Here is a 134,222-nt window from a genome sequence, read left to right as displayed (position 1 = left end):
TACTGTTCAGTTCATTAAACCCTTGAATCTAAAATCATCCCAACTTTCCTCTGTCGTTTTCTTTTTGTCCACTAGAGGGTGTTATATAACCATTAATAGAAGCCAGATCTGGTCATTTCTATTTCTACTTTAGGCATTAAGATGTTAAGATGTTATTATGCTTATTAATTGACACTGCAGAATCAGCTGAAATACCATCGTTTACATTACAAGCAACAGTGAGGACCGAGGGTTGCAGTCACTGCATACACAGGCTACACTACATGCATTTGTGGAAGTTGTACTCAAATCCTTTACTTAAGTAAAAGTAGAAATACCACAGTCTAAAAATACTCCATTACAAGTAAAAGTCCTGAATGTTACTTAATTAGAAGTACAGAAGTAGTTTCAGATAGTTATTCTTAAAATATCAGAAGTAGAAGTACTCATTATGCAGAATGGCTTCTTTCACAGTGTTATATTATTATAGAATATTGTATTATACTTTTCATATTTCAAACAAATGCATGTAAGAGCATTTTATGCTACTGGTAGATCAGTAGTATAGTCATGTTTTTATATGTAAAAAGTAATTATAAGTGTCAAAGAAATGTAGTGGAGTAAAAAGTACAATATTAGTAGAATAAAGTATAAAGTATAAAGTAGAATAAGATTGAAATACTCAAGTCAAAGTGTGTCAAAATAGTACTTCAGTACATTCCTTGAGTAAATGTACTTTGTAACATTCCACCACTGAGTAGATGTGACAATAACTCTTGTACCCATGTGGACGTGGATGGCAGCAGCAGTGCTACGTGGGGAACAAAAGGAGACAGAAGATAAGGCATATGGAGGACATGACTTATGGGTGAGAGGATGTTGGGGATAAAATGAGGACATGTATACAGAGACTGCAAATAGTCCACCAGATGTAGAACGAGCAGTTTAAATCAACATGACTATATGGCCTCTGGGGAGAGGAGGAGCACAGGGGATCTGAGCTAGAGGAGGTCACAGACACTTCACCTGCACACACACACACACACATACTTAAAGGCAGCAATATGTGTATGCAAGCACCCTCAATGAGGTCAAAGTAAAATGAATGCACACACACACACACACACACACACACACACACACACACACACACACACACAGAAGGTCGGCGTCACCCCCGTGCTGTGCAACATCGCTGACCCTGGCCTCTGGAATGTGTGTTTATTTTCTCAGTCGGTCCTGATGAGTCGTCTGACTGAAGTGTCCTCCATGTTTCTGTGGCTGTTATGTCTCAAGCTCATTGCCTCCAGCTGCAAACATGTAGCAGAGATGTTTTAGCAAATCAATAAGGGAGAGAATCACAGGGTTAATCTGTTACAAATGTAGTTGTGTGAATGAACGGCAGGTGATTATACAGCAGGTGCCAGAGCCACACCTACATTCCATCCTGCACGTGAGAAACAAAACAAACATGATGGATCATGGATCATATCACACAGCAGGTTTCCAGCAAGATCCTCTGCAGAGTTTCATCATTTTGATTGGTTCACATCTCTGTAGGGGCAATGCATGTGAATGTGAGATGCTGAGGGTGGTAATGTTTGTTGTCTACAAAGCACCAGACCTGAGACCACCACAGGTGGATCCACCAGGAGCTTCCTTGGACAGCTGAAGGAAAAACAAAGCTGAGATAATATCCTTATTATGTTTCAACAGAACTGGAGCTCAGATCAACAGATGGACCTGCAGGGAGGAGGAGGAGGAGGTCTGCAGAGTTTCAGTGATCTGGGTCAGAAAAATGCAGAAAGAGATAAGAACATAAATAGTGTCTTGTATCTATTGTAGATCTAAATTCTTTTTCATCCAGCCTGCCCTGTTTCTGCCAACAAATGTGTTTTGAGAATATCTTCGTCAATTTGATGCCCACAAAAAAAGTCGTCCTGATATGATTTGAAAAAATACAACAAATTATGGAAAAATATAAAACAATCAGTCTATTTTTAGGCTTTATAAAACTATGTTCAGATATGCAGTATTACTCCCAAAGACCTGTAAACTGACTTTGATGTGAGAAACTTCTATCAAAACTTTCATGAATTTTTGAGTATGTTTTTGTAACCTTTAAAAGATATTTCTGTTCATGATTTCAAGGAATTCAGGCAAAACAACAGACAGATATTTGATAACAAGCAACAGCAGGACAGCATAAGCACGTTAGGGGAAATCCTTCATCTGGTGGAGATCTGATGCCAGAACGATGAACCTGAGCTTCTCACAATCATTCGTGCAGAGCAGCCGGTCTTCATGCCAGGCTGCTGGGCAGCAGCACGAGAGGAATGATGCAAACTCTACTTCCTGCCAACCAAAGACATCGAGCTCAGACAGCAGCCAGACAGATGAGAAGAGAACGAAGGCCAAACCTGCAAGATTTGCAGAGTCAGACATGCTTCTGTCATCTGGGGTTGTAAGAGGGATGCTAAACACTGTGATAAAAGTCTGTCAGCAAATGTTCTGTTGTTTCTGATCTAAAATAATCTTTGATGGTCCTTCTCATCCTTTTTGGTTCTCATCCAGTTTGGATTATTTCTTTAAGGTCTGGTTGCACAAGTTTACAAAGTGCTTTGACAGACAAAGCAAAAGCAGCATACAAGGCAATGTAACAACAGAAAGCCAAACAGTGAGGCCAAAACAAAAGCAAGACAAAACTAAGGTAAAATTTTAACACAGATAATACAATACAATACATAAAAAACATATCAATTAAATAAATACAAATCAAAAGAAAAAAAATCAATAAAGAAGAGATTAAAAGAGATTACTGATTTATTCATTGACCAATCCCGTGTAACATCACATTTACACTACCCAGTATTTCATGTAGAATAATACATTTATGTGTTTATTTTGAAGTTTATTCTCAGATAAGATTAGGTTGAAAAATGATTCAAATGATTTAAACAGCAGACAACAGGAATTTAAATGAACATTTCAACGTCTTCTCACTGCCGTCAGGCGAGACGCTGGCATCTTCTGGAGCAGCTGAAATCAAATAGTTATGAAATGTCTTCTTTTCTCCTGCGTTGGGACATCAGTGAGTTGAGAAAGTCACGTCTGGCTAGACTAGTGTGACCCGAGTCGTCTCCCTTTACACCAGCAAGGTCAGCTGCCTTCACGGATGAAACATAGGACTCATTCAGGCATTCCTCTCATAACATACAGATAAAACCACCAACACACACGTGCAGAAGCCCTTATGTAACGTACAGGCATGAAACCGTGACACTGGAGAAACTGGACTGAGCAGGCAGAGCTACTGGATGTGTATCCCCTGCACACACATAATATGCATGCTTGCTTTATGTGTGCATGCCACTGTCGGGGCTCTGTGTGCCAATACAAAAGTGTGTAGGATTTTATGTACTGGACATATACTGAATAATGTGTAAAGAACAGTGGAAACTCTGTATGAGCTGACGTACAGAGGATATGCATTAACAGATGTGCAGCCTCCCTCTGTGTGTGTGTGTGTGTGTGTGTGTGCATGTGTTGCTCTTTATGCTTATCCCTCTGCACATACTGTACTGTAGGTGTATTTACATGTGCATGCCATATCTAACTGGCAGTTCATGCTATGTAACAGTGCCATCTTGGTGTTTGGCATCTGCACATGGACTCAGGTTTCATATATATATATATATATAAATATATGTTTTATATACTGTATATGTCAAACATTATATAAATAGAAGGCGTTCTCCTGATGAGGTCACCCTACAATACATCCGGCTCTCATATAGTGTTGGCAGATAATCTCCTCACTGAGATCACCTCACTGGGTTTGATAGAGGAGGAAAGGCTCTGCAACAGAAAAATGGCTCATGTTTTTAGGCCTAAGCTCGACTTTCTTAAAGGGGACAAATCACGCTCATTTTCAGGTTCATACTTGTATTCTGGGCTTCTACTAGAATGTGTTTACATTCTTTAATGTTCAAAAAACACATTATTTTTCTCATACTGTCTGTCTGAATATACCTGTATTCACCCTCTGTCTGAAACACTCCGTTTTAGCGCCTGTCTCTTTAAGACCCCCTCCTGAAAAAGGCTAGTCTGCTCTGATTGGCTTGCGAGAAAAATATGCCGCACCTTTGCAAAGGTAGTTCTCAAGCTGTGGGCGATATATTGTAATGAGCCTGCATGTGACATAGGAAGGGGAGCCACATCTGAATGGCTTGTTGAATCACATGTTTTCTGATCTAGACGGCCCACAAAAAACGGACTCGGTTGTCTTATTTCACAGTTTGTGGGATGGTAGGCACTCCAGATACCCAAATGTATGAGTACAAGCACTGAAAAAGTGAGTTCTTCACAGTGGGCAAAAAGGGAAGCCAATGCTGAAGTGCCTTAAACTTGCATTCTTTCTAATAGCCAGCAGGGGGCGACTCCTCTGGTTGCAAAAAGAAGTCTGATTGTATAGAAGTCTATGAGAAAATGAGCCTACTTCTCACTTGATTTATTACCTCAGTAAACATTGTGAACATGAGTTTATGGTCTTAATCGCTAGTTTCAAGTCTTCTTCAATACAGCATGATGTTCATTTAGTAAAGTATGGTCCCATTTAGAGTCAAAAAGACTGTAAAGCAGATTATGCTTTAGGGAGTGGCTACCTTGTGATTGACAGGTCGCTACCACGGCGTTGTCCGGTCGGGGAGTTGTCCGTGTTTTCGTCTTACAACTTTAACCCTTTCACAGTGTGTTTTCAGTTCATGAAAGTTAACTGTAACATTTTGGACGCCTAAAAATATCTTATTCAGCGTTTGATTGTACTTAGCTCCACCCTCTCGTGTCACTACTGGTTGCAAAAAAACAAGATGGCGACAACCAAAATGCCGAACTCGAGGCTTCAAAACGGCAGTGCACAAACCAATGGGTGACGTCACGGTGACTACGTCCACTTCTTATATACAGTCTATAGTTTTTCATGATATGTCCCCTTTAAGAGTACTCCATTAATATAGCATTGCACTCCTATAACATTACCTACATGCCTTATCTAACTGGCAGACAAACATGTGCCTGTTTAGGGGTTTGGTATCTACATGGACTTAGGTTTCATATATATCTAAAAATATTTTTATATATATGTCAAACGTGATTTAAGAGAAGGCTGATGTTTCTGGCTTCCTACTGATATATGAGCATCATCTGTCTCACAGCGAGGCCACACAAGTGATTTCAGCTGCTTTTTCACCTGCAAAGCTATTTCTCATGCACGTCCAATAAAACTCAAATGATGTTGAGTTTGGACGTTTCTCTACATGTTGGATTCCGATAATCTGCAATAATAATAATCTATGATCTCTTAAATTCTGCAGAAGCACATGTTGACGCGAACCTCTTCCCCACTTACTGGAAAGTGAGGACTGAGAGGTTCATATAAGGGGCACACACAGTTTACAGTGTACAGTAGATACAAATAAGAGACACTCTCCGTGTATGTTAGATATAAACACCCAAATGTTTTGTGCATACACACACACGCACAAACTCACACGCAATTTATGCATCAATTAGTTTCCTTGTTAAACTGCCGGCACAAGTGTATAACACAACCTCTTCAAGTCACCCTTGAATAGAGGGAAAAAATACTGCCTTCGTCACACACTCCAGTCTTTCTGCGGCTCTTTTATGACCTCACTGTGTCTTTAGTAGGAGGCTCGTAAAACACTGAACTCCCACTGAGGAGCCTTTCTTTCTCTGTGTCCAACCCAGCAGATCTCTAATGGATTCTGAAGCGGGTAATAAAGCTAAAATCCACTCTGGTGTCAGCTAATTAGAGCGTTCTCTTTAGCTTTCATGCCACAAATGTGAACTGATTGGTGAAACCATGATTCACAAGTTTTTTTTCTCACTCCAGCTGCCTTCAAGGTCTCAGCAGCAGAAATCCCTGAAGGTCTTTTCTTCCTCTCCTATTGTGTCTGGACGGTGACGGCCATGAAAGAGAGTGGAAACAATCAGATAAATGGGAACACAATGTGATCAATGAAGTCATGATAAACAATGATGGGACGGCCTTGTACCATTGCACAGGCAGCAAGGGATACAGCTTAAGGAACAGAGAAGAAGATGGCAGTGTAGTCCAGATCAAAATTAAGCCACGTTAGTATTAAAAGTCTCCAGAAAACACTCAAACATGGAAGTCAGCAGCCACATCTCCTGCCTGCTGGCTGTGGATGAAACACTCTCATTAGTGTGTGATTAAGCCACATACTGTACACACATGCTGTAACCTCTCTGAAACACAATAATATGTATCCCTGTTTTCCTTTTTCCTAAAATCAGCCTTCTGAGTGAGTCATCAAAATGGACGTTTACATTCAAGATTTCAGTGTGTGTGTGTGTGTGTGTGTGTGTGTTTGCACGACTGCTTAAACACATGTTTATGAGGTTTATGTCTCACTGCCTGAGATGTCGTGTGAGCATGATTGACTGTGTGGTGCTGTGTCTGTTTGGTTGCTGTTACACCTGTGTTTGCTATAGGGGTTCCGCTCTTTTGAATAAACATGTAAATAACTTGGGGCAAGAGAGAAAGAAAAAGAGACAAACAAGGAAACAGATGGAGTGTAAACACCACCACTTAAAACATTCAGCACACAAACAAAGTATTAGTAGTCTTTGTGGCTTTGGCAAGCCATTTTTAAAGAGGACCTATTATGCTTATTTTCAGGTGCATTCTAGTATTTTGGGTTTCTTCAAGAACATGTTTAAATGCTTTAATGTTCAAAAGAACGCTTTATCTTTCTTGTACCGGGTGTTCTGCAGCACCTCTGAATACGCTCTGTTTGAGCTCCTAAACTCCGCCCTCCTGAAAAGCCCAGTCTGATCTGATTGGTCAGCCGGCCCACTCTGTTGTGATTGGTCAACCAGACTAAACAGCTCCGGTCTAACTAGCTTTGTTTGAGGGTGTGCCAAACTAGCCTCTAGGCAGGTTTTATGCAAATGTGTTACTTGGTGACATCACCACTAATGGGAGAAAAGGCGGGACTTCAAGCATGGCGTTTCAGGCAGTTCAGTAGCAGTGTTTCTGTGGGGGAGAGTAACTCCCTTTGATGTGGATTTTGGGCGTTGTATCTTTGAAGACATTTTACATGCACAAAAAATATATATAGCACATTAAAGGAAAGGGGAAAAAAGCACAAAAGCATAATAGGTCCTCTTTAAGATTTAATAGCTAAACTGGATATGTATCACAGAACCGTAAATTCACTTTTTCAGATAACCACAATTGACATTCTGGATATCTGCAAGGAAAACCTCCAATTACAAATATCTACAATCCAATTGTTACTGCCCATAATTTTAATTTCAGATATCCAAAATGAAAAAACATTCTGGATATACATAATGTATATCTGGAAAAAAAAGATAATAAAATGCAAAAATAGCTCACTTCAGTTAACAATTGGACTAGATCTGAAATGGGAATCCTAGTAAGAATTGTACTGCAGATATCCACAATGTTCATTATAGATATAAAAAATGCAATTGTGGATGTCTGAAATTGAAAGCCCAAAATTACATCCTTTTTCCTAGGAAGAATGACCTTCTGGATATCTGAAATGTTCTTTTTGACTAGGAAGAAGAAAGAATATATGTAGTGACTAAAGTCCTATACTGGCTGCTAATTGGTAAGTGTTGTTTAGACATGTGCTCCGAACAAACTACAATGTTCACAACGTTATAACATTTTATTTACCAATCATGTCCAGCCGTGTCTGTCACTTTTAATAAATTGTAACCTCAAAATTTTGACATAAACAGCCCACGATGTCTTTTGGTACATACAAAATACAGCCCACAATGCCCTAAGCACAACAGAGCACACAATGTCCTCAGAGCACGGTGAAAAACCCACGAGTCTCCCCTTTACAGACATGCCCACTTTATGATAATCACATGCAGTTTGAGGCAAGTCATAGTCAAGTCAGCACACTGACACACTGACAGCTGTTGTTGCCTGTTATGATTTGAGCATATGTTTTTATGCTAAATACAGTACCTGTGAGGCTTTTTGGACAATATTTGTCATTGTTTTGTATTGTTCATTGATTTCCAATAATAAATATATACATACATTTGCATAAAGTAAGCATATTTGCCCACTCCCATGTTGATAAGAGTATTAAATACTTAACAAATCTCCCTTTAAGGTACATTTTGAACAGATAAAAAATGTGCTATTAATTTGCGAATAATCACTAGTACAACCAAAGTTGTAGATATCTCAAGATACAATTTTTACTTGTGAGAACGTTATTGTGGATTTCTTTAATTACCATTCTGACGACTGAGAATACAATGTTTTGACATCAAGAAATGTTGTTATGGATATCTAAAATATAATGACCGATAAGAGTATGGTTCGAATAAATGTTAAAACGGCTTGTGGCTCAACACCGCTCTCATAATCTGTCAGAAGTGCAAACAGAGGAATGTGAAACCTTTTAGTTTTGTGAGGCTCTGGAAGAAAAAACATAAAAAGTGAAGGAATTCCTCCCCAGCAGGAGATATGTGTTCTCTCTGCAGTGATCTTTTAATTTCCTCAAGGTTTACGCCAAACTAATTGGAGCTCAAAGGGGCTGGATGACATTGGACTGGGACATATCAGATGTGTATACAAGCCAGAACACCCCAGGCAGTCTGTCTGCTGCACCACCGTTGACCCGTCGTTACTGTCATGACTTGCATTTAGTCTGCCTGTCTTTAATCAGCTGCTCTCTCTTCTCCCTCTTCTTGCTGATAACTACACCAAGTGTTAAAACTTTCAAGCCGTGAAGAAAAGTCAGATTTATTCTGCAACATGTCAGGGTGTGCCTAGGACATTTTATGCCCTGTTATTCATCACCGTGGCGTTAAGTACAGTAACTGCCCTGACTGATAGAGATCACAGGCCGGGAGGATAGGCGTTGCTCTTCTCTCTAATCACTGGGTTGGGCCTGCTGGTCTGGCCATAAGCATCACCTTCCTGACAATCACTGGCAGACTCATACATACAAACACACTATAGGCATGCATATATCTGGACATAAAAGATAAAAGAAACAGGGGGCTATATTTAGGGATGGAGTTGATTACTGAGGACAGCATGGTTCAATCGGGCAGAAAGGGTTCATGAAGGAAAGTGAATCAGCTTTTTCCTACTTTTTTTTTTATTCACCCAAACTTAGCATTACATCTAATGTCCTTAGCGTAAGAAAAAAGTCATAGTATATTATGTCAAAAAGGTAATAGTATAGCATGTCGAAAAAAGACCCCATGGCCCTCGTAAACAGCTCAAAAAACATACTTGCCATTATTTAAAGGTGCTAAATTTGATATTCAGAGCATTAATATAGCAGCGAACAACTATTTGCTATGTAAAGATATAGAGGAGTAATGTCTACCTGAGCAGAGGATGAAGTCACTCTCCCACTGTCTGTGTTGTAATCAGAGCATCTCCTATGCTTGTTGACATAGCCGGTGTTATAATGAAGCCTGCTCCTCCATCGAATAGTGTTTCCCTCCTTTTAAAATGATAGCGCCCTCCTCTGTAGTTAGGGTTAGGCATAAGGGTTGGTTCAGGTTTAGGTAGGTGGAGACATATCCATGGCAAACAATACTCTACTCGACACAACACCGGGCCGCCCATGCGTGCTTTTAGTGCATGTTCGTGCATATGAGCGTGACCCACTGGCTCACGGCCGCCGCACTACACTGCTTTCATACAGCAGTTGATAACACCGTATCGACCGACAGCGCCATCACGGAAGCGTAGCACCCAGGTTAACGCCGTTATCTCTGTCAGCACTTATTCTGTTATTTTCACTGTTAGCACCGCTCAGCCGTCGCCATGTTGAGAGCCGTATGGAGGCAATCGAAATGCTCCCAATCCTGTATTTAGCACCTTTAATCACCTTGAGATTTAATGACTTTCCCTAATTTTATGAGAATTGCTTCAAAACATGATGATGTTTCAGAAAACCTGTCCCCTTCATCAAATGTAAAAGCTCAGTTTGTGGCAAAGGGAAGGGTTAACACTTCAATGCTTCTCTACATATTGGGTTTTAATGAGGTAAGAGGGGAAAAAGAAGATATTTGGTTGCTTTTGCTATTATTTTTATTATTTACACATACAGCACTTGGGTCTGTGGGACCCCAAACAATGAGGAAGTAAAGCTAATGTCAGCAGAACACAAGGGTTAAATGATAATCTTTATATTATGCAGGTAAAGTTAAACAAGAACAAAATTAATACTAATAAATGTAACGCTTCTTCTTCCTCGTCTGTGGCTCATTTTTTTCAAGCCAATACATTAAACAACACGGCCCGCACTCTGAGTCACGCTCCACACGTGATATCTTAATCCAAATCTCATTCGGTTTCTCTCTACGGGTTTTAGAAGAATAATATTTCTGGAGATTAAACAACACAGCGGGGGGGGCATCTCACACAGAACTGATTCTCATGAAAAATGAATGTATGCTATATCATGTTTAAAAACATGGAAACTTTATCCTGATGGAGAAACATCTAGGCTATAGGTCAACCTGTTTTTGTTGCCCTTCGTTTTGAGAGAAAACAGAGGTGTACAATAGTCTCACGCAGGTGTTTTGGCTCGAAAATCATCATAAAACTCAGACACATTTCCCTCTTGCCTGCTCTCATCTTACATGTGTCTTTGATTTCTCTAGAGTTTCTGAGTTTCTTCTGTGCCCCCGAGTGCCGCAAAGAGGGTTTAACTGCCACCATAAGGAATGCACTTAACATGTTGTTTTCATTACACATGACATGATATGAGACGGGAATGTACTTTCTCTTGATGTATTCATTCCTTTATTTATTCCTTTAAGCATGCAATCAGTCAGCAGGGGGCGAGACACTGTGGTATCATTATTTTGTGCTTTGTCATTGTCTTTGGACTCACCAGTGATCCACCAATGAGAGAGGGGGCTTTCTAAGACACCCACACCGCTCAGGAGATCTGTCTGAGATGATCACATCTGACTTCAGTGGACTCTGATCAGCCACACTATTAATTAACTAATAAATCATAAGATTTGAATCTGATATATTAAACAGTAGTGAAAAATATAATTCAATTCCGACTCTCTGACCGGAAAGATATCCGGGGCTGGAGATGTTTGATATATTTGGGTATAATAAGTTTATCATTCATTAGCTTCTAACATACTGTTACTGTGCTTTAATTGTATTATTGTTTGTGTTTGATATATACCCAGGACTCCTGGAGGGCAGTAGCCTTACTGACTGATACTGAGATTATCTCGGTGAAAGAAAACTGATGATTGCAAGTGACAGAATCATAATATCACTGGATAAATATATTATATATCATCTTATTCAAGTACTGTACTTGAGCACACATTTGAGGTACTTGTACTTTTCTTGAGTGTTTCCATTTAGTGCAACTTTATACATCTACTTCACAGCTCTTTGACTTTTTATTACATTACTTTGACTGCTATTGTTAGCTACGTGTTACTTTACAAATTAAGATTTTACACAGAAAACATATAAGTTTATAAAATACAATATGTTGCTTTGTTATAGTTTAAATTACAGAACAAAATTAGCACCTCAGCAAACTACAACAATAAAAGGCTGCTCACACATCAATACAGCAGTAGTACAATTGAATGACATAACATGTAATAATAATAATAATAATAATAATAATAATAATACAATGTATTTCTACTTTTCAAAACCAGAGTTACAAGGTCCTTCACAAAATATGATTAAAAGAAAATCATACATATAAAATTCAATAAAAACAGGGATTTTAGTAAGTGTTTAAACATAGAGAGATAAAAAAAAATTAAAAAAACAACATTAAAAACATTTTTAAAAGATATTATATAAATACAAGCCTGTACAGTTTTTTTTTTTTATAAATTTTTTAAACTTTAAACTAGTAGGCTAACAGGAGCCATTTGTCTGCATTGAGCACTTACTTTTTGATACTTTAAGCACTACATTTTGCTGATAATACTTGCGTACTTTTACTAGAGTATAATTTTCAATGCAGGACTTTTACCTGTGTATTATTGGCTTGAATGTGTAAAAAAAAAGAGATTAGTCAAATATTTTTTCCCACATAAATTATAAATAAATAAATAAATTAAAAGCTTCTTTTTTTTCTTCCTTTTTTCATACTTTTACTAGAGTATCATTTGCAATGCAGGACTTTTACTTGTGTATTATTGGCTTGAATTGAAATATTTTTTCCACATAAATAATAAATAAATAAATAGATAAAAATCTTCTTTTTTTTCTTTTCAACAGTTTATTATAAATTATTTGGGATTATTATTATTTTCCCAATGAGCAGTTGTCCTAAAGTCTGAGGCAACTCCCCTGTAATTTCTTAAAAATCTAACAAGCTAATTAATGGATGATAATTGGCACGAATGACACAGTTTAAAGCTAATAATAGGAGTCCTGTGTGCTGGTGTTACTCAGTTGAAGCAGGTTGAGAATGATTTCCCTCTGGTGATTCAGAGCTGGGACAAAGTTTAAACCCCGCCCCCCTAAACCCCATCAGCCAATCACGTGTGAGTATGCAAATGAGCCACCCATAAAGATAACTTGGAGCTGCAACTGTGACAGACCATAAGAAACTTTACTCCTAAACCACAACTCCACACCACTTTAACATAATACACGCTTGGATATACAACTGGTCGACATCCAGAGAACTTTTTACCAACTTTTTTTATTATTCAGGATATTTTAGAAAAAAACTTCTCAGTAATATGGGAAAAGAAAATATCTGTTTTTTGTCTGTTTGGATAATTTTGGGAAAAATCTTTGCAACTTTTTCTTCTGACCCTGAACTCAACACAGCCACCACTGAGTTTGGTAAGAGAGACTTTATTACTTTATCAGTGTGTTTGCATTGTGACAACTTCATAGCAGGCAGGATATTATTTATTATCATGATTCATCCGGGTTAATTAATTACTGATGTTCCTTGTTTGACCGCGAGTAACCCCCTGAAACGCTTTGCAGGTCTGCATCCTATTTCATACCATTCAGGTCCATGTGTGCATGAAGGAAAGCGGCTGCTATTCAGGCCTTTTGTCTGCAGGAAAAAGAAAAAAAAAGCAGTGAAAAATATTTAAAAATCGAATAAAATTGTACTATTTCGAGGTTCAAATACAAAAAAATACTAGTTTGTATTGATAAATAAGACTTTTACTAAATTTCTCCACTTAAAACCATTTAGCCTTAGGTTATCTGTTTTTTTAAAGGCATTTTAAGTAATTTTAAGTATTATAAAGTTACAAAACTGGACTCACTGGACGTATATAATTAGTTGAGATGTTTTTTATCCACTTTTAATCAACGTAACTTAACTGAATGTCTTAAGAAAATCAATACTATTAACAATATTTTGAGGTTTAATTCATTTAAATGTTGGTAAAAAATGCAGTGGAGACAAAAGGGGGCGACACTGTCATGCTCTATGCCTCTACTGGTTCACTGACTCACTTAATGATTGAGAGGAGCAGCAAGGTTATGTAATTTGCATGAAAAAGTTTGTCAGTTTCAGTGTCTTCTGCAAGTCATCTTGTGATAAAACTGTTTCAAATTGCTGCCTGATTGTTATATGGATGCATATACCTGGAAAGTGTAATAATAATAATGTTATAAATGTACCTCTTTCCTGCTCAGAATCCCTGATTGGTGCATGCAGTCCTCCACATTTCTGTCACACCATAATAATCTAATGCAAACTGTTTGTATGTTGTGTGTGTGTTGTAACAGTAAACTCCACGTTCACCGCTACTCCCCTGCCGACCACCACTGAATGGATCACAGACTACACTGACATCGTGTCCAAGTTCTCCCTGCGAACTGTGGACATCCCAGATGATGACATGTGCTATATTGTGCCCGGCCAGCCAGAAACCATCAAGGAGTGTGAATTCAACTCAGAGACGCAGTCCTTCATAATAATACATGGCTGGACGGTACGTTAAAGTACATGCATTTCATGTAAAATCATGTTAAAATCACAGTTATCTTATGGTTGCCCTGCTTGTTAGTTATGTATGTAGGTAATGTGCACTATTTTGTTTTGGTCCTATTTGATGAAAAACCTCTAGTGCCCCTCTGACTCTGAGATACAGATGAAAAAATGCCATAAAATTGTATGTTGCATGAACATAAAGTAGAGTTTGAGTCTTGCCAATGCAATATTGAAATAGCTAACAAACTGATCATAAATGTTGAGCCAACTCCAAACTAACCGGTCCGGTCGAGGCAGATGGCCGTCCACCCAGAGCCGGGTTCTGCCAAAGGTTTCTACCTGCTAAAGGGGAGTTTTTCCTTGTAATTGCTGGGTAATAATGCATGCTCATGGGGGGATCTCTTGTTGGGTCTCTCAATTATAGACTACGGTCTAGATCTACTCTAGATGAAAAGTGCCTCTACATAACTTCTGTTATGATTTGACGCTGTATAAAAATTAATTGAATTGAATATAACAATAAATAAATGCACATTTCCGAGCAGACAGGCTGAGAGCAGTGAGTTAGCTTTGTATCTCCTCCTGTAATGTGATTTAGAGCCGGTCATGCACCCAGATTTGGCTCTTCTCCAACCACAAGACACAGAATGAGGGCTAAGGCCAGCATAAATCACGCCACCCTGCAGCTGACCTCAGACCATGTGCGTGACCATGTGTGTGTGTGTGTGTGTGTGTGTGTGTTCCTATAGGTGACGGGGATGTTCGAGAGCTGGGTGCCCAAACTGGTGTCTGCTCTCTACGAGCGTGAGCCCAGCGCCAACGTGATCGTGGTGGACTGGCTGACCCGCGCCAACCAACACTACCCGACCTCTGCGGCCTACACCAAACTAGTGGGCCGCGACGTGGCCAAGTTTGTTGCATGGATACAAGTGAGTGTTTTTATTGTTCGGTGTCACAGCTGGGTCACATTCTCCACATCCTCTTTGTCGAAAAGTGGATTTGGGCCACTGTCAAGTCAAGCCCAATACCACAAATCACAAATTTGCTTCAGGGGCCTTTACAATCTGTACAGGGTACGACACGCTCTGTCCTTTACAGTACAACCCTCTCATCAGATAAGGAAAAACATAACCAAAAAAACTGGAAGTAAAAAACTGGAAGGAACCTCAGGAGTAATTACATAACGAAAATACAACATAGACAATCCAGGACTTCTTTTGGATCACCAAATGTTTCACCACATTCTACGTTAATCTGCCAGCAAAGAGCAGCCGGAGAATCTGTGACAAACTTGTATCTTATTATGTAATGTTTTTGATCCCAGCGGCGCTGCTTGTGGATATGTTTCCCTTCTGGTTATGATCTTTAATGCCCTGTAAAGGCGTTTTATGGCCGTGTCTGTGGCTCACAGCAGCCTCTCATTACAAGGCTCACTATTTAGTGAAGCTCAGACATTGTTTGAGGGCAAAAAGGTGGTACCGGCACGAATAACGCCGCCAATTGTTTGTCCTTTGTGTACGTGACTACCAAGTTTAAGCTTGCAGAGTTTTGGCAAAAGCATAAAATTACACAAATTAATCCTCATCTTGGATTATTTCCCAAAATCTATTAAGACTTGAACAGAGTGCTGCTGTGCTTTGCCAGGGAAACAGCCTCCAGCAAGTCTGGGATTCACTTTAAACTGTTTTTAAAGCATGGCAACGTGTTCCTCTGGAACATCTCATCCATCTCCTCCCTTTCAGAAAGAGCTGCAGTTGCCCTGGGAGAGGATCCATCTGCTGGGCTACAGTCTGGGAGCACATGTGGCTGGAATCGCCGGAGATCTGACAGACCATAAAATCAGCAGGATTACAGGTGAGAACGGTTCATTTAAAGGGGACATATCTTGCTCATTTTCAGGTTCATACTTGTATTTTGGGTTTCTACAAGAACATGTTAACATGATTTAATGTTAAAAAAAACACTTTATTTTTCTCATACTGTGTGTCTGAATATACCTGTATTCGCCCTCTGTCTGAAACGCTCCGTTTTAGTGTAAACACCGGAGCTTTGTCTCTTTGCCTCTATACTCTTTGCTTTCTCTTTGTGGGCGGTATATTCTAATGAGCCTGCAAGTGACATAGGAAGGGGAGCCAAATCTGAATGGCTTGTTGAATCACGTTTTCTGATCTAGGCAGCCGAAAAAAACCTGACTGGGTTGTCTTATTTCACAGTTTGTGGGTTGATAGACACTCCATATACCCAAATGTATGTGTACAAGCACTGAAAAAGTGAGTTCTTCATGATATGTCCCCTTAAACCAATGGATCATCATCTGCTTACTTTACATACAGATAAACAGTATGAGCATAGATATATATAACTGGAAAGTGCGTCATTGTCATTAGTGCAGTGTGCAACCTCCCTTTTAAAAAATGCATGACTACATTTACGACCATGTGTATTGTGTTTTAGCTATAAGCATTTTGGCTTATGTGATACACACATTTTATTGTCTAAATTTAGTCTCTGAGCCAATGAATTCAAGCGTGCAAACATACCATACCGTAGTGTAATGTAATATACTCGTAAAAACAAAACAACACACCAGTGAAATATAATCCATTACATTCCATGTCGGTATTGTACATGTGCATGTAGCCAGTTAGCGGGTCCAATCCCTCTATTTGTCACTATGGAGTTTATTGAGCTTGGAAATCTCTCTGACCTGCTTAGTATGATGGTATGTTTACTGCGTAAGAACCCACAATCAGTGCTTCACATTGTTCTGAGCCTCAGTGTTTCTGCAGAGCTGCACACGCAGAAAAGAAACCAAATGATACTCAATTGTTTGAAAGTACAGTTTTATAGGTAGATAAGATTCAAGAGACATTTCTTTCTGCTTATATGTGTCTTTGCCTTGGCTCTCCTGTTTTTTCTAGGTCTGGATCCTGCTGGTCCCACCTTCGAGCACGCGGACAACCAGAACACCCTGTCCGAAGACGACGCCCAGTTTGTGGACGTTTTGCACACCAACACCAGGGGCTCCCCGGGCCGCAGCATCGGCATCCAGAGATCCGTGGGCCACATCGACATTTACCCGAACGGAGGCACTTTTCAGCCGGGCTGCGACATCCAGAACACACTGATGGGGATCGCATTGGAAGGCATCAAGGGCCTCCAAAGTATGTACTCCAAATACTTCTCGTTGTTTGGTTCCTCACTACACTTCTGCTTGTGATGATGCCTTGGGTTTCAATTTCTATACTGTAAACTAAACTTCTAAAGTAGATGACCACGTGGCATCCAGTAGCCAGTAGTGTGGTGTTTTTAATAGACAATTTATGTCATGTGTTCGCTGAACATGCAAAAGTTATGTGTAAGAGATGAAAGCTCAAATTTAGGGAGAACCTTTTACTCCGGTTGCTCAGATCTAGTGTGTTACTGACCTTCTTTTTGCAACAACAGTGTTGTAAACCCACAAGATGGGCTTTTGTAAGTTTACATGGTGTCAACAGACACTTTGAGTCTATAAAAGCTTTCAGTGCTACAGTTGAAATATGTTTGCCTCCAGTCATAGCAGCCACAGATTCACAGTACGTCCCCCAGCTGTTGTGTTTTAAGTGAGACAAGCGAGACTAAGTGAGAAATGCCCTCTGGGTCAACGCTGACATGTCAAAAGTCGTAAAAAAGCCACACATGAGGAAGACATTTTCTCCATTGCATGATGTTGTGTGAAAGAAGACGCAGAGGTCTCACAGCTCCCTGTACTTCTGTGTGCTGCAGATATGGACCAGCTCATCAAGTGTTCCCACGAGCGCTCCATCCACCTGTTCATCGACTCCCTGGTGAACACCCAGCAGCAGAGCATGGCCTACCGCTGCAACTCTAGAGAGACCTTCAACAAGGGGATGTGCCTCAGCTGCAGGAAGAACCGCTGCAACAAGCTGGGCTACAACATAAACAAGGTCCGCTCGGCCCGCAGCACCAAGATGTACCTCAAGACTCGCGAAATGAGTCCTTACAAAGGTAAATACCGGGGGGAAAAGAACATGTAGAGAGGCATTTGTAGGTTTTGTGTTCTGTGCAGGGCAAGAAAATAGAAGAAAACTACTGTAGAAAAGTATGTCTGGGTTTAAGTACTTTACCGAAGATTAGTAAGAGTTGAGTTAATGGATCCGCATACCTTAACTGGAGTAATCCTCAGTGTGTGAGCTACTGTTGCTGAATGTACTGAGAGCGGACGTGGTTGCTTGGAGCTGGAATTAATATTAGTACAGTTGGCGTTGGTACAAATAGATTACACACACATAATGTTCACACACAAGACATGTACAACAAGTAGCATGTATTCAGGAGGTCACATGATGAAGAGGTCATGGGTATTTTAGTGGCTCGGGGGTATGCTGAGGTAATGCAACACCACTGCACCACTTTTCAATGGAAAAGTTTATTTAAAGACGATGAATTTGATATACAGAGCATTAATATAGCAGCAAACAGCTATTTTCTATGTAAAGATAAAGAGGAGTTATGTCTAATGAAGTCGCTCTCCCTCTGTGTTGTAATCCGATCTTCTCCGTGCTTAATTGATATAATTGGCCCAGCCGTGCATGCCTTTTAGTGCATGTGAGCGTGCCCCACTGGCTAGCTCACGGCCGCCTCTCTGCACTGCTCTCATGCAGCAATTACAGCTGATAACGGCGTACCGACTGATGGCGTCGTCGCACAAGTGTAGCACCCACCCTCCGGTCCCCCCTCGGGTTAGCTCTGTCAGCACTTTTGCCGTTGTTTTGACTACGTTTGTACAGTGAAAATGAAACTGAACGCTGTGAACACGGGACACGACCTAACAGCTGATTGTAACGTGAAAGTGAAACTTAACACACGGGATACAAACAACGGTGTCCTGAATGAAAGCCTTGTGTTTGTTGGACCCATCCACCTCCCCTCCCACTTGCCCTGTGTCTGTCTTTTCGCTCTTTAAACTACGTCACCACACTTTCTCTGAGCGTTTACCGTTGCCGCGGCTTGGTTTATATTATAGTTAATGGACCGCCCGGTGTGTTTCATATGGTGTGTTTCATAAGGTAATGAACGCCGACAGCCGCGACAAAGCCTCAGTATTTGACGCCCTGGGAATGAGAACGGGCTGCGCATTTAGCACCTTTAAGTCTACTCAGCAGTATTTTTGTGCAAAGATTAGCATGTTTAGAACGGAAATAGTTCTAAAGTTATGATTATACTGTATACGAGGGTGTGTGAATGTAACCGACCAGGATTTAGCACAAATCTGTGTTTAAATGCAGCACTGTGACAGTCACATGAAGACAGAGGAAGGTTACATAAGGGCTTTTAAAGCATTAAACTGACTTTAAGTAGTGGTATGAGAGACGTGGGCCAGTTGCTGAGAATGCGTCAAGCTATAAAAGTGTGTCTAAAGTGTAAACTGTCTGTTTCTTCTCTCGTAGTTTTCCACTATCAAGTGAAGGGACATTTCTTCAGTGAGGACCGACTGAGCTTCACCGAGCAGCCGATGAAGATTTCTCTGTATGGAACCGTCGGAGAGAAGGAGGACATTCCCTTCGTCCTGTACGTACATTAAACAGTACAAAATAACACAAACATGAACGTGGAAATCACAAGTAGACACATGGTCAACAACAGTGTTTCCTGACTCTAAATAAAGACATGAATGCACTCGTGCTGCATATGTCACACACAAGCATGCGCACATACATACTATGGATGCCTTCGTTGCTGCTGACCTTTGACCGCTGCTCTTCCTTTCACCCTGCTCAGGCCGGTCCTGGACGGTAATACCACCTTGTCCTTCCTCATCACCACCGATGTGAACATCGGAGACCTGATGATCGTGAAGCTGCGCTGGGAGAAGGACACCATCATTAGCTGGTCCTGGTGGGGCAGCAGCAAGTTCCACCTCCGAAAACTGCGCATCAAGTCCGGGGAGACCCAGTCCAAGTGAGTCCTTGGTTATATCACAAAGATATGAGAATAAACTAGAATAGATCCAGTGACACTTCACACTGGTGGTTTTTTGATTTCTTCTATTTTTTGTTTTAAGTTTTTTGTTCTCTGTGTGATTTCAGGGTGATCTTCAGCGCGAAGGAAGGAGAGTTTACCTACCTCGTCAGGGGAGGAGAAGAGGGAGTCTTTGTCAAGTCAAAAGAAGACAACATGAGCCGTCAAGAGAAATTGTAAGTTTCCTTTACATGGAGCTTGGTTATTTATTGTCAATTATTAATTGGTGCATTTAAAAATCCTGTTTTATGAGAAGCAGAGGCTCTCCTGCTCATTGTTGTCTTTTCTTCTCTGCAGGAGGCACAAGCTGAAGACGCAGGGCACTCTTTATGGGCAGAACGACGCTTGAAGTTGCACTTGAACACATCATCGTGCACAGCATCCATCTCCTACACACATAGCCAAAGATGGATAACACAGCAACACTGGGAACGCCTTAACTGGACATATACTGAACGCTGTGTTTCTTTTCTGCCTCATGACTTCTACTCCCAGTGCAAACCAGCACCAAACTCATATTCACCGTGCTGGAAATCAGTCCGCTCACAAGCTCCTCTCTGCATATTCTGCTGCCGAAAAATGTTACAGGTTTCTTCGTGATGATGTGCTCACTTTCAGTAGCTTTTTTGCTGCATATCTTTGTAATCATTTGTTTCTGCTTTTGTAGCCCATATGTACTGTTTATACTGATTTTGATGTGTTTTGAAGTGGTGTTTCCTTTGCCTATGTGAACTTGGATTATTGTTGATGTATAAATGATTCAGAGTGAAAGGCATAATTTAGGCACATCTTTTTTTTATTCTTAAATGCGCAAAATAATCATTTTTGTCCCTAATATTTGTCTTTATCGAGCCACTAATTGCCAACAATCGACAGGGACCAAAGAAGTATTTACAATCTACTGAACGGAGAATCACAGCGGTCTTTGTAAATACCTTTTTTCAATCAGTATTTTATATATATTTTTAAATATGAGTGATGTGTTGATATCTGATCTCTTGAAGCCTTGCTTGTTCTTTGATTGCGTTTTGGTTATTGTGTCACTGGTCACTTTAAAAGGCTCTCTGTCCCCTGCAGCCATTTAGATGTTACGGTCATTGAGATTGCGGTCCAACAGGGACATTTTTTTTTAGTTTGGGTAATTTTTTTTTCGTGAAATTGAACTGAGGTCACTTTTAAATCCAGTAATGGCTAGGTGCTCCATAGTTACTTCATGAACGGGCCAACAGTGTCTCACCTGCAACAGTTTACCTCATTGACTACAACATGCCCTTATTTTGAAAAGGTCAAACATTACAAAACATGCAAGCCTTGGTAATTTGTGATGGACTGGCCTACATGTTAGCCATAATACATCTCAAGAATACTTCATATTGTATTTATTGAATGTACATTTATATATTTGTATATTAAGCTGTAATATATTTTCTTTGCGGGCTTCCATTGTGTATTTTCTTTTTTTATATATAAATGAAGCGTTTTGTGATTTTGTGCACGGCAAGGCTTTGGAAAGATCGATCAAATTGGTCTCCATGCCGGCTGTTCAGTGAATTTATGAACTGAAATGCAGTGCACTGTATAAATGAAGAGCCCAGGATGGTTTAATAAAGACATAAACCACATATTACAAATATTCCTGACTGCTCCAGTTGCTTTTAGATAATAATTAAATCATCAAAAGATTGTGGAGAATATTGGAGATAAAGTTGTCACTCGCCATTTCATGGATGAAAAATACTGCCTGGAACATGTATAAACATGACCAAGAACTTCCACATGCAGTATATCTCATCGATTTTAAAAAGCAGGTGAAAATATATATTTAAATATCAGTGATGACAGCTGATCCCTCTAGGGGAAACATCTGGAGGCTGACAGCTCCTTCATTCAGGCTGACAAAGTGATAAATCTTCTATCAAAGGGAAAAAATGAAAAACATTAACAGAAAATGATTTTAAATGTGCTGAATATTAAACTATACTCCATATGATACCAATTTTGGCAATTAAAAATGTTAATGTATGTTGCAAAAATCCACTTAGTGTCAATGCAAACTCTGCGTGGTTGCCTCTTATGTCACAGTTAACATACATACAGCATATGTTTTATTATGATTCTGATTTATATGTACGAGTTTGAGTTTATATATACCAGGCGTGATTCCAGCCCCTGTAAAGAGACTTTTTAGAAAGTTTTAAACAAGTGAAGAGTCTTGTATAGGCAGTATTTCAAACCCACTCACATAAAATCATAACGAAAACCACACTGAGCAGCTTGAGGTAAAGATACCCCGTAGAGTTTTTTATTGTGCACAGACACATTTTCATTTCCACCCGATGTTTCTCACCAGAACACAATGTACAACTTACATTTCCAAAATCCAGTTTTTTAATGCATTGGTCACATTTCATGCTCATATTGATTTGCTTTCTTTTCTGCAATCTAATTTAAAACATGGACGTTATTTATAGCCACACCGGCGTCATGGCTTTAGGGCTGACAATGTCAGTTGGAAAATATTCACAAATCCCTATTCCTCAAGTGATGAATCTCAATGACTTTGGTAATGACTTGGAGTTGGTGGCAGTTTATGAGGTTAGTTTACCCCTCAAATCTAATCTCAACCTCAGCTATACTTTGAGATTATGCTACCAGAGTTTGCTAACATGCTAACAATAACAGGAGCCTGATGTTGAACTGAGCCTGACAAACTGAGTCTGAAGTCCAAACTATGCGACAACTAATGTCTGTTTGTCTTATTATGTTTAATATTAATATATTATGGCCCTCTTTATACTACATTTTCTGGGGACATTGTAGCTATACAATCCAATATAAGAAGAATACAAATTCAAAATTTGTTTTAATGGCTGTAATGGCAATTTTCATATCTGCAGTTTAACACTGTACCTTTAGATAATCTCAGGGCCTCACATGTTCAACTTCGTCACCATAGGATAGTGACCTGACATTTTAGGTCTCTGTAACTGCAAACAACAGATTGCTGAAATACTTGTTATGTCTTGTGATGCTCTGTTGTCTGCTGTGTGCTGACGCATTGATACACTTTCTATCCTTCTCTTCTTTTCTTCTTTGCACTTATCTTCATGTTATGCTTTAAATGTATAAATACTGACTACTCTTTGTATTCGGGGCTCACTTGCCACAGTCCACAACAGGTGGCTGTGCTCGTGAGTCCATCTGCAGTCCATCTGCAGATGTTTTAGTTATTAATGTATGCCTTTTTATTAAATTCACTGAAAGACAAGTTGTTACGTTGGTTTGTGTCTTGTTTTAACAGAAACTGCCACCACAATTTGGCGTTGTCGGCAGGATCACTCGTGTGAGCGGGACCGCTGGAACTCTGTGCGAGGGTAAAGACCGTGCACGGCTGGAGTCCGGGACTCTAACCTCAACCTCCCTATAAAAAGGGTGTAGAAGTGGGGGCCTGACGCCGGACGACCAAGTCTCGCTCACCGCTGTGATCCAAAGAACCAGGTGGCAAAGAAAAAAAATAAACAACTCTGTCTTTCTGGTAAGTAAGAATTCATTGATAAAAAGGCATACATTAAAAGATTTCATTCATATGGCGTCTGTACAGGGGGATACAGTATCTGTACAGGGGGATAAAGCGCTGTTGTGGGAATGAAGAAAGTGATTCTCCCACTTTGAGGGTGGTTGTGACAGACATGTCAACAGGGCAAGTGTTAGACGACCGCTGTAGAATCCAGGGCTAGCACAATACGGTACCAAGGAGTTCTGGGAACTCAGAGGGATAACATCAATACACTGTAATCACACATAGTGTAATAATAATAATAATATTGCTATCTTTTTTCTTTTGATCCAGTGGACTGATCACCCACTAGAAGAAAAAGAAAAAAGAGGGGGGGAAAGAGTAACTAAAAGTAAGACCTTACTGGAGTTAAAGCATAACCCCCTGTAGGAGTTGAAGTATATAAAGGTACAACCACCTGTAGAAATCTCTAAGCAAAAATCTTGATAAAAAATTCTTTCCCTTCCTTAGTCCATGGCCCTTAACTAAAAAGTACATTGATATTGAAGAGATCTTGAAAACTATTTTTTAAAATAGGTGCAAATCATAGTAAACTCAAAGGATTGTGATAATCCACCTCAATTAATGTCGACTAACATCAAAGATATGACCACCAAATACAGCAAACAGTAAAAGGTATTTGACCAACTTGACGTGTGGGTTAACGAGTGTGGATTTCTAAGCACTGGCAGTTTTAGCATAAGACAGCTCCAAGCTTTAAAAAACAAAGTAGAAGAAGCAACCATCAGGGACAGAAAACAAAAAAATCAGGGACAGCACTACTAAAATCCATGTCTCAGTGTCTCAAACTAGATCCTGATCTGGACTCGACCCCGCAACGACAACAGCCGGCCCAGGCAGTGCTGCCCAGCGCTCCATCTCCACCTCCATCGCCACCTCTGCCTCCACCAGTGGAAGGAGCCATGACGGAGGAAGAGGGCAAAACAAGCTCAGCAACCAAGCCGTTACCATACACTGCCCCTCGCACACCATAACTGGACTTTGCAACGGTGTAAAGACTGCTTTCCCAGTGAGAATGGACATTGGCAAAATCTCACTGTGCAAGCAGAGAGACTATGAGACTGTGTCTGCGTACCTTATCAGACTCACAGAGGTTCACAACACACAGTGGCCTCCTACGACCAGCTGCATTGAGGGGAAACAATGAGGTCAGTCCCTGGGAAGCTCATCTTCGGGACCGCTTCATCAATGAGACCAGAGATCAGTGAGATGATAAAACGCATTTACATCACTTTGGGAATGCGGAAACCTTGAGACTGTCGAGAATCGCGCCATGGCAGAAGGGATGGAGGCAGGGGGAGATCCAACGCCTGCTTCAGATGTGGAAAGATGGGATACTGGGCAAGGAATTGCCCTGAGAACCAGGACACACAGGCTGATTGACTAGCGGAGGGGTCGAGGACAGTGAAGGATTCATCTAGCTTTGACACGGAGATGGGAAACAGTGACCTATCTGCACATCAGACACGTAAGAACACAAACACTCTTTTCTGTTATCAAAACACTGTCCGATTAACCTGATGGGGAGAGATTTTATTGTTTTACTGGGGATAGTTTTGATATCTACACCACAGGGCATAGTTGTAACCAGAATTAGCAAACAACATCTTTTTTCAAATATAGTAAAGAGGACCTGTTATATGCCTACCAGTGGAAAATCCCAAACACTGCTCTTAACTCTGTTAATGACACTCTCATAAACCAAGCTACAGCTCTCTCCACAGCCACACACAGATATTATGAGAAAACATGACTTGCAATGCACCTCGCTTATCTCTTTTTGGAGTAGACAGTGAGTTTGAAAACAAATGGTACAGAGAGGGCCTTGATAAGGACAAACTCAAGCTTGACTGGCTGTTTCAGTGACTCTGCCTGACACACTTTTTCAGTCTCTATTTCAGATACCACACTCTGATCCCAACGTCTCATTGGTCAAATCGAAGGATGAAAGGTGGCAAGAATTGGGACCTTAGACTAAAAGGTGTAATGATGCTACAGGTTGGGAGTGAACAGTGGACCCCAAAGTTGATTTTCACGGGGTCTCTGATTCTCTGCTGTGGTAAACGCGACAAATTTTGCCCTTACACAATATAAGATTATCTGGACACCTGAAGCAGAAAAAAGCTTTTGTTGATTTGAAGCTAGCTCTAAATCTCCTCCAACATTGGACCTAACAGACTGCACCAGACCATTGACACAGACTTTTGACGACCGGGGTGGGTACATGACATAATACTAATGCAGGAGCATGGGGGACGACAGAGACCTGTTGCACAACTTCTCCGACAAACTGACTAAACCTGGAGAAAACACATGGCCATCTTTTTATCTTTTTTATTTTTCATTTTTATTTTCATTCCTATGCCTATATTATATTAGTTTTTTTTTTTCATTATCTTATATGTGTTACAGAGTACATCAGACTTGTTAAATTGATTATGCATTTTCCTTGTGCTAAAGCTATGATTGCCTCTTTGATCAAATCTACTGTTGGACAATATGTACATACACCACAGCTGGAGAAAGGCATTCCTGACCTTTTTCCACCTCCAGGGTGGACGCCACCATTTTATGATGATATTGTCTGAGTTTAATTCCTTCTTTCTCATATACTTAAATCAAAATCACATAGTATCTTCACACTTTGATTTTGTGTATTACAACGGTGCTAGTAGTAATCAGATATGTTAATTAATTAAGTGAGCATAGAATGCTCAAAGGGAGGAATGTAATGGCAATTTTCATATCTGCAGTTTAACACTGTACCTTTAGATAATCTCAGGGCCTCACATGTTCAACTTCGTCACCATAGGATAGTGACCTGACATTTTAGATCTCTGTAACTGCAAACAACAGATTGCTGAAATACTTGTTATGTCTTGTGATGCTCTGTTGTCTGCTGTGTGCTGACGCATTGATACACTTTCTATCCTTCTCTTCTTTTCTTCTTTGCACTTATCTTCATGTTATGCTTTAAATGTATAAATACTGACTACTCTTTGTATTCGGGGCTCACTTGCCACAGTCCACAACAGGTGGCTGTGCTCGTGAGTCCATCTGCAGTCCATCTGCAGATGTTTTAGTTATTAATGTATGCCTTTTTATTAAATTCACTGAAAGACAAGTTGTTACGTTGGTTTGTGTCTTGTTTTAACAGAAACTGCCACCACATGGCTTTATGCCTTATTAAATTACAAGTATATATCCAATGAATATTGTACAAGAAGAACAGTCTACATCTAAAGAAGCTGTCATAGCTAACTGTGGTCAACGTATCCTCAAACAACGGTTCATATGATATCTCATGAAAAGTTATTCCTAATTTTTTGTGCATTTTCCTATGAATTTCCAGCATCAATTTCCGCTCCAGTCTTTTCCAAAATAAACTTCTTCGTCTTCACGGGAAACAACTTTGTTATGTTTAGGCAAGGAAATGTTATAATTAGGTTTAGGAAAGACGGTAGTTAAGTTACATCACAACAGAAGTGGTTACGCGACAGCAGAAGTGGCGTAAAGAAGTTACATGACAAATAAATCAACATTGACTTCCAGTTTCTAGTTTTGATTGAAAGTCCAGTGTTTTTTGACCCACCCATCCACCCCAGCCTCCTCCCTACGTTGCGTTTGTCGCTCTTTATACTTCCTTTACGTGGGTTACATATTGATTTTGTGTTATATACACAAATTACGGTGCATTGACTTTTCGTAGGTATAGCTACAAACAGTGTAAGAGAACTGCCTGCTGTGGAACATGCACTACATGTGTGTCTACGTACACAGGGGACCCCGTTTTTCAGTCTTCTGTGTCAAACATTTTTATTTTAATCAATCCAGCTGTTTACCTAAAGTGTACAACTACGACAGCTGTGTATTGAGCTCTGAGCACGAACAAGAGTGACCTACATTTTGTACTGCCTGAACGCATCCTGTTCAGACATTGCATTGAAGGACGACTGCCTATAACAAGCCATGCATCAAAACATCGCTCTGCAGTGGCACAAGTGGTGAAAAGCCCCACAGTGTTCCTTTAAATAAGTTGTTATTGATACAATAGAACTGAACTACCTCTCCTGCATGGCTTACAATTGTCTTAGCAGTTGTACTCGCCAAACACAAAGGTCACTGTCGATCAGCCAACATCTGAAGTCATTTAAAGCTCACATCCAACATGTTTTAATAGTTCAGGAATACAGTTGGTTGTTATCACTAAGCCAGCTTTGCTAGAAATTCAAAACATATTACATAACGCTGAATCAACCCACAGTATGAGTAAGAAAAAACAAATTTGTATCTCTGATTCCTCGAGTTAGTGGATTAGTTTCTCTGAAAGAGATTCCCACACGACTGCTGAAAAGCGGGAAAAGCATTGAGCAACAGTTGGGATCTTGACAAAATGCCAATCTGCTACTCAGCTGACGGCTGTTTTAAAGTTTAGAATTGATCAGATCTGCGAGTGATTAAATCGGTTAGCACTGCAGGTTCACAGCTGTGTGGAGTTTGCATGTTCTCCCTGTGTTCTCTCCGGCTTCCTCCCACAATCCAAAGACATGCAGGTTGGGTTAAATGTTGACTCTAAATGCCCGTATAGGTGTGAATGTGAGTGTGAATGGTTGTCTGCCCTGTGATAGTCTGGAGACCTGACCCCCGCTTTCACCCAATGTCAACTGTGATCGGCTCCCTGAATAGGAAAAGCGATTACAGATAATGGACGGATGGACTTTCAAACACTTTTTCAAAATGGGGATACAGAAGTAAAGATTCAGCTTTCTTCTGATCATCAAATGATCCACATTTAACTCTGAAAGATCTCTCGATGACATTCCTGATATCTATATTCTGTACAAATCAGCATTTTATGATTTTTAAACTCTTGCAAGGAAAAAACATTTGTTGTTTTCATTTCTTGAAGACCTCCAAGGTTGACCTGGCTTTTCCAGTATTCAGTGGAAATTCACAGCTACTTTTGAGCCTTGGCTGAGAACGAGTTGTTTCTAAAGAAAAGAGTAAAGTCTAAAAGCTCAGTACAATATCTGAACATATTTATGAAGTATATCTGACATTATACTAAAAAAGGTTTTCTTAAATTTTACCCCGCAGCAGCTGACAACTGGTGCAACACTAGAATATAGTTACATTTCTATAAGTGATAATGAATGCAAGCATCAGCATCATATTGCCCTGAAAACAACTGCATTAAATACCAGCTTATACGTAGCTTCCACAACATTACAAAACAGACAAATGGTGGAAACATTCCCTCATGACTTTGTGTTGTTAGTGGACGGGTGTTGTTGACTTTTAAAACCTGTTCAGTGGCCAGCAGAGGCCTGCAGCCATGTCTCTGTACTGACTCATTCAAGTTCTTTTTGTTTGTTTTGACCAACAATAGACACCGTAGGGAATAATCAGACTTGTATTTGTACAACATGTGATCGTTCCTAGAAATCAGGTTAGGAAATACGTCTTGGAAGTGCAAATTAAAGACATTTTGTTGTCTCCAAACTTTGTGGAGTTAGTGCTCGTCCACTCTCCCTCTCTGATGCTGGCACCAACAGATATCTGCTGTGGAGGTCTGGCGTCCTGGTTCTGCTCTTCATCAATTCCTCCTCCTCGTTGCCACGACTGAGTGTTTCCCCTCGCAGAGACAAGACAACGGGATCAGTGGGAATACAAATGCGGTCAGTGCTTTTCGAGGAAAATGTCATCATGTTTATAGAAGAGAAGCAGCTCATGAAGCCAGCTGGTCCTCTGTGGGAGCAAAGTCTTGTCTGTTTTTGTATGTGTGTGTTAGACTGTGTGGACTGAACCTCTTGTAGCAGAGCAACACTGAACTAAACAGACAATATTTTGCAGTTCTCATGACTTTTCAGATGAACAAAGGCAGGTGACTCAGAGTTTTTGCAAATAGCTACAGTTGAGTTAAAAGAATGCTTATTGTGTGAAGACTTGTCCTCACACGCAGACCACTGGAGCCTGATGGGCCGAATCAGCAGATTGTTTTAGTCCAATCAGAGAAGAGGAGGCTTCAGATGCTGCAAACCTGCTGAACTGGATGAAAGTAAAAGGATGTTTAATGGTAAATGGACTTGCTTTTATATAGTGCTTTTCTAGTCTTCCAACCACTCAAAGCACTTTACACTACATGTCAGCATTCACCCATTCACAAACTGATGGCAGGGGCTGCTAAGGTGCCAACTTTGCCCATTAGAATCTAATCTAAATACTCATTCACACACCGATGGCTATGCCTTCGGGAGCACTTTGGGGTTAAGTGTCTTGCTCAAGGACACATCGACATGTGACTCGGAGCAGCCGGGGATCGAACCACCGACCTTCCGATTGGTGGACGACCTGCTCTACCCTCTGAGCCACATCCGCCCTTAATAAAGAAAGTCACCTGTGGTTTGTTCGACAGCAAAGGCAACAGTATGTAATCATCTTTAACTATAGACCTGTACACAAGTAGATGAACACCATTATTTCTACAATTGGGCTGTTACTTTCAGTGCGACACATGAATATTCTTCATGTAACAAGTCTGAAGTTTATACAAATGGCGTGCGAGCTAAGAGCACGTACAAAGGTGTTTATGCTTAACGAGTTGTCGTTGCAGTATTCTCTGAAACGCCAGAGGGCGTACGGACAAAATATTCTGTGAAGAAGCAAGATGTCAACGAGTATTAACGGCAAAACTCTTCAATGCCAAGGAGGACTTGTAATTAACTATAAACTCATATCTAATATTCATGGACATTATCACCTACATTTTTACAATCCCTGTAAAGAAAAGAGTCAAGTATTAAATGTATTATATTGATGCTTTTATCTTATTGTGACACAAAAATTTGGGGGGTGCACAACCAAGCGCTGCGACAGCTTGTGGAGCCTTTTTATGCACAATAAGTGATGATGTCATTTTTGTGTGCACCCTCACGCTGGGGACTATATGGCGAGCATGAACTCGACTTCAGCCACTCTAGCGGTAGTGACGAGGAGATAACCAGCAAGTTGGGAAAACTCTTGCGAGATGGTTAAGGTTAGGCATTGATCTTGAATAGTTAAGGTCAGGATAGGTCGTCGGGCAGCGAGTCTTGCGAGAGTTTTTGCAGATCTCAGATCAGATTACACAATTTAAGGGTTACCTTCTGGTAGTAAAACACTCCCTATGATAATGCTAACATGCCGATGCTAAGCAGGTATAATGTTTACCATCATCCCAGTTCTAACATGCTAACATTTGCTAATTAGCACTAAAACCAAAGTACAGCTGAGGCTGACGGGAATGTCATTAGTTATATAGGTTCATAAACCAAAGTATTGGGCAAAGTCAAATGTTGACCTGCTGTTGGCGCTAAAACTCAGTGGGATTCATCCTCTGGGGACAATGAATGTCTGTAGCCTACAAAATATCATGGCAATACATGAGATATTTTAGTCTGGACCAAAGTGGTGAACCGACCGACACCACTAGTACGGCTAAAAACAGATTTAATAGATTTATTTAAGAATTGTTTTCATGTAATCACTCTTAACTGTCATCTGCTCTGCTCTAAGGTTATGTTTTCTTTGTTTCTTGTCATGTATTCATAGTTTCTTCATAGATTTCACTTCATTTCCTGCCCTGGTGTGTTTCCCGCCACCTTGATTAGTTTCACCTGTCTCTCGTTAGCCCTGCACTCCCCAGACCTCTGCTCACCTGTTTCCACTTCCCCATCAGTCAGAGGCCCAATCGTAACGTCCCCCCTAAAGCCTTCAGCCCTGAACCCTCGGGGACTTCACTGACATTTGAACGTCTTCCAGACTCCTGCCTTAGGAGTCTAAAGGTAACTGTCATTTTACTTGTCTTTGTCAAACTTTAAACATGAAGCAAAATGAAAAGAAATGGTTGATGAATAAACCAGGTGTGTAATATGGTCTAATGCTTTCATTCCTCGGATTTCATGTGTTTTTTATCTACCATCTTAAATCCTTAATGTTTCTGTGTAAATTTAAATATGCCTGGCTGAACACCCGTGTGCCATCCTCCTTGTTTATCGTTTTTTTTTTTATGTCTACGGGCTTCCCCTGGTAACCGTGGTAACCCTGTGTTTAACGTCACCAAGCTACGAATTGTTGGTATTTCCCTCGGGCAAAGTCTGCAGAAATACATACTTACAGAAAGTGTTCATAAAGGGCTCAAAATGTCAGCAAGAGAGCCCTCAAGAACTTGACGATTTGACAGTGGGACAGCCCTAAACCCTCACAGACCTTGCGAGAACGCGCCACAAAGTCTGTGAGTCTGTGAGTGTGGACATTGGGATTGGGCCTTAGGTCACTACATATACCGGTCCACTTTATTCCGTTGTCATATCATCATCATTGCTATGCAGTTCCTTGTACCTGCTCGCTACCTGTCTGTTATTTGTCTGCTGGACCCACTGTTTCCTCATCTGTCTGTATTTGGGTCCAATCCGTTTCTCTGCATTGCCAGTAGTGACACTTAATATATTGCGAATAATCTTTTAAATACATAGGAGACCGTTGTTTTGTACAATGCTCTCAGTTATGATAGCACATGTTCAAAAGTGTTACTGATGTAAACAAACCTTCAACAGCATGAGCAGGAGCTAATGACTTGGATCTAGTCGTCCATCAATGAACTGCATGTATATCAAAAGGGCTTTCATCCAAAACAAAAACCAGTTCATTTGGGAGAAATAGTGGTTTCTGATTATGTGTTTTCTGAATCAAGTTGTCCCTTTTATTACGCTGGTATCACACTGCTGTTAATTGGTTACAAAGTCAGTGGTTTGTTTTAACAAGTGTTACCGTGCATGTGAACTTTATTGTTCATTGACCTTCGCAGCGACAAGCTCGTAACTTTTCAACCATCTCCTCATCGGCCTCCTGCCCAGTTTGTCTTGGCATCTCCAGCCGCAGGTTTGGGCAACAAATCAGCCGCTGTGAAGCCAACTACTCTTGCTCCAACATGAGCACATAATCCCCTAGCTGGCATGTAACAACGTTTGTACCCTGTTAGTGAGTGAAAAGCTTTAGGTCAAAGGTGAGAGTTTAATGGAATGCCAGTTTCATTGCAAACCGGACAAAAGCTTTAAAGGAACAGTGTGTAGGATCTGGCGGTGTCTAACTGTGAGGTTGCAGATTAAAAAAACATCTCCCGTGTGCCGAGTGCGTAGGATCGCTATGGTGGCCAATGTGAAGAGCACTTAGAGTGTGTGTGTGTACGTGGGAAGTGAGTAGTGAAGCAAAAGATAGAGAGCGGCTTCAACGGTGAGCGAGCAACGTTATCGACTCCGACCCAAGCAGGAAAAGTTAACAGTGTTTGGTTTGTCCGTTCTTGGCTACTGTAGAAACATGGCGGACTCCGTGGAGAGGACCCGCTCCCTTTGTAGATATAAACGGCTCATTCTAAGGTAACAAAAACAAAACAACTCTTCTTTTCAAGTGATTATACACTAAATAAAACATGCTTATTAATATTATATTACATTTCTGTCAATAGATCCACCTAAATGTTACAGCCTTAAGGACCCTAAGTATTCTCTTTTAATAACCTATAATGCATAATTAATGACCACATTTTTTAAAACAATAGAGAGAGTTAGATCCTGATTTCAGCACACTAAAAATAATACTGCTTGCAGTTTGTGTCTCCTCTGTATTATCTCGCTCTCTCTGATGCCATGACGACAGCAGGTCAGTGAAAAGGGCCCCAAAATGCCCTTAAGAGGCCCCTCATGTCCAGCCGTCAAGCTGCCTGCGTCCAGGAATGTCGGGCAGAGATGGCCATGTAGGTAACGGGTGAAATATACTGCATATTCTTAGACTAGTTTGTCTGCTGCAGCACAACAGTAGCTCCTGTTTACCTGCTCCTCCAGCTGGCAGCACACAAACTGGCTGTAAATACAGGATTATTGGATTTAATTATCACTGTTTTATTGTATTCTTAATTTCCTTGTTGTGAAGTACTTTTTAAAGTTGTCACGAAAAATGCTATATATATATATATATATATATATATATATTGCAATATGTGACCCCCCTCAATCATTGTTATAAATGTAATGAAAATATCTTTATATTATTTTAATGTAATTAGATATTTTTTTTATTGCTTACTTACTGTTTTCTTTTGCAGTTTTTACCATGTGATGTGCCATTGAGTACTTTTTAAAGCGTTATATAAAATAAATGTATTATCATTATTATTATTATATAATTAAAGATTAATTTGCTATATTAATGACATTTTTTATTATTTTTATAACCCTTTTTCTCCAGCTAATGGAGTAATTATTCAATCAATAAATTAACTAATTAAGTAATCAGGAAAGCAATGAGTGTAGTAATACTGCATGCCATTCATTCCTCATGTTGGGCCAGTTCTGTTGTGGAAACACACACATTTAATAAAGTTAGAAGCATTAATAAAACATTCTACTGGTTTTAATGGGGCTCTTTACAACCGACCGGTGTTGTTAACTCTTCTCATAATGATTTACCTTCAACATATCTTTCCATCGACCCGCCCGGAGCTCAGCAGCCAATCGCCTGTCAGAGGAGCTATTTAAGACGCGGACGGTTCAAGGTGGTTCAGATATCAGCGCTACTGCGCGCAACGAGACGCACTGAAAGATCACTCTGAGGAGGAATACACACACTCACTGACTATCTACTCTCTCTCTCTCTACTGCTGCTGCAAGATCCGACTGACTCACTTCAGGACATTTTCATCTGAAAGGAACCAGCTGTAAAAGGAAATGAAAGCGTGGAGAGTTGGGTTTCTGTACTTTGTGGTGTTGAACGCAGCTGTGCAGTATGTGACGTCTCTGGAGGAAGAGCTCGAGGACTCTATTTTTGGTGAGTTTATCCACATTTATTATTATCTCACATATCGAGAGGAGGAAGAGTGAGTGTACTGGTGCAGATAGGAGCAGTGAAAAAGTTGGATATGTGTGTGTGATTTACTTGCAGTATGAGCAGGGTGTGTTTGGACTACTGGATAATAACATTAACTTTTATAGGCTACTACAGAGTGCATCACGTGTCTATGACTAAACTTGTCTTTGTGCTTTTTGGCAAATACCCAACTTCTACTGACTATTTTGTATGAAAGACAATAAATGTTTGTAACTTTCAGAGGAACAAAGTGGTGAAAACATTCAATAATCTCACTATAGAGTGCATTTATGTTTACAATCTGGGTCAATGAATGTGTGTGTGGTTCCTGCATCCACCTCCCCACCCCCATACCCTGGAAACCAGCACAACCCCCAGTTGGGTTGAGTCAGCTGACTGTGTCAGGACCACTGAAACTTTAGGCAGATTATAGTCGGTGAGGTGGCAGGAACAAAGCCGGGAAAGACTCTGGGTGGTTTCTATGGAGCTCAGTCTGACCAAGTGAACCCCTGCAACCCCCGAGGAATGATCTAGTCTAAGGTGGAAACTCATTTACTGAGGGGGCCCCATCGAAGAGGCCCGGGTTTATTGGAGCCATTCACTCAGTTAGCTAGTCAGGCGTCTCCAACCTCCGAGACAGAACATTAGATCAGATTTACACATCGGACAAAAGCACCAGGCGTTTCTCTTCTAACAGCTAATGTGTCGACCTTCCACTCTCTCAGGTAACCTCCTCGACCCTCTGAAAGACCTGTTTGACCACAAGGATGACAGCAATCAAACTGTCGCCAGATTCTCCCTCCGCAAACCGTCCCATCCCGATGACGACCTGTGCTACATCGTCCCCGGCCAACCGGACTCCCTGGCCGCCTGCACCTTCAACAGCACCTCCAAAACCTTCCTGGTGATCCACGGATGGACGGTGAGCCGAGACGCTTCAGCCTGTTGTGGCCTGCCCCGTCTTTAGAAACACCCGAGGGCTTTGTTCATTTCACTCCACTTTGGTTTAAACACCTGTGACTCGTAGTGTGTCATTATTTCTCCAAATTCCAGTGCCGTTAAGTCTCCACAAATTCACAGAATTAACTTTCTTGACAAGAAATAACATGTTGTAGTTAATCACCAAAGAACATGCTGTAAAGATGAAGTGGACTGGAGGTGGTTCTGTTTTTACAATACAGCCATTAAAGCTATCATTTTTCCCTGAACTTCCTTTAATTAATGCCAGTTTGATTGCTTTGCATTGTAAGTTTAATGTTGTGACTGTCATTTCAACAGCTGAGTGGGATGTTTGAGAGCTGGGTGGCGAAGTTGGTGACAGCGCTGTACGACAGAGAGCAGACGGCCAACGTCATCGTGGTGGACTGGCTCACCTCGGCACAGAACCACTATGTGGTCGCGGCTCAGAACACCAAAGCGGTGGGACAAGAGATCGCTCGCTTCATCGACTGGATCGAGGTCAGTGGGGTTACAAATTTGCAGGTTTCACCCCAAAATGTTACACCCGTCACACTATCCATTTAGAGGGGTAGACAGACTTTCACTATCTCTTCATTAAAAGGCAACCTTGGTGAACGTTTGTAGTTGCTTTTTGAATGATCTCTGACACAAGAACATTGAGCCCAAAAAGACAACATAAAAAAGAAAACTTAATTTACAAGTGGTCATGAATTTTTCCACTCAGCAATAAGTAAACAAACCTGTTTTTTAAAACATTGCAGAGTTGCTAATAAAGCTGTTACTCTCTAAAACAAACCAAAACACTTTTACAGATAATTTATTAACCATTATTAACTTCTTTAGTGACTTATAGGCCCTGTCTTATACCTTATTGTCGCTAAGATCTGCAATGAAAAGAGTGTTTGTCTCACTGATTTTCTACAGTAAATCATATTTTCACCACTGTACTTTAAAGGAAACCACCAACATGCCTCTGGAGAACATCCACCTGATTGGCTACAGCCTCGGGGCTCATGTGGCTGGATTTGCTGGAAGTCACGCAACCAATAAAGTTGGAAGAATAACTGGTAAAAAAAATATCTGATAGTAACAGTTTACAGTTTAATTCAGTTAATTGTGAGTTGATTGGTTAATCCAGCTGTCTCTGTCTGCAGGTCTCGACCCAGCCGGTCCTGACTTTGAGGGAGAGCACGCCCACAGGCGTCTGTCCCCCGACGACGCTCACTTCGTGGACGTCCTCCACACCTTCACGCGGGGCTCTCTGGGTCTCAGCATCGGGATCCAGCAGCCCGTCGGCCACGTGGACATCTACCCCAACGGAGGCAGCTTCCAGCCGGGCTGCAACCTCAGAGGGGCTCTGGAGAAGATCGCTAATTTAGGGTTATTTGGTGAGAACAATTTATAATGTAAAAGCGTTAACTTGAACTTAGCAAAAAAAAGGAAATGGCTGTAATTCTATTTGTGTTTTTTTTTTTTCATATTGATAATAATGAACATTTTGATGTTTAAATTGCCACTTAAAAGCACTTTCTGATGCACACTTTATGATTTCCCAAAACTAAACAGTTATTGAGATATCAGCAGGGTTTTTTTTTTAATATTATATACATTTTCTAATCAACCAGCCTCAACCGGGATGACCATAAGTGCTGCTTTTAAACAAGCAAACAGCCTCAGAGTTATATATTAGCTTCACATAATGGTGCATAATTCAACATTTCTGCTAAGAAAAGGCCAAGTCATTGTTTTGCAAGTCACAAGTAAGTCTCAAGTCTTTGCACTAAAGTCCAGAATCAAGTCCTAAACTTTGAGTTTTGAGCCCTACACAACTCATAATGCGCTCCTCACCAATATGTAATGCCATTTTAACAACGGAGTAATGATATACAGTATTACATTTACAAAAATCATGAATGCTCAAACATGAACAGATCAAACATGGCTGAGGAAAGGTCAGATAGAATATCAGTGATAGGTAGAGTAAATCTATTTAAAGGAATGGAAGAGTTAACACATTGACACAATTATTAAATCTGGTTCCCTCTTTCCTCCTCAGCTATCACCGATGCAGTGAAGTGCGAACACGAGCGCTCGATCCACCTGTTCATCGACTCCCTGCTGAACAAGCAGGAAGCAGCCAAGGCCTACAGGTGCGGCAGCAACGACATGTTTGACCGCGGCATGTGTCTCAGCTGCCGCAAAAGCCGCTGCAACGCGGTGGGCTACGACATCAGTAAGGTCCGCAAGGCGCGCAACGTTCAGATGTACACCAAGACGCGAGCCTCCATGCCTTTCAGAGGTCAGTGGACTTCAACAATAGCGGTGTTGGAGGAAAAGTGGATAGTTCGGTTTGGGGGAGGTTGCACAATTTTCCTACTTAACCAGATTCTGCTCTAATTAATGTTTTAAGTTATTTATAGGGAATTAAAGACTATCTGAGCTCAATAGTATTTACATTTTTTGGTTGCTTTGTTGGCCAAAGTCTGATCACCTGCAGTTTAGTTTTGCAAAACCGACTCATTTAACTTTGAGCAGCTTCACTACAGCAGCCTGCATGCATGTTTAAAATGTTTCTCTTGCTCTACAGTTTACCACTATCAGCTGAAGATCCACTTCTCCAGTAAGGTGAATCGTTCAGAGATGGAGCCGTCGCTCACCGTCTCGCTGTACGGAACAAAAGGAGAGGCTGAAAACCTGGAGCTCAAACTGTGAGTGGGTGCTTTAAAAACCTTCATAAAAGAGAATTACAGCACTGTGACTTGCATCTCGCAAGTTATGAGTTGTTTTGTAAGAGTCGCACAGTAGTCAAAGAGCAACAGCGTGAAGTAGAAACCATAAACAGTGATACAACCGCAGACTTGGCAGCATGTGCTCCTGCTATGTGGGGTTACATCACGGTTTATGGTGCAGAGTTTATGAGGCTCAGCTAAATAAAATACTCCTACTGGCTATGAATAAAACACCAACATTTATTTCTATTTCTGTCTGGCAGAAAGGAGAAAATAGCGACGAATAAGACCCATTCGTTCCTACTAGTAACAGAGAAGGATATCGGAGATCTGCTGATGTTGAAGTTTAAATGGGAGGAGACGAATGGCTGGTCAGCCTCCAACATGTTGAAGATGGTTTCCTCTTGGTGGGCCGGTGACTCAGACAGCGCCAACATGGAAGTTCACAAGATCCGCATTCGAGCTGGGGAGACACAACAAAAGTAAGTTGTGCTATATTGGAAAAAAGATTTATACAGAGACCTAAATGTGATAAAAAAACACTATTTTAGCATTATTTCTAGTAGTAGAAGTAGTACATTGATGAAGTGCTAATACAGATGGATTGTTTTTTATTAATTTCTTTTTCAGGTTGGTGTTCTGTATAAAAGACCCTGAAGCTCAGAAATTAACGCAAGAGGTCACATTTGTTAAATGTAAGGACGCGTGGCGGTCGAACCCGAAGCGAACCCCAAAAAGGTAAGTTACCATCTGCAGTTTCCCCCAATCAATATTAAAGGGTGACTTCGGTATTTTTAAACCTGGACCCTATATTCCTGTGTTTTTGTGTCCAATCGACTAATGGGAGCAACAATTTTTTTAAATTGGTCCAGTATTGAGAGAGTAGTCAACGTTGATGTATTTGCCACGTTACTTCCGTCCTTAAGTTACGCCACTTTTGTAGTTATTTTAACCCAAACCACTATCTTTTCCTAAACCTGACTAAGTAGTTTTGTTGCCTACCTTCGTAGGTAAACACACGAAAAATGAATGAACTTTTCATGAGACATCATATGAACAGTTGTATGAGGATGCGTTGCACTAAGCTACGCTTTCTGTACTCCAACACAACAAACCGCCATTCCTCTCTCCAATTCTCACTCACGTTTCCACCGTTGTCTTCCGGTAAAAGGTTTTATTTCTCTGTAGGTTCCTTTCCATAATGTTGTCAGACACTTATAATAACAATCTGAGCCTGTACATTGTCGGTGAGGAGTTGCCCCGAGCGATTACATTACAGCCTGTTTAGCGGCTGCCGTCTGCAGCATTCTCGCTCAGTACTGGACCAATATCAAAAAATATTGTCCCCATTAGTCACTTCGACACAAAAATATGGGAAAATTAAAAAAAAAAATCCAGGTTGAAAAATAATGAAGTTACCCTTTAACATTACTGTTGAGGCTTTTAAATAAAAACACACTTTTCTTTGTCCGTAGAATAACTCTGGAGAATCACTGACCCCGAAGAAAAGACTCCACTGTTGAACGCCCTTCAGTCCATTTCAGCACTTATAATTTATAAACCTGTAACTTATTTTAGTTCTCAAATGATACAAAACTCTCACCGCCTTGTGTATATCCACAAAAGTAAGTCTGTTATTTAAAACAATATGTGTGTGAATATTGTACAATATTTTTGTAAAGAGCTGTTTTTATGACACGTAACTGTAACTTCATTGTTGCACAAAAAAAAAGTAAATGCCGTCATCTTTGGTGCATGTTTTGTATCCAAAGAATAGTCACCTCAGAGCCTCGCATACTGAGAGGTGTGACTGACTGGATTTACCGTTATAGTTCTGGAGGTACTGATGTCCCATTGTGTAAAATACCTCAAGTTAAATTTCATGATTATAGCGACCACTGTGAAGAATAACGTCCTCTTGGTCTGGAAAAGAGGGGAAAATAACCGTTGAAATTATGAATTTCTTCAGGTGTTTTATGCAATAGGGTGCAGTTGATTTATGTATTATGAAACTAACATAGCATTCACCACTGTGGCTCACAGCGCTGTATGTGACTGTGAGACCTCTAACAGTGTGCCTTACTGTAAACTGTCTCCAGAAGTAAGCTGTGCAAATTGTCTTAACTTAGTTGCTGTTTTTCACCCCAGTTTGCTTTATTATTGATATTCTATGAACTTTTACTGAAACATCTGAACATTCAAAAATTGTTTTAAACACTTTTTTTTTACTGCTAAACCTCACCAAGATGTTACTTTGAAGCTGTTACCTCAAAGAAGCACCTGACATTTTGTCTGCTATAGTACTTAAAGTTCTATTAGAGCTATATGAGGTGAGATGCTCAGTGTGAGTTAGAGAGCACAGTTAAAGGAGCTCTATTCAATATCCAGAGCATTAATTAACTGTTGTCTATGTAAAGATATAAGAGGAGTAATGTCTACCTGAGCAGAGAATGAAATCATCCTCGCTCTGCATGTGCTGTAATCCAAGCATCTCCGTGCTTTGTTGACATAGCTGGGCCGGCCGTGCGTGCTTTTAGTGCCTTTCAGTGCATGTGAGCGTGCACCCTCATACGGCGGTTACAGCTGATAACACGTACCGACCGACGGCGGCATTGTGGAAGCATAGCAGCCACCCTCCAGTTCCCCCCCAGGTTAACACTGACCACGTTTACATGCACATTATTAGTCCACTATTATTCAGAATTTGATACGGGTCATGTAAACACCATATTCCGTTTTGATATCCTGAATTAGGCCTTATTCCGAATGGAGCATTTTGGGATATGCCGATTAGCGCTGTTAGCATCGTAAGCTGTGAGCCGCCGGCTCAGCTGTCGCCATGTTGAGAGTCGTGCGGAGGCAATAGAAATGCTTCCAATCTCGCATTTAGCACCTTTAATATCAATGTTGTCCTGTTGTCTTTCTGCAAGTTTTCTTCTGTACGTGTGACTTTTTAAATCTTGACTAATGTTCTTTTATTCATACTTACATTTCCAGTTGTGCGAGCAATAATAACTAAACCTTATTGGCTTTTTAGAGATCGGTACTGTAATCATTGTGACTTCATCTCCACCTTCTTTAAAAAAATTTGAAATGTTTGACTTTGCACTGAAAATGGGAAGCGATTGTTAAACCTAGTTACTTGTACAGTCATGTAAATACAATAATACAGATGGATTTTGTAGTATGGAGCTTTGTTAGTTATATATTTTTACCTCTGGATGACTTTAATGTGTTCAATGTGCATTTCTATAATCTTTTGTACATATTTGTAAATATTCACTGTATGTGTAAATTCTTTAATAAACCAAAACTGCCATCTGGGAAGTCACCCTGAGCCGGACTTTTCTTTCAAGGTTGTGACCGTGAAAAAAGATAATAAACTTTATTATCATGAAAATGTTCCATTGTTATCACTCATACTTACCAGCTCAAGGTTGTTTTTATTCCCTTTTTTTTATTTATTATCAGTACAAAACCTGTCTGTGATCCAAACATTTATTTTAACAATTTAAACTCTCACATCTGTTTCTGATACAAAAGTGCTGGAATTGTTAAATTACACAAGATAAGCTCTGTGATTTTCGCATGTCCTTGTGGTTGTGGCGCCATTGTGTTCGGCTGGCATGTGTCAAGGTGACCCGAGAGAGATAGACTCCACCAGGATACTTGTGTAAAAAAACTGCTTTAAATCCAGCACCAAATAGGCCTTTTAGTTATGACATGTAAATCCTTAGAGGTAGAAGAAGTGTTCAGATCCTTTACTTGAGTAAAATGACAAATACAGCAATCTAAAAATATTCTGCAATTATACTATCACCTTAGTAAAAGTACATAAATATTATCAATTAAATGCACTTAGGGTATCGAAAGTAGTTTACTACTTTATATACAGTTAGGTAGTTTATTGCAGTGGTTCCTAAATTAGAAATTATATACAAAACAAGTTCTGCTACACAAATTTGTAGGGCTGTCCTCTACCAAAGAAATTCTTAGTCGACAAACACTCATGCAATTTTGTCGACTAATCGATTAGTTGATATAATCCTCATAAATTTCTTGAAATTGAATGATTTAGCAAGAAAAAAGCATGAAAAGGACTAATCGACTAAATAAATCGTAGTCGACCGAGACAAAACGACTGATTAGTTGACTGATCAACTAAGAGGAGGCAACCCTACAAATTTGCATTCATTTTTTTTTTTACTCTCTCTAGCCTTTATATTTGTAAAATATTTGATAATTTTACCTCTTTGGACATCAACAATGAAACCATCTGAGAAGTTTGGAGATAAAATTGATGGAACTGGGCCCTGTTCTTCAGATGTAGCTTGTTCTTACTGGCGTCATATGTGGTTCACAGTAAACTGTCGAGGTCACGATCCAGCTGACTGTCAATAAACCTGCCCTTTTACAGTTTTCGGCTTAAGGACTTTTCGCTCTGACAGCACTTCCAGATATAAATTAAGACAGCTTTGTAGATCAACAACAAACCAACATGTTTTTTTTTTTCATGTAAAATTTTAACCTTTATTTACAAAAAAGTAATTGTATCTATAGCTGTCAAATAAAAACTATGGGATAATAAAATGTCCCTCTGAAGCAAAGAGCAGAAGTAGAACGTTTCTTAAAATGGAAATACTCATGTAAAGTACAAGTACCTTGAAATTGGTTCTGGGTTATATATCAATATTATATCGATATCGTGATATGAGATTAGATATTGTCTTAGATTTTGGATATCGTAATATGTGTTTTCTTTTCCTGGTTTTAAAGGCTGCATTATAGTAAAGTGATGTAATTTTCTTAACTTACCAGACTGTTATCTTTTACCCACTTATTACGTCATTATATCCACATTACTGATGATTATTTATCAAAAATGTAAATATTTTGTAAAAGCACCAATAGTCAACTCTACAATATCGTTGCAGTATTGATATTGAGGTATTTGGTCAAAAATATTATGATATTTGATTTTCTCCATATCGCCCAGCCCTACTTGAAGATGAAGTGTCTTTACACCCCTGTAAATCATAAATGGTAAACGACTACTCTTCAACATGACGAACATGTTGACGGTCACTTAATTAACTTTATTAGGTTTGTAAAAAAGCAATGACAGCATTCAAGCCAAAGATCCTGTCAAGAGGTCCACAAAGTTACCTCACTCCCTCTCTCGCTGGGAGGATATTAAAGCTGAAACAGTCTCACTGTGATGGAAAGCTGAAACTAGCGCTCAAGTTCAAACACAACAGCAAGGACACACCGCAGGGCGAAACAAGGGAGAGTCCCGTCAGTCTTTAAATGGCTGGAGGTGTGTGATGCTATGTGGCCTCATAGGGGGAGATGACCGACCCAGTTGGCAGTGGCGTTTTCCACAACATATACATCACAGGAGACCCTCATCGCTTGTTGAGATGTAAATAGACAAGTGACACAAGGAACAGACAATGGCAGATGCATAATGACGTACAAAGGTATCCGTTACCAAAACAGCGTGAGAGGCGCTGAGCAGGTCACCTGCAGATCAAACACTGTCTGTGGAACAAAGTTGAATCTTTTCAAATATGTCCTTGACACTTCAAAATCCCAGGTGAATGAATCCTAATGAATTTGAGCGTATTCCCAGAGGTGACGGGAATCACAAGTCTTAGGTCACTCCAAGTTGCTGTCCTCCAGCTTGTGGCCGCAGAGGCAGACGGTGCAGCCCATCACTCCAGACAGAGTCAGGATAGCCAGCAGGATGGCCCACCAATGAGCCTGCACAGGATAAATAAAATGATTGCATGTGAGTTTGGATTACTGTTGACTGTATTATTTTGACCAGGCTTTTGTCATGCTAATCGGGGAAATGTTTTGCAGTGAACTAAAAAACAAAAGCTTCCTTCATGGTCTTGTAACAGATTTTTTGGGTGACAGGAAATACAACAAACCATTCGTTGTATCCCAAAACAGAATACTTAATGTCTTCACATCTTGAGAAGCTGGAACCTGAGAGATTTTTCAACCCGATCTCACGGGAGGGCTCATAAAGAGCACGACATTCCCGCGTGTCATGACTACGCATTTTAGGCTTTTCGTGTATCATTTATACGCCAAATTGTTAACGTGAAATTTTCACGGTTATGTTTAGACAACAGAACTATACGGTAACATCCGCTGTTAGGTTTAGGCAACAAAACCACTTAAAGCTGGCCCACACTAAAAAAAAATGGTGAGAGAGCCCACACATTCATATGCCATTTGGTGAGACTGGGATGGAACGTTTTATAATTTTTTCTTGAAACAATGACTTAAAAGATGAGAAAACCGTTGCATATCTGTCAATCGACCTATTGATTCATTGACTAATCTTCAAATCCCTAATTGACAATATCAATTTACATGCACAATCATTTCTATGACCTCACAAGGTTGAATCACATACAGTATGAGCTTTTATCTGTGAATAACAAAACAGCAGAAAATTGCAACAAGAGCAGTTTGAATTTTTACTCTCTTAGTGGCGGTATGGATAGATTCATGTTGGGTATCTGGTGTCATATTCTTGGTTGAACTTATGAACCTGCACTGTTTTGTTGTGATCTCTAGTTGGGCGTAGAAAAACTCTTCAGGCCCCAACCAGAACAGATCCAGTACACTGAAGTACAATGAGTCAGCAACATACTTTGCTGTAGGTGTGCTAAAACAACATAATGGTTCCTGAAATGAGGGGTGATTTCTGTCTTCAGTGAAACGGATGGCTGAGCCTTGAGGTGCTCTTTTGACCCAAATGGGCATTCCTGATTCTCCGCGCTGTCATGATGAGCTAAACCTCAAAGGCAGCGACGACTGAAACATCGAAGATAGCTGAACATCGGGGCAGGAAGTTTAACAAACACTGAGCTGAGGACGTCACCTACAGCAAACATCTGCTGCATCTGAACAATGACGACGTCCGTGGCCATAGAATACAGTAATACGGTATTTCAACCACATGCTGAAACGTTGCATCTGACCTGATGGCCAGAAAACAATTGATCAAATCTATAAAGTTAATACATGAAGACCTGTGTGATTAAGATCTCTGTGTACAATAAGACACTAATATTTCCTTTGAAAAGGTAGTAAAAGGAAGTGAAACAGTTCATTAAAGGTTTTTAAAAGGGTCTGACACTGATTAGATGAACCCTGCGGAGCTTTCATCGTAAACAAACACAGTTTTGTTTACGTTCATGTTGCCTTTAGGCTTAACAAACATGTTGAATGCACAATGCATGTTTAGGTGCATTATCACCAGCAGCTGTTAGAGCCTGCAGCAGCCAGCTTAAATGTACAGCATAATTTAAACTATAGAAGGACCTGCTCATCAAAACATGACTCCACAGCGCCTCCAGTGGCCAAAAACTCAGCAGGGTGCCTTTAAGGTGACACAACAGCAGCCACTGTGGCCACATGTGATAATTACTAGATAATGGTAAATGCTAAAATGTAGTTTGGTACGGTAGCTCAAGTAGAGAAGAGTCACAGAGTCTCAAGTTTCACAACAATTTCCAGGTATCAAAGTCTGCAAACATTAGCTAACATTACCCACCATGAGCTACTGGTCATATCAGACCAAGTAAAGGTCTTTACAGACTGGCAGCGTTTTTTTTTTCGTGCGATTAATTTGCACCTTAATATATTTTTTTCGAACTGTTGTTTTTGCCATGATTACTTCCATAGCATACGCTGATAGTATACGATTTTCAGGAGGGCATCAAGGCCAGACCAAGTCCCCACGACGACGTAGCAACATACTATTTCTTCTGAAAAGTGAAGCCAAAGCAGGTGTGCCTTAAACTTGCATTCTTTCTAATAGCCAGCAGGGGGCGACTCCTCTGGTTGCAAAAAGAAGTCTGATTGTATAGAAGTCTATGAGAAAATGACCCTACTTCTCACTTGATTTATTACCTCAGTAAACATTGTAAACATGAGTTTATGGTCTCAATCGCTAGTTTCAAGTCTTCTTCAATACAGCATGATGTTCATTTAGTAAATTATGGTCCCGTTTAGAGTCAAATAGACCATAAAGCAGGGTATGCTTTAGGGCGTGGCTACCTTGTGATTGACAGGTTGCTACCACAGCGTTGTCCGGTCTGGGTGTTGTGTTTTCGTCTTACAACTTTAACCCTTTTACAGTGTTTTCAGTTTATGAAAGTTAATTGTAACATTTTGATCACCCTAAAAATGTCTTATTCAGCGTTCGGTTGTACTAAGCACCACCCTCTCACTTCTGGTTGCAAAAAAACAAGATGGCGATGCTGAATTCCAAGCTTCAAAATGACAGTACACAAACCAATGATAGACGTCACGGTGACTACGTCTTACATACAGTCTATGAGTATCAATAATGGGATGACATCCTTATTAACTGTTCTTCACCTTTACTGTGACACTCTCTATCATTTCACATTATGCTGTTATCAAACTAATCGTAGGAAACCTTCACCTTCATCCACTCCGCTATGTCATCGAAGTCATCCAAATTGAGGAAGGAGTTTTTCAGTCTTGCGATGGGGCCATCTGCATCCAGCAGACGACACACGTGGAATTTGTCGCAGTATCCCCGGTTCCCTGAGCACGGAGCGCCGCCGACCAACGCCAACGCCTTCTTCTGGAAGTGACGGGACAGCACGGAGGAGGTGGTGCTGGCACACGTCTCGGGTTTACCTGCCATTGAATCACATCAGATATATCATAATACATATCTACTTAAAGCCACTATGTATATAATTTAAACCTTTCTGACTTTGGTAGTATATTTTTTTCTACAAATAATAACAAACCAAAATTGGAAAATTGTTTTCAAAACATAGATAACAAACTTCTAGCATCCGGGAGAACAACTGAAAAATGTGAATCAAAACAAAACACCTGTTATAGTTTGTACAGGGACCATCGTGTCAGATGGTGTCTGGTGTGATAGTATTTAGGTCATCCGACGGAAAACAATAAAGTAACCTCAGTACAAATTGACACAGGATGACGTGTTGGGACACAAAGCGTAAACACATTCCTCGGTGGTGTAGGACACATCGCAGGCCTGTAGTTACCGGGCTGCTGGCAGCACATGTGGCATTTCTCCTTCATTGAGTCTCCTGGACAGTCACACTGCTGCAGACTGTGCTTCACACACACCGACTCGACACAGACCTGCACAGAGAAACAGAGATGCTCATTAAGGTTAAGTTTAAACATCCCTGGTTCTGGATAAAGTTAAGCTTAGGCCCATAAAAAACTTCAGAAAAATCTTGAAGATAGAGCAAATATAGGTAAAAGTACTAAGTATACAGTTCCATGCATCCGCTCCCAGTTCTGATGTAGAAGCGTACCTCAGGGTGTGTCGGTACAGCGTGACATCACTGTTTGATGTGGTTAAAGGTGCCACAAAGCTCTTTCTGACCACACACAGGTGAATGAAGCCCCTTTTCCCACTGGACAAAAAAACCCACTAACATCTGGCTTTTGTCTTCAGTGGGAAGGTTAAAATCGGCATTCATTCCCGGGACAAATTACTCTGTAGTAGTCTCCGGTATGGTAACGGCTCCGATCGGATAACATGACATGGACATGCTAATTGTCGCCCCTTTTCCGGTGCGATGCTGTAGAAAAAAACCCCCTCATTTTTCTACTGTTCCAACTCTGGTTTGAGAGTTTGAAAGAGAGACTGAATAATTAACAGATAGAAAAAAAGAAATAACCACCGTAACATTTTCACTGTTTACAAACCATGTCCGTGACGATGAACCTGACGCACCGGGAAAAAAACCCAGAAAGGCCAGTGCAACGGCACGGCATATTCACAACGGGTAAGGAGTCTATCGCCTATTTTTAGCAGGTTTTTCTGTATTTAAAAAAATAACAACGCATAATCAAGCTAATTTTGGTGGGAAAAAGGTATCTGGTTACTCGTTAACAGTAAGTTGCTTGTTAAAACGTTAATCAGAAAAAAATTTCTCTCAAATCTTGCTGTATTTTTCCTTCTGTTTCCTAATATTACATCTGGGTCTGTTTATTTTGCCTTTTACTGAACAATTACATAAATTATTGTTCATTGTTATTATTGTTTGTTATTTACTCAGTCTTTGGGAACACATTCTGGACAGTTTAATCTTTTGTAATGTGAGTAATTTGCTTCACACATGAGGCTTCGTAGCAGCCAATTATTCTCCGGTACTTGCTGTCATTTCCCTTTTCCGAATTCGGTTCGAATGTCACCTGTTTCCCTTTCAGTTGATTGGAGGTTATTCAGATCAACTGTTGCACAGGGTGTGGGAATTGTGGCTCCTAATCAATAACTGAGAGCAGCTTGGTGCATTATTCTTCCTGGCCAATCAGAGCGAGACGACGCTCTTTCTTCAGGGCTTAAGAGAGGTGAAGAATGACACACCCAGGACACTCTGATCCTTCTCTGATATAACGCAGACCTCATTTTAGCACATATTGTCAGCCAGAAACTCTGGTCCCTAGGCCTCTTTGAGACTTCTTTGCCGTTTTAACTTTTCTGATTGAGGGTGATTTTCTGAAACCTAGCTGGAGTGAATATTAAAGAACACCTTTCCACTATAGGTTACCTGCATCAGGGCAGAGCTTAGTGCTATTTGTGCAAGAGATAATAGCCGAACAAGCCTAACAATAAAATAACGCCTGCAGGCTTTATTTTGTTTCCTTATTTTATTGTTTTATCTTCATACACATTTCTTTATAATCAAAGAGGCATTTTTCATTATTATTAAAGAGGCCTTTTTTTCAGAGTGAAGGCACTTGTGAGATTTGTTTCCCAAAATAAATATGTCTTTATTTGTTGGGAACTGGTTCTCAGGCTTCTTCCCAATCAGCTGAAATCTGGGGAATCGGTACCGCCCCCCAGCTTTACACACTTTATTTTCTTCAAAAGGCTGACATAAATATAAAGTTTCTTTGAAGAACTGAACCAAAATGAGGCTTTAACTCTGTTTATTTGTACAGAGTGAGTCAGCTTTCCTGTTTTCTGTTCATTTGATTCTTAGAAGGATTTGAGCATTTAGTCGAAAGTGAGTCAGCTGAAATAATTTGATTAATTTGAGCACTATAACTAAAACCTTCATTTTTTATCTTGCATCATCAGATTCCTTTACTTTTCCAGTTGTTATGATCGATGTTGCTGGATGAGATCTTCAGAAGTTAGCACACTTAGCACCTCTGGAGAGTAATATATCAAGAATAACATTCACAGCTGGAATAAATTCCTCGCCTCTCAGGAGGACATCGTTAGACGCCCTTTTAACGGTGGAGGAAATCTGGTCAATGTGGTAACCTGGGTTAGATCAGATCTTTTCTTAGTAACCAGGATTACATCAGATCTTTTCTTAGTAATGTTGTGTTGCAATGGTGCATTTGTTTACAAATAAAGTGGATTGTAAACACACTTATTGGACAGTGGAACATCTGATTGAATCAAGATTTTCAACGTTGTGTTAGCTGATATATAAACAGGAAGCACTGAATCAGTTTTGCAATATCATATAAACAATAATCTATGAATAGATAGAACTTATTTCTAATTAATGATATCTGTCTGGTTGTGAAGTGTGTTTAACTACAAATCATGTATTCTTAACATTTTTGCGAAACATATTTGAAAGCAGGTGATACAGGTTGGAATACACTGTGTTGCACAGTGTAGCCACACGCGAGCGCGCATATGCACTGGCGTGTTATATCTAGTGAAGCCCGTCTTGCAAAACAGTGTTGGCCGCGGTCGGAGGACGCGGAGGAGACCGTAGTTTTGGTCTCCAGGGCCGGAGTCTCTGCTGTACTCTGCTCCTCTGCCTGCTTGCCTTCACTCAGCTCGCTCCACCTCACCTGCATGCGCGCACACTACACACTGCAGAAGACTTCGTAGCTCTGAGAATATCTAGTGAATGTGCAGTGGACGTTTGTGCAGAAATAACTGCTGCAGCTCCTCCAGACCAACAGAGGTTTTCCGTGTCTTGTGAAGTGACGGGGCTCCGCAGTGAGAAACGTTATCGTCTCCGACCGGGTGCCGGTGTCTCCCTCCGACCGCGGTCGGGAGGCTGAAGCAGGAAAAGCCAACGCTAGGATCAGCAGTGATTCATGGAGAGACCTTCGTCTGGTCAGCTAACATTACTGCCAAGCAGGTGAAATATAGAGTGATATTGTGCTTTTAGCTGACGTGTGTCGCCTCACTGTTTTGAGCGATGCTCGTTCATGTCTATTTAGAGCGAGCAAGCGCGAGCCCGATGCTGACTTTCGTTGACTTAACGGCCACAAGTGTCGCTGTTAACAAGCATTTCTGATTCTTACGAACAGTCCCTTTAAAGTTAGGGTAGGTGATTTTGAGAAACTAGCAAGAGTACGCTAGATTTGAAAAATTATCTAACCAAAAAACCCAGCTTAGTGTTGCAACTCTTTTCCAATGAAAGTAGCTAGCAGCACTAGCTCCAAAGGTCACTAAATCTAGAGAGAAAGTCACTAAGTCGGCAACACTGCCAGTCCGTCCCTTCAGGCCTCCCTCCATAGCCACTCCCCGAAAAATATCAAAATGAACTTAAACAACGAACATGACTATTGGTACATTGAAAGCTCCAGAATAGTTACTAAATGGGCCTTAAGGTGAGATTGTTTTCAGAGTCAAGAATAAACTCCAAAACATAGATAATCACTTTTTTTTTCTTTTCTGGACCAGCTTTGCAACATCGCTGTACACTTTCACACTTTGTTGGGCAATGTAGTCGAAGCATATTGAATCACAGGGGTGATGTGCGGTGGATGTTGTGGCCTCACCCCGTTCATGCAGACACGCGTGCCCTGACTGCACACTGTGAGGTTTTCCTTTGCGCTCGGCTCGGAGCAGAGCGGGGAGAGGCCTGAACACATGCCTTCTCTCTGACAGTCTGTCTCTTCATCGCAGGTCTCACCCGCCGGCTTGAACTCACAATCCTGACCGCAGCACAGGCCCTGACTTGGACTGAGAGAAAGCACCACACACAAAGAGCCATTTATAAATAAAACAACGACTCACCTAGGAGATAGAACATCAACAAGGATGAATATGGTGTGCTGCTTCAAATTCTCCTGAAAACTAGAAATGTGTAAAGCTTTTATGCACACTCTACTGGTCTGTGTACCTGCAGGTTTTACCAGACTTGAGAAGACACTGGATTCCTACAGGCTGTTTAGCGCTGAAGCAGCAGAGGTCTGTCTCGTTGTGACCGACATCACACTCCTCGCCTTTCTCGACAATCTGGTTTCCACAGATGGGCTGATCACTGACTGGCCAGAAAGAACAGATAAGCAGATAAACACACACAAGTAAACACAGTTCACAGTTATTTACAGTGACTGATACACAGTGTAAATGTTTGATCCCTGACACGCTGGTGAACACTGTCTGATTTTTTCTTCCTCACCCACAAAACAGTCGTCCTTCTTCAGCTTCAGGGTCTTGCTGATGTGTTCGATGCTGCAGGGCGAAAACTTCTCGTTGTTTTCGCGAACCTTGTCTGTGGCGTGAGGGAACATCAGGTACCTGCCTTTGCCGCTGCTGGAGCCGAGGTTTCCACAGTTTGAGCCCTCGTCGTGCTGGAACAAAGACAAAACACCAGAAATTAACATGTTTTTTTCTGGATATATTATATTTTTACACACTGAGCAAATGGAATAAGCAGTTATTTGGACATTTCCATTAAAAGTACTCAGCCGTGGACAGAAACACCGGGGGGAAACAAATGATGTAACCAAGCTGAAAACATTTGTCTCCATCCTCGTTATAGGCCATCATCACAGACAGTAAAACATTTTTCAGTGCAGCCTCACAGGCCTTTTCCGAATGGGCAAAAGAACATTATGACAGAAGTTTGTGATGACCAACCCCATGCTCTATTAGGTCTCATAAATTGTTGCAGCAATGTTTGGGTTGATATCATTCGTTACAAGGATTTGTTGCAAAATTTAACCATTTTATACCACTCGAGAATTGATGAAAATCATCAAAAATCCCTCAAAAATCCCAGATTAAGACACCAAGACCTTGAGGAACTCCATGGAAAAAGCCATGCTGTGTTTTAGTATCAAAAACTTTTGACATTTCTGCAAGCATTGCATTTTTCAGCGATTGGATGGCGAACACTTCTGTCCTGTTAACTGCTCAGAAATCCCCTTATTGTCAATCTTTATTCTCTAATTTATCTCTTTATGCGATTCCAAGACTGTTTAGGGACCCCAGTATGCAGAAATATTCAAACACACCATTTTAGAATAGGCGAAAATAACACATTTAAAATGCATTAAAAAAACTGCATGTTTTTTGCCCCAAAATTGCATGTGATTATCTTAAAGTGGGCATGTCTGTAAAGGGGAGACTCGTGGGTACCCAGAGAACCCATTTTCATTCGCATATCTTGAGGTCAGAGGTCAAGGGACCCCTTTGAATGCCAGTTTTTCTTGCCAAATTCAGTGTAAATTTGTAGCGTTATTTAGCATTCTTCCCGACAAGCTAGCATGACATGATTGGTACTACTGGATTCTTTAGTTTTCTAATTTCATATGATCCCAATACCTTCACTCTAGCTTGAAAACTGAGCCTGCAGTTATCTTTGTTATATTTTCAAATAAAAAACATATCCTTTATGCAGTCAAAAGATTTCCCGTGAATCTGATGGCCATGAAGCAACAGACAGAGGAATGTCGGGACACCGAGAAACACAACAGAAAGCTCGTCCTGCTTTGATCAGAGATGTTTGTGGAACAGTTTCTGCAACTCATGTTCTCTGGATGTCAAACTCACAGGTGAATTATAGACCAGGGGGCGGGAAAGACTTGAATTTAACATGGATCGTGTTTTGATGCGGGTATTTCTGCATCTGTTCTTGATCAGTTTAGTGGATGTAGTTTTATAGTTTGCACTATAGCTGTCAGTATCTGCTGCTCTGGGGTTAACACTAACAGAACTGCATGTCCCAGCACATGTTGGTGTGGTTTCAAAAGAATAGTACACTTATCTTTGTTTTGTTATTTTTTTTGGGTTCATTTGGTATCATATAGGGATTTAAATTTAACGCTGCAGTCACAACAAAAAACGTTGAAAGCAGTACAAAAAAAGAACAGCAGCCAAGTACTGTACAAGTGTATATCAGTAGTGTACTCTGTCAAGTTTGCACATTTCCTGTCCTTCCTGTTTACTTCTTAAACACCTGCTAGTGGTTTTACAGATACTGTCACCGCAGACATAACCTAGATTCAACTTTAACATAAACAACCCATCAAGAAAAACGATAAATGTTGTGACTGTAAAGCTTTTTGGTCTCGGAGGGAAACAAGTTCAGTCAAGAGGCGCTGGATTATTTACACAATATTATAATATGTGTATTATTAACATGATATCAATATTTTATGTTTAAATATCACGGTTATCGTCAATACCGGTATATTGTTGCATTATTAAATTAAAACATAATTGTTAGTTTCTTATCTAATTAAGGGTTAAGAGCATGAAATGTAGCAACCAATTGTAAAAAAAATCAAAATGGTAGGAAGGAGCAGGACAACACAGAAGAATTATATATTTCTATTTACTATATTTTGATTGTATCTTTCGCCTGAGCAGAAAATTGATCCGCAGCACACAGCTCTGAAAGCCACTGTATGCAATACAGTATCTGGTTTAAAGGGAAGTAGGCCAAAGGCCAAAGCAGCTCTTTACCCAGAATTCACTCTGCCCACCCCTCTCTCTCCTCCACCGTGATCGCTACAAACCGTGCGAGAGATCTCCTCATGTGCTTCCTCCAGCCTGTCCGGCCTGGAAATAATGAGACATGCCTGTCACAGGAGCCGGGGACACCAGAATTTACAGTAGTTTATCTTCTAAAAGCCCGCAGTGTCCGACATAGTAGAACTAATCTGCTCAGGAACGCCCCCAGAAGACTCTTTGGTCTGTGGAGGTGTGAATAACAGAGGGCCGGGTGAAAAACGCGGCTGGCATTTTGGGCAGTGGGAGAAAGGTTGCAGGTGTTAGCAGCCGTCACACATGGAGAGAGGTGTGTGCATTTCTGTGTGTGTGTATACACACGTAAGCTGTGTGTGCTGTTAAGCTGGGAGCAGAGGTTGTAAATGAAAATAAACAGAAAAGAGGGAAATCAGAGATCCTCCCTCTCCTCTTATTTCAGATTATCCAGTGAGGCTGAGCCAAGAGTTGCTATGAAATAAACCAGTCAATACAGGCCAAGGTCTCTAATGCCCACATAAGTGAATCATTCACAGGCAATTTGTTGCGGTTCGGCGCAAACAGCCATGTATGCCCAGTGAGAACATGTAAGGGAAGTCTAAGTCTAAGGTTAGTCTCTTTGAATCAGGGGGGATTTGCCATGTTGAATTATCATTCAAGACGCAACCCATGCAGTCTCATGTTAGACTAGAAAGTGTTTGGATCCTCGGTTCACTGGGGCACCAAAAGGGGTTCAGGGTAACAGCTCATTGTAGTAGTCTAAGCTTAGACCTTTAACACAGACATGTTATGGTAGAAAATCACAGCAAGCCAGTCGATAAAACAAACTCTCACACTAACAGGATCCTGCAACTGGAACACTTTGCAATGTGACCATAGTTAAAGAGGACCTATAATGCTCATTTTCAGGCTCATACTTGTATTTTGGGTTTTCTACCAGAATGTTTACATGTTAAAAAAAATGCTCTATTAATTCTCATACTGGCTGTGCTGCAGCACCTCTTTTCACCCTCTGTCTGAAACGCTCTGTTTGACCTCCTGCCCGCCCCCCAAAGTCTGCTCCGATTGGTCAGCTGGACCACTCTTCTGTGATTGGTCAACCGAACCAAACTCTTCAGACTTCGCTCCAGCTCCACTCTAAGTAGCTTCATTTGAAGGCATGCCAAACTAGCAGCTAGGCAGGTATTATGCAAATGTATAACTTGGTTATCATCATTACGCATTCCGTTACGGAAGAAAAGACGGGACTTCAAACGAGGCGTTTCAGGCAGTTCAGGAGCAGTGTTACTGTGGGGGAGTGTAACTCCCTTTGGGGCGGACTTTGTAACTTTGCAGACCTTTAACATGCACGAAAAAACTATATAACACACTAAAGGAAAGGCGGAAAGCAGAAAAGCATAATAGGTCCTCTTTAATGTTATTAATCAATATCCTGCTATGGAACGTTTAAATGTCTGCTAAAATATCCACAAAGGGACACAAGTTTGGCTTTTTTTACATATGCTATTACCTTATTAGTAATATCTCTGCAAACCACTATTAATGACCAATAATTTAAAGGGAAATTCCACCCTAAAACAGACTCTACATTGTGCAACTTCAGTGATTTCAGACAGCTATCTGCAACTGTTTATACTAAACTTCCTATCTATGTAGGGCACAAAAAGTATCCTTAAAGTTCACATTATCAGGGGAATGTCATGGGATAAATTGCGTGTTAATATTCAGTGTAACCATGAGTGGTTGGTTTGATTGAGCCACTTTTTGAAGACCCCCCTCTTCATTCACTATCAGACAGATGTTGTTAATGTTTTGTAAAGTCGGTGACGGCGACTGACCGGTGATCCCAGGCTGTGGCCGAGCTCGTGAGCGAGGGTCAGCTGGACGTGTGGACGAGGCAGGAATCGTCCGTAGTTCTGAATGGTGACCAGACCGGTGTTCAGGGTGGAGGTCCGGCCATTACGCAGGGTAGTCTCCTTGGAACATATTCCTCCCCAGTTACCTGAAGGGCACACATAAAAAGTTTGTGAAGAGTTTGTCAGACCCAATGTAAACATTTGCATTTCACTTTGCAATACACTTTGGTTGCATAACTGACCTTGTGCTACTGGAAATACCTTAAACCAACAATTTTTAGCTGAAGCGTTATCGACCTCTGAGGCCCCTTGTCGGGGAGACAGACAGACCAACAGACCTGCTGAACTTCTCTCGTTTCACATCAAAGCCTGCTCAGCCATTAGGCCTCCAATGGTCTCAATCTGCTGTTGGGTTTTACGTAACGTCCCTGAAAGCTATTCCCACAATTACAAACAGCTGGCCACGTTCACATGGATGCGTGGTTGGGATGTGACATCCTGTTTCAGCTGTCCAGCCAGAGGACAGCTTTTACAGGAACTATTCCCATTGGTCAAACTGGGCACCTATGATAAGGTTCCTCAGAGAGACTGGTACCAACCATGTTATAGCTAGCTAGCTCGTCGCAAAGGAGGCTAAATAACGCTATCAAGTTATGCTAAATTTTAGCAAGGAAAAACTGTCATGGCTATTTTCAAAGGGGTCCCTTGACCTCTGACCTCAAGATATGTGAATGAAAATGGGTTCTATGGGTACCCACAAGTCTCCTCTTTACAGACATGCCCACTTTATGATAATCACATGCAGTTTGGGGCAAGTCATAGTCAAGTCAGCACACTGACACACTGACAGCTGTTGTTGCCTGTTGGGCTGCAGTTTGCCATGTTATGATTTGAACATATTTTTTATGCTAAATGCAGTACCTGTGAGGGTTTCTGGACAATATTTGTCATTGTTTTGTGTTGTTAATTGATTTCCAATAATAAATATATACATACATTTGCATAAAGCAAGCATATTTGCCTACTCCCATGTTGATAAGAGTATAACATACTTGACAAATCTCCCTTTAAGGAGATTTGAAAAGGTATCTTTTCAATATTGATATTCGATATTCCTCGTCCATCATTGTTTCCTCAGCACTTATTGCCACCAAGTCTTTCAACCAGCTGCCTTGGGAGTAATCTCCATGTGTCCAACCTCTCTCTCCATTGGTTCCCTCCATGTGTGGTTCAGGTTAGAGGTCTCAGCAGTTCTCATGCACTCACGTGAATTTTATGTAACATCTCTTACACAATGTTGTCAGCAGCACCATTTAGATGGGAGAGGCTCGTGAGGTGCACGTCTGTTAAAGATATTTAGCGCCTGTTTCAGAGAAATCCGAGTTCACTAGGTGTTACTGAGTACTGTGGGAACCAGTCACGGGCATCTGGATCTCATGTTTTTGTACGCAGTGGGCGTAAGTGTGACGTCCAGGAACGGCGAGGGACAGTTAGAGGTTGAAAAACAAAAACAAAAGTGCCCCTTTATCTGTGCTGTTGTAGAAACAATGAAGGTACTGTAGGGGTGAGGAGCAAAGACAAGCCGGTTACTCTACCGTCATATGTCAGGTGAAGGAGGCTGCCAGTGACAATAGAGTAAGCTGATCCCTTGATGTTTGATGTCACATGATGGCTTTTACCAGAAATGAGAAAGCACATTGATTATTTTTTTAGCTTTAGAGGAAAACTCTAAAGGAATTGTCATTATTAATTGTACTCATCACTGCCAAAAGTATAAAGTCAACAGTTTCATATCAACAAACTGTCAGGAAAGACCCCCTCAGCCATGTTAATCAAGAATTCTGGATGCATTTTTCCGCGCATTCGCAGCTTTTGACCTAAAATGGCCTCCCTGGTGGGCTATTCAAGGAGCCGGGTTTCCTAGAAAGAGCTTACTTTGGAGGGCTGCGCTGTGATTTTTGGCAGCGCGAGCAGAAAGGGGCTGCGGATTTGTGTCCCCTCCTCCCTCTCGTCTTCGCCACAGAAAGGAGCCGCAATGAAAGACTCCTATTATTAGCTCGTTGGAAAAACACAAGCGACCCTCCGGCTCACTTAATGCCACACACTCACCATCAGGGGGAAACAAGCAAACACACACACTAAGACACACATAGCACCCGCCTCAAGAAATAGTTGGTATCAATTAACATCATAGACACACACTCTTTCACACGGTTTAATATGAGCACACAAACAAGAGTAAAGGGGCAGCCTTTCCTTGGATAAACAAGCGGGGGGGAATCCGGGTGTCCGAATAACACTTTAACAACAAAAACAGACACAGCGAGCGATTTGACCTCTAATAACACTGACCAAAGTTCCCAGAGAAGTACAATGGATGTTTTCTGGACGTCTATCAAAAGTACTGTAAATAATGTAACATCATCCGATGACTTCCCATCACTGCTCTCTTTGTCTCCAGAGTTCATTGACCTTCACGTTGCAAATCTCAATAGGATTTTCTTGCTGTATTGTGAGACCAAATTTGACCATTTTGTTGCGTGAATACAAATAACAGACTTGCTGGAATGCATCACAGGTCTTCTTATTCAACCTTATTTTTTGTGTTTTTGCTGTCGTTGATATCAGGTGTGATAACATTTGACTCACGCTTAACGAGAATATTGATCAGACAGATTAAATCAAGCAATTAATTCTCCAACTTAAATCTAAACCATAAAAGTGTATCATAATCATTATTGGACCTGAAGTACCACTACAAAATCGAATGGATGTTTACAATGGACCGCTTGGCAAATAACTTTATAGTTTAAAATGAAGGAAAAGGCTTCACAGTAACACGCTTCAACAGGCCTGTCCAGTGCTCTCAGAGTATGGTAATCATGTATCGGCAGAGACTTCAGAGATTTTTGGTCAAAAGTATACTGGAGCACACGGATATTTAAGGCAACCAACTTTATTAGAGGACTAATGTTTCGACGCCAGCCAGGCGCGTCTTCATCAGAGCCAAACAATACAGAGATTCACATTCTCTTAAATAACCTCCCTTAATGAGGAGCTAATAGGCAGGGGACAATAAGCTGCATGTGGACAGGGTTCACAATTATACAAAAGAGAAAAGGAAATATATAACTATTTTAGAATTTAACATAAGTTATTTATAGATGTACTTTAGCTTTAGTGTTTTTATGGAGTAGTATTGTTGGTATACATACAGTATAGGGTATCCCGAAGATGGGTGGTGTGTGATCGATTGTGGTTGGCCACTCTGGGCCAAAATGCCGGGGACGATACTTTGTCCCAGTCCAGCCCCGCGTAGTAGTCGCGTCCCATGAGAACAGTGGAAGGTTAAAGGGGACATATCATGCTCATTTCCAAGTTCATCCTTGTATTTTGGGTTTCTACTAGAACATGTTTACATGCTTAAAAGGTCCAGTGTGTAAGATCTGGCGGTATCTAGCGGTGAAGTGAGTAGATTGCAACCAACTGAAGCCTCTCCCGTGTGCCAAGCGTGTTGGAGAGCTACGGTGGCTGACGCGAAAACGAGCGTATGTTCCTCGCTAGAGCCATTTGGAGCAGAGCCAGTGAGTAGAGTGTGTGTGTGTGTGTACGTGGGAAGTGAGTGGTGAAGCAAGAGAGAGAGAGTGGCGGCGACGGGAGCGACCCCGACCCAAGCAGGAAAAGTTAACAGTGTTTGGTTTGTCCGTTCTGTCCTACTGTAGAAACATGGCGGTACAACATGGTGGACACCGTGGAGAGAGGACCCGCTCCCTATGTAGATATAAACTTCTCATTCTAATCTAACGAAAACACGACTGTTCTTATTATCAGGTGATTATACACTAAAGAAAACATACTTATTAATTTTATATTCCATTTCTGCCAATAGAGCCCCCGAAATGTTACACACTGCTCCTTTAATTGTTGGACTTATATACTGTGGTATATGGGGAGGGACTGGGAGACGCCATATTTTTAAGGTTATACTCTGCCTGGATTATTTTTTTTACGACAGAAATGACCACAATCGACAGAAAGTAGAGAGTCTGATCTATTCAAACATCTATTATATGTTCATATTCATGTAACTTTCCATCCTGCTAGCAGGCAGTGAAAGATATAGTAGTGGAGGCGTCCCAAGGGCAACAATGGAAGGTTAAAAATCAACATTTCAAGGATATACATTTATGGTGTTATTTTAGTCTTTATGAGTTTGTACTCCCAAAAGGATCATTAAGCTAAAAAATAAACCAAACATCCACAACAACGCCGAAATTATTGTGTGGAAATTTACTATTTGTTCCTCAATTAGTCCCAGGAGAGGAAGGGATGTTACTGGTGCGAAAGCTTGAGTGGCACGAGACGTTTAGACCCTGAACCCCTCGACCTCCGCTGACGTATGAACAAACGACTCTCAGAGGTCAGAGGAGGAGGTCCAAGTGATTGATGGCGGCTGTGTGTGAGCATGTGTCTATGTCTGTGTGTGTGCGTGCTGTAAGCTGTAGTGGCATTGTGGTCTTTGAGTTTACGGTCTCTTTATGGTTAATGGGCCTCCTATGTCCCAACACCAGTAATAAACTGGTGAATGTGGGTTATGGAAACACTGAGGTTGAGCGTATCTGTTTCTGGATGAAACATTATCCACGTTTATACCCTTCAGGGCGATCACATGAGACTGGAATAGTCACAACAATGTCACCGCCACTATGAATGTGTGTGTGTGTGTGTGTGTGGCTCACGTGAGACGTCACCATGGCGATCAAGCTGAGGAATGCAGTCAGAAATCCTCACTAAGACGTCTGGGAGTGGCGTGCATGTGTGTGTGTGTGTCAAAGGTTCATGTCATTGTGGTGGTCTGCTTTCACGCCCCTCAGTTTAGCCAATCGAAAGCTGCGTCTGAGTGAATGTCATAGAGACGAGCAGGAAGAACCTCCTACCACAACAATCCTAACATTCACCAAAGCTCAGAGTTGTGGCTGATTAGTTATGTTCTAGTGAATTAGTGTATTTAAGTCATTGACCTGTAATGTAATAAAAGTTAAACAGTGACTGGAAGTTTGCGATTTTTTCTCTTAAAGCAGATTCTGTTCGTTGTTTTGTAAGAAAATGTCAGATATCGTTAAGAGTTAATATCAAATTCAGTACAAGGTTATGATAGTTTTGACTTTTCGATTTTAGTTTTAGATAGTTTCCAGAGTGTGTTTGTTAGTTTTAGTTTAGTTTCAGTTTTTCCAGAAAGGTTTAGTTTTTATATCTTTAGTATTTGTTTGTTTTTGTTGGGCCAGGTATAGAAGTATGTAGCTAGATATACATACAAAATACATGGTTGGAGAACTGTGTAGGAATGTCCATAATGTTTAATGTTCAATCTTCGTTCTACTTTAATGTCCGATCTCCTGGAAGGTCGAGTCCGTTCCGTTTCTGTGGTTCAACGTCCCGAGAGTTGACGGAAATTCATGCCGTCTCCTTTTTTCGGTAGTGATTTATTATAGCTAAAAAACTAAAACTTAAATAAATTTAGGTCAATTTTTATTTTATTTTTATTAGTTTTTAACCAGGCAATATCATTTCAGTTTATTTTTTCTTAAAGTATATAGTTTTTAGTTAGTTTCAATTTACTAACAATATATTTCACTGCTTATTTTCATTTTAGTTTAGGTATTAGTTTACTATAATAACCCTGGTTCAGTAACACTGCATTGTGAGTTTAACTGGCATTTTGTAACAATATGCTAAAGGGAAAGAACTTATGACTTCATTGAATTATAATCCTGTTACATTATAGAAGAACTGAAAAGTGAGTTCATAAGAGCCTGATGCAAATTATTACTTTTAAAGGAGATCTTTTTTTATTATTATTGCTTCATTCTCAGCGAAAGGGTGTGGTATGTTTGTTTTTTTTTTTATTTGTTTGCTCATTTATCTATTTTTTTTGTAAATGTGATATGTCATATAGGTTTTGTCAGTAAATAATATAATTAGAATGAAAAGAAATAATGAAACATATCCATAATGTCGTCTCTTCTTGGCATTTACGAATAATTTCAGCCTGACAGCAGCAGCTTAACATGCAAATCACTGGGATTGTTAATTGACGAGTTCACTCACGTTTTGCTTTTGTGCTCTCAAACCAAAACACTGCTCGTATGAAAGGCCTGAAATACGGGCTGTTTAATTCCTGCAACTCTGAGTGCCACAACATCATTTGATGCAGGAAAACCAACAGAGGCTGACATACAATGTGCACATCTGTTGTAACTCCTTAATTGACCCGACTAATGAACTAGACACGTAGTGTGCAGTTGCACCGGTTTTTACACCTGCTTTACGCAAAAAAACCTGTCAATCCAAACCAATCACCCCGGATCACCTCCGTCACGGGTCAGATCATTCACACTGATCTGTAAACTGTGAGTGTGTGTAGGAACGTGGCCTCTGGCGAGCTTGTGTTACATGAAGGCCAGGGAGGCCAGAGAAGGAAATGCGATTTGATAGATCAACAGAGATTCATGCAGAGATTCACACGGAGTGGCAGAGCAGCAAAACATGATTTCACTTTTCATGACAGACCATGTTTTTTGTCTCCGCTGTTAAAAGTATGTAAATGTTTTATTTGTATCATTAACTGTTAAATCATCCTACAAACCATAATAACCCTATTCTTTTTATCTACTTATTTTCAATAGATAACAATGGAATTCCGACATGCCTTTCTAGTCAGTATTTTGGGTTATGATTTAAAAAAATTCTCTAAAGGTACAGTAAGTTATTTAGACAAAAGTTAGGTTCAAGTTAAATTTAGGTGAAGGTTTTAGGTAAAGGCAATTTAACCCACTAACACACATTTTCCCCATGTCATTTCCAGGGTTAGGTGTTTCAACAACTTTAGTAGCTTGTTGAAATGATCTTATTCCGCAAAGTCTGACCATACCATGTTTACTCTGTATCACAAGCTATATAGTGTTTTTACAAAGCTTTACAAAGTAATAAAATAAAAAGAGAGCCGTTCAAGTGTGTGACTACTTTTCTTAATCAACCTGCTGTTTTATGGCTTCTTCCTCCAAGCGAAATAAAGTAATGGTAAAGTAAAGTATTCCTTATCCTTGGTTGTGTCTACAAGGTAACCTGCAAATTGCACAAACTTGCAAAAATACTTGCGAGACTCGCTGCCTTCTTCTAACCTTAAACAGTGGAGGTTAATGCCTAACCTTAACCATTTCGCGAGAGTTTCGCAATTTGCTTGTTACCTTCTAGACAGGACCCTAATACCAGCTACATGTCTTTACTGATTTTAGGACCTCTGTGCTCTGAGGCAAATATACAAATCACTGCAGCCTATATGTACAGTAAGTGTGTTACTTACGTACATAGTGAGACCAACTCACCAGCTTTGCCCTCCCAGGCGAGCCCCAGCACTCCGCTGTAGTCTCTGTTAGTGAGCAGGTAGGACAGACAGAAGTTGCCCCAGTTCTTCTCAGAGTACAGACTCAATAGTTTCTCAGGCCCGATGTACAGGGGGTTCAGAGGATCGTCTTTGTTCTCCTCCTTATCCATCTGGATGGAGACGGGACAAGGAGCTCATTTGACTTATAAGAATACAAACAATTATAGGCTACTTCCTCCACAGCTAAGAGAAAGTTAGCATAATATTTCAGTCATTTGAAATCATTTTGAGGCTGAGAGTCCCTGTTTGACTCTCACTGGTAGAAAAAGACATATAGACACCATCTGAGACTGATGCATTAAGGATTACTAGTTACTAAAGTTATCATTGTGTCACTCTAAGATGTGGCACAATTGTGTTGTTGTTGTTTGAAGGATCTTACTATGAGGGATTTCAGTTTAAAGTTGATCAGCTTGACTCCATCAAAATCCACCTTGTCGTAGATGTCGTTCACAGCTCGCATGTAGGAGGCGACCTGAGAAACACACATTTATGTGAGAAAACACTCAATAGCAATAGTTTTCAGGGCCACCGTAGCTTCAGAAGGCAATAAATTGAAGGTTTTGACAATCACAAAACAGTATTTCCAGCCTGTTCGCACGAAAAGGCGTATGATGAATGCCACGATAATGCGCAAAGCACTTAGCGTGCAATAAGAAGGCCGTTCTTGCTTTTGCCGTGTCATTTGTACGCCATGTAGTCTGTAATGACTGCGATGTAAACGCATCTGCATGACTATGTTACACTCAGAGCTAGTGACGTACAATACAAACTGAGAAAGTCCGCTTATGATGGACGGGAGGGGAGGTGGATGGGTCCAACAAACACAGGACTTTTAACCAGAAGACTGGTGTTCGAGACCGGTGTCTTGTTTTACAAGTTACGTTAGTGATGTTATTTTGTGACGTTCGTGACATGTTTTCTGTACTTATGTTTCGTTGTTTCCGTATGTATTTTTTATAAGCGCAACCATGACATTTTTCCTAAACCTAACTAAGTGGTTTTGTTGCATAAACCTAACCGTGGGCGTTACCGTAGTTTTGTTGTGTGGCGTACAAAAACATGCAAAAAGCCTAAAATGCGTCCTCATGACACGTGGAATGTCTGTGTAATGTTGTGCTATTTATATGTCTTCCTGTTAGACCGGGTTGATATTTCACAGTAGATTTAACAACTTATCCTTTTGACAATGTACTTGACTCTCCCTGAACTGCCCCACCTCTCTGATACATTATGCAGATTCAAACACCCGTGACCGAGTTTTGATCATGATTCATAAATGGACCACGTGAGGTAATCTGTAAAGTGAGGCGAGTGTTTTTCAGCGTGGGTGGCACAGCCGGTCTAGAGAGGCATGTGCAAACCGGTCACATGTGAAGGTCTGAGTCTATAGAGCAGGACACGAACATACAGCAAGGCCTACTGGGATTTTCCATCAATGTTAATATTTGTCACCTTAGACGCCTCATATGACTCTGAAACCAGGTCAGCGGAGATGGACAACAGCATTTTGTCTAGTTACACTCTCAGATTACATCACGGCATCACTTACGGTATAGTTTCTGTCCTGATGCAACAAAGATCTGGCTCCGAACCAGAGACAACAACAAGTTTGTTTTAGGTGAGGAGGTGATGAGAGGACGGACAGCAGGAGGAAGGCCAGAGAGAATAACAGCGTGGCCACAGAAACCAGCTCAGGACAGGCGTTCTTACTCAATAACTGACTTTGCTGTGGTCACAAAGATTTAATTTTAAAAAGCACTGATGTTAAACCTGGATCAGATGCTGAGAACATGAATCTAAAATAATGAGATAAAATGAAACAATCTATGATGTTATAATTTTGTATCAAATAAGGAATGTAATGACAAATACTGTTCATTGGTTTTAATTTAGGGGAAGCTACAGAGGTATTTATGTTCAAGTTATGTCACTGGATTCCCACATCAGTATGTGGCTAAACTCAATATCAGGAGAGCATCTCATATGACCTCTGACCCCAATGACAAGCGCATTGTTCAGACAGAGAATCTTCAACACAGACACTTAAATCACTGTTATCTTTCCTATTGCACTGAGGCAATGCAGCTTTTAACCCAGTATGTCGCTCAAATCTGAGTTCAAAGCCAGTCAGCCAACACAACAAGGAAATAAATAATCGAGATAAGAAGTGTCACCCATTGGTTTGTGGACTACCGTTTTGAAGCTTCGAGTTCGACATTTTGGATGTGGACTGGCTGCTCTGTGCCAGGCCTTTACACCTGGCACAGAGCTTTATTAGGCCAAATGTCTTCGACCCATGTGCCACCAGAGAGAAGGCTCTGAACCTCCTCCCTACTGCTGCTGTGTGACAGCTGTGTGCGCCTGTGCAGGCCCTGGCATGTGGTGCTTTATTCAGCCTCGCTGCAGCAACAGCTTGGCCCTTTTATTTAGTATTATTACATGTCTTTGTTGAATACTCGATTCTGATTCTACGGTCTGTTATTTCTGTATAGCAGACGGTTGCCATCAGCGCAGTTCTGATGTCAGACTCTCGTTTTTGTTTCAAATTATTGATTTCTTAAGTAAGTAGCCGTGTAATAAGCGGGATAATGTACAGCTAGTGCAGGTCATTGTTGTGAAATAAACCCCTTCAGTGCGATGCAGCAGTTGTCTGTGGCATGTGGACCCCGACCTGAAGTGGAGGCGTCTTGCATCACCCTGAATTACCCCTTACTTGTTGAATGCCTCAGTGGTAAATAATTCACTACCTCAAAATATTTTTTTGTTCTCTATCCTTTTAGTCATTAGAGAAAAACCTGCCAAAAAAAAGAAAGGTTTTAATCATGATCAAAATGCCTGCCTTAGTCCAGCAAACGGCTAATCGAAGATCAGTTGTGAAATATTTCACAAGGACAGACCCTAAGTGAGATCACAGACTGCTCATATTAGGTCAGTTCAGTTAAAATAAGGGGAAATTCAACATTAAACAAATTTAGATTCCCTTTCCTCGGTCACTATTTTGAAACAAGACAACATAAGAAGGATCGCTGATCCATTGCCAAATGACACTGGCATTACATCAGGTGAACTTTGATTGCAGCACCGTGTACCCAGGACGCTGTATTCAGGGACAAAGTTGCAAAATCAGCCAATGGCCGAGGAAATCCTGTTGTGTCTTGATGCTCCTGCTGGATGTTCCATTACTGGAATTACTCCGCAGTACATTGTGTTCTCAGAGGCCCGAAACATCAGGCAGCTCAGGTATCAGCAGCATCACAGTGTCTCACCCTGGAGGGGGTGACACTCTGGCTTGAGCCTTTTCTTTGTGTTCAGAAAAATAGGTCACTGTATCTGAACTTCAGTGACCTCTATTTATCAGCTATAAGTATAAGTAGTATTTGGCATTTGATTTTTTTTCTGTGTGTGTGTTAACCCTTTTGACTACTAGAAGATTAAGAAAACTTGTATGAAACTTCATGTCTTGTCAAGATAAATGATGAGAACAGAGTTGAAGCGGTCACCTGAGCAAGGACTGCGTCAGAGGACTTAAACTTCTTGTAGTAGAGGTGGTCAGCGTGGAAGTGGAGCAGGCAACTGGTCTTTGACTCATCGACTGTTCTCCTCGACCGGCTCGCTGGCGCCTCCTGTGGGTGAAAATTGCAGAAAACGGAAGAAATTACAGGTGAACAGATTTTAAAGGGGACAGTGTAGATTTGGCAGATGTGAATCCTCCTAAAATCACCAGCATGTACTTGAACCTCTCCTCAGATTTAGTCAATATTCGTTCTTATATTGAAGGTGTAAATTCATGAACGTGTGGCTGACGTGTATATGAATTGTCATTATACCGGGGACGCCCCATGTCCCAGGGGGAAATGGGACGTGCAGACACAGGGACACAACATGGACGCTCCACTAGGAACAACATGTGTTCAGACCATTTTATGACCAAAAAGGAAATGATCTCTGCCGGCAGGCATGTTGTCAAAAATAGATTCATAAATGTCCCAACATCCATTGTTGATCATGAAGATTTGGATCGTCCCCTAGTTGGTCAAAGGTTAGCACTTAGTACCCAAGGGAGAGATTAGCTAAATAGATTTGGCAGATGTTTATTCCGTCATACCTGTTTATATAATCACAATCAAGGTTGTGAGATGGATCTGGATCAGTAGCAGCTTTATACTTTATACAACTATATCTAACTATAAAGCAAGGAATCTCTGATTGTCTGTGTGTCCTTCACATATCTCGAGAACGACTCGATCGACTTCATATTTGGTGGATGTATTAATGGGGTCCGAAGGACATGCAGTGTTGAATTTGGTACAATTTGGACATGCTCAATATTAATAAACTCTGGATAAACAAGCGACAGCGCTCTGTGCAGCAGCGGGGGGGTCGGGGCTTCACGGCTCTGCAGACTCCAGCATGTCGTCCGTAGCGGGCAGACTGCAGCTCATTGCAGTTCACTGCTGGATATACTAACGTTACAGCCGAACTCTTCTTCACTTTCCTGGAGTCAACCCGAGCAGTGATGCAGAATCAAACCAGATTGTATTTCACCAGTGTGACAGTGTGTAAACATAGAGTGTATATAAAAAGCAGTCATAGTCACAGTGTCGTCACCCATTGGTTGCTGTTTTGAAGCCTCGAGTTTTGCATTTTGGCCATCGTCATCTTGGGTTTTAAATTTCACCGGTGTTTCTGACTGTGAGTGGTTGCGACTTGGGTGTATGACGCAACTATGTCATGGCAGGTGTATTGCTGAGGACCCAAGGAAGCGCAGTGTTGAGTGTGAAGTAGTTTGTATGAGCTGTTCTCGAGAAAGCTGCAAGCAGCAAGACCACAGACCGCACATTCAGCCCGTTCTGAATAGGCTTGTTAACGGGCTCTGACTGCACTAGTACTGTAAATGTAGCTGAGGCCTGTCAAGAAGCAGCTCATCTTTCAGCTTTCTGTGTTCATCACTTCTGCTGCTGTCATACTGTAGCATCCTGCTGGAAGTAAATCCTGTAATTTGCTCTCGGTGACTCAACAGGCTAAATAAAAGTGACCAAATGAATGAATAAGGTCAGTTATATTTACAGATGAATCACTGGTGAATTAATTGGCTATAAATGGCATTGCAGAGGAGGAAACTTAGAGGGTGAGGACAGAAAAAGAAAGTGTGCGTAAGTGTTTTTATGTGAGGTGATGTCTGGACTGTCCTACCTCATCGGGTCGGAGGCTTTGGGCGAGGAGGTTTAGAGGTTCTGCACCACAGAATCCATCAGTTCCACCAGTTCTCATGGATGGCAGGACTACACAAAAACAAGCAGAGACACTTTTAAATCAGACAATTAAATTAACTGATTTATTTACAAAAACATAAATTACGTTGCAAGAAGAGATGAGATGTGGATAACAGTAAAGTGTGTGAATATATGGGAAAAATGGTAAAGGACAGATTTTGGGGGAGTGGTCTGGAAGGATCTTTTAACACCCATTCTTTCAACAATCCTTGAAGAACTCTTTTTTTTCATGCGATTAATTTGCACGCCAATATATTTTTTTGAACTTTTTTTTGTCATGAATACTTTCACACAGAATGTGAATATTACGCGGCAAAAAAGTGTTGTACTTATTTTTTCAGAACAATATTTTTCTGAGCTTTCAGGACTGTGTAAAAGCATCAACCAATCACGTTAAGTTGCATCTATATTTATGAAACAACAACACAGAGGCAACGTAGTTTGGACCAAGACGGCAAACTGTATTACTCCTTTCAACCTTGACAAAGGCAGCGCAGACCAGATTGGTGGTCGTGTCTAGAGGGTAAACCACAATCAGTTTGTGGTTACGGTTAGGATAGGTCATCGGGCAGCGAGTCTCACAAGACTTTTTGCACGTTTTCGCAATTTGCGGGTTACCTTCTAGACATGACCCAGATCGCTCCTGTCCACTCCTCCATTCTTACCTTTCACAATAAAAGCCCTAGACATATAATATTCGCAGGAGAGTATTTAATAGTAATTGTATATTTATTGTAAATCTTTCCTCAAAAAAGGGTTCTTCAGAAGCAAATGGTTCTGGGTAGAACCTCAGCCCTTCAGGAAGAACCCTTTATGGTGGGATTATATAAAGGCAGCTTTATGTACTGGGAGCATTGGCCCAAAGTGGACAGCCCTGCCTACCAATTACATGAACCTGCTTTACAAGAGCCAACAAGGCACAAACAAACACACTCTCCTTCAGTCAAACACACAAAGATGCAGGTTTAAACACACAGACAAACAAACAAACACTGTCATCAGTAATTTTTTCCTTGAACATGTTCCATCAGTGAGTGAACTTTTTTTACGACACCACATCAATGACTCACTTCAACGTGGGCGTATCAAATAAAACAGTGTTCTCGAATCATAATAAATAATTGAACAGAGATTAAACACCAGGTTTGGTTCAACCCACTACTGTTTGTTGGAGCAAACAGGATATTGTGCAAAGTAAGCCCACAAATAAACACACACATTGATGTGGGTCAGGGCCACAGTCTGATCTTTGCAAAAATTATTTGTTTGAGCTGGAACATGTTGCGTCGTGTGTATGCTTAACCAGGAGCAATGATCGGGGGAGGCAATGAATCATACCAGGAATAACAGATATTATCTCTTTCTGGGTCCTGAGCGAGGGGGGTTTCCGGGGGCCTAAACACCCATGCATGTGCTTTTCTAAAATGTGGGCAATATTTGGCAAATAGAGTCAATATCAGATAGGAAACCACGTCAAATCAACGATCTGATGTTTCCTGATATCTTTCCTGACATTTCAAGGTCTTGCAGTAAGTTTCCACACTTGACACAAAGTAGAGATGCTGGGTCATGTGACTTCTCTTGTTTACTCAAAAGGTGCACAAGGTCACAATTGTTGCTTTATGACCCCAATCATAGAAAACATGAGAGGCTTGTTTCCTGGAGGTTAAGTTTACTACTTTCCGGATTTAAGATACAGCAGTTATTTCCCACAGGGGTCCAACTAATGACCCCAGACATATAACTCTGTTGGTGTATTGCATGTGATCTCACATATGGTAAATTAACTTGTATTTATATAATGCCTTTCTAGTCCTCCGATCACTCAAAATGCTTTACACTATATGTCAACATTGTCAACATGGCTACCATTCAAGGTGCCAACCTGCCCATCAGGATCTAATCTAAACACTCATTCAAACACTGATGGCACAGCCTTCGGGAGCAAGTCGAGGTTAAGTATCTTGCTCAAGGACACTTCGAAATGTGGACTGGAGGAGCCAGGGATCGAATCGCAGACCTTCCAATTGAGCCACAGCCTCCCCGTAGTTTAAAGCATTAACTATGCTTTACATTTTAACCTTTTCTTATACAGAACAATTTAAAACAACGTGTGCAGGAATCCATCGAATTCATTGCTCCTTAGTGACCAGAGGACCCACATTTGGAAATCAGTGTTGCGGTCTTTTTGTGGGAGCCATGGGGCAGTCTGTGGAAAACGCTGTGATAGCTGCTGGTTTGATTTCACGTCTGCAATGTGCAACACCTCTGGGAAGGCCGCCTCGTTCAGATTGATGAAATAATAACGGGATTGCAGTCGAGGGAGACATTGCATTTGTATAAATTGGCCCGTCTTGTTGCTCTGGCAAAGACACAGAATTCCACAAAAATGCAATGAGCCAAAACTTCATTGCAGCAGAGTGTATTAGGTTTATGTTCAGAGACTGTGGGGGATCTGCATATGGAGGAAAGAATGCAATGTAAAGTGCTGAAAAATGTTTCAGCATAATATAAAAATAATGAAAACAATAGGTTTTAGTGGCCCTGTGGTTATAGCCTGATTCTAATGTACAAAAAATAAACCATTCATGTGGTGCGCTTTGAGCTCCACAACTTACAGTAGAGTCACATGACATAATCACTTTCACATGCCGTTGGCAGTAATGTGAGAGTAGACAATGTTTTGCCAGTTAACCCGGTGACCTGTAAGAACTTCAAGGGGTAATGCACAGTGTGTGCATGTGTATGTATGTATGCATGTGCGTGTGAAACACTCATTCAGCAGTTCAACATCTCCCAATATCCCTGCATCAGACCTACAGTGAGGGACCGGCAACATATGATTGGATCACACCATCCTACGAAAGTCCTGCAGCCAATTGCAAACCAGTTATTCCTTCTGTACATGGCATGAGTGGGGGTGGGCTGTGGGGGTGGACGTGGAGGCCTAAATGCCGGGTGTCGACCCACCGACGGAATTATTTCCAGACCTTATTCTCTCTCCTTCTCAGTTTGTTTCTGTGTCCCCATCATACTATGGGAGATGCATGTTTCTGGCCTGTGTTGCAAAAAAACTATTAGTGCAAGACTTGGAAAAGAAAATGATTTCCCAAATGAAAAATGAGTGTCACATTTCAGTCCAGACTTCCCAGCAGCTGTTGGAAACTAGTTCTACTGTTAAGGGTAGTGTAAAATAAACACTTTAGCCAGAACTTCTTGAATATTTGTGTGTATAAAGTCACATATATTCTTGCATTATGGTTGGGGAGTTTGGTTTCCTGGGGGCACAACACTGGCTAAAAAAAGTGTTGAAATGCCACCTTTTTAATCCAGGATATGTTTGTACTGCAGTGGAACATTTTGACCTAAAGTCACTGCCCAAGTGCTCCATGAATGATCCTTTGGTCAGGCCATGTGCCCTCAAGTGCCCTCAAGTGCCCTCAAGTGTAAGATAATCCTAAACCTAAATATAACATAACACTAAACTCTGTGTGTCGTAGAAGTTTTTTCTCCACTGCCTACGAGAGAGTCTGTGCACACCACTCCTCAGGGACAAATGCCTGTTGCTTGGATTAAACCTCTAATTTATTAAACCACAAGGCCACAAGTATTCTTATGAATAACATGATTCACGTTTGGTGGGAGATTTCCCCGCTTAGTCCAGATTTTATGCCTCATATAGTCCAGATATCCTGTATCAACCCGCATCCTCCCCATTTACGCAAGTGATGAAACCACCAGAGCTGAAGCTGCTGTCCACTCGGTATGATACTGTATGTCTATCTGTCACGGAACAATCACGCTTTCTTGCAACTGTAACAGCTGGTTCTTTAGCACTAATGCATAAGGCTGATAAGCCATTGCTGCAACACAGAAAGTTCAGCCAGTTTTCCCAAAGAGATATTTCTCAAACCCTCCGTGCTTGTATAATATAATTTGGCAATGAATACCACGAAAAAATAGATGTTTGAAGAATCAGTTACATGATTGTTAAACTGAAGATTTGGCATATTGGTATGTGTTTAATCTTAATGGAAGATTTCTCCTATGTGCCAAGCGTGTAGAAAAACTACAGTGGCCGACACAAAAACGCGAATGGCCCTCTCTAGAGCCTGTTGTTGTAAGAATAGCGTAGGTCATTTGGAGCAGAGCCAGTGCGTAGAGTGTGTGTGTACAGGGGAAGTGAGTGGTGAAGCAAGAGAGAGAGAGAGAGCGGCGGCGACGGCAGCGAGTAACATTATCAACTCCGGCCCAAGCAGGAAAAGTTAACAGTGTTTGGTTTGTCCGTTCTGGACTACTGTAGAAACATGGTGGTGCGACATGGCGGACTCCGTGGAGAGAGGACCTGCTCCCTATGTAGATATAAACAGCTCATTTAGCATCACACGCATTTACCTTCATCCTTTCACCATTGTGAAATCATGATGGGGGTTTTCATACTATTAATGTGTCCTGTTTATCATTCAATATGTGGAATGATGCCCTTAATGTTTCAAGTGTTTGATTTTCAAGCAAAACAAGCAGGTGGTGATTGTGCAAAATGCAAAATGGCCGCCCTGGGCCGTCCTTTGTGTCCCAGACCTGAGAGACCTCATGACATCCTACATCCCAGGGGAGATTAATGTCCTTATACAACCTTTGTAGCCCCCAGACGACAACGACAGGAAGTGGAAAGATACACAGGAGTATACACATTATGTCAGCCCCCGCGAGTCCTAAATTACCACTTGTTGGGAAGCATTGATTGTGAATGATTTGGCACATGATATTTCAATAAACAGTTTCCTGCAGATATGCAGGCCTGTAAATGAAAGAACAGGATGTTGTCAGCTGCGACGTTATCTCATGTAAATGTTGCTCCAGTCATGAAAGAGGTGGAAGAGATGGCGGGAGGTGTAGGGAGAAAGGCAGCCATGGAGTCTGAGTAGACTTACAGTAAGGACAAACAGGGGGGTGGGGGGTTTGGCACGAACTGCACTGCTTCTAGGAAAATGCTTTCTTGGAAATAATCTTATTCCGATGCGAATGCGCATGCGCAGCAGGAGAAACACACAGATAGAAAGACATGCACATTAACATTTTGACAGCTCTCACTGATGACTGCCATCTGGCCAAACCATAAGCCAACGAAGAGTTTGTTTCCAATGCCTTCAAGTTCCTCTACATGCTGCTCTTTTTTCCTCACCTTTACCTTTAGAAACTCATATCCTTCTCCTGCCATTGTACCCTTTCCTCCTCCTCTTTCACCTTCATATCTGCCATTGTACCCTTTCCTCCTCCTCTTTCACCTTCATACCTGTCTCCTTACTTTAGCCCCCATCTGTTCTCCCTCTCCTTCAAAAGTCACACCATCTTCTGTTTAACTTTTCTTTGGCCTGTGCCCAGGAAGGGTGCCAACACCCCCCAGAGCTCTAAATAGGTTTTGCTGTTATATTATAACGCTACTCTTACTACAAGTTAGGGCTGCAGATAATTTATTGACCCCTAGTAACCTTGGTTTGTACAAGAGCTTGAGGCTGCAGATGTACAGATACAGTATGAGAACAGAGCAATGAGGATTAGTAACAGCAGGAAGATGTTTATCTTTCTGTGAGACTACCAGGAGGCCCATGAATCAAACTGTTGGGGGGAGATCTACTGTAGAAAGGAATTTGTTGTCGTGCTCTTGCCATAATTACCAAATGGCCATAAAGCAGCTGAGGTTAGGGGGCGTCAGTTTGACAATTTCAATCTGCAGATGCACAAGTTTAATTTTTCATCCTGGACACCGAGGGCAGTAAGAAGTTACTACAGAGCCAATTTAAGCTTGAAAACATGTGCAGAGAAAACATGTTCCTAAAGTGGAAAATGGAAGGTATAGTCTTACCCATGTCATCCTCGTGGTAGATTATAGAGTGGTGATCTGTTTGACTGCTGGTGTATCTATGTACTGGCTCTATGTGATAGGTCCCGTTGTCTGTATGGATGGTTCCCTCAAACTGACCCTGTAACACCGAGCCATGGCAGGCTGAACCACGTTCACCTGCATGACCAGGTCAAGAGAGATAACATGTCAGGGTCAGAGAGGTGAAAATGAACAGAGATAACTGAGGTATAGAGACAGACAGACAGACAGACAAAATAAATAGATAAGATACTGAGAGAAGCTTAAAGATTAGAGGCAGCGTTAAGAGAGATGAGATATGAGGCAAGGACAGAAAGCGATGAATTTACTTTTCAATCTGCACAGTTCAACATGTTTTACTTTGTTCTTCAAATTTCATTAATCAGGAATTAAAAACAGATTTTCATCCAAATGTTTTATCCAGATGTTTTATGCAATCCTTAAAAACTATAATTGACTGTAGATTTTCGATGATTAAAACCTTTGATGCCAGTAAATTTGCTTAGACTTGAATCACAGGTACATTGTTATCCCTGTTATACCCACCCTCTAGTGTTCCTGAATAAATGTGGGAGAGGTCAGGCGATGTGGAACCATTTTCACTGACCACCATGAAATTTTCGGAAAACGCTGCTACATCGCGTTTCAAACGCAGACGGAAAGTTCTGCAGGAAACAAAAACACAGATGTGGTCAAAGCTTTGTAGTGTGGTGGAAGGTATGTAGATCTATCAACAGCAGACAAATGTGGACAATTAATTGTTGACATATGTTATGGGTTTGGGAACCCGGAATAAAGGGTTCAAACAGAGAAAAAGTGAAAATTTAGCCAAACTGTGTATGTTTAAGAGGGCTTTTGAAACAAACACCACAGTTAGAGATGTGAAGTTACCTGTGGAAAGCAGTAAAGTCCAACTGCAGCGTGTGTTCCTGAGGTTGTGAGGCTCTCCTGACTCTCAGGTGCTTCCTGTGAAGATCCTCCCTGTCGTATGACAAGCCCTCATAATGCTTTATATATGGACTGATGTCACTCACAGCACCTGGCGAAAAGGAAGATTTCCAGTCACATCACATAGCTTCACACCGCACAGAGAAACCAGACAAGGATGCCAACTTTCACCTTCTATGTGTATCATCTTCAGTAAACTAATTGCTGCAGCCAATCACATCATAAAATCAGCCTTTATGCAGATGACATGTTGTTATACTTAAAACAGATTCTTGCATGTTCTTGCAAGAAATATTAATTCCTCTACAATTTTACATTGAAAATTTAACTAAAACATGAATACGTCTCCTCTCTGAAGATGCAAGTAGGTTTCATATACAGTTACAAATGGGGACAGATAACATCACAACGAAAAACATACTAATGTAAAAGATTTGTTCAACTGGCAAATAAATTTGTTTATTTGTTTTTATTGTTTATCTGTGACAGCTCTTGAAAATAATGTTCAGATTGATATGAAATTTGGTGAGCACATTCATGCTCCCGATGAAAACCAATAAACTGAAAAATCATTTGTGATTTTACCCCATTGCCACCGTCAGACCAAATTTGGACTGCCGTTTATGACTGCATGACTGATGACAGATCTGTCGTCTGAGTGTTGACGGTGAAAGTGCTGACTAACCGGAGAAAGCCTTGGAAGAGGCTTGTGCTCTCCTGTACAAGGTGTTAATCACTGTTGCCCCTCCTGAGTGAATCACACTTACCTAAACCCTTAATAAACGCTTGTACGACATTAATCACAACTACGTAAACCAAACATCATGTCTACATCACTGACAGGTTTAGCGTGAAAGCTCCTGTTTGCTGCATTCCTGAGGAGACAGGTTGAGACACGTCTGAGCCCAGAAGAGGCCAGTCCACCACAGAAGCCCAAAACTGCATATTCATACAAACACATCCACATGCACACCCATGCAAGACTGACACACACATACACACAAAAAACTCAAACAACACACACACACACACTTATTCTTATCTTATCTGCACACCCCACCAACACACTACCTGTAATCCCTTCACGGCAGGCGACCAACAGCAGCAGCAGCCAGTAGTGTTGAACCCCCATGGTCTCCTCATTGGTGTGTTTTTGTTTTCTTTCTCCTCCTTCGCTCACACCCGTTTCTCTTTTTCATCCCATTACCTTTCTCTTTCACCAGCTTCCTACCTGTGGCCGTCCCTCACTGGAATGTGACTAGTTGGGAGCCAGAGGAGATGCAAACACTGACAGTAGAAAGGCATATTCAGACTTGTTTACGAGCATATGATGAGTTATCTGCACTGTTAAAGGAGGGCTTTGAAAGACAGTTGTAAGAGGATTACTTACTAAAATAGTAAGTGTGGTGTGGTAAATATGAAAAGTGATATGAACATTTGCAATTGTAGCTGTAATTTTAAAGGCAGGATGGGTAGGATTTCCCTACAATCAGTGGCGGATTAAGGTGTTCAGGGGCCCCTAGGCTACTCTTTGTGTGGGGCTCCCTTCTCATCATGCCATGTGTAAAAGTGTGTTAGGAATATTACATGGCCCACAGGTACACACCTGGAGAGCATACACTCACACATTGAGACAGCCATTATGCTAAGCCTTTATATATTTAGCAATTTAGGGATTTTCTTTAGTAGATCTTGGTCACGGTGCTCTTTCTGCCATTGTGCTTTTCATAAATATTGGGGTAATTTGGCAGTAATTCCAGAGAAATTTCAAATAGGTTACTTGCTAATTATCATCTAATTTCCAAGAAATTTACAGACCTGTAAAATGAAACCTTGACACAAAAAAGGTTGAGAACCACTTCTGTAGATGAAAGGTCAAAGATCACCAAGTATATAACAATTCATCCTGAAGGGGAGAAATTCTAGGGCACCGATCATATACATTTTGAGACATTTCTCTCACAAATTTTGGGGAAATCTGGGGATCAGGAAAGTCGTTTTGGGGGACCATGAAAGTCTGTAGCAATCATGGCAATAGTTGTTGAGATATTTCAGTCTTGACCAAAGTGGTAGACCGCCCAACCGTCCGATGTGAGAAATCCCTCGAGCCATGTCACTTGTGTAGCTAAAAAGAACTTGCATTAGTGCGTCATTGATATTATTGCCAAATTTTGAACTTTGATTGATTTGCTGTATTTCCTGCAAAAGGAAAAGGCCTCCCACAGGTCTTATTATAGACTCTTGTGTGGTAGAGAAAGTACTAAAATGGTTCCAAATATGGGAAGGAAGTAATCATTTGTATGACTCACACTGTGTCAGAGGTATATTGTGGGCTCATTCTAAACAAAGTGGGACGGTTTTAGGTAATTTTGAGGAACCATAACGTCTCAAAATGGTACACAATTTGACCTTGAAATGAGGTAAAGTAAAACAAAGGTTATGCTATTAACGTAAAAGCCTTCTCGATGTGTGAACTTCTGCATTGATGAAAAGCAACAACGGTTTGTTGAACATTAAATTAAAGAGAAAATATTACATAATTTCTCAAAATGTACCTTAAAGGGAGATTTGTCAAGTATTTAATACTCTTATCAACATGGGAGTGGGCAAATATGCTGCTTTATGCAAATGTATGTATATATTTATTTTTGGAAATCAATAAACAACACATAACAATTACAAATATTGTCCAGAAACCCTCACAGGTACTGCATTTAGCATTAAAAATGTGCTCAAATTATAACATGGCAAACTGAAGCCCAACAGGCAACAACAGCTGTCAGTGTGTCAGTGTGCTGACTTTACTATGACTTACCCCAAACTGCATGTGATTATCATAAAGTGGGCATGTCTGTTAAGGGGATACTAGTGGGTACCCATAGAACCCATTTTCATTCACATATCTTGAGGTCAGAGGTCAAAGGACCCCTTTGAAAATGGCCATGACAGTTTATCCTTGCCAAACTTTTGTGTAAGTTTGGAGCGTTATTTAACCTCCTTTGCGACAAGCTAGTATGACATGGTTGGTACCAATGGATTCCTTAGGTTTTTATAGTTTCATATGATACCAGTATCTTCACTCTAGCTTTTTAAAACTCAGCCCGCTACAACCTAAAAATCACAAGTTGCGGTAATGCTTTAAAGAAATTAGTGCCGTTAAAACTAATTTGCGTTAACGCGTTATTATTGCGTCAACTTTGACTACTCTACTAAAAACATTTAAGAGTATTCGTTGATCTCATTCATCCATTATAATTAACTCAGTGAGTTCTGTTGAGAAGGTGTTAGGGGATTCTGATCGTGATGCATGTGACTGTTGTGTTACGACGATGACATACCATCCACTATCTATTATTTCTTATATCTTAGCTGGGTCACATCCAGCAACAGATGTCACACTTTGGTCAGACAGACAGGTTCTTGGCCTGAGACGCTACTACGGACATCATACTACACCGCTGACTTACTCCCTCAGGTCAATGTTTTACAGCTCGGTTTAGAGCTTAACCTCCCCCGTCCTCTAATCATCCACCGACTGCCTCCCCCAGAAAACTGCTGCTGCGCACCGATTGGCCGGGAAGGGATCACCCGGATTCAAGCCATGACATCACAGATTCAGACACACCCACGAGGGCAGGCTCGCACAAATATACACACACACACACATTCCCATATGGAGGTACTTGCAACCTAACACCCTCGGGTATCCCTAAAGTTGTCCTAGTGAGCACCAAAGTTTTAAGCATTTGAATGAGTTTTGCTATTTTAAGAGGTTTTGCATGTCTAAAAACAACATGACAGCAAAATGAAAATGTAATGAAAAGTTGAACACCTGCACAACTTTTACTCCTTCTGAAGGGCCCTTGTTAAACTTTTACTTCTCTTGTAATTACCTTTATTTTGAAGTGTGGAAAGGTAACTCTAGGACGTTGACTTTAGATGGAAAGGCTACTGAAAGCTTTTTCTTGTGAAATGTGATTTGACCTCACATTTATGTCAAGCTCAAAGTTGTTCTGCCTCACTTGAGCACATTGGAAAGAACTACAATACCAATATCTCAACAGAGGAAGCATTTAAAAGTGAAATCTATGCTTATTTCCCAAGTGTCCCTTACCAAAAAGAAGTTTATTCAAGTGTGCTAATAGTATACTTCTTTTAAACTTAAAATAAGAGAGTATACCTACAGTTTATTTTTTATGTGCTTATCAGAGATATACTGTACTTAACAAAAGCATACGTAAGTATAATTGACTTAGAAAAGTCCAAGTATATTTGGCCTGTAGGCCTACTTGTACTTTATCTTTTGATCAAGATATACTTAAGAAAAGTCTAATTAAGTACTCTTGAGTAGCAGACTCGAATCTCTGCTGAAAAAGTGGGCTACAAGTATACTTGCAGTATAAAAACTATCAAACTAGTAGTTTACTGAGAGTATGCTTTAAAGTGCACTTCGATAAACTATCAAGTGGGCCACAAGTATATGCAAGTATACTTTCAGTATAAAACTATTAAACTAGTAGATAGTATATATTTTAAAGAGTACTTTTATAAAGTGGGATACAAGTATAAAACTAGTGAACTATCAGTATACTTATAGTATAGTTGCAGTACAAAATAAAACTTAGATATAAACTTGTTGTGTACTCAAAGTTTACTGTTCTTACACTTAAAGTACACTTAAAAGTATACTTTTATAAACTAAAAAGTGGGCAAATTTAGTCCCAAGAAGTATTAAAGTAGTAGACTTACAACTATACTACTAGTACATTGATATTAGTATACTTACTATATAAAGTATACTTGGGAAATATATACTTGAACTTTACTCATGTATACTAAACTTGAAGTATTCTACTTTTTCGTAAGGGGTTTCCCAAATGTTTATATCTCAGTTCTTGTTACATGAATGGCAAACTCTTACATGATGTATGCACTAGTGTAACTGATCCTGTCAGCTCTGGGAACGCGTCCACATATAGATTCTCTGCTCTGCATTAAATATTCATGTTCGTTCCTACTTTCTGGTTTTGCATGATATGAAGTTCTCATGAGGTTTGCTCATTGCTTGACTGAAATGTTTTCATGGAGGGTTTCTGGTTGCTTTTGAGGCTAATTCAAACCTACACTACGCATGACATCCAATCTGACCCCTGAAATGTCTCGGCATTTAGTGCTAGACAAAGGATCATGGGATAATTAGTGCGACTGCAGGCCCTTAGCAGGTTTCTTTGCTTCTCGAAGGGTTCATAGGCTATGGGAATTATCAAATCACATCATTCTGCTGACATAGCCAACTGGTTAACCCCTTCATGGACTTGACCCACTTCACAAAGGGCCGCGGCGTTTCCTTTCTTCGTGCCCGGGCACCGCACAATATCCAGCCTGTGTCACGCTCCATAATGAGCACATTGTATTCAAAGCGTTGACATAGATCCTAGCCGAGCAGATAAGCCCGCTGTCATCCATCTCTGTCTCATTATTGATGCATCTGATGCCTTCGCCTGCGCTCTGACAGCTGAGAACTTCATGTTTGTCCATCATGCTGTTCAATTCTTCTCAAATCAAATGTATATCAGTGTGCAGTGAACACATTTACACTTATTGCTCTTAACATGAATAACTGTCAAAATATTTCAACATCTCTGTCTGCATTGTAGTTCCAGAAATGTTGATTTAACCAATATTGATAGCACATTCTGGAAACCATTTGTTGAATGCGATCATGTATCATAAATCTATGCAAATCATGGTTAAATATGTCAGTTATCTTACTATAAACAAAATAGACGCATAGCCTCAAAGTTATTTTTGCAAAAGTTTGAAACATGATTGTTAATTCCTTTGTTGCAGCTAACAAAAAAGTAATTTGAAGGTTCATCATATTTGTTACAGTAAGCCTCACACTGGTGAAATCTCTCAGTTCAGTTGAAGACAGGAAGTGTCAGAGTTTTACTGCAATAGTCAGTCCACTTGTAATGCAATGCTTCCCCCTAGAGAAAGCTTTTGAAAATGAAGCATAAACACAATGGAGCTGCATGGATTATTCATTTATATGCAGCTTTATTTCCTTTTTCATTAATGTTTTTTTTTGTGCACATCATAATGATTTCTTTTCCAATGTTTTTGATAGAGTTTTGAAATTGTCTTTGTTGCATGATGTATGAAAATTTTAAAGGTCCCATATTGTAAAAAGTGAGATTTTCATGTCTTTTTTTAAATGATAAAGCAGGTTTAAGTTCTATATAAATACTGTGTAAGTATCAAAATGCTCAATACACAGAGAAATACACACAGCCTGTAGAAACTGTGCGTTTAAAAAAAGCTGTCAGGATTTCAGTACATTTGTGATGTCACAAATCAACAATATATAGACCATCGATATAAAACAGTGACCGTTCATGAAATAGACTTTTATCCATTGTTAAACTCAAATTTACATCACAGGAACTATACAACCGTGTCCCCTCTTTTGTTTTCTTCTGTCCTGTGTCTCCTCAGTCTCCGTCTTTCACTGTCTCAACTGTTGTATCTGTGTAACTTAGCCGAGCCCACGTCGTGACGTCACAGGCTAGAGTACTGTGACATGGCGTCTGTCCTTGGAGTCAGCCTGGATCCAGTGGAGAGTGCTGGCTAGGCTGCAATTATGGCTATTATGGACAACACCACCGACCCACTTCACCACACTTTGGCCAGACAGAGGAGCACATTCAGCGAAAGACTTCTCCTACCTCGGTGTACCACGGAGCGGCACAGAAGGTCCTTCTTACCCACTGCCATCAGACTGTACAACTCATCTCTGGACTAACTAAATAACACCCCCTCTCTCACACAGACACACACACCCACACACTGTCACTCATCCATCCACCAGTGCAGTCAGACATACATCACAATTGGACATTAGTACTGGCACTTGCTAACCAGCTTTTAAGAGTATTTATTGCTAATGCCTATTTTTAATCTTATTTATTCTTATTCTATTCTTAATCTTGTCGTGTGCTTGATCTATCTTTTGTTGCTGTAACTCAGAAATGTCCCCTCTGGGATTAATAACCCCTAATTAATAAAGTACCTACCTACCTACCTACCTACCTACCTCTTGCCACAAAAGATGAAACAAAGCTTCTTTTTCTTTTAAATGCTTACATTTGTCATGTTTGTTATATAATTGTTCATTAGAGTGGAAATTTAGTAAACCAGCTTAACTTGGTTGACTGTTTCAATTCCACTTTAAATCATGTAAACATGCTCTGGTAGGAACACAAAATGCAAGTATAAACCTGAAAATGATTATATGGGACCTTTAACTTTATGACCCATTGTCCCATTTATCTAGTTTTTTCTACTGCCACTACAAACACTTTTAAGTTTCATGTTGCCTCTTCAAATCATGATGATGCAAGTGGATGAAGTCAGGACAAATTGACAAACAAGCAACCAGCACACTCTGGTTGATACTGAGTGCAAAGATCTGGATGTAGTAATGTTTGTTTATTGATATTTAGTAAAACCTTTTAAATGGTGCATACGGCATTTCCTCAAATCTCTCAATATCTCACTAGACTGAGAAAACTCACAGTGGATTTTAAAGGCTGAGCACACACCTCCATCTTGTATATATCTTACTCTTTGCCATCTTGGGCCCAAGGTCATGACCTACCCAAAACAACCAGTCAGACAACGTCTTTTGGACAAAAGATTAGAGAACAACTGCAGGGACTATCAGCAGAGACCGGAGCAGTGTCTGCAGCAAACATCAGGATAAACTATGTTTGGTATGGCTCTGAAGTAAAATACTTCCTTAAAACACATCCACTAACCTTGACACATTTGGGAATGTTGTACGGTCAATGTCATGTTGAAAGACTTTCTGTTACAATTTAAAAAAAAATAAATGACAAAGTGTCCAACCACAGTCTCGCTGTCATCATCACATTTATTTTTTTTGCTTAACACAACAAATAGTAATAGTATAGTTGTAGTAATAATATTGACAAATGTGTACCACTTTGGTTTATTTGTCTATTTACAAAAGAAAAAAAACAGTTTGCCATTTTGCAATAATACGTCAGTACACATGATCCAGCACAAGGCTGCTCAGAGTCAATGATACTTTGATCACTGACGCAACAGTCGAAGGAGCTTTATTTCTGATGAACCACACTGCCATTCCAGTATGAACTAGAGTATTTTGCCCTTTTGTTGATTTTTGTACGAGCTGGAAGCAACACTAGACTGCACTGGTTTTCACTGGAATGGTTTCCTTTTTCTACAAACAGTTCATGTCATCTGAACTTTTTTTTAAAGACGTCATAACCACATAAAAACCTTTTCCCCGCCCCTTTGATTGAAGCAGCAGTTGTCTTTACATGTAAGTGAATGAGTAAAGGCAGACATGCAGATGATAAATAGTAAGTAACCTATTTTAATTTTTTTTGGAATTACTGCCAAATAACCCCAATATTTACCTCAAAATGTATCGAAAATTAATTTATTATAAACATTATTTAATACTTATATTCCGCTATTCCAATAGCTAGTAATTTATTTGATTAAGGAAAAGAACACAAAGTTAATTGGTATGCTTTATAATATGATCAGAAGTGTCTTCTATTAGTTTTAGTTTTCCACCTCTGATGAAGAGCAGCGCACAGCTGCTTCTCAAGCTCAAGGGCCCTATTTTAACGATTATATGCTATTTATATTATTAAATAATGTTTATAATAAAGTAATTATTGATACATTTTGAGGTAAATATTGGGGTAATTTGGCAGTAATTCCAAAGAAATTTCCAATAGGTTACTTGCTAATTATCACCTATACCATGAAATTTGCAGACCTGTAAAATGAAGTGTTACCCAGAATTTATGGGGACCTTGTTGCTCATTTCCATAGTTTCTAAGTCACCACATTCCTACATGAATTCCACTTGCAGGAAACAGATGCTGAGAAAGAACAATCAGGGCCTGTTTGGTGCTCTGCCTCTTGACAATTGTGATACTCTGCAAATCCAGCAGAGGGAGCTGCTCACACACACTTTTATACTACATTTGTGAGCAAACAGTGAGGACAGGAGGGGGTTAAAGGGAAACCAGCCTATATTATGTTCTACTAGGGAGGGAGGATGGGCGTGACTCAGTAAAAGTAGAAAAAGTATGCTGACACAAAATACAACTTTAAAAGGGATTTTGAAACAATTTGGAATAAATGGTAAAATAGGGAGTATATTAGAGTAAAGAGCCAACATAACATAAACATCTCTAATAAGATCAGGCCTGTGTGTGTGTGTGTGTGTGTGTGTGTGTGTGTCCTCGTCTGTTTATACTGGTGATGACAAATGACCCCCTTCCATTAGTCACTAAATGAAGCCATATGTTTAACAGTATGGGGGCGAGGCGAAAAAAGACACTGACCTGTTCTCAGCCACCATCACACACACACACACACACACACACACACACACACACACACACTATAGTCAGCAGCACCAAACAATATATTATTCTTATGCATGTGTAATGTGTTTTCATGTCATTCATTGGCTCATTTAAAACTTTGGTAGCTAATGCCGATGACTAGTTTAAAGGGGAACTATCCCCATTTTCAAAATTCATACATGTTATTCCTCTGGTCTAAGACAGTCCAAAAATATTAGTAAAAACACAACTCTCCCAAATTTAAAAGCTAGAGCGCTAATGCTGCAATCCATTGCAAGTCGGAGGTCGATAATTCCGAGCCGGTATTTCCGACTTCCAATCTAAATGCGTCTAAATGCATCTGCTCAGGAAAACATGGACACCCGCAGCAAACTGATGTTTGTAAGTGTGTATATATGTAAGTGTCTGAGCTTCACAAGCATCTACAGAGGACCTACATCAATTACCACGGCGCCATTAGAGAAGAGAAACGCATGTAAAATACCCATCTTTAAATTAACAATTAGAGAATACTGTGGGTAAATATTTCTGAAAATTTAATTTATGACATTTTAAGGATCCTCGGGAACCCTGTTAAAAGAGACGGGTGGAGTAGACTAGTACCACATGCTTGCAAAGACTTCTATCAAGCACAAATTAACCGAATGGAAATGGATATGGCAGTCACAACGCTGTTACAGCACGTTTCACAACACAAGCACTGCATAAAAGACTACATAAAGTAAAAGAAAATGCTGGAAAGGTAATACATTCTGGTTTTTGGCTTTGAGAGACAGTAGCTCATGTTCACACATATTGATTGAACTTTCCTAGGCCATGGAAATAACACATTGGCATTCTCAATTTAGGTGGTGTTCCCATTTAAAACAGTTCTAGAGAGTGCATCAGATGTGACAATATTTCTGTGACTTTGGTATGTGACACAGAGGTGCTAAATATGTGAAAAATGAACGCGAGTTTGGTAATTAGTCGAGAGAGAAGATGTTGGAACGGTGAGTGTGATTTTACAGAACGGTGCAGCTGAGAGAGCAACAAGCTTTACAAAAGACGTCATGGAGTGACCATTGTGTGCTGACGTGGGTGGGAAGTTCAGTCCCAAACCAGAGGGACATTTCAGGCCAGGCTGGTGTCCAAGTTGCCACAGAGAGGAACCAGCAGTCACAAATCGAGCCCATGCAGCGCTGGTTTGGGGGCATTCCTTCAGTATCAGGATTCAGACTTTAATGTGAGCGGCCAGTGGAGGGAGCACGGGAGGGGGGTGAGAAGAGAGAGTTTTGGGGAGGTTAAAGTCGAGGCAGGGAGCATTGTTTTGGATGAGGTGCCGGGGTTGGAGAGAGTGAAGTTCAGCCAAGAGAGATTTACCGTAAGACTAGAGTCTGGATGAGGAGCTTGACTCAAAATTAATTTGATTTTATCCATTTCATGTGAGATTTAACGGCAGCGTTCAGCAGAGATGACTCTCACACAGTCGTCACATGCTCTCCTCAGCACCTTCGACTTCCTTTTTGTTTCATTTCTAATCCAGGAAGGGTGTTGATCACTCATACGGCGACCTTTGACCTCTAACAACTATGTTGGCAGTGGCAGTGCCTCTGGGTTCACGCAGAGCTGGCAGCTATCAGCAGCCTATCAGCAGAATGGCTGCAGGATAACGTCATACATTCTTCCTGCATGGGCTCTTGAGTGTGGCACCAAGATAACCTTGTTGCTTTGTTAAACTGCTAACAGCTTTGTCCTTGGATACTCACCTTTTAGAAAGACATGAGGTCAATTTTAATACTGTCCACAAAAACAATAGTAGTACATTGCAAGAAGCATATTTATTATGCATGTAATTTACTTTAAAAGCTGCTCTAATCAATGTTTTCATATGAACACTGGGTCCAATGTGTGTGATGTGACAAACCCACAGAGAATTATTACCCAACTCTGTAGTTCCCCTCAGCTCTACAGATCTTTATAGCCTGTTTTAGCTAATTGTTTTGGTTTTACAACCCTCAACTTTACAGTTTGTTTCCCGGCCACAGCGGGCAGCTGTTTTTTTTTTAGTGAAGAGCACTAAACAGCAGATAAAGTTAGCAGACTAAGTTAGCAACAAGCTGCTGACGAATTGGAGCATTTAGCAGCTACAGAATCAAATATTTTTCTCAGGAGTGGGTGGAGACCAAAACAGAGCTAAAAGGAGAATTTGACTTATATTCACCAGATCATCAGAAATAAACAGACAGGCGACAGTTAGCCATATTATGAGAAAAATAAAGCATTTCTTTTTAACATTAAAGCATGTAAACATGTTCTACCCCAAACCCAAAATACAAGTATGCACCTGAAAATGAGCATAATAGATCCTCTTTAATTCATGCAGCAAATCATCATGGCGTATGCATTACCTAAACATGTGTTTGTACCCTTATTATAAAATGTTACCAACTTCAAACAACCAAAGTGAGCAGAAGGTTGCAGAGAAGCAAACAGTAAAAGCTTTGCAAATATCTATGTACTGAGTTTTAATGAGATCTGACGTAATTCAGAATACACTTTTATTGTAGATTTCATATCTTCCTTTTCCACTTCATCATACCAGGTGCCGGGTGAGATACGTTTTTTTTCCACTTTTTTTGTGGCTGTCTCTCGTCTCTGTCCTCCGCCACCAGAAAAGGTCTACTGTACATTTCCCCTCCCTCCTCTCTCTCCCTGTCAGCCCCTCTCTCATGAATGAGTGTGATGAGGTGATAAACACTCTGAATAACTGGTGCAAGACAGGCTCTCATTACAGCCATTCAACCACAGGGCTCTTTATTTACACATCCTCTGTGGGCAACGCCACAGAGCCAAATGTTAGGCCAGATAACAGAGGGTAAGATGAGGGGGCACCAACACAGACACACACACAGTGTTTTGTGATGGTGAAAGCAATAAAGGGAGCCGAGGGTTGAGTTAACATGTTGACATGGCCTCGTTGGGGCAGGGGTCACACACACACACACACACATACACATTCTGTATGCTTTATTTTAATCCACCAATTTTAAGTAGGCTTAGAGGTTACAAACAGCTGTCTTGCTCTTTCTTGTGTCAACCTGCCAATCGTAACCCACTTACAGTCAGTTTGTGAACAGCTTCAGTATCTCTAATAAACATTGAGCCCAGCGTTACAACAAGTTCTGGATCCGGTGGAGGTGTGTTGCTTCCAGTGGGCAACCTCCGGGTCTGAAAAGTGAAGCCAATGCGGAAGTGCCTTAAACTTGTATTCTTTCTTATAGTCAGCAGGGGGCGACTCCTCTGGTTGCAAAAAGAAGACTGATTGCATAGAAGTCTATGAGAAAATGAGCCTACTTCTCACTTGATTTATTACCTCAGTAAACATTGTAAACATGAGTTTATGGTCTCAATCGCTAGTTTCAAGTCTTCTTCAATACAGCATGATCTTCACTTAGTAAATTATGGTCCCATTTACAGTCAAATAGACCATAAAGCAGGGTATACTTTAGGGCGTGGCTACCTTGTGATTGACAGGTTGCTACCACGGAGTTGTCCGTGTTTTAACCATTTCACTGTGTATTTTCAGTTCATGAAAGTTAATTATAACCTTTTTGGTTGCCTAGAAATGTCTTATTCAGTGTTCGGTTGTACTTAGCTCCACCTTAACTTTAACAAAAAAACAATATGGTAATGGCCAAAATGCTGAAATCGAGGCTTCAAAACGGCGGTCCACAAACCAATGGATGACATCACGGTGACCACATCCACTTCTTAGATACAGTCGATGGTTGCTTCAGGCACCGGTGAGACATGAGATTTGACGTAGGGTGTCCACTTTGAGTAACAAATCCATGAATTTGAGGGCTTTGCAGATGCCAGAACACTACACAGAGGTTTATAATATTAAGGATTTTACAAGTTTGGAAAATGATCACAGTGGCGATGACTTGCTCTTTTGATGCAGTGATTGCGTGGTAAATAGTAATCCATCAGGAATGTGTACAAGTACATGATTGGCCAACGCAGTGCCTCACGTCATCTCATTCTGAGTCGGCCGTGAATGTCTGAGGTGAGGTCAGAGAATCACCAAAGCTGGTAGGCTTCATCCTCTGGGAACCATGAATGTCTGTACCAAATTTCACGGATATCCATTAAATTGTTGTTGAGATATTTCAGTCTGGACTTCAGACCGACGTTGCCAGCCATGCTGCCAAAACTTCTCTTCGGCCTTTGTCAACAAAAACAACATCAGGAGTGTTACAGATGTTATACAACAGGTCCTATCCTGGCACCATCCTGGCATCACTCGTTAATATTTGAACATAATTGTCTCGGTGACACGCCTCTGACATCAGTGGCAATTAAATCAACAATACAGTCATGTCACACACACATTAAGTTATGGAACTTGTGTAATTCCCTTGACAATACACAACAATTTCCCATAATAGCTTTAGATGCATCTTTTGTTTACAGTTGCTTTAAATTGCAAATCATTTTTACCATGTGGAAGAAATGCATGGGGTCTGTTTCCCACACTCCTCTCCACTTAATATGACTACGTGACAGACGACGTGAATGTTTCTCATGTCTGTGCAGCAGGTCACCGGCTTTGCCATAAAGATACGGTCATGACCAGGACTAATGTGTGCCTCCAGTCATAAATGCTCTGATAGTGAAATGTTATGAAAATGTGAGTTATGGCGAACCACATTGCATGGCTGCACTCATAATTCATTTACAAAAAGAGAGAAATACTCTTTCCCTTCTTCCAAGTTTGGTTTCTGATAAAAAGTTTTTGAATTTTGTTCTGTTTCATAAAGTCTTTCCTCACTCACAGGCTTCCAGCCTGCGTTTCCCTGCTGTCTCTGACTATATCTTAGCCCTATTCCCCAGTGAGAAGAGTTTTGGGGAGTTTTTTACCTTAAAAGGCCATGTGGAGTGGAGCGCTGGTTTCCTGTGGGAGGGCTTTCCTCTCTCTGACTCTGGAGCTGGAGGCCGGGCCCATCCTCATCCTCTCTCACCCTTCAGTCACTCCCACTTACACACACACACAAACACATCGCCTTCCTTTTTACACTTTCAGCGAAGTGGTGAAATCCAGCTACAGCCAGATGTGTGTGTGTGTGTTCATGTGTGCGATCCGCGCTGACCTCCTTAGCTAACAGGAGGTGAACACACGGTCACACAGGAAAATAAGGTAATGAGGGGGACAAAGAGTAAAGAGAGGGAAGTAAAGACAGAAAGGAAAAGGGTGTGAGGAATTAAAGTGTGGGAGGGGACAGGAAAAAAATGAGAGGATTCAGGGAAGAAGTGTGGAGCGGTGATAATGAACGCAGCTTTATGGGACTGCAGATCATTTGAGGTTGAAGCTTTGGTTCCCTGGTTCCTCCCTCCCTCAACAGTGGGCTTGTCAGTTGCCAGTCAGTCAGATAGTAAATGAGTATGAGGGATGTTGTCCTTATAAGGTCAGTGCTGAAGACCAATCTGCTCTGGTGAATTGTAGTCGGCCAGAGCTACAGCTGCGTGTGTGTCAGCATGAAGTCATAACTATCACATACTGAACCCAGTCTGACTTTCTCTATCTGTTTCCTTTTCGTCTGTGACTATAAACACAGCCTCCTTTTCATCGGTGTTAGTGTTCTATCATTATGTCTCTCTTTCTGTCAGTCTGTCTCAATTTAAAAGCGAATAAATGTAAAATAAAGTAAAGGGGATTTAGTAATATTCACCACAATAAGAAAGCAGGCAGTGTAGAGAAGACTTTTGGAAGAACATTTAGAACATAATGTGGGGAGATAGAATTGAAAGAAAATGTAATTTAACACTTTTATTAATAAATAAAATGTAAAATGTATGATTTTCTTAGTACTACGAAAATCTTACAGTTCAAAAACCGTGCTGCGACCTTGGTTAAAGGGATAGTTTGGGTGTTTTGAAGTGGGGTTGTGTGAGGTACTTATCCATAGTCAGTGTATTACCTACAGTAGATGACGGTCTGCACGCCCCCAGTTTGGAGAAACAGACAGGAGTTACCGCATGGAACCAAAGCGATGTACTGCTGTGGACGGGGCCGGCAGGCCTTTTCCGACGGGGAACTGAAGCCGTTTAATCCATTTCTGCTCTTGCCAAAGCCACCAGACTCCAGACCAGTAGACCAGCAACTCCCGTGTTCTGGAGGAAAAATTACTGTTTTTTTCAATGGAGTCTGGTTGGTTTGGCGAGAGCATAGATAACAGATTAATTTCCTCGTCGGAAACATTGACTGTAAAGCTGTCTCAAGGCAAGGTAAACCGGTGTAAATATTCTAAATATAGCTTACACTTAAACTGATAGTGGACCTTGAGTTTCCAAGATCAAGAACAACAAAAGCAGTACAAAGTGCATGTTGTGTATTTGCAAATTGTTACTGGCCAAATATTAAAGGAGACACTATTAATTTACAGCAAGCATAATAAAGTATTGCTGTATGCAATTACAATGACAGGAATTACAGTTTGTATACGCATTCCTGCAGTAACATAACAGGTTTGGATTCAACAAAACTTTTACAAATGTCTTGTATTGACGGCACAGTGGAAAGAATTAAAGTATATACTGTATGTGTACCAGGGCTTCCTGGAAAGCAGTTTTAACACCTAATGGATTAGCCTGGTGAAATAATCAAGGAATACAGACAATGAAGCATAATGGTTTCAAGCTTTTTCAAAAAGTATTTTGCTGATTAATGTATATCATGAGCAATAACTTAAGAATACAAATTACAAACTAATGTCCTCATTGGTCTCTGTGTCATCTGTTTTTCTGCCTGTCTCTGTCTCTGTCCTCAGGTAGCTCATTGGATGTGTCATTCATGAATGTTCTCACTTGTTTTACGCAGAGGAAGTTGTTGCATAATCAGACATTCACAGATAGTGGCTCATCGTGTGTTGTGTAAAAACACTTTCATTAATCTTTTAGATTAATGAGTAAATGTTACAAGACCAGACTAGACCATATATCGCAAACATGGTTGCCCCAAACTAATGTTTTAAACTTTGACGATGTTTTTGTTGGGATCCTTCAGATCTACGAATCTGGTTTCGGTCACAGTGTGTTTGTCAGACAAACTACGTCACCCTCCCTGATCTCACCACTTCACATGTGAGCAATCAGATTCCTGTTTATGAGATTAAATTCCCACCATCTAAACCTGAACTGCAGGTTCCTGTCTCCAGCTGGCCCGAAAAATTCTTCATCTGCATTCACGCTGAATTATTGCTCACTGATTATAAACTTATTAAGCAGTGAGAGTATAATCATTGGGACCAATGACTTGTCCTTTTCAGATTCATTACAGTCAAATTGTGCACAACAACACATTCACCAGGGCATTTGACTCATTACACATGCACAGATGCACATTATGTGATGATATGATGACGAGAAAACAGTGAAATTGTGTAACAGTCGTCTGGCATCACTTTATGCAGCTGTATGTGCATGTTTGTAATCTCTCCTTCATCAATACTACCAGCAATGACGTGCTGAACTTGCCCCACAGCGAAGTGTTCAGACATGCAATCTCACTTCTGGTTGGTTAGTTTATGATTCAAATATCTGTGAAATGTCTGGAGAGGATGTGTTTGAGTATGTTTGTGTGTGTGTGTGAGCAGGTGATTGGGGGGGTCACGACAGAAGCTCATCGTCATACAGGAAACTTGTACAGACAAAGTGTTACACAGGAGCAGCATCTCACTGTCTGTGTGTGTGTCACCAGAGTCCAGGTGGTGTCCTGTCTAGGTGAGTCTTGACGTATGCTTCCACCTCTAGGCCATAGGAGTTATGAGGAACCTCATGATCTACCGCAGGGGCCGAAGCATCACTTCTGCTAAAACCATGATGCCTTTCTGTTTAGCTTTCATTCCAGAGAGTCTTTCCCGGCTCCTCTCCTTCCTCATCCTCTCCCCGTTCTCCATCATAAATCCAAAGCATACACTTGAATTGGCGGCTCAACTTGCATTTGCAAAATATCTCCGTGTTTAGTCTGGGCCCCTCCGCAGCATTTCTGTGGCAGAGCAGCAGTGAGGGAAAGCATACTTGAAGCGTCGGGAGAGGATATTGAAAACACTAAATTACACTCTTGAATTACTCAGTGAGAGGTGGAACATGGCAACACTCATACAGTGTGAGCAGGAGACTTAAAGCTGCAGCCTCATAAATCAGAGCAGGAGACTGCTGCTGCTAGTGCTGCTCACATTTAGGACAGAGGGGATGCTTTCAGTGGCAACAGAGTCAACAGATTTAATAGATTCCAATTGCAACATGCACACTCGGGACAATTCACTTGTGTTAATGTCACTGTCCTTTTAAAGCAGCAGTGGGTAGAATTGGAGCAAATATTATTACAAAAAAGTTATTTTTATAAAACAGTCACTCTATCCTCTCAGAAATGCATGAGACAGGTAATCTGAAAAAAATCATGTGCCTCTGTGTCCTCCTTTGATCCTAATGGCATCTGCTAGATTTCACAGATCAGAGGAAAACAACCAATCAGAGCTGAGCTGGAGCCCTGCCGACTCTGAGCAGCTGTCAATCACTCGTAATCTCTGATCAAACGGTCAAACTAGGCAGCGCTGATCAAATATGAATTAATATTCTGTTACTGTAATGACTATTTGTCCCATAAAATGTTTCCAGAAACATCTTGTAGTGTACTGTTTAGCTGTAAAATGAGAACGTTTGTGACCCGGCAGCCATGTTGAGATCAGTTGAGGAAATACCAAGCACCGCCCTCCAGCCGGAGCAAACTTTCTCATTTTACAGCTAAACAGTACACTACAAGATATTTCTGAAAACATTTGAGGCTAGAAATAAGCATTACAGTAACAGAATATTGATTCATATTTGATCAGCGCTGCCTAGTTTGACCGTTTGATCGGAATTTGCGAGTGATTGACAGCTGCCTCCGTTGAACGAACAGCCAATAGGAACGCTCTCTCTCTGAAATGACCTGTGATTGGCCAAAGTCTCCGGTCACGGGCTAGATTTTTTATAGCCTGAAAACAGAGAGATCTCTCAGATCACTTGAATTGCAAAATGATGAAAGGTTATTATGGATTTTTTTTATTTTTGCCCAATGATGCCAAAAACAGTTTGCCTACTGAAGCTTTAAGTGCATTAGCCTACTTGAATAAATGCACTTAGTTACATTCCACCACTGCTCTAGCCCAACCATGTGGTTGACCTCTTTGGTTTTGAGTGAATAATCATGATACATATTGAATGGATTGCCATTCAATTTGCAACAGATCTGACATGAAGCAGTTGGCTTCATCCAAATCCATAAATCCAATATAACATTTGTCTTGCTCCTCCTAAAGACACGAAACAATCCACGCTGCAGTTTAGTTTATTCATACCCGAGCTTGACAGTAAACAACAGTTATAATATGTCTAGAACAATCCTTACAAAACTGAACACAATTCTTTATTATGATTGTGGACCACCTTGAAGCCGTTGCTCCAGTTTGCATTGTGAAACACACTGAAGCCACAAACAACTTCCAACAGTCAACAACACAAAGCCTAACTGCTTCTCAATTAACATTGTTGTTCAGTCACCTTGACATGCTGCCAGACACCAAGCAACAGTTGATTGGAACGTTCTGTGCACCAGGAGAAGTGCAGCTTGATGGATGATTATGTGATATTTTTCTCTTTGTCCATTTTTTTCCCCTTCCTGGCGCTCTCTCTCCTGCTCCACTGAAGGGGGGACAGTTTGGTGGTGGATCGGTTTTGCAACTCTTCCAAATCAACACCACAGACAGCTGTAGCTCACATCAGCAGCTGGAAAATCACAGTGCCGTTACAGCAGGGTTTTTCTTCCCACTGTGCAACACATTTACTCCTACTAAAAACACATTGAGAAATTTCTTTAGGATAGTGGCCGTTCACTTAATCCTGGCATATGTTTCTGAATGCTTTGAAGGCAAAGAGAGCAGACGGTGTGAATCAAAACCTGATGTTTTATGATGGATCGAACAGGAGGAAGTCAAAACGTCTGCATTCCACTGGTCATAACTGATCATAATGGTATGTTATGTAATACACGCTTTACATCTGTAGCAGTAAAAGCCTGTAAAACATCTGTAGAATGACAAAAATATGGATTTATTGTAGGTGTTAATAATATGATACACACTGGCATTTTGATAATACCCAATAGTTCATTATGGACTTCCATAGAAACTGCAGCTGAATTTGACGTCATTATGACTGCAAAAGAAAAAGGAACAAAGAGGAAAAAAGGCTAACTGGTCGACATGAGCGAGCAATGTAATGAGAGCCGATGTAAAGTTTCTTTGACACACACACTTTGATGTTACATACATCAGCAGTAGCCTATCAGCTAGCTAAAGCTGCTGTGTATTGTCACATTTCTCTCTGTTCCTCACACAGACTTTTGATTTACCAGCAATCTGTTTTTTTTTTACTTCGTTAGACTGATGAAGTGCAGCTGCCAAGAGATGCTAAAAGCCAATGTACAGTGGCTCAAAGATGTCCGATGACCTGTTAATTGAAGAGTAAAAGAAGTAGGCTAACATTAAAGGAATATGGTTGACATATTTGACCTGATACTTGATCAAAATGTTTAATAATGAAGGAAGCTGGGATTTTTTACACAATGCTATGCTTCTAAAGTTTGACCAGGCTAGTGCTGAATGACTTGCTAAATATAGCATAGGTTAGATTAGCATAATCATTCTAAATTAATACTTTTAACTCCAGAAGACATAATTTTCTCTGTGTTTGCATATGTAAATATACCTTACATAGGGCTACATTTAGAAACGATTTGCAGTTGGTTTTTAGTTATCGTTTTAAGCCTCCGTAATACAGTATTTGTAAGTTATGCCACAGCTTGTGATGCTATAGTGACTTTCTGTTAACATGACAGCTTTTGATTGGATTGAGCTACAGATGTTTAACCAGCCCGTTCTCATACCCAGGGCGTCAAATACTGAGGCTTTGTGACGACCAACGACGTTCGATACCGCTGCACAAGGCACCCCTTAGCGCCGGTATGAAACGCACCGGGCGTTCAATTAACTACAATGTAAACCCATCAACGGCAACAGTAAACGCTCAGATAAAGTGAGCCAGGAGTGTGGTAACGTAGTCAGGCAGGAGGGGAATTGGATGGGTCCAACAAACACAATGGCGTTCATGCAGGAGCCCGCTGTTCGTGTCCAGTGCATCACATTACAATCAGCTTTTCATTTTTTGTGTCCCGTCTTCACAATGTTCAGTGTCATTTTCACTGTACAAACGTAGTAGTTTTAAGGCCAACCATGTACTTCTTTCCTAAACCTAACTATTTAATTCTTAAGTGACGCCATGGGTAACTAGTGGTTTTGATGCAGAAAATAAAGTGACACCAAGGGTTATGACAAAGCGGCGGTATGTGTCGTGTTCGGATCTGATTTACAAATTACTACAGTCTTTACTTGTTAAGATATTTCTTCAGTTTTAATGGTGCAGCTCAATTTATAAAATCTCTAGTTTGAATTTAGCTAGTGGTTGACACAACGTTAGTGATGGGTTTACAGTACCTGGTGCAACCCAGCCCTGGGGAATAATAGGGTGTATAAGTGTATGTCTTTGTCCTTCTGCATACATTCATACCCCTGGATCTCCTCCTTTAAGGGCCATCCATATCCATCTTTCTCCATACCCCTCTCTCTGTGACTGTGAGCAACTGTGGACACTGGTCCCCATTGTTCACATAAACTCTGATTCTCAGTCTGCTTTTCATCCCTCACTCACCAAACTCAAATATCAGGTGCACAGAGCTCAGGGCTCAAATTTCAGACAGTGTTTCATAAGCTTTTTTTCCTGATGACCACATTTGAAATAACCATACAGGAGCTGTCTGAATTACATCATGTAGTCATAAAACCAAAATAGCTCAGTGGTAGCATGATAGAGGCAAACATTTGCAGGATGTGAAGGGATGTACTATCACACTCCCTCGCAGAGCATTACAATTAATTGAAACAAACGTATCTCTGTTTGGCTAGTTTAAGTCTCCTTGGCATAACTGTGGACTTTAGCAGGGCAACACCTTTTTTAATGGCCAAATATTATGACAGTGCATGGGAACTTTTTCTCTATCCTTTATCTCTCAAACTCTCCCTCCCTCTACTTTGCATGCTACTCATCCTCTAACATACACAGTCTTGAAGGCCCTGGGTGTGGGATGTTGTGTGCCAGCGGGACACTTTATCCATTGACAGGAGGTTAAATGTGGAAACAGGACCTGTGCCTCTCTCTCTCTCTCTCTCTCTCTCTCCTGTCTGATCTGCAGCTCTCCCTGAAAACACAACAACCCAAATAAGGAGATCAGCCACGTTTGAAGAGCGAGTGAGTGCAGTGGAGAAGCCAGAAACAACCCTTAGAAAGACCTTGGACGGGTGGGTTGATAGGGTGGAGTACGTGTCTGAGAGAGCGATAGTCAGGGAGTCGAGATGAAGTGGAGGCAGACTGGTGAGTGAGGGAGCAGTGGATGGAGAGGATGGAGAGAAAGGATGAAAAGAGGGAGGTAAAACATGGGAGGAGGAGGAGGAGGAGGGGGTGATCAGAGACTGGAGGCAGGTTCTGTTGTCGTTTAAATAACTACCCATATAGGGCTCAACTCTCCATCTCTGTTCACAGCTCTTTCTGTCTCCTTCCCACTTTCTCCCCCTTTCTGTCTCCCTCTCTCTCTCTCTCTATTCCTCTGCAGCTTTGTTGGACTCCAGCTCTCTCCAGCAGTACTGCACGTAAGACCCGAAACCTCCTACACCTCAACACAGCAGGAGACCTTTTTGAAGCTGCATTTTCACATCTCAGAGAGGGAAATCCATCCAAGCAGCCACCATGGAGGCCATCAAGAAGAAGATGCAGATGCTGAAACTGGACAAGGAGAACGCCATCGACCGGGCGGAGCAGGCGGAGACGGACAAGAAGGCAGCAGAGGACAAATGCAAGCAGGTGGGAATGAAAGACGAGGACAATAAAGAGATGGATGAGTCAGTAGTGATGACAACAATAGTGTCAGAGTACTAAAGAATTCAGATACTGTTTTTGATCAGTTAAAAAGCAAATAGTTACATTAAAGTTATGGATTAAGAGCCAAACAAACAAACAAAAGCAAAGGAATACTGGTAATTTGGTACTTGGAGGAAGTGTTCATTATTTGGTTGATGAGTTTCAAAACCTATTGGAAAAAAAATGTGCTCCAGACCCATCATAAGACATACTTGAGGTTTTCCTTAAGGCTTTCCTCTTTAGCCACTTCTTAAGCTAATCATCATACCAGACATACCTTTAAGAAAACTGTCTGTAAACACATTTATCTATACTACATTCCTCACAGCTAGTTAATTGTTTTACTTGGCTGTATCACAGCTACAAAATATTTGAAAATATATTTTCTTTGCAGTCGCTCAGAGACTGGATGGTAGATTCAACAAATATTTGAAGAACAAACACCTCCTTAAAAGGCCAGGCAATGCTCTCAGGATAAGATCTAGACACTATACAGTCTCCATTTTCTGTTACATAATCATGTATTTCAATTCCAGCTCAAATTCATCACCTGTAGGAGGAACAAATCCAGGCAACCCAAAAATATAAACACCAACTTTTCTGAAACATGGTTGATTTCTGTGCAGTTAAACATCTGACACTACCAAAACTCCACAAACAACATATACTAAAAAGAAGTCTGTAGTAGCTGAATGTAGTGATAATACATCAGTATTAATGCTGTTTACAGTGGTAAACATGGTGGTTTTGGCCACTCCAGGTGATTAGACCACCCAGGATCAGGATTTGCGCTCTAGGGGGAGAAAAAGTGGTTACATCCCTCCCTCCAGGAGCACTTTAAAGAGAGTTAATGGAGCGTCTGTCTGCCTATTTGACAGGTGTATCCAACACAGGAGACAACACGCACACACACACACACACACACACACACACACACACACACACACACACACATAAGAAGCATGCAAATAGATACATGTGAACACACAGATTAAACACACAACACACATTAGGCCCATGGTCCCAGGCGTCTGTGTGTTCTCACTGATAACAGCTGTATTTTTAGCCACCAGGAGAGAATGACAGGGTGGAATTCAGTGGGATTATCAGAAGTACTTCATGGGCTCAGGGGCGGTGGGGACACTGATTAGGGTGAACACTTAACCCTGTGAGTGTGTACGTGGGTATGTGTGTATGTGGGTATGTGTGTATGTGTGTGAGAGAGTGGATTAGGGTTCACGTCATGGGAGACTGATAGTAAACCATTACCATTTAAATGTTCCCATCATAAACACAATTAGACTCCCAAATCAGCCACTGTTGCTTTATCACTAGTCTGAATTCAAACAACTTTAACGACGTTCCATCAGAACGAATCATTATTGAAGCGGAATACAAACACATTAAAGCAGGGGTGCCCAAACTTTTTCCCTTGGAGGGCCAAAACTGGAGCTCAATGGTGGGCCTCGGGCCAAAAGTAAACACCTATTGTATTGTATTGTATTGTTAAGATGCAAAATGGTGCCAAGTTCCACCAATGCAACAATTTTTTTTAACACATTAACGCAACTTGCTGTCAGTGTGTCAGTGTGCTGACTTGACTATGACTTGCCCCAAACTGCATGTGATTATCATAAAGTGGGCATGTCTGTAAAGGGGAGAGCCGTGGGTACCCATAGAACCCATTTTCATTCACATATCTTGAGGTCAGAGGTCAAGGGACCCCTGTGAAAATGACCGTGACAGTTTTTCCTCACCAAAATTTTGCTTAAGTTTCGAGCGTTATTTAGCCTCCTTCCTAGCTAACATGAGCTATAACTTTAAAACTGAGCCAGCTACAGCCTCCGAAAGACAGCAAAAGTTGGTCGGAATTGCTGGCGATCCATCTGGCGAGCCAAATCAAACTTGAGACAACTTTGGCCCACGGGCCCCACTTTGGGCAGCCCTACACTAAAAATAATGGATTTGATCATTGTGCTCGTATCAACAGTTTTTTTTTAAGTTTGGTAAACTATGGCGGAAAGTGAGGAAAAAAATTGGGTAAAAAAACCCTAATCTAACCGAATTTGGATAAAAACTCTCTGACAAGAGTCAACTGGACTAACAGTCTCTCATGTTGTAGATGGAGGAGGAGCTGATGGACCTCCAGAAGAAGATGAAGCAGACAGAGGACGAACTGGACAAATTCTCTGAGGGCCTGAAAGACGCTCAGGAGAAACTGGAACTGTCTGAGAAGACGGCTGCAGACGTGAGTAAAGTGTTACACACTTATACTGTACATACAAACAAACATACACACACACAAACACACACACACACACACGCACACACACACGCACACATACACACATACACACACACACACACAGGGGATTTCAGCTGGGTTTCACTTCATTTGACTGAAAATGTGAAATGAAACTGCCGTTCCTCTACAGTAATAATGATGCAGCACTCTGTCCTATTGACAAGAGGCTCCTGCTCTTGTCCTTAATGACTTGCTTTTTCCAACTTTGACACACACACTCACGTTACCATGGCACCGCTGAAAACCAGAGTCCATTATTCCACAGCTGGATGGTTCTCAGCCATTACCAGCTGTGGGTTTACTTTGATCCACGGTGAATGGTTTGGAGCACTTCAGAGACTGTTACATTCCTGTGCAGCCACTCCTGAAAGAAGAGCACACGGATAAACTGTAACCCCCTCACCCAAACACACACACACACACACACACTAAGAAACACACACACGCACACACACACACACACACACACACACACACACACACACACACACACACACACACACACACACACACAGACATCTTCACCCAGGTCCTCCAAACCAGCAAACCAGGGCAGCAAAGGTGAACAGACACTGTTGTTCATCATCATCCTTGTTAGGAGCATGACGTTTATATATCTAGTGTGTGTAAACGTACAGAGGGACAGTTTGTGTACATGCAGACTTTGCTATGGTGACACCAGCATGGAAGTATTGTTTTGCTTTTCACTGTTATATGTCATGTGATTATCACCACAGAAACCCTTTCCAAACTCTAGTCATTGATTGTGTTGGATATATACACACACTCAAATACTGTACTTTATTAGTACAATTTTGTGGTACTAGTACTTTACTTGCATGTTTCTTTTTTATTCTACATCATACATCTACAATTACGTGTACTTTTTTTACTCCACTACATTAAGTTGTAGTACAGAATATAAGTGCACTTACTCAAATACTGCACATTATAAGTACAACTTTGTGGTAGCTTTACTTGTACTTTACTTGAGTGTTTCTATTTTATCCTACTTTGTACGTCTAGATTATGCGTACTTTTTACTATGCTACATTTATCTGGAATTTGTAGTACAGAATATAAGTGTAATAAACCCGTCCAATCATTACATTCGGCATGAATGTAATGATAATTTTGGGGGAGTGGCTTTGGAGGGAGGTCCGAACAGGCGGACAGTCAGTGTTGCTGACTTGGCGACTTTCTCAGTAGATTTAGGGACTTTTGGAGCTAGTGCTGCTAACGTTAGCTACTTTCATTGGAAAAGAGTTGGCAACACTGGGCTCGGTTTTTCGGTTGGATCATTTTTAAAATCTAGTGTACTCTTGCTAGTTTCTCAGGATTGCCAACCATAACTTTAAGGACATTTATCATGTTTTACACGACGCCCTCCGGAGCTTATACAATGAGTTCCCCTTTAAGTAAACTTTTTATTGCTGAACTTTTACTTGTATCTGAGTATTTCTACACTGTAGTATTGATACTTTTACTTAAGTAAAAGATCTGAATACATAATGGGATGACTGTGTTGTCTACATCAGACCCAAACTAAGTCAAATTTGTGAGAATTTTTTTTGTATACACAAATAATTAATTTCAGTAAATGTAGCAGAACATTGGAAATGACAGTTGTGCCGTGGCTAATCAACTGCAATCTGGGAAGAGAGATCATATTTGAGATTGTTGGCAACACCGCAAACCACAGCGCTGTATATCTGCCAGCGGTGGCTCCTCTGGCATTTTAGTGCATGTGTGCACAGGCGTGTGTGATTACTGTGTTTGTGTGTGTGTGTGAGAGAGAGAGTGAAGGGAACTCAAATATAAAACAAAGTCCATATTAGGGAGTCAATTATGTCCCATAAGGATAAAATACTGATCCTACCAGTTTAAGCAGTGAAATGCCCCTTTTATAACAAGGATCCAGTCATTCCAACAAGGTTACTAAGCAAACCGTCATGAAAACAAAAACTCTCCCAGCTGCCACCAAGATGTGGTATTGTTTGAGCCTTATGGAGGATATCCCAGGGAAATGCAGCGTTGTACTACACACAAAGAGAGAGGAAGCGTTTGACATACAGACACAGAGACGGAGGCTGAGACACGCTGGATTATCCTCACGCAGAGATTAAATAAATTCTGAATAGTTCGGAGAAGCCTCACATGTAAAGTGGGTCAAGTGGGCCCCTTGGAAAAAAGGAGTTGTTGAAGTTGTGGTTTGAGCCTGACTGTTAGGTGTAGCTTCCACTTCAACGTTTTGTTAAAAATAGATGTATTTACAGTGAAGTCCTACACACACAAACATTTCCAGTTTGTACTCCACCTCCATGAATCCCCCTCCACATGTCACTTATTAGAGGCAGCAGTCGAGTCATTACACATCTCAATTCACACAGAATGGAAACCTGGAGGGGGCTGGGAGAGCAGAACAGTGAGCCAAAGACCCCAACAAGCAAGCTGTTGTGATTCATAAAAAAAAAAAATGCTGATATTTAGGTCGTCACGGCTCTCCGTCAGCTCAAGCAACCTGATGAAGAGTCTGTCTTTACAAGCTTAAGGTGTCAAAGCGAGTGGCAGCATGTACAGTAGTTTTAATATTGATAACAGTATTTCCCAGCAGCAACAGTTACTGTTTTAGGGGAAACTGGACTGTGGGGGCGGCCGGGCAGAGAAAGCAGAGAGCAGGCAGGGGGGGGTCTGGTATGTGAGGAATGCAGCTAAGGCAAACAGAAAGCCCCACACTCCTCCTGTGTCTAATGAAATCAATGCTTCCAGCTTTTCCGGTTCGAGGGGGCAAATCAGACAGAGAGGGGCTCAATCAACACATGAGACTGATTGTGAGAGATTTTCTTCTTCACAGCATTGAAGTGAATTTGAGCTGAACCTGAACTGAAGGGCGCTGAGATCTGAATGGCCTAGTTGCTCGTCCAGTCAGCCGGCGTGTTGTTTGCTCACCAGGGCGATCGTGTGAATAGGAAGCTGAGAAGGGTAAACAACACAGGCAGGGCCAGCACAGAAACATGAAACATAAATCTGATTTACACCCACACATGATCTACGACAAGCTGCAGGCAGGTGGTGGATGATGTCTGTTTGCTTACTCCTTCAAGACAAACAGTCACACAGTTCCTCTAAAATAGAAATATTTATGATTTATATTTGATTGTGCGTGATTGTTAAAAGTTTACTTAACAGATTATATCATATTCTGAGGTGAGGATGACTTAATCATCATGAATTTATATACACCCCATGTGGTTAGTTACATGCTCCATCCATTAAAGGGGACATTTCATGCTCATTTTCAGGTTCATACTTGTATTTTGGGTTTCTACTAGAACATGTTTACATGCAATAATGTTTAGAAAAAACTTTATTTTCCTCATACTGTCTGCTTGAATATACCTGTATTTACCCTCCGTCTGAAACGCTCCGTTTTAGTACATTTCAATGGAATTACAATGGAATTGCAATGGAATTGCATTGCTAGTCAACAGCTTGGGTCCATGTGTAACTTCCTGTCAGCTGATGTCATTCACATACACAGCAACAGGAAATAAACTGGGACACATTTAGAATGTTTACGTTTAAAACTTTGAAATTGCCTAAATATTGTATATTTGTGACATCACAAATGGACAGAAATCCCGACGGCTTGTTTCAAAAGCTCAGTTTCTGAATACAGGCTGTGTGTATCTCTCTGCGGATTAAGCTTTTCGATACTTTCACAGTATTTATATAGAACTTAAACCTGCTTTATAACATAAAAGCCGTGAGAATGTCACTTTTTACAATATGGGACCTTTAAGCCCCAACATAGGTCTTCATCAGGGTCATTGTCCTTGTGTAGACCTACATAAGAAAGTATTAGGTCCACCTTGATTTAGTAGTGACATTGTATCATATTCGTCTTAATCATTTGTGTTTACCTCTCATCGCCTCTTTCCTTCACTTCCTTTAAAAAAAAGAAAAGACAATGACCCTGATGAAGACCTATGTTGGTCGTCATTTTAAACAATTATTGCCATGTAAAATAAAGGCATTTTGATTTTTGTTCAAACACTACAGTGTGCCTTGGGTTATGTTTTTGAGGGAGACTTACATTTCGTACTTTTTTGAGACCATATTCTACCCATGCAATGACAAAGAACACTTGTATGTGATTACCACAAAGACCCAGCAGTGCTTCTAATACTCCATTGTCTTCATATAAATAAACTTGTGTTTTCAAGCAGGATGGAAACTTCAAAACTTCAAAAGTCTATAAAGGGAAATTTTGACTGTCAATACAAGTTTGTGTGTGTTACATCTAAACTATGGGCACTGCCCCTTTTATATGTGAAAGTAATTCATCCTGGCTTTTCTCTTTTCTTTTTGAAAGTCTCATAGCAGTGATCACATCAGTCACAGGGATCAGCTATTACACACACACACACACACACACACACACACTGCAGGAAACACACGCCCCGCCCTCTCTGACCTCATCATCCCGACCATCTCTCTCCTCCTCCGGCTCTCAGTCTGGCGCTCTCCGCTCTCCTCACCGCGCAGCTTTTCTCTAGTCCTCCTCCTCCTCCTCTTTAAACCGGACCAAAAAACTGCAACATTCCCGAGGACAACTTTCTTAACAGCTCATGAACGTCTCATTCCTCCAGACCTCCAGAGGAAACATTTTGGGGTTGTAACACCTGGACACTGTGACTTCCTGGTTATATAACTTTTTTTTTTTCTTGCACTTCTTGAACGACTCTTTTTACATTCCCAAAGACTTTGGACCTACATTTTTTGAAATCTCCATTTTTCATCTTATTATTATAATAACTCTGAACAGACCAACATAAGCAGGAGGCTGATTTTTTTAAAAATATTTTTGCACAACCCCATAAATAGTCTTATTTCCCTCTACGTCTAGTCTTAAATTAAGTATTAAAAGAGTTAAATAATGGCAAGTGTGAACTCTCTGGATGCTGTGAAGAGGAAGATTCAGTGTTTGCAGCAGCAGGCCGACGACGCAGAGGACCGAGCTCAGGTCCTGCAGAGAGAGCTGGACAGTGAACGGGAGCTCCGAGAGAAAGTGAGACAATCTTTACAAACTTTTGACTTTTACAGGTCTTTTTTCTCTCTCTCTCTCTCTTATAACCGCGCTCCACTATCCGCTATCACCTCATTTGGACTCATTCATCCATGTTAACTTCGACACATTCACCTTAGTCACATTAGTCCATGCCATTGATTCATTGTGCCACAATGCAAGGCGTTGGTCTGCAATGAAAAAAAAAAGTTTGGATTCCTGCAGGTTTTGCGCATGCGCAGTGGTGTCTGATTCACAGGCCTCTTGCAAAACTACAGTGAACAACCACGTAGACAGCATTGGACCTATTATTATACAGAATTAAATTAATCTTATCACACTGACCAGATTACTTCTTATTAATACAAATTATGGTATAATTATAACTACTTATTAATGAGTTTTTCTGAGTTTTTTAGAGCTTAAATGGGAATAAAGTTGTGACCTCTCCCTCTCTCAATGAAGAAGAAGAAAGGCACTTTATTCATTTTTTTCACTCTGTTATATACTGGACACACACATGCACAAACAGGATCTATATACATGCGTTAATGAGAGAGAGATGTCGGAGCCAGATGACCTGCGCCCCGAGAAGTTGGGGGTTTTAGTGCCTTGCTCAAGGGCAGTGCCCAAGAAGCAAACTGGCATCTCTCCAGCGACCAGTTCACACTCAATACTTGGTCCATGCGGGGACTTAAACCGGCAACCCTCCGGTTACCAAGCCAAGTCCCTATGGACTGAGCTACTGCCACCCCAATGCTTTGCTCAGTGGTACTTCAGCTGGATGGATGTGTGCCAGCTGCTGCCTGGTTGAATGCCCAACCACCATACCATCCTGCCTGCACTGATGATAGGAAAATAAAAAGGGCATATACTTAAAAGTATGGCTACTCTGTTATTAGGGATTCAAAGTCTGGAAAATGTGGCATTTTTCAACTAGAGCGGAAACTTTTACTCACTTAATTGATTTGTCAATCAACAGAAAAATGAATCAGCAACAATTTTTGATCTTTAGTTAATCGTTAAGGATTTTTTTTCAAAGCCAAAATTGCAAAAAAGTTACTGGTTGCAGCTTCCCAGATGTGAATATATTCTGGTTTATTAGTCTTCCGTGATAATAAACTACATATATGTGGGTTTTTGGACTGTTGGTCAGACAAAACAAGACTTTTGAAGATGTCATTTTGGGCTCTGGGAACTTGCAAAGTGCATTTTTTTTGCTATTTACTGACTCTGTAGATCAAACTGTTAATCGATAGTTTAATCAATAATGACAGTAATAGTTAGTTGCAGGCCTACTTTGAATGTGTGTTCAAATCAGCAGCAGTTACACAATTCAGGCTGTTATTAGCACAAGTCATTTTTGAAGTTCCACAAATGTGTGGTTTCTCAAACAAGACGCATGGATGTGTGACTCATACAAGTATAGAATAGAATAGTATTCACTGTGTCACCTGCCTGTCTATCGACTCTGCCCACATCCGAGTTTTGTAACCTCACACAGAAAAGTTAGAGATTGAACTGGAGAAAAAATGCTTAGCAGCAGAGTTAGGTAACAGTCTTGACTTGTTTCACGTGCTGCTTTATGGTGTTTCGGTGCCATATCCTCTGCATTATAGGAGCTGGTTAATGACAGGACAAGTAGAAAGACTCTAGGAGAGTGGGAGGGAAGGTGTGGCTGTAAAGATATGGGAGCTGGGATGATGAAAGAAGCTGGCGTGCTGTAGGACTAACCCCTTTGTTACAGACTGCCTATTAGGTAAAAGAACAATTGGGCGTTTGGTCAGCTTGTGTTTACTCGAGCTGATGAATTTGTATGTTCACATCAGTGACATCATCAATCATTATTTTAAAATAAGTTTTAACAGTCTTTAAGTATGAGGTCATAGTTGTCTGTTTTATCTGTTGTCTGTTTGTTGGGACATATATAGGAAGGGGTGCATCTAACGATTATTTTCATTGTCGATTAATCTGTCGATTACTTTCTCAATTAATGGATTAGTTGTTTGGTCTATAAAATGCCAGAAAATGGTCAGTCAGTGTTTCCAAAAGCCCAAGATGACGTCCTCAAATGTCTTGTTTTGTCCACAACTCAAAGATATTCAGTTTACTGTCATAGAGGAGTAAAGAAATCAGAAAGTATTCACATTTAAGAAGCTGGAATCAGAGAATAACAAAAACCGATCAATTGATTATCAAAATAGTTGCGGATGAATTTAGTAGTTCACAACTAATTTATTAATCGTTGCAGCTCTGATATACAGTACCTTGACATCAACATGAAGTGCTGTGATTGTTTGGTGGATGCCTTCTGCTGTTCTTCTTCACTCATTTAACGGCCTTTACATGTTTGTTTTCTTCTTGGAAATCTCCAGCCTGCAGGCATACTTTAAATCTAAAGCATTGAAGTGGTAGTAAAGTAAATGGATGGATGACTTTGGATGGATGAATTTCTGGTTGTGCGTATTAACTGGGATAGTAAGACACACCTTCTATTAATCTCTGTTGTTAATGAGGCATTTGTGTGTTTCCCACCACATATAAGAGTACAGTAACTGCTTAAGAGACAAAAGTAGTGACTTTGTAGTGAGTTTGTAGTCAAACAATATTTTAATAATTGAGAATTTTTTTTTGGGCTGGGTAGTATGACAATATATATCATCAAAACGATAAAAAAAAGAAAATCATATATATTTTTCTTTATAATTTATATTGCAATATTGGCAAGGCCTATATTTATTTCTTTTTTATCTATAATTTCATTTAAAACCACTTTGTTCATTTTGCACTCAAGTTCTTAAAATGAGAAAAAATACTTCTCATCTTTCAAGTATTTAATACTTTAAAGTATTAAATAGGCTTTACCATGTGCTTATTTCATATAAACTATTTATTTATTGAATTAAAATAAAACATGTTATATTGTGATATATATAGTTATCGACATATGAAAATATCTATATTATAATAGAAGATTTTGGCTATATTGCCCATCCCTAATTTTATTCTTAAAATAATAAATCCACCATTTGTAAAAAATGACAGATCTTACAAAATGAAAGTATAAACTTTTTTTAAGGATAACATGCACTTACAGAACGTGAAAGTTGAAATTGGCATTTTAGAGATATTACTGTAACGGTAAGACTTTACTTTAATTGCCTCTATTTATCATTTATAAGCAGTATATGAACACATAATGAATACAACACATAATAATGTAGTTATAAACAGATATAAGGGCATTTTAAAGTATTTTCAACCATTAATAACAACTTCTTCTCCAATAAAGACATATTTATATAGTTACAACTGTGTTATATGTTAGTCATTCATTATCTAAGTGTATATTATCTTATGGGTGCTTCAGAGGAGGAGTTAAAAGTGTTGACAAATAGATCAATAAACACTTAAAAAGACCCCATATCAGCTTACAGCTACACTATAATTCCTATTAAAAGTGTTAATACTGCTTACAAATGCTAAAGAGATGGCTTGAAATTGTCTTTTATCTGCAGAGTGGACGTGTGACATTATTTTTTCCATGTCATCCTTAATGTGTAAAAGCAGTTGTCACACAGCTCACTCGATGTGCATTCAAAGTCAAACAGCCGTGCATTTGTGTGGCGATGTGGTGTGGTCCCATGTGTGAATAATTAGGGCAACCTGCAGTTATTCCTTGGCACAAAAACCCTTTTCATTTAGAACACAGGGAGATCAAAACAGGAACCTCGCTGTGTGTTAAGGTAATGAATCATTGTTTGAAAATGTGGAGGCATCAGAAGAAAAAAGCAAAACACTTGGCTGCACATCTAACTACAAAAATAAAAGCTAATTGCTTCGTGTTATTTTATAGTGTGGTTTTGATGCCTCCGGAGACGTTACTCAGCCGCTCAATAATGCTTTAAGGCTCTGTCACATTACAGAGACGTGACATTGGGTTGAAACGCTCATTTGACCCGCTTAGATGTGTTTTATTTACGACCGTTATATTCTCAATAAGCTGTTCATTCTTCATAGTGTTCACAGCAGTTTTCTTGTGTCGTGGTTCAGAGTTGAGAGTCAGGCCAAAGATGATGATTTGTACTTTATCTATGAACCTGAGAGCTGTGAGAGCAACACAGATTAACCAGATTGGCTCTTTATTTACCTTGAATGGCACCTGGGTTCTCACGATATCACAAGATCACACAAAAATCCATCTTGTCAGGCTTCTAGTAATGCGTTTGTGACCAATCAGCGTCCTGTGAGGAGCTACCGGCAGCTACAGGCATGGTTTAGATGTGTGTGACGACACAGAGAGGCGACTGTTCGTTCTAAACAACAATGGCGGCTCCTGAAGAGGTCAGCGTAGCTGCAATAGCATCAGTTATATCAGAACTGTATTTCTTCATTGAAAGAAGAGCAAAGAACAGCACCGAAGGCTTTTCAGTATGGAAAAGATGTTTTCACTCTTCTCCCAACTGGCCTCGGCAAGAGTTTGATTGACAGATGGTTCATCCAGTCACCTGCCAAGTATTTTTTGAAAGTGCCTGCCCTTTTCTAAATTGTTCCAATGAGAGCAGTTTCGTCCGCATATGACGCACTACATACCAAAATGTGTATCATCCTTCAACATACTTTTGTATGAATAAACAGTAGTATGTATCTTTTCGGATGCACTAAACTGCAATTTATGTCGACACTTCCTGAGAGCTTCCTTGCCGGTTGGAGACATGTAACTATGGTAGGAGTGTCACGATTACAATTTTTTGGGCTTCGAAACTTCGGTGAGAAATATTTGGAGGTTATTCAAAAGCTTCTTGGCGTGGTTTGGCGCAGCGTGGCGCAGCAGGGTGACATGTTCTTCTGTCTGTCTGTCTCCATCTCCCCTGTTTCAGTGCCCGCGGGACAGTGTGGGATTCATACTTTATTATTGCATACTTATATATAAAAAAAAACTATAAAAAAAACCCAAGCATTTGAATACTGATTTCAAATGACAGTAAAAGTAAAAATGACAGTAAAAGGCATAAAAAGCATCTATTTCCTTTTTTGAAGTTGATGTATTTGTGTATGCTGTGTTGAATGGTTGCCATGGTGATAATTGGTGTAGAATGTAGAAATAGTTTGTGACATACTGATCCATATCTAAAAACAGATAAAAAGGGGAAGTGGGACTCAAAACCTCCACTGACGTATAATAAGCGTTGGGGAGCAGGTCCCCCGCCAACACCCCCCCAACCCCCCTGCCCTCACTGCCCCTCCCAGGATGTCGTCTGCCGACTCTGGTCCAGCACTTCCTGTGCTTCTACTCCCAGCACTTCCTGTCCCTGAGCTCCAGCCCTGATCAACAGGAAGATTAGTGTGTGGTGGTGGAATGATATATTCCAGTCAGTGGTGTACAACTACAGTGAAATTTTAAAACACATGTTAAGTGGCCACATCAGTTCACTAGAAGTTAGTTATCTCATGGCGATGGAGGTCAGCTATTGATTTCAAACCATCTGTTTCTATATATAGAGTTCCTCCATCTACTGTACCGTAAAGACATTTATATTGGACTTGCTAGACACACTGAAGTTGTTTTCTACATACAAGACAACTGTGCTCACTTTACACCTCATATTGAAAGCTAATTGCAGGAAGTACTTTAGACACACTTCTCTCAGCTCATCAGTTTGTCAAAATGAACTCGAGGGCTTCGTCTGTTTGGCGCTCGGTGTGGTCAGCGGGCTTGACGGTTTTCTGCTAGGCCTCTAGCAGACTCCCAACAGATTCTGTGGAAAGATTTACTTCCTGGTTTCACTGTTTTCTTTGGACTTTCTCCCTGGGAATAGCTAAACTTTCCAAATATAACTGCCACATGTTGATAGGTTTTGGCAGTCGCTGGCATTCTGGAGAAAACTCCCATGTTAGTGGCTTGTGGCTTAGCTGATTATGCATGCCAAGGCTGCGGGTTGCAAAGCTAAATTTGCTATAATGTCATTAAGTAGCATTTAGAGAGTGGAAATGATGCCGGTCTTTTCCTTTGTGGATGCATGCAAGGCTCATTGAGATACTTAAATCATTTTCAGAGATGCTTTTGTCTGTTAGCATGTCGGTGCTAGTACTGTAGAGTGGAAGTGGTGTTAATTTAGCCTGAAAGGACTGTGTAAAAAGTAGGGCTGTCAACGTTAACACGATAATAACGTGTTATGTTGCAAATCTGTTTTAACACCACAAAGCCTGTTTAAGCGGGCTCAGTTTTAAAGCTAGAGTAAATATACTGGCATCATATGAAACTATAAAACATAAGGAATCCATTGGTACATGTCATACTAGCTTGTCGTGAAGGACGTTAAATAATGCTCCAAACTTACGCTAAATTTTGGTGAGGAAAAACGGTCTTGGACATTTTCGAAGGGGTCCCTTGATCTCTGACCTCAATATATGTGAATGAAAATGGGTTCTATGGGTACCCAGGAGTCTCCCCCTTTACAGACATGCACACTTTATGATAATCACATGCAGTTTTGGGACAAGTCATAGTCAAGTCAGCACACTGACACACTGACAGCTGTTGTTGCCTGTTGGAATGCAGTTTGCCATGTTATGATTTGAGCATATTTTTTTATGCTAAATGCAGTACCTGTGAGGGTTTCTGGACAATATTTGTCATTGTTTTATGTTGTTAATTGATTTCCAATAATAAATATATACATATATTTTCATAAAGAATGCATATTTCCCCACTCCCATGTTGATAAGAGTATTAAATACTTGACAAATTTCCATATAAGGTACATTTTGAAAAGATAAAAAATGTGTGATTAATCGTGATTAACTATGGACCATCATGCAATTAATCACAATTAAATATTTTAATCAATTGACAGCCCTAATAAAAAGTTTTATTGCTAGGATCAAATTAAATTCCAAAAAACAAACAAACAAGAAGGACAACTGTCTAAATAGTTTGGTTATATATTATATATTTTGTGGATTTCTGATGGGCCTTTTTATAAATGGGTTGCAAAGACACTTCAGTGTTGTGCGTCAGAGCCTGAACGAAAGACTCAAACCTGCTCAAGAGAGCTGTGTGAAAGTCTGACAAATTACTTTTCTGCACAGAGAGATCTCATTGTGATGCTTGTCTGGAAGTTTAATGACCCTCTTTTACATATCACACCTCATGACAGGCTGCCTTATACATTGTATGCAGCTCTCTTTGCATGCCAGGAAAAGATTACACACTCACACAGACACACATTTACATTGAGAGTATAGCGAGCAGCAGCAGTGTCAGGAATAACTTCCCCTGGACCCCAACAGCATTGTGCAGCTCATTAGCCCACTGCCCTGGAATCAGCTAGTAATTAGATTCCTCTTTCACTTGTCCTTGATCTTGTATCTAATACACTCAGGTATTTCTTAAGTCACTCCCAGTACAACTGTGCTGTATCTTCAAGTCAGGCGGTAGACTGTTTACTGAGTAGAGACAGAGAGGTGAGGGGAATTAGAGCCCTGTCTTCCAACGTGTTGTAGTTTATGTCACTTATGCCACTTTCCCACCAAAATTAGCCAGTAAAAACCTGCTAAAAATAGGCGACAAGCACTGGCTGGCACAGGAAGCAGGGTTAGTAAACAGGGAAAATGTTACGGTGGTTACTACTTTTTTATATCTTTTGCTTATTATATATAAGCAAATATATTATTAATATATTATATTAGGGTTGGTGATTGTTGGATAAGTAGAAAGACCAACAAAGATCGAGTTTTATTTTGTTTCTGTCGAGTTTAACGGCGATCAGCGAGGTCAAATTATCGTTTTGTGACTGGAGTCTGGTGGCTTTGAGGAGCGCATATTAATTGCATGATTTGTACGTTAAGAAATTATAATAATTGTCCAAATCCCTCTTGATTTTATTTACTATATATTCACTTCAACACACGTCACACAGCATCGCATCGGAAATGGAGACATACACTGAAGACAAAAGCCAGATATTAGTGGGTGTTAGTGGGTTTTTTGCTGTTTCGATGCTGCGCAGAATAACCAGGCAGCACTGACTGTTAAAGGAATAGTTTGACATTTTGGGAAATATGTTTACTGCTGTCTTGCCTCTAGTGTCTTCTTGAGCTAGCATACCACTCTCATATCTGTACATTAAATATGAAGCTACAGCCAGCTTAGTATAAAACAGCTAGCCTGGCTCTGTCCAGAAGTAATAAAATCTGCCTACCAGCATCTTTAAAGCTCACTAATTGACACGTTAAATCTTGTGTGTTAAATCCATACAAGAAACGGAAGTTTAAAAACACAATGTGGTTTTACAGATTATTGTTGTCACTGTGCGGTTGCCAGGCAACCAGTGGAGACTGCAGCCGGCCAAGAATACGTCTGGCACATAACCTTCTTTAAAACCACTTTGTTGTTTTTACAGTTTAGTTTTTTTTATGGATTAAACAAACAAGATATAAAAGGTTAATTTGTGAGCTTTGGACAGAGCCAGGCTAGCTGTTTCCACCTGTTTCCAGTCTTTGTGCTAAGCTAAGCTAACCACATGCTGGCTGTAGCTTCGCATTCATCGTACCGACATGGGATTGCCAGACACATACTACATGAGAACCAAGCCGATTCCCCCCTACCGACAATGGTCAGCAAAGCCCTGATTTTTTATGTTTTACAAATGTTCTCTCCAGATATTCCTGTGGTGTGAGATATGTTAATATCGCTCCAATTTCAAATCAGAAATATTTAACACTGAGGATAGCCGATAACGCAGTCACGTGGGAAAGAACGATAGCCAATTGGGAACCAAGCTGACTAAAGAAGGAAGGACAACAACCACAGTCATGGCCGCCGTGGCTAATGGTCGTGTCTAGAAGATAACCCGCAAATTGAAAGCTTGCAAAAACATGCAAAAACACCTGCGATACTCGCTGTCCGACGACATATCCTAACCTTAACCATCTCGCGTGAATTTCCCAAATTGTGGGTTACCTTCTAGACACGACTGCGACTAACCATGTTTGTTTACACCAAAGTCACGTTTGGTTGCGAGAGATTCTTGTCATGTTGTTCATGAATTGAATCTGTTAGTGTGTGGTGTGCTGTTTCGGTCAAATCGTTGCTCACCACACACTATAGGAACAGAACTGTTAACATAACATGTCGTTATGTGTGGGGTCTCTTACATTTTCAACATCTGTTAAGATTTGAAAATATCTTTTAGTGTGGGCCAGCCTTAAGTCTCAGCAAAAAAAATCAAACAAGCAAATCTCTCAAACTGTTGAACTACTCCTTTAAGAGTCTTACAACCACTATGACTGAATGTCCTTTAGCAAGGCACTAACTGGTCCAGGGCAGCTGTTAAGTAGCCAACAGTTCACCTCTTAGAAAGCACCAGTGTTACACATTAAGCTAGATTGATAACAGAGCAGCTACTTGCCGTCCAGTATCTTTTACATATATACTGTATGTGTGTGTGTGTGCGTGTCTGTGCTCGCGTGCGTGCTCGCTGCCACAATCTTCCTGATACTCTCGACCACAAACATTCTCCATAGTTTGTTTTACCATATAAGGCGGCGTGCGTCCCTGGCAGCCGGAGAATGCAAAGTGGTTGCTAAAGGAAGGGGGCATGGCCAGAGACAGACGGAGAGAATACCAGCTCTGAAAGAAAGAACAATCACAGGGAGGAAATGAAAGGATGTCGGGCAGCTGACTTCCTGTCACTTTTTTCAAGATCCTCATTTGTCTAGTAACGTTTAGCGTCTATTCTTAGAGTAAAGGTTCGCCTAAATACTAAAAGAGCTTTAAGCAATGATTAAATGGTTTTATTAGCAATGGAAGGGGGAATGAATTTCAACATTACCTTACAGGAGAAGCTCTTCTCTTCTCATGGCTGAGTGAATTAGAGGCATGTACTGTATGCATGTACGCTTTTTGACTTGACACAAGGCTGCCTCTGTGTATAAGGGGATTCCCCCCCTGTGATTGTGAAAATCTGATGACAGATAACGCGCCAGGTTGCACACATTTGATTTCGAGCGTAGATATACTACCACCGCAGTGGCGTTGGCTGAGACTTTTTGACATTTTACTAGGCGGCAGGAAGCTAGCTGGTTGCTAGCTGAGCTGGTGATGTTTGTTAGAGAGAGGCAGAGATTGACAGAATGACTGTTTGCATGTTTGCAGAGCGTGCGTGTGTCTGGAAGTGCATTACAGCCGGTGTGGCTGCACCTAAAGCTCATGAATAGCATGTTTGTTTGTGTGCAGAGTGCAGACGGTATTCTTCACAGCACATTGCTTCACTCAGCACTAAGGGGAATAACGATATCTGTTATTTCAGGCTCTGGTTTAATTCTGTTCAAACTAGCCAGATGTGGCGTCGACAGACCTGTGTGAAGGACGTCGCTGATGAGATTTCAAGATGTTCGACCGATTTATGACTTTTCATTCATTCCGTGTTGGGTTAGGTTTTCCTCTTATCAAGTACTGGCTGGCTGTTTTAAAGCATGTCAACGCTAGTCGTGACAGACATTTCCTGTCTCATATCAGCGGCCTCCCTCGGCAGCTCTGGGTGCAGTAGGGCAGGACCTGGGAGAGGACGGAGAGGTGGAAAGGCTGACTGGCTAGTCAGCAGTCTAGGATGACATGGTAGACGGGAGGGAGAAAATCTGAAAAATGAAAAATGAGGCCTGTGCCAGCAGCCAACAAGGAGGAAACCATGCTTTCATTTCCTGAAATATTGAGCCTATGACAGCATGGAAATGAGAGGTCTTAATAACTCGTTTCCACTGAGCTTTCTGAGCTCGCTCTTCCTCTCTGTGCAGCGTCACCTTTCCTCCTCATTGCCAACTCTTTCTCCTTTGTCTCTCGTAATGATTTTATCTTGCCAAATGCTGTCAGAATGACTCACCCACCTGTAAGCTGAATGGCAGGCACTTTGACTGGCAACCTGACTTCTGGACTGAATGACTAGCTAATGAGTCACTGACCTACTAACTGCAGCGCTGCAACCAAGCACAGAATAACGTCTGTTTGTCTAAGAAACCCCCACCTGCTTCGTTTTAGTAACAGGGAGTAAACTTGTGTGAGTAGTCTGGGTTTGAATGAATAATTCAGTGTTGTAACTGTTCAAAAGTGCAGTTATGTGGCTGTCTGGTTGTAAACTTTTAACAGTGGACAGTCTCTTTGTGGTAACCTTTTGTATGAAAACTGAGGTGGGCTGGTTTCCAGTTTGAAAGTGGCTCCATAGGAGGCGGCGGTTGGATAAACTCCCTGTCCAACAGAGATGAAATGCCTGTATAGTTGTCTGTTTGCTTTCTTTTTCCCCTCTCTGCCTTTGTTTACCAAGGGCAGAAGAGACAATACTTGGCCCAGTTCTTCATTCACAGTCACCGGAAATTTAGTTTTTGTTTCATTCAAATCCAAAGTCTGGCGATGTTCAGATATTAAAAAGGATTAGACTCGACAGGCAGACTCAGCAGTCAGTAGTTGTGTTTATTGTAGATAGGCCTCGCTCCTATATAAGATCCACTAAGGACCTCCAGCTGTCTCCATTTCAGTTATTATTAATCAACTTGACAACTATTGATTTATGAAACATGAGCGGCCCCAGAGAGCATGAAGAATAGATTACAGTATCTCACTTACAGATGGAAGTGAATGTATTTCAGTTTACTTGCAGTCAGACTTCTATATGTGGATTCAGTCTAAGTATGAGTGTACAGAAAACAGACACAGCACTGAGTGTTGAGGCAGAATATCTCCCTGTAGTCCATGGTTATATTCACTTATTTATCAGAAGTATTTTCAGAATAAGAGTCCTTGCAGCGGCATTGCACCAAATGTTTGTGTAGCTTCCTCTCCCCCAACATGGCTGCCTCAATCCACTGGTAACAGCTTTGAAAATAAAATGCAGTTTCTTTGCAGTGATAAAGTTAGAGAAATATACAATAATAACACTTGAGTTTAATTTTTGTATTTTTCTTTTATATAAACCAGGCAGCAACCTCCGATTCTGAAAAGTGAAGCCAATGCTGAAGTGCCTTAAACTTGCATTCTTTCTAATAGCCAGCAGGGGGCGACTCCTCTGGTTGCAAAAAGAAGTCTGATTGTATAGAAGTCTATGAGAAAATGACCCTACTTCTCACTTAATTTATTACCTCAGTAAACATTGTAAACATGAGTTTATGGTCTCAATCGCTAGTTTCAAGTCTTCTTCAATACAGCATGATGTTCATTTAGTAAATTATGGTCCCATTTAGAGTCAAATAGACCATAAAGCAGGGTATGCTTTAGGGCGTGGCTATCTTGTGATTGACAAGCGTTGTCCGGTCTGGGAGTTGTCCAAATTAGCTGAAGTTATCACTCAACATTTGAAAATACATAATCATTTTTTTCCAAAAAAATGACAGATACCTCAGTGGAGAAGAAACTGCTGAGATGTTGCACTTTGATGAGACAAGGAACTTTCAGTCAGTGACTATTGCTCTGCACTCCTCATGAATCAAATGCCTCATTTGAAACCTCTAGACCGTGGTGGTTGTCAGGTCAAGACAGTACTGGACAACACACCTGATTCCTAGAAACTAAACTATGATCCCTGTCTTATTTTTCTTCTATTCCATTTTCAACATGGTCTTACAAAGAGCTTTACAAGCCATAAAACTATTCCGAATTAAAAAGCATGAAGTTAAACTATTTTACTCATCTCAGCTGTCTAATAGCATTTATTCACTTATTTTAGAGTGGACTTTTATACAGTTGATTTTGCTGTGCAGACAGTTGAAATAAAGCTACAGGTTGCTGTCCATCTTTTTTTTCTAGCTATTCATAATTTTTTGTGGAGCTGCTGTCTTTTCTCTCCCCCCGCTGCCCTCTTTGGGCCTTTTCCTTCTCTTCCTGTGTTATGGTGGGGAAGAGGGGGGAAGGTGAGACCAGCTTGGATGATTTAAAGTTGAATGAATGAATGAATGACTAAATTTCTCTCTTCCCGCTTTTCTTCACTCTCAGGCGGAGGGTGATGTAGCAGGTCTGAACCGTAGGATCCAGCTGGTGGAGGAGGAGTTGGACCGAGCCCAGGAGAGGCTGGCCACGGCGCTGCAGAAACTGGAGGAGGCTGAGAAGGCCGCAGATGAGAGCGAGAGGTCAGTTTAAGTCGTATTAAACAACCTTGATATTCTTTAGATTCAAATGTTGTATATGTGCATTTATGCCTGCAATTGCCTGTGTGTGAGAACGCTGCATCACCTGGCTTTCACAAAATCATTTAAAGCCTTATTTATGTCTCGTCCAATCAGAGGGATGAAGGTGATCGAGAACCGAGCAGGCAAGGATGAGGAGAAGATGGAGATTCAGGAGATGCAGCTGAAGGAGGCTAAACACATCGCTGAGGAGGCCGACCGTAAATACGAGGAGGTGAGACTTTGACAGTGGACGCTGCACTCTACTTTTCAGGCATTTTTAGTCTTTAATCTGACCTATTCGTATCTTTCGGTCTCTACTGTGCTACCGTCCAAACGGTTTTAATGTTTTTCCTCCCAGGTGGCCCGTAAACTGGTGATCCTTGAGGGAGAGCTGGAGAGAGCTGAGGAGAGGGCCGAGCTGTCAGAATGGTAAAACCAGTGAACGCACGAACACGAGCGCTACACACACACCCTCGCCCACTGCTCTCCCATTAAAACCAAGCGTACGTTGGTTTCTCTCCACAGTAAAGCCAGTGACCTGGAGGAGGAGCTGAAAAATGTGACCAACAACCTGAAGTCCTTAGAAGCCCAGTCTGAGAAGGTGAGTGTCATGTTGCACGTGAGTGTGGCGATGATGACTGGACCCTGCAACAGAAATACACATTTATAAGTAGTACTTCTTTTTTTTGCCCTCCCAAGGTGCCAGATCAGTTGTGTTTTTCCACACTGGAAAAAATGCAGCAGACTGCAGTCAACTTATCTTTTTTATCTGTTAGTCACGGAGTTCCACATGGTTCTTTGCTTGGACCAATTCTATTCATCTTATATATATGCTTATTTTAGGCAATTTTATTAGAAAACACTCCATAAACTTTCATTGTTATGCAGATGATACCCAATTATATCTATTGATCAAACCAGACGAAACCAAAAAAACAAGATGGCGACTGCCAAAAAGCCGAACTTGAGGCTTCAAAACTGCAGTCCACAAACCAATGGGTGACGTCACGGTGACTGCGTCTGCTTCTTACATACAGTCTATGATAAAAAACACTTGTTTACCAAGTTGGGCTGCATTCACTGACTCTGATAACGTTTTGCCAAAGGCAAATGTATCTGTTCAGATTGCATCAATGGTAAAACTTAATTTTCTAATTATATTGGCATACAGTTGCGAAGCTCACTGATTGTTTATGGAGTTGCTTTCCTTCTCTTTCACAAATAAACAACCTAAATATACAACAGTATAAACTGAACACCGGGTCTGGCACCCAGCACATACTCATCTCCACTTGCCTGCATCCTATCATTTGGGCTGTTTTCATGGCTCAGTGGGCAGTAATTTGAGTGAGTAGGGAGGGATACCACATCGACAAAGTGTTGTTTCATACTACCTCCGTTATAATTGTGTATCATCAGGCTCCGTTTCCAACGCAACCTTTTATTTTACCTCAGGCTGTTTAGATGAAAACCTGAATGTATCAAGAGTGCAAGACCTGAACTCTACTATTAGGAGTAGCTGTTCGAACATATGTTTGTTCAATAACGTATCCACCGCGTGACAAAGTTTAATGTCGTATGCCCAACAATTACAAAGAAGGAGTCGCTGGCTCCCTCTAATAATGCTCATTAAGAAGATCACACAAGTAAAAAACAAAATGAGAATCTAAGACATAAAAATAGTGCCTCTGAGGCTGTTTTTGTGTATACAGGGTTAATGGCATCATAAGGTGTTTTGGTCTATGTGGACTAGCAGCCTGTAGAGACCTGCAGCACATTCTTCCTGTTTGCTACGTTAAATTCCTCCCCACGCACAGACAGGCAGTATGACGGCGTGCCAGGCTAACCACATGACCTGTAGCGATACATGCCATTGCTTTGTTCAGTCAGGCCGTGTTTGGCATCGCAGCACAACTTGTTCCCAGGTCAGGCCAACACCTCGCCTCTTTCGTGCCACTATCCTCCCACTTTACACATTACTCCTCAGAGAGAGTGGTGCAGTTATAATCCTTAGACGATAGAGAGTATGTTGTGCATTTGTAGGTGAAAGCATGTGTAAGCATTTGTTTGTATTTCTGCTGCTGATTAGGTAATGTTTTTTTCCCTCTGTGTCTCTGTATGTCAACAGTACTCAGAAAAAGAAGACAAGTACGAAGAGGAGATCAAAGTTCTTACTGACAAACTGAAGGAGGTGAGGTCTTGATTCTTGTCATCACACTAGTTGACCATAAACTGTTTTTTTTTAGAATGAAACAAATCAGCAATGTCCCACATTAATGCTGGCACTTTTAAAGAACACTGGGACTGACATCACAGTTGGATAGTGGTCTAACTGCAGTGTCTTTGGATCGAATCAGGCCGGGGACCTTTGTTGCATGTCATCCTCTCTCCCTACATTCACTATCTCCCTCTGCTGGATACATCTTTTAAAATATGCCCAAAAATAATCAACTTCTTCATCAAGTTTTCATCACATCCTTTAGATCGGTTATTTATGTTACTAAATTGATGATTTTAGCTGGTTCACTATTCATTTTATCAGTTTAAAGGAATACTTCACCCCCAAAACGATTATTTGTGTATCAATTACTCACCTCGTGTCACCTTGAATTCGTGTAGAAAACTTTTCTGGCATGTCTCCACAGTGAACAAAGAATCCAGAAGGTGCCTGCTACTCTGTGTATGGAGCAGACACTTTCACTTTCAGTTTGTAGCGTCCATTGTCCGACTATATATTGATAACACGGCGCTGATACACAAATATCAACTGAATGTGTTTTATTTCTATAAAAAAAGCAAAACGACGCTCGGGGTGGTGGGCAATTAATGTAACCGGTGTGTGCCCGAACACCTTGTAACACCGTGTAACACCGTGTAACACCGTGTAACACCGTGTAACACCGTGTAACACTGGTAACACTGACTACTGCGGCAAGTCTAGGAAGTAGTGAGCCTACGACTGGATAGATGAGACTTGGATAATACTGCAGGAGTTGTGTAAGAGTTTGTAAACGGATATTAATTTTGCTGTTGTTAAACGCGGCGCCCATTCACTACAATTCATCAAAAATCTTCTTCTCTGTTCATGGTGGAAGCATGTGAGAAAAACAAAGTTGTTTTCACAAATTCAAGGTAACAGTAATTGCTCTAACAGCTCTTTAAAACCAGCAGTATTCCAGTCCTGTGTGTTGAATTCGCTGCGTTATAGCTGGTTTCTTTACCTTGTAACATACGTACTGTGTCTGTGTTTCCGTCAGGCTGAAACCCGTGCAGAGTTTGCAGAGAGGACAGTGGCCAAACTGGAAAAGTCCATTGATGATCTGGAAGGTATGAGATCAGCACCACATAATGTTGCACCACTTTGTTTACACCAAAATATACCATTTTTATAACACAACATAAAAGCAAATGCAATTCATGACTGGCTTTAAATGAGCAACCAGTCATCTGGACCTAAGGGTGCATTCAGCTTCAGTAAATTAGGAAATATGTTTGTTGATGAACCACGAGCAGATCGTTTAGTGGAGTTTCCTGCAGGTCAGAGGCCAACTCTAATCCTAATCCATCGTAATGCTTCAAATACACAATTACATTCAGCTTGACATAGACCCCAGAAGAAGGAGCGATCTATTTCAGCAACACTGTAAACACTTTCTGTGGAAAAGAAAGCGCTCCCTGCCAAATGGATGGAAACCCCTGAGCTCATGGAAGCCCCTTGTTTGTGAAGGACAGCTACTCCATGTTAGCTGCACCACAAAGAGGACAGAATGTGCTCCGATGTTTTTAGGTCAGCATTGTTTAGTTGTTGGACCACAGGCCGCTGAGTTTATTGTATTTGGAGCAGTTTTATGAGACATTCAGAGCAGCTTTAAGCTTGCAGCTCTTTAGCTGAGCTTTGAGCGTAATTAGATATTCACCATTCTTTCTTCCAAGCATTTCTGCATCTTTAAAAAGCCTGACCTATTTATTTTTGTCTTCTCCTTCCTCCCTCTGCTGTTCTTCTTCCTCCATCTGCCTCTCATTCTTATCCTGCTCTCGGCTTGTTTGTGTCGCTGCTGTCCCTGAACACCTGCCTGTACTTCCTGTCGAACCTCTGACCTCCAGATGAATTGTATGCTCAGAAGCTGAAGTACAAGGCCATTAGTGAGGAGCTGGACCATGCTCTCAATGACATGACATCTCTGTAAGATGCTCTGGCATCTCTCTGTCTCTCTGCCTCTTATTTCCCTTTCTCTGTCTTGTGCTTTGAATTCATCTTCTCTCTCTGGAGCATTCTGTATGTGCCTTCGTCCCATCTTACTATGCAGGAAATAATTAATTAAAAAATATTTTTCTTTCCTACTTTACAGCTTCTGTCTCTCTGTTCTTGATTATTCATACAAGTTTGATACCTTCAAGTTTTATAACCTCAGCTACGTAGTGTACATTGCCATCACTCTGTGATTTCTATAATTATTAGGGCTGTCAAAGTTAACGCGATAATAAAACGTTAAATTTGTTAGAGTGAAGATACTGGCATCATATGAAACTAGAAAACCTAAGGAATCCATTGGAAAAACTGGCATGGCCATTTTCTTAGGGGTCCCTTGACCTCTGACCTCAAGATATGTGAATGAAAATGGGTTCTATGGGTACCCACGAGTCTCCCCTTTACAGACATGCCCACTTTATGATAATCACATGCAGTTTGGGGCAAGTCATAGTCAAGTCAGCACACTGACACACTGACAGCTGTTGTTGCCTGTTGGGCTTGAGTTTGCCATGTTATGATTTGAGCATATGTTTTATGCTAAATGCAGTACCTGTGAGGGTTTCTGGACAATATTAGTCATTGTTTTGTGTTGTTAATTGATTTCCAGTAATAAATATATACATACATTTGTATAAAGCAGCGTATTTGCCCACTCCCATGTTGATAAGAGTATTAAATACTTGACAAATCTCCCTTTTAAGGTACATTTTGAAAAGATAAAAATTTACTTTGCGAATAATCCTGATTAGCTATGGACAATCATGCGATTAAATATTTCAATCGATTGACAGCCCTAGTAATTAGGTAACCAATAGTTTGATCTTGTCAAACTGATTGTTGATGTACATTGTGAGTCTAATTATCAGCGCAAATTCATGTGAGACAAGGTGAGATTTTCTCTGTTTTTTGTGTGAATTAATGCAGTTTGCAATCCCCTTTAAAACACTCCTTTGATTGTAAATCCAACTCCTTTTTGATGGTTTCTGATATTGCATATATTTATGTGTCTACTTACATTACACAAGGTAGCATCCAATACAACAAATGTATCACACAAGTCCTCTAAAACATCCATACTGTAATCTACTAACAGTCTTCTGGCAGAGAACGACAGTCAGCAGTTTATGCATGGAAGGCACAGCGGTGTGGTTGAGGTTTTTGCATGTGGCACAACTTTAACCAAAATAGTTATGCAAAACATCTGTCCAGTAAAACAGTGCTCTGAGCTGTTTTGCAAGGGATGCTGTTTTTTTTTTTTTTAGATGAACCTATAATGGAGAATAAACTGCAGTGACACAAGCAGTATTTGATGATGTGCTGATGTCACTTTTCTTCTTCTTCTTCTCTCCAGAGAAATTATCACATGCCAAAGAGGAGAATCTGGGCATGCATCAAGTCCTGGACCAGACCCTGCAGGAACTGAACAGCTTATAAACACACAGAGAGGAAGCTGGAGAGGATGACATCGTCATGTAACATTCCTTTAAATGTTCGACTCCATTCCACATTTCGAGCTGTAAAATCTTCCCCGTGTGAAGGGGGATTAACTTAATGCTTGTCCCTTGATGTTTTGTTTTTTTTCTAAGGCACAACTTTCTTCTTCTTTTTTTTTTAAGATGGGATGTCATTTTGATCCCATCGCTTCTTTCTTTTTATCTCCAGCTGTGATTGCAGAAATTCTCCCCAGAAATAATTTTTGACCACTTATTATTAGAACGAACTGGCAACTAACTAACACACCCAAAGAAACCTCAGATTTGGTCACTGACTGAACCACTTAAACTGGCTCAATAATTTTACGTGCACATACATTAAGCCTCTGTCTGATTATTTTAATGCATATGCTACAGATGGTGTCGGGTTTCGCTCTGTGGCTCTAAAGCGCCACCCAGTGGTGATATGAAGTTAGTCAACAGTCTTGTATTTCTGATCATGCTGTACCACCTGAGGAGGATACAAGTTAACAGACATACAGTAGAGTGATGCAGGGATGACGTATTTTTGTAGGAAGTTAGCATTGCACTGGTTCCCTCGACAAAAAGCCAATGGGATTTTGTCATTGGGTTTTTGATTATTGCAGAAAATAAGCTCTGTGGCAAACAAACGTTTATGATACTACACGTTTTGTTCAGCAAGATAATCTCCACAAATGAACACCACTTATATGATTTTTGAAGCGTGAATGCAATCGGCAAAAGTAAAAAGCTAACGTTAGGCTATAAACTACACCACAGTCGCATGACTTCACGTCACCACCACTAACCTAAAGGCCCACTAGTGTTTGGCGTGATGACGTTTAGTAGTCTCATTTAGCCACTTGTTAGCAACCGCCTTTTTTGGGCCAGGTAAAAGATTCAAAATTCATGAATGGGGTATTTATTGATGTATTTTATGTTGTAAAACAAAATGTATTAAGTTTGTGTTAATCACAGACCTTATTTCAGGCATCTAACCTAAAAACCCATTCAAAAATCGAGACGAGGGAACCGGAAGTGCTAAAATGTTAACTAATTTCCGGGTTTTAGAACTCGTTCCTGCAGCATTCTGTTCAGCTTATGTGTGCTTGTCTTCGCAGTATCCTCCGAAATGTGTCCTGGTGAAATGGACAGGTGATATTATGGAAAGGTTTCACTGATAAATAAACAGGTCAAGGCACATGCTAGGCTTCCTTACATTTCTTTAAAAAGTAATGCCTCTTTGCCAATCCCTGATTATACTGAGGCCTACATGTTGAAGATGCATCAAATGTGTTCTCTTTTTGCAGTGTGGGAATCTGAGAGCTGTGCATGTACATTATACATTTCTCAACTGTACAACCTTTCCTTCAGCAGCTGACCTGACCGTTGACACTTACAGTACTTCATCATTGCCAACTATATGTAGCCAATATTTACTAGATTTACAATATATTGTATTACATGAGCGAGCTAAACCCCAAACCACTGGAAGCTCGTCAACTTTTATCAACCATGGATACTTATTGTATATAGTAGAATAATGTTAGGTATTTGAGAAATTGTATTGCTTTGATTATTTTTGTTTCCTTTACACCACTTCCTTCTTCTTATTTTGTTTTTGCCAGGGGAACTCTTAAGACCAAAGAACACACATTACACAAACAATAAATTCTTAAAATGTTTTATTATTTTTTTTGTTTGTGATGGTCATCATGGTTTCATCTCATGCCACACATCATTTTGAAATATTTTATTTCATTCACCAACCCCCATCTATGTCAACTTAATAAATGTTTTACAGAAATCATGACTTGTTGGACTTTTTGTGCATTTTGAAGATTTCATAACGTGCTTTACTCAATCAATAAAAACTACTCTACATAAAAGTGCTTCATCATATCAACCTGATGTGCATACAGTTCAATCTGAATATACGGGGATGTCTGCATGATTATGATTTAAGTTAATCTTGAGCTTGCATAGCTCCTCTTCTGCTCTGTTCTATGAAACACCACAGGGGGCGTAGGGGGGAGATGACATTTCACTCCACATTATCAAGATACAGATAGATATATTTCTCTACTAAGGACTTAAAAGCCCAAAGTGCGATGCTTTCTATGGTACATTCTTCCAGCTGCCTGTCATGGGTGTTCCGCACATTTTCTGCTCAGGAATATTTCTTTCTGAAGGCACAACCTAGACAAGACAAAAATCAAAAACGTCAAAATCTCATCACAGGTAAAACCGTAAGAAGAATAGATTTGAAACCTTATTTTTTGGGCTGTCCCGAATACCATTTTTTGTACTTCGAAACCTCGGTGAGAAATATTCAAAGGTATTCGAAACTTCGAGACGCAGCGTGGCATCTGTCTCCATCTACCCCGTTTCAATGCCGCTGCCACACTACTGTACACACACACACACACACCTCTAAACACAACAAACGGCGATATCCGTCTGAGAATAACTAATAATAATTAATGTTTTTTTTTCTTTTTTTGAATGGCTACATTTATTTTTAATATTATTTTTGCTGCAATCAAATACATTTATTTATGTATAGAGGCATTTATTTATTTTTATTCATTTATTTTTCAATATTATATTTATTGTTTTTTGTTAATTTTGAAACAACAGAACAAACATTCACAAACGTCCCCAATAGTAACATTCTCGGTACAAAAAAACGTAACAAACCTAATATTAAGATAAAATAAGCCAGAATAGATACAGGAAAAACATATTATATACAAAAAATAGATAAATAAGTAAAAAGAATATACACAGGTAAAAAAAAAAAAAAAATTGAAAACAATAAAATACAATAAAATCTATTTATATATACATATATATACATACATACACATATACCCACACGCAGTATATACACATACAAAAACACATATACATATAATCAACTAAAAAAAAATTAATTCATGTTAAATATGAATAATGTTGATGGATTAATCCATATTACATGGGATATTTGGGGATTTATACTTTGTAATTAAATATAAAAAATAAAAAACGAAGCATTCGAATACTGATTTGGAGGTCGGTTACCATGGCAATGGTCAAAGCTTCTAAGCTTCGAAGCATTCGGGTCAACCCTGCTTATTTTTTACTTTATTTTTTTTACCTTCAGTTAGTCTGCATTTCCCCCCTGCTGGTTGGCAGAGGATTAAAGCGCAGCCTGCACAAGGTACCACTGTCTGGGCATGGCTGAAGATGGTGGTGATCTTGTAACAGCCTGGGGAGGAGTATATAGAGAATAAGATCAATTAGAATACAGGCTACCACTTTTAAGCACATACTTAATCCAAAAAACACAGGAAAAAGTAGCTGTGTGGTGCACTCACCTGTGCATTTAACATCCATGAAGTAGGAGTTGGGACTCTGCACCAGCCTCTTCTTCTTGTGTCTACTCCTCTCCTTGGAGAGACTGGGATACAACAGATCCTTATCCTGCAACCCAGATCAGAGCATGATTCAATATTTGTCATTTTAAAGAATTAAATGATTTATTATTATTATGTTACTTATTCACTGAATGATGATAATGTTTTGATTATACCCTACTGCCCCCTACAGTCTGATGAATGAATTTCTTCTTAGAGCAAGTGCACAAACATGTCCAGACAAGCCCTGCCTGCATCATACCTGGGAAACTATGCACCTGTACTGTATACTGCATACAAATAATGATATTTATAAAACCCATTTAGGCATATTCCCACTGTACACCCCATGTGTCAACTGAATAATGGCATAATGTTAGGTTTAGCAATTAATAACAGACTGTTTGAGCAGCTTAGTTCTGTCAATCACAACTGTTCTACAAGATCTAAAGTTTGTAACCACAAATATATATATCAATAAAAAGATTTACACTTACAGGCATTTTTGCTCAAATCACTCAGATTTATCGTCCGATGCAAATACGATGTAGAAAGTGTGATTTCTTGTGCTCCTCTCAACCAGCTGTAGTTTGTTGTTGTGATATTTTGATCACTGAGCAGGCGGAGTCTCTTTCTGTATGGGAGGTGCAACATACTGGATGGACCGGTCCATGTTGAGTACATAATAATGATACTTAATAATGGCTTTATGATTTACTAATTAATACTTACTAATAATTACTTTTGCAAACAGTACAAATCAAGAGTCAAAAAGAATAGGTAGGCTAAGTGGTTAATTGTTCTGACTAGTCCACCTAGAAAAAGTACTTCAAGATTATTTTATCACATAAACTGATGTAAAGTTCAAATATATTTCCTAAGTATATTTTATGTAGTAAGCATACTAATATCAACTAGTAGTACGTTTACTACTTCAATACTTCTTGGGACTAAATTGACCCACTTTTGAGTTTATAAAAGTATACTTTTAAGTGTACTTTAAGTGTAAGAATAGCACATTTTAAGAACAAAACAAGTTTACATCCAAGTTGTATTTTGTAATGCAATTATACTATGAACTGTACTACAAGTGAGCTTATAGCTACACTGTTAGTATATATACTTGTAGCCCACTTTTTAGTTTATGAAAGTTTATTTATTATTTTTAATATCTTTTAATCATGACTTTTTATAGTGCTTCCTGTATTGTAATGTATAATGTATTTTTTTTTTTTTTTTTTTTTTTTTCTTATCTGGACCTTTAGTCTGCAATAAAGTTTTAATTGAATTGAATTGAAAACGGCTAATTAACATTGTTTTAATCCGGGTGACCGTAAACATCAAAACGAGCAAACCCAAACGGGATAACAACGGACTTCCGGAAGCCACGACAAGGCCTATTAAAGAGGATAGCACCACGGGTCTATACGAATGCGCGGTGTAACTGTAGCTGCGGTCACGGTCCGTCAGTGCAAACTGCGCATGTGCATTACCCCCAAACAATGATGACGCGTGTACTCTCCTCTTTTCCACCGTCCTTGGAGCCACGACGACAGAGCAGAGTGACAGCTGATTGGACCAAAGACAGCTGACGAGCGGTGACGTCACTGTCTCTCCTAACAACCAGCGGGCGGGATATCCGCAGCAGTTAGTAGTAGTGAAAGCTAGCTCAGCTAATAACATGGCGAAGACTTACGATTACTTGTTTAAACTACTTTTAATCGGCGATTCAGGCGTCGGGAAGACCTGCGTGCTATTCAGATTCTCAGAAGATGCCTTCAACTCAACGTTTATCTCAACTATAGGTTAGTAAAAGTCTTATTATGTATACTGTTTTTACCTTAAAAGAATGTTAACAGCCCATCCCGACATGCTAATCTCATGCTAACTGTTCTGGCTAGCATTCATAGCTTGTAGTCAGGAAGCAGCTCAGCCGGCTTGTTAGAGGGGCTTTTCTAGACACGACAGTGGTATTTTAACCACTTGTTAAACTTGGAAAGCCCCTGTATGTGTGAACAAAGCTGTAACAGTAGATATATGTGGTATTAACAGTGGTAAGATGAGCTAACAAGCTACAAAACTGTCAGTGTAAGCTAGTTAGCAGTGTCACTTTTCATATGAACTGTACTTCGCACCCTCACAGCCAACAGAGTTACAGAGATACTGTGCTCCATAAAACAAACATTAAGGTTATCTTACTGTCAATGGGATGCTATGTTTTTACACTATGGAACTTTGATGCTGGAAACTTGAATTTCCCTCGGGATTAATAAAGTTACTATCTATCTATCTATCTATCTGTCTATCTATCTATCTATCTATCTATCTATCTAAGTGAATATCTAATATGACTTGTTTTTTTCCTCAGGTGTTGATTTTATTTATAATTATTGATTGATTACTTGGAAAGCCCCTGTATGTATGAACAAAGCTGTAACAGTAGATATATATAGTATTAACAGTGGTAAGATGAGCTAACAAAATATAAAACTTTACAGAAGTATTATTGAACTCTGTGCTTCAAAAAACAAACATTAATGTTATTTTACTGTCAATGGGATGCTAAGTGAATACCTAATACCTAATATGACTTTTTTTTTCCTCAGGTATTGATTTTGTTTATTATTATTGATTGATTACTTGGAAAGCCCATGTATGAATGAACAAAGCTGTAACAGTAGATATATATATAGTATTAACAGTGGTAAGATGAGCTAACAAGCTACAAAACGCTTTTCACTTTTCATATGAACTGTACTTCGCACCCTCATAGCCAACGTTATCAGAAGTATTATTGAACTCTGTGCTTCAAAAAAACAAACATTAATGTTATCTTACTGTCAATGTGATGCTAAGTGAATATCTGCACTAGATAAAAAGATATTGAAATATGTGACTTGTTTTTTCCTCAGGTATTGATTTCAAGATCAGAACAATAGAATTAGATGGAAAGAAGATCAAGCTACAGATATGGTAAGACAGTCACAATTTTATTTTTTATTTTATTTTTTATTTAACCTTTACTTAACCAAGTTAGTCCCATTGAGATTAAGAACCTCTTTTCCAAGGGGAGAACTGGCCAAGACGGTCAGCAGCAAGAACACAAAGTTACAGACACAGACGCAAATAGAGATAAAATACAATTCACAAACACTAAAATTTGCATTAAAAGAGAACTATCTAAAGACAAATGGGGGGACAAAAAGGAACTTTTCTGGGAGTCAGCTGTACAACAAGGGGGCTAAAAACATTGGCATGCCATAGTCTGCTTCTAAAGCCTTCATTTTAGATTTAAAAATATTTAATAAATATTTAATATAAAAAAATTATTTCACAACTTGACTTGTATGTGGAGAAGAGAGATTCCTGATGGATGATAAATAAACTAAGTTGCTTTTATTAGGTACATTTAACTTAAATGAATGCAGTCAAATACAACAGCCCTCCAACACAATATTGTTTATTGCAGACTGGTTGTATTAGACTGTGTTAGTTTCAGCTTTGAGTATCTAATAAACTGAAAACTGAGTTAATGAGTTTATGGGAGCACAACATGAAGTAAAGTGGCATGTTGTTAAATTAAGTTATGGTGATGTGATATCACCTAAATCAAGATGAATAATCATGACAGTGGGATCCTGTAATTATGCAATATAATACGATAAATAACTATAACCGTGGCTGATATCTGGTTCTATTATCTCCTATATTAAAATTTGTAGAGCTGCAACAGTTAATCGATTAATTGATTAGTTGTCAACTATTAAATTAATCGCCAACTATTAAATTAATCGGTTTGAGTAATTTTTTTAAAGAATAAAAGCCCAAATTCTCTGATTCCAGCTTCTTAAATGTGAATATTTTTATGGTTTCTTTACTCTTATATGACAGTAAACTGAATATCTTTAATTTGAAAACAAAATATTTGAGGATGTCATCTTGGACTTTGGGAAGCATTGATCGACATTTTTCACCATTTTCTGACATTTTATAGACCAAACAACTAATCGATTAATCAAGAAAATAATCAACAGATTAATCGACAGTGGAAATAATTGTTAAATGCAGCCCTAGCAATCTGTCTCACACTGTTATTAAACAAGACACTCAGGTTTCCTATCTTTAAAACTGTGTACTACGTACTTTTGTATCCTCTCTTGATAACGCTGTTGACTTCATGATTCTCTTGTATTTTTTATAGAATAAAAACCAGCTCTTTGTAAATTTAAAAGTTTAGATACAGTAACTGTGTCCACAGAGTACTCGCGAAACAACATTTACACCAATATATCCTCTGCAAAAACTGGTATATCAAAGAAATATTTTAGGGGTATTTGCTTAAAAGCTTAGATGAGATGAACATCTGAGGTATACAATACAGAGGTAGCTTGTGATTAGCTCACTGTTGCACAAAGACTGGAACCCGGGGGAAAACATCCAACCTAGTGCTGTCACATGTATATTGTATATGAAAAGAGTCATAATAATACAAGATCAAAAACACACAAAAGGCAATTAAATACAACAGATAATAAAAAGTAAAGAAATAGTTTGTAAGTAAAAAATAAATTAAAAGCATTATTTTAACACGTGGTCGAGGGTATGGAGAAGGGTTTGTAGGCCTGTCTGTTGGTTTTGTGGGTGTTTGAAGCAGGAACCAGAAGGCAAGGTCTGAAACCGAAACTCTAGACTCGGGGGGTGGGTGCAGTCAGACAGGATAGATTCTGCTTTCTTGAACAACTGTTTGTTATACTGTTTGTTAGTGTCCTCAAAGTTGCTGGCTTTGCAATTTTCAACAAAACCGAGCTGTGGTAGTTATGGTGACTAGTTTGCAGTATAACAACACAACACAAAAATAAGACAGTTAGGGATTTGATTGTGAGGTTAGCTGTTTCCCCTTGCTTCCAGGCTGTTTGCTTTTGCACAGATGGAAATTTAGCTAGCTAGGTAAATCTAGCTAGGTTCTGCAAGACAAAGTTTAAAATAAAAACAAACTCTTTTCTATGTAGGGATACAGCAGGACAAGAGAGGTTCAGGACCATCACGACAGCCTACTACAGAGGAGCCATGGTAAGTTGCATTTCTATCTAAACAACTCGGACAATAGTATAGATTATGTCTAGGATCTGAACGGGTGAAGTGGTGTCTACTTCAGGTGTTCAGCACTGCAGCATCAACCTGTACCAGAACCACACCCAGCATTGTTGTTATTATTATATTTGTACACACCTGGGAAATAAGAGGTGTGCTCAGTGCGCTGTGATGGTATTTTTGCTAGCGACTCCTTTAGTTCAAGTTTAACTGGCTGTGTATGCAGATTTTACTTCAGGAACATAGTTGATCCTTGTTGCCTTTGTTATACAAGTGCCGTGCTTTTACTTGAGGCTGCAAAACCATGTGATCCATCACTAATGAGAGTTGACACGGACAGCAGAAAATCACATTAGGCTCTTAATTTCCTAGTCGGTCTCTATGGACTAATGAGAATTGGTAGGGAATGATCTCATTGTTGTCTGGCTGCTCAAATGATTTATGTCTTTTCCTCTCCAGGGCATCATGTTAGTGTATGACATTACCAACGAGAAGTCCTTTGACAACATCAAGAACTGGATACGGAATATAGAAGAGGTAAATGTTTTATATTAGTGAATGTGACTAGGTGTGTATTTGCCCTCCTCCATATGTACAAATAGTGATATTTATGTGTTATGTGTGCATGTTCGAGTGTATTTTATTTTGACAAAAAGCTCAAGAGTATGTGTAAATCTAACACACTCTTATTACTTTCACTTCCCTGTCTGTTCACCATCCGCAGCATGCATCAGCAGATGTGGAAAGGATGGTCCTCGGGAACAAATGTGATTGCAATGACAAGCGACAGGTGTCCAAAGACAGAGGAGAGAAGGTGGGATGATAAAGAGAACTTGATTTGAAAAGTACACTTGATCCTCGCTCTCTTGGTGTACATATTTATTATCTTGGCTCATCGCACTGACACCGATTCTCTTCTCTTTTCTCCTGCTGTCAGCTGGCGCTGGAGTACGGTATCAAGTTCATGGAGACCAGCGCAAAGGCGAACATCAACGTCGAGAATGTGAGTTCACACTTTTTCTGGGATTACTCATTCACAGCTGAAAGTATTGTTGCGAAGAGTTGAGCCTTTGTTCATTGTTGTCTACGTCCTTGTCATGGTGTTTGAGTAATTCACTGCACAGAAGGGATTAGATGAAATAATGACCTGTATACATGTATAGAGTGCATGGTGGTTGTAGACCATTAAACCAGAATAAAGTAGGAAACCTTAAAGGGATAGTTTGGGTGTTTTGAAGTGGGTTTGTGTGAGGTACTTATTCATAGTCAGTGTATTACCTACAGTAGATGACGGTCGGCACGCCACCAGTTTAGAGAAGCAGACAGGAGTTACCGCACGGAAGCAAAGCAATGTACTGCTGTCGACAGGGACGGCAGCAAAACTTATATTAGCCACCTAAAAGAAAGGCTCACCTAAAAAAAAAAAAAACTGTTTAAGTGTTCGCTGTATTTAGAATATTTTTGCCGGTTTGTCTTGCCGTGAGACAGCTATACAGTTTGTTTCGAAGGGGAACTGAAGCCGTTACCTATGCTCCGCCAAAACAACCAGACTCCATTGGAAAATAACAGTAATTGTACCTCACAGAACACAGGAGTTGCTGGTCTACCGCTGCCTCGACCGGTTAGTTTGTTTGTGTTATTGTGTGACTTTG

At 40.4% G+C, this 134,222-nt stretch overlaps 6 protein-coding genes and 1 long non-coding RNA gene across 10 annotated transcripts in view; 5 read left to right on the top strand and 2 right to left on the bottom strand.

The window, feature by feature from the left end:
• The first annotated feature begins 12,641 nt into the window (after positions 1 to 12,641).
• lpl (lipoprotein lipase) lies at positions 12,642 to 21,657 on the top strand. Its single transcript, XM_037770086.1, has 10 exons — positions 12,642 to 12,898; positions 13,808 to 14,013; positions 14,762 to 14,941; positions 15,755 to 15,866; positions 16,934 to 17,176; positions 17,778 to 18,020; positions 19,463 to 19,583; positions 19,794 to 19,973; positions 20,102 to 20,209; positions 20,331 to 21,657. The coding sequence occupies exons 1-10, from the start codon at positions 12,793 to 12,795 to the stop codon at positions 20,380 to 20,382; spliced, it is 1,551 nt and encodes a 516-aa protein (XP_037626014.1). The 5' UTR covers positions 12,642 to 12,792; the 3' UTR covers positions 20,383 to 21,657.
• Positions 21,658 to 34,202: 12,545 nt separating this feature from the next.
• Positions 34,203 to 41,535, top strand: LOC119488709 (lipoprotein lipase). The gene is made up of 10 exons (XM_037770570.1): positions 34,203 to 34,470; positions 35,235 to 35,431; positions 35,788 to 35,967; positions 36,425 to 36,536; positions 36,624 to 36,857; positions 37,526 to 37,768; positions 38,057 to 38,177; positions 38,462 to 38,680; positions 38,829 to 38,936; positions 39,674 to 41,535. The coding sequence occupies exons 1-10, from the start codon at positions 34,371 to 34,373 to the stop codon at positions 39,693 to 39,695; spliced, it is 1,536 nt and encodes a 511-aa protein (XP_037626498.1). The 5' UTR covers positions 34,203 to 34,370; the 3' UTR covers positions 39,696 to 41,535.
• A 1,738-nt stretch (positions 41,536 to 43,273) lies between these two features.
• si:ch1073-396h14.1 (disintegrin and metalloproteinase domain-containing protein 10) lies at positions 43,274 to 77,889 on the bottom strand. The gene is made up of 15 exons (XM_037771019.1): positions 76,426 to 77,889; positions 75,298 to 75,445; positions 74,953 to 75,071; positions 74,389 to 74,544; positions 68,443 to 68,531; positions 66,750 to 66,872; positions 63,629 to 63,721; positions 63,188 to 63,356; positions 55,785 to 55,948; positions 51,635 to 51,806; positions 51,353 to 51,497; positions 51,009 to 51,192; positions 47,276 to 47,375; positions 46,672 to 46,892; positions 43,274 to 43,961 (listed from the first exon to the last, which is right to left on the bottom strand). The coding sequence occupies exons 1-15, from the start codon at positions 76,484 to 76,486 to the stop codon at positions 43,857 to 43,859; spliced, it is 2,049 nt and encodes a 682-aa protein (XP_037626947.1). The 5' UTR covers positions 76,487 to 77,889; the 3' UTR covers positions 43,274 to 43,856.
• A 19,536-nt stretch (positions 77,890 to 97,425) lies between these two features.
• Positions 97,426 to 124,301, top strand: tpm4a (tropomyosin 4a). 4 transcript variants are annotated; one of them, XM_037770406.1, is made up of 9 exons: positions 97,426 to 97,787; positions 99,967 to 100,092; positions 118,200 to 118,333; positions 118,487 to 118,604; positions 118,731 to 118,801; positions 118,898 to 118,973; positions 120,501 to 120,563; positions 121,630 to 121,699; positions 122,477 to 122,713. In XM_037770406.1, exons 1-9 carry the CDS (start codon positions 97,674 to 97,676, stop codon positions 122,557 to 122,559), a joined length of 855 nt encoding a protein of 284 aa, XP_037626334.1. In that variant the 5' UTR covers positions 97,426 to 97,673; the 3' UTR covers positions 122,560 to 122,713. The 4 variants fall into 4 exon arrangements, with proteins under 4 accessions (XP_037626334.1, XP_037626333.1, XP_037626335.1 ...); XM_037770405.1 differs by lacking the exon at positions 122,477 to 122,713 and adding an exon at positions 123,976 to 124,301 and having other exon boundaries at positions 97,440 to 97,787; XM_037770407.1 differs by lacking the exons at positions 97,426 to 97,787; positions 99,967 to 100,092; positions 122,477 to 122,713 and adding exons at positions 105,056 to 105,220; positions 123,976 to 124,301.
• A 458-nt stretch (positions 124,302 to 124,759) lies between these two features.
• Positions 124,760 to 125,885, top strand: LOC119488329. Its single transcript, XR_005206934.1, has 2 exons — positions 124,760 to 124,926; positions 125,102 to 125,885. It is a non-coding gene; the product is annotated as an uncharacterized LOC119488329 (long non-coding RNA).
• Positions 125,886 to 125,909: 24 nt separating this feature from the next.
• LOC119488327 (40S ribosomal protein S27-like) lies at positions 125,910 to 128,127 on the bottom strand. The gene is made up of 4 exons (XM_037769890.1): positions 127,977 to 128,127; positions 127,441 to 127,546; positions 127,221 to 127,331; positions 125,910 to 126,277 (listed from the first exon to the last, which is right to left on the bottom strand). Exons 1-4 carry the CDS (start codon positions 127,980 to 127,982, stop codon positions 126,249 to 126,251), a joined length of 252 nt encoding a protein of 83 aa, XP_037625818.1. The 5' UTR covers positions 127,983 to 128,127; the 3' UTR covers positions 125,910 to 126,248.
• Positions 128,128 to 129,099: 972 nt separating this feature from the next.
• Positions 129,100 to 134,222, top strand: part of LOC119488326 (ras-related protein Rab-8A-like) — an 8,103-nt gene continuing 2,980 nt past the window's right edge. The window contains exons 1-6 of the mRNA XM_037769889.1: positions 129,100 to 129,284; positions 130,392 to 130,452; positions 132,489 to 132,549; positions 133,030 to 133,107; positions 133,295 to 133,384; positions 133,508 to 133,573. Coding sequence (XP_037625817.1) covers positions 129,161 to 129,284; positions 130,392 to 130,452; positions 132,489 to 132,549; positions 133,030 to 133,107; positions 133,295 to 133,384; positions 133,508 to 133,573 — 480 coding nt within the window. The 5' untranslated portion in view covers positions 129,100 to 129,160. The remainder of the gene's footprint in view (positions 129,285 to 130,391; positions 130,453 to 132,488; positions 132,550 to 133,029; positions 133,108 to 133,294; positions 133,385 to 133,507; positions 133,574 to 134,222) is intronic.

Source organism: Sebastes umbrosus, chromosome 5, assembly GCF_015220745.1.
Source record: "Sebastes umbrosus isolate fSebUmb1 chromosome 5, fSebUmb1.pri, whole genome shotgun sequence".
NCBI classification, from domain to species: domain Eukaryota; kingdom Metazoa; phylum Chordata; class Actinopteri; order Perciformes; family Sebastidae; genus Sebastes; species Sebastes umbrosus.
Note: the sequence above shows the minus strand (reverse complement) of the source record. Positions and strands in the feature narration are given on the sequence as shown.

What these genes read in the sequence shown, in the direction of transcription:
- lpl (XM_037770086.1), top strand. Translation starts at nt 12,793, where the DNA reads ATGGGAAAAGAAAATATCTGTTTTTTGTCTGTTTGGATAATTTTGGGA. An exon ending in TAAAATCAGCAGGATTACAG is followed by an intron (nt 15,867 to 16,933) that starts GTGAGAACGGTT and finishes TGTTTTTTCTAG; the next exon opens with GTCTGGATCCTGCTGGTCCC. An exon ending in AGGCATCAAGGGCCTCCAAA is followed by an intron (nt 17,177 to 17,777) that starts GTATGTACTCCA and finishes TGTGTGCTGCAG; the next exon opens with ATATGGACCAGCTCATCAAG.
- LOC119488327 (XM_037769890.1), bottom strand. An exon ending in CATGGATGTTAAATGCACAG is followed by an intron (nt 127,332 to 127,440) that starts GTGAGTGCACCA and finishes ACTCCTCCCCAG; the next exon opens with GCTGTTACAAGATCACCACC. An exon ending in GAAATGCAGACTAACTGAAG is followed by an intron (nt 126,278 to 127,220) that starts GTAAAAAAAATA and finishes TGTCTTGTCTAG; the next exon opens with GTTGTGCCTTCAGAAAGAAA.
- tpm4a (XM_037770405.1), top strand. Translation starts at nt 97,674, where the DNA reads ATGGAGGCCATCAAGAAGAAGATGCAGATGCTGAAACTGGACAAGGAG. An exon ending in CTGAGAAGACGGCTGCAGAC is followed by an intron (nt 100,093 to 118,199) that starts GTGAGTAAAGTG and finishes CTTCACTCTCAG; the next exon opens with GCGGAGGGTGATGTAGCAGG. An exon ending in GCCGCAGATGAGAGCGAGAG is followed by an intron (nt 118,334 to 118,486) that starts GTCAGTTTAAGT and finishes TCGTCCAATCAG; the next exon opens with AGGGATGAAGGTGATCGAGA.
- LOC119488709 (XM_037770570.1), top strand. Translation starts at nt 34,371, where the DNA reads ATGAAAGCGTGGAGAGTTGGGTTTCTGTACTTTGTGGTGTTGAACGCA. An exon ending in TGGTGATCCACGGATGGACG is followed by an intron (nt 35,432 to 35,787) that starts GTGAGCCGAGAC and finishes TCATTTCAACAG; the next exon opens with CTGAGTGGGATGTTTGAGAG. An exon ending in CCGAAGCGAACCCCAAAAAG is followed by an intron (nt 38,937 to 39,673) that starts GTAAGTTACCAT and finishes CTTTGTCCGTAG; the next exon opens with AATAACTCTGGAGAATCACT.
- si:ch1073-396h14.1 (XM_037771019.1), bottom strand. Translation starts at nt 76,486, where the DNA reads ATGGGGGTTCAACACTACTGGCTGCTGCTGCTGTTGGTCGCCTGCCGT. An exon ending in CGCCTGGGAGGGCAAAGCTG is followed by an intron (nt 55,949 to 63,187) that starts GTGAGTTGGTCT and finishes TGTGCCCTTCAG; the next exon opens with GTAACTGGGGAGGAATATGT. An exon ending in CATGTGCTGCCAGCAGCCCG is followed by an intron (nt 46,893 to 47,275) that starts GTAACTACAGGC and finishes ATTCAATGGCAG; the next exon opens with GTAAACCCGAGACGTGTGCC.